Here is a 128,739-nt window from a genome sequence, read left to right on the forward strand (position 1 = left end):
GCCTGGCCCATTAATACATGGATTACAGAAGGTGTTTTATTTAACCCCACCCCTCCACTGCCTCCTTGGCACTTTCCTGATTAACCCGAAAGCTCCAGAATTGGGTACAACTGGGTCCCCTTTCATTCCCCCATATGGAGGTTGGGTCGGGTGGCCCGCAAAGCCCCAGCTGCCTTTATATATTTCGGTAGTGGTTCAATTGTCTTTCTGGAAAATAATCATTTCAGATCACTAATTTAACCCATCCACTTTCTCTTACAGATACAAAGAGAATGTGCAGGGAGAAAGCAGAGTTTTCTTTAATCCCGGAGCTGTGGATGATGGACAGAGAAGCTGACTGCTTTCTCTCTGCACACTCTCTGAAAAAGCCTTAGTTCCTCCTCCCTGCAGTCCCTGCAGCCCCTGCAGCCCCTCTCTTTACCCTCCCAAGACCTTTAGTGCTCGCACTTTATCCAGCTCATGTAGATACTATTCCCAGTAACCAAAATCTCCTGCCATTATTAACACAAGAGGAATAGAGGAGAAATCCATCCCCCATCCCTACTCCTGTCAGAGCAAGACAGCCACCCCAAACATCCGTTCATCTCCAGAATTTTCCCGCTAGTAATAAGGAACAGTTAAGATCAACCCTTTGGGTGCACATTCCTAACCTCCTTTCCCAAGTGTAGCTGACTTAATTGAAACATTTTCTAAAGCCAAAAACTCGCACTTGAATTTGCTGCTAATTTGCTGGAGACAGCTCGTGGTCTGCAGTACCATATCTGAGAGTAAATCACACAGTCACGTAATTAGCCATTGTGAAAGATGGGGGTGGTAGCTGCTTGTTATTAGGGATTCTATACATTTCAGATCTCTCTCTCATATATGCAATATATATATATACACATATGTAATGTATTATATATGATACTGGAAGTAAACTACATATTAAACAATATATAACACGTATATTCATGTATATGTATAATATACGTATATATTATATATAGCTAAAGACATAGATACATAGATATGTAGATAGATATGTACCTCTAGCTCTACCTATGGTATTTTTTTCTCACTCGTCATCACCATTGCTCAGGCTGGAGTGCAGTGCTGCTATCTCACTCACTTCAAATTTTGCCTCCCAGGTTCAATCTATTCGCATGCCTCAGCCCCCTAAGTAGCTGGGAGTACAGGCATGCATCACCACACTCTGCTAATCTTTGCATTTTTAGTAGCGAGGGGGTTTCACCTTGTTGGCTAGGCTGATCTCGAACTTCTTACCTCAAGTGATCTGTCTGCCTGGGGCACCCAAAGTGCTGGGATTACAGGTGTGAGCCACCACACCAGGCTTATAATACGTTCCTGGATGAGGTGCTACGGAGCAAGGACAGGCAAAAAGGCTTCTAGGTAGGGTCCTGGAGGGATACTGCAGGGACCAAGAGCGGTGCTTGGTGGAGGAGAGGATCAGGACATACTCTAGAAATTGACTTTCAGGAATAGCTAGAGGTAGCCAGGCACAGTGATAGAGCTGGATCCAGTGAGGTGGGGCTGAGATTCTGCTGGGCTGGAAACCAAGAGGACTGCCCAGAGACACTTCTGTCAAGGTTGCAGCCAAAGAGTATAAGCTCACCGTATCCCTGGCACTAAGGTTCTTTCAAGAACGCTAGTTGTTACTTCATGAAGAGTCATATCAAGGTATACTATTTTTGGAAAGGCATTTTCTTCCCTCTGCCCTCTTCTTAAATAAGAAACAAAGAACAATAACAATAAAAGCATTCCCTACTGATGCTATTTGTATGGAACAAAACTTGAACTTTTATAAGGTAAAGATCGGTCAAGATAGCTTTCCTAGCATCCCGACTCTAGAGCTCTCCTGTTGATTCCATAAGGTATGTATTCAATAATAAGAGCATTGACTTTTTGCTCTGTCCTGGTTCTGCTTCTGTCTCCACTTACTTTATTGGGGCCTTCGCTTTTTTTGATCCTATTGTGTCAGCCTTGTTTAATATGTAGTTTACTCCCATTATATTCTTCTCGGTATGGAATTTGATCCTGGAAGAGAATTTGGCCTGGTTATTTTAAGAGCTGTAGAAACCATATGGTTCCAGCCTCTTTTTATCTTATCCTGCACTCTTGCTTATTGATGTATGCAAACTCCCACCCTACTCAGTTTCAGCAGCTCTTTTTTAATTACCTTGCACACTTTCTAAAGAATCCTTGTTGCTGACTTGGGGAGTTCTCAAATCTACATATGTTCTGTTCACCCTCTCTGCTTCATCCTGAAAGGATTCTGATTCCTCATGGATATTGCTGTTGCACCTGATTTGTCTATGAGTATTCATATTTGGGATTTTTGTAGAGTACATTGTCACTCAGTGTTGTTGTAGATATTGTTCATGAATTTTGATTTTGTTAGTCTAGTTTTTCACTGTTTTTCTTTAGAGGTTTGGAAATGGTCTGAAAGTATACTGCACCTCTCTATCTTTTCAGAATTTTAAGGTACAAATTTTTAAAATGTGTAAACAAGGAATGCCTCTAAACTGGATCTCAGTGTGTTTAGCAGGTTCCATGAGCTGTGTGTAACAGAAGACCAGAACAAAAGAATTGTAGAAGTAGCTTCTCCACAGGCATCATGGCCTTCTTCTCTTTAAGTGTTTAGGTATGCTGTTTCCTCTGTCTGGACGTCACTTCCACTTCCAGTACTTCTTTTTTGAATTAATACTTGTTTTATCAAGGATAAATTTTGATTTAATTGCCTTTCAGAAACATTTTTACATTTAAAAAATTGTATTGTACTTTCTATCAATTGCATTGCATTCAAGGATCTCCCATTATTATGTACAAATATATATATAGTGTGTATACATATACATACACACATACATGTATATACACACACAAACATATACACACACCCATAGAATCAACAACACTATTTTTTAAAATTTCTGGTACTTAGGTCAAAGTTGGGATCAAATTCTAGCAAGGGTGCAGGTCTTTATGCATTGCAGACGAATATCATTCACTGAATTTTTATTTATTGAATGTAATATATCTTGTTATGTCATATGCATTACTTAAAGATTTTGTTGGAATTAAATAAAGGAGAAATATGGATGGTGAAAGGAATAAAGGAGAAAAAATGTGAAAATCAACCTAACATTTTCTGTAAATCTACTGTGAGATAGGTACTTTATAAGCATTAAGTGTAACCTTTACCTATATTTAATCTCACTGTAATTTTTTTGTTTCATTTTTGGTTTTGTTTTGAGATGGAGTCTCTCTCTGTCACCTAGAGTGGCCCGCAGTGGCATGATCTGGGCTCATTGCACCCTCCGACTCCAAGGTTCAAGCAATTCTCTTGCCTCAGCCTTGAGTAGCTGAGATTACAGGCAGTGTCACTGCACCCGGGTAATTTTTGTATTTTTAGTAGAGAGGAGGATTCACCATGTTGGCCAGGCTTGTCTCGAACTCCTGACCTCAAGTGATCTGCCAGAGTCAGCCTCCCAAAGTGCTAGGATTATAGGCATGAGCCACCATGCCTGGCCTAATCGCACTGTAATTTTATTCCCACTTCAAGAATGTATAGATGAGGTAACAGAAAAGCAAAGAGATCATTATTTTAACCAGTGATATTTTATTATAATAGCAAACTCAGAAGTTCAGTTTCTATTTGTCAGTACTTGCCCTTTTTAAACCAAATAATACCATCTTTAACTCTGAGTGTCATGAAGTCAAGAATTGTACCTTTCATCTGTGTGTCCCACACAAGGAGGGCAAGACTTAAAAAAGAGTAGGGGCTGAATAAATTTAAAAACACTGTATTTAAAATCACAAGCAAAGCCCCAACTGCATTTGTACATCTCACTATCTAGCCTGAGCTATAGGCCTTACTACCACTTAGTGGGAAATGTGACTTACAGCATCTTCTAAATTGGAAGTAAAAAGAATCAGATCTTTAAAGTTAATTTTGCAAACTTGAAGCGAAACAAGGGGCATAATATGCAAATACATTTTCTAAATAAATTCAACCCATCAGCCATCTAGAATTCATGAAAAAATGGTAAAAATGCCTAAATCCCCAGAATCTGTAAGAAAATGAAAGTGTGATGGTAAATTTTATGTGTCAGCTTGAATTGGTCTCTGTAAAGTAGATTTCCCTCCCCAGTGGCTCCTGAATAGAACAAAGGGCAGATGATAGAGGAGTTTGACCCTTTTGTTCCTGCCTCGCTTCTTAAGCTAGTACATCCCATCTTATCTTCTCCTACCCTTGAACTGGGGTTGACACCACTGGCTTCCCTGGTTCCCAGGCCTTCAGACTCAGATTGAATGACACCTCTGGCTTTCCTAAGTGACCAGCTTGCAGATTGCAGATCATGGTATTTTTTGCCTCCACAATTTTGTGAGCCAATTCTTCATAATAAAATTAGTCTTTCTGGGTGGGCGGATCACTTGAGGTCAGGAGTTCGAGACCAGGCTGGCCAACATGGCGAAGTCCCGTCTTTACTAAAAATACAAAAATTAGTCGGGTGTGGTGGCGGGTGTCTGTAATTCCTGCTGCTTAGGAGGCTGAGGCAGAAGAATCGCTTCAATCTAGGAGGCGGATGTTGCAGTGAGCCCAGATCACACCACTGCACTGCAGCCTGGGCGACAAGACACCGTATCTGTCTCTGTCTCCTCTCTGTATTATTCTATCTCTCTCTCTGTCACTCTGTTTCTCTCTCTATGTTGGTGCTACTTTTCTCTGAAGGATGATGACTAATACACTAAGGAAAAATTACATAAATATATGATAAATTTAACAAAATAAATTTGTTAAAAATCGATAAACATTATAAAGTCAACTTAATAATAATTACAGTAAATAGCAATTTTCTTTTTTATAAGTTATTTCAAATATACACATCAGCATAATATTCATGATTTTAAATTCTGTAAGCATTAGATTGAAAGTCAGAAGCAAGCCAAGAACATATTACTTTATTATTGCTTAACATTCTCCTGGATATTTTAATCTCATACATTTAGAAATTAGAGGTATAAAATGATAAATATTTTCATTATTCTCTGAAACTTATTTACCTAGAAAAAACTTATAAATAAAAATTTACTAAGATAACTAGGGACAAAATAAACACATGATAGTCAATGGTTTTCATATAAAAAGTATACAACTACTTCTGTAATGCTTATACTCATGAGAACAAAAAATGAAAATAGCCAGAAATGTTTAAGAGAATAAAGGTATACTGAGAAGGCACTAACCTTAGGTTGATTTTCAAACATATTAGTAAACCAAAAAAAAATTAAAACAATGTTATATTGGTGCATGAATTCATAGAGAAGACAGTGAAACAGAATAGTGTATTTATCTATATGTGTCTTTCTGTGCATCTTTCTATCAATCCTGAGTGCTTAAGGTGAGATTCACTTGCACCTGAATCAGGAGTAAATATTTGGAGCTTCAAGAATAAATGCAGATGGCACTTACAGATGCTGTACCCAATGTCATAAGGGATTCTGTGGGGGAGCTCATTCAGATGAAATAGGTAAGTTTTTATTTTGTATTTTCAATTTTTTTTTTTTTTGGAAATGACAAAGAAAAGTCTCAATGAAAGCTAAGAGTCAGACATATATATAGAAATATTGCTGCCTACTCCCAGGCATGCGAGTGACCAACTCCTTACTTCAGGGAGTGGAGGAGAGAGATACCAAGAGTACAACAATTTTCTTAAGACACCTACCCCACCTTTCATCAAATATCCTCAACCCTAGATTAAGTGCAGGAGTCCTGAAAAACATTTCCACAGGGAAGGTCAGGGTCCCAGGCTCATGGGTGTCTTCTTACTGCCTTTAGCAGAACAAAAATGAGTAAAGCAAAGCTTCTTGCTTCAGAAATATTCAGTCTAATACAGTGTGTACCCTACACCTAATCATCGCTTCATTCCAGAAGCTTTAATTGCAGAAAATTCACTGGGAAAGGGATGATATTTGCCTGTTTTTTAAGGATAAGGTTGGTATTGGCTAAAACTTATATTTATTCTCCCCAAAGAGTCCCTCCCAGGTTTGTAATCCTGATGTAAGAGGGTGCTGCACCAAGTTGCTTCTTTCCAACCTCTCCTACTTTGTGTAGAGGAGGATAGCGGGGAAGGCAGAAAAGAGAGAGAAAAAAAGCAAAGAAGTAAAAAGAGGCAGAAGGAGAGTCCCTTTTCCTTGACACGAATGGCATGAATGGGCTTTTGTGGAGAAACTCTGCCTGACCCTGGAGTCTGAGTCAGGCGGAGTCTGAGTCAGGTGGAGTCCCAGTTAGAAGTCCTCTGAGGAAGCTGCATTAGAGTCACTGCCCTCAGACATCAACTTCCATTTCTTCTCCACTACTGCAGTCTAAAGAGGTACTGCTTTCTTCCTCTTCGCCATCTTTCTTCCTGTTCCCTTCTGGTTCCATGGAGATGTGACAGTTTACCCAAATAGTCTGTGATGCATCTGCTCCTGCAGCCTGGAGCCCCTGCCCCTCCCCAAACCCTTCTTGCAGACCCTTTGCTGATGAGGACTGCGGATCTGTTTGTCTCAAGTTGGGGGCCGGACCTCCTGTCATTGCCATATTCTTACCCTTAGCATAGGTCGATTCTTTGTATGCAGCATAATCTTCAGGTGACAAAGTCTTGAGCCAGAGATCCAATTTCACTTTGTATTGCTTCTGCAGCTCCTCAGCCTGGCTCTTATAATGATCCTTCTGGCTCTGCGGGATGCGCAGCCAGCGTCTGCCAATCTCTACCATGCGCTCCCTCAGGGACAAATGTTGCAGCTCCTTACTTGACCAGGAATCTTGGTGAAACTTGTGGTATCCATTCATGGGGGGTTTCTGAGGCTCTCCATGAAATTTTACCTTCTTGAAAAATCAATCTGTTTTTGGAAGAGACCTCACTTCTTCAATATTTTTCTGAACCTTCTTTTGCACTTTGGTTTGAACCCTCTTGGAGATATCAGATTTCTTGCCCTTCTGGTCTAAGTCAGGGTGTTCTTCCCTGAATCGAGCAAGTTTTTCCTCACATTCTTGCTTTTCCTTCTGGAAATCCTGAATATATTTCTGTTTCATCTGCTCTGGGAGCGCCTTGTATTTCTTTGACAGGATTTTGGTCAGTTCCTGGCTTCTCATCCCAGGGTACATTTGGGAGTACTGGGGCCAATTCTCCTTGAAGAAGCGGATATAAGCAGTAAGGGGCCTCTTTGGAAAGTCTGGATGGTTCCTGCCTTTTTGGCTTTTGTTTGTATTTTTAACACATTTCTTAGCTTCCAGGACTAATTCTTTCAAAGTGCTGAATTTTCTCAAGCTGCAAGAAATCTCTAACCATTTGAGTCTGCACATTTCACCAGAAAAGTTTTTAAAAGCTACTTTTCCCCAGTCCATGTGTGACTGAGTTGAGCTGAACGTGCCGTTGTCATCAGATGGGAGATTATTCTCCATGCATTCCAGTAACCTCAAGATGTCTGCATTGGACCAATGGCTTTGGCTTCTAGGCAAAGCCATTTTGATGTCTTTGGCTTACTTATAAGATCCCGGTTATGTAGACATCAGAGTAAGAACACAGAGTTCCTTACTTTTAAGAGTCAGTGGATGATTTCTTTCTGGAAGTCCTGCAGTATGTGTGAGTCTGTATTTCTGAGGAGAAAGAAAGGAAAGTTTCTCTGCTTCATTGGAATTGATGAAAAAAATTACACCCTATTTGCCATACATCCCTTGTATAATTAATTTACTCTTAACGATATAAATAAAATATAGCCCATTTCTGAATTAAAATCCATATTTGCCTTTTATATGCTACATGTGCAATATTCAATATCTCCACACTCCACCCCAGTCTTCTTTCTGCCAGATCTCACATGAACCGATCTTAAATTGAGTTGCATAAGGCAAACACCAGACCACTCATCACTTAAGAAGCTTAATAGAACAGAAATGCCCTGAAGACAGAGTCAAAAGTTAAAGTGGAAGGAGAAATGCCTAAACGGGAAAGACTGTTCATTCTACAGTGCCCTGAGTATGGCTGTTTTCTAAGCACAGCCCAAATGGCCATAGCTAAAGTTGCAGATGAGAAGTTAAAGATACAATAGGACAAGCCCAAGAGCTCCTCCAGACATGCATCCAACTGTTACCTTTTTATGAGGGAATGTGAACCTGTGATAAAAGACTGAATTAAAGATTCTCCAGGACCCATGCATGGGAATGAATGCTTTCTAGTGAACCATACTGCTTCTCCTTTTAAATATTAAGGATTTAATGGCAATTATAAAACATTTCAATTTTATTTGGTTAACTGTTCATCATCTTTAAGCCTCAGTGAAAGTTTGGCTTCCTCCGGAAAGTGCCTCCAAAATACCTGGCATTTTCCACTATAGAACTTGAAAACATGGCAGATCCGATAACTACTGCTTTTTTTTTTTTTTTCCCCACCAATTTTGTTTTGCCTAAAGTAATTCCTCTGGGGCATGATTTCCCAACTAATTCTCCAAATTCTCGTAACTCTTTCACTAGTCTTTTTAGGATAATCTTCTATTCTAAGACAAAGCCTAACTTCAGTAAAATTGTGTACAAATACATACAACATTAAATTAAACCAGATCTTAAATAGAGGGTGCATAAGGAGTGTAACATGGGGCCTTCGGGGGAAAATATGCATTAGAAGGGAAAGAGAACAGAGTTAAGATGCCAGTGAGAATGATGATTTCCAATTTCATCCATGTCCCTACAAAGCACATGAAAAACTGAAAAACCAAACACCGCATGTTCTCACTCATAGATGGGAATTGAACAATGAGAACACATGGACACAGGAAGGGGAACATCACACTCTGGGGACAGTTGTGGCGTGGGGGGAGGGGGGAGGGATAGCATTAGGAGATATACCTAATGCTAAATGACGAGTTAATGGGTGCAGCACACCAGCATGGCACATGTATACATATGTAACTAACCTGCACATTGTGCACATGTACCCTAAAACTTAAAGTATAATAATAATAAAATAAAATAAAAAAGAATTTCGGAAAAAAGTCAACAAAGTGAAAGGACACCCCACAGAAGGGGAGAAATTATCTGCAAACTATCTATCTGACAAGGGATTAACAAGCAAAACATAGGGCAGGCGAAGTAGCTCATGCCCGTAATCCCAGCACTTTGGGAGGCTGAGGTGGGTGGATCATCTGAGGTCAGGAGTTTGAGACCAGCCTGGCCACCATGGTGAAACTCCGTCTGTACTAAAAATACAAAAATTAGCTGGGCATGGTGGTGCGTGCCTGCTGTCACCCAAGCTGCAGTGCAGTGGCGTGATCTAAGCTCACTGCAACCTCTGCCTCCCGGGTTCACGCGATTTTCCTGCCTCACCCTCCTGAGTAGCTGAGATTACAGGTGAACGCCACCATGCCCGACTAATTTTTGTATTTTCAGTAGAGACAGGGTTTCACCATGTTGGTCAGGCTGGTCTTGAACTCCTGACCTCAGGTGATCCGCCTGCCTCAGCCTCCCAAAGTGCTGGGATTACAGGCGTGAGCCACCACCCCCGGCCCTCATTTCTTTTAATAGATATGAATTTAAAAATGTATGCTTTAGTATTCACACATGTCCGATGCAACGTATTTAACCAGTCATCTCCAGAAACGTTGTTCCAATTTAGACGTTCACCAAATTGGCCTGACTGCTTTTTTCTTCCAATGCATTGTGCAGTTATAATTTAGAATAAGTGACCAAAACACTTAAGAGCCCATCACGCAAATTGTTATCTGCTGGAAATCTACCTTAGGCTGTGGACGCTGGCGGCCGAAATCTGATCCGGGGTTGCCAAGACAACCTCAGAGCCCAGGGCGCTGCCAAGAGCCCGGCCGAGTGCAGCTCGAGCGCCGACGCCGCCAATGTGACGCACAGTGATGACGCAGGACGCAACTTCGTCAGAATGGTCCTCCGCCGGCTACGCCGCTGCGTCACTGGCTTGCGGGCGCTTTCCTCTTGGAAGTGGTGACTGCTGCGGGGTTGAGCGCTGGTCTCACGCGGCTGGGCAGCCAGGTTGGTGGCGCGATGAGGCGCAGCAAGGCCGACGTGGAGCGGTACATCGCCTCGGTGCAGGGCTCCGCCCGGTCGCCTAGAGAGGTGAGTGGGTCTCCAAGAAACCGACGGTCTCGACCTGGCCGGGCGGCAGCCTGGCGCGGCTCAGGCGTCATGGCTCCCGACGGGCGCTGCTCCCTGGCGCGCTCTGTTGAGGCGCCGGCCGGCTAGCGCAGTCCTGTGGGCGGCGTGGCGCTTGCAAGCGCAGGGAGAGTCCTGGGGGGACCGCGGTGGACGGGAGACCGTTGGTGCCGGCGCTTCCTTTTTCTCCCGGCTTGTTCCCGACGGTGCTCGCTCGTGGGCCCGCCCTGGCCCAGGCTTTCTGGCCGATGGCGCGCCGCGTAGTACCGGCGCGGCTTAGTTCTCGGGGGCTTGGGCACCCGGGTGCTATATCGGCGGGTTTCTTCCCATCTCCTGGACATTTACATTATATGCTGCGGCGGAGGTCGTACCTCTTTGGCCTGGAGGAACCCAGTGGGGACTGACGCAGCTCCGGGGTGAGCTTTGGCGGCTGTGTCGAGTGACAACGTAGGCATCTCAGCGCGGACATTTGCAATGGTCCGACGGAGCAAATGACACGGGAAATCCCCTTGTTTTGAGTATGAGGTGTTTGTCGCTGTCCCTTTATAAGGGTCCACCTCCACTGCGCTCCTCATACTCACCTCCCTCGCCCCCCTCCGCCTCCACCCAGAACACTTTGGTAGCTGCCTTTGCTTAAAAAAAAAAAAATTCTAAAGTTCTTACAAATCGTTAGTATGGCTTACAATTTTTAACCTTTTCCACAAATGTTTTTAGGGTATTTTTCCTCTTTACAGGTAAATAATGTGATCTATTTTGGATTCAATAAGACTTTAGTAATTGGATCTAAAGAGTGACGGAAGAAGCTATTAAAGGTGGATGTGCACAGAATCTTGAGTCAGTTTGCTTTGGCTTGAATAATCACAGCACTGTCGTTTATAAGCTGGGTATTTGGGGCCAGTTACGCTTTTCATCCATAGATGGAGTTGTAACATTAATAGAATTTGATAGGATGATCCATTTTAAACATTTAGGGTTGTGCTTGACACATAGCACTAAATGTTAGCTACAAGTCACTTGTTTTTATTGTTGATGTTAAAAGGATATTGGTGGGGCGCAGTGGCTCACGCCTGTAATCCCACCACTTTGGGAGGCCGAGGAGGGCGGATTGCCTGAGGTCAGGAGTGCGAGACCAGCCTGGCTAACATGTTGAAACCTCGTCTCTACTAAAAATACAAAAAAAGTTAGCCGGGCGTGGTGGCGCACGCTTGTAGTCCCAGCTACCCGGGAGGCCTGAGGCGGGAGAGTCGCTTGAACCCGGGAGGCGGAGGTTCCAGTGAGCCGAGATCGCGCTACTGCACTCCAGCCTGGGCGACAGAGGGAGACTCCAAAAAAAAAAAAACCGGAAACTCACGGATGACCGTGATTATAATAGTAGCACAATTGTGTCTCTTATCATAACTAAGCATAGGTTATCTTATTTTGCGCTTCCAGCAACCCTGTGGATATTGAGACCTGTAGAGATTTAAGATACTTGTTCAGGGTCAAATAGGTAGTGCAGCAGAATTTTGGCAGTGGGTCTGATTTAGTTTCTCTTGGGAACAGTGGAGTAAGTTACAGTCTATTCTTCCAGAGGAGGAGGATAGATATCTACTTGTACATTGTAATTTCAAACTGCTAGCATAGTATAAATATGAATGTGATGATAGAGTCTAAAACAGACCTTAATTGAGGGTTCCTGTAACTTCTGAAATTAAAGACTTCAATTTTTGTGTTATTTTATTTTTTTTGAGTTGGGGTCTCATTCTGTCAGCCAGCTGGATGCAGTGGCGCTATCTCGACTCACTGCAACTTCCGCCTCCCCAGCTCAAGCGATCGTCCCACCTCAGTCTCCCGAGTAGTTGGGACCACAGGTGTACCCACCACACCCGCTGTTTTGTTTTGTTTTGTATTTTTGGTAGAGACTGGGTTTCACCGTGTTGCCCAGGCTGTTCTCGAACTCCTGGGCTCAAGTGATTTCCCCGCCTCCACTTCCCGAAGTGTTGGGATTACAGGCGTGAGCCACTGCACCGGCCATTATTTTATTTTTGAGACAAGGTCTCTTTCTATCTCCCAGGCTGGAGTGCTGTTGCGGGATCGTGGCTCACTGCAGCGTTGACATCCTGGGCTCAATCCATCCTCCCACCTTAGCCACCTGGGTAGCTGAGACTACAGGCATGCCAGCTACAGGCATGCGCCACCATGCCCGGCTTTTTTCTTTAATGTAGAGACGGGGTCTTACCATGTTACCCAGGCTGGTCTCCAACTCCTGGGCTCAAGTGATCCTCCCGCCTTGGCCCCAAGTGCTGAGATTACAGGTGTGAGCCACTCTGCTCAGCCTGATTTTTTTTTTTTTTTAAACAAGCTTAAAAAAAAAAAAAAAGCAAGCTTAGAGCCTTTCTGAGATTCTTAGTGGGGACCTTGGCTTCCAAAAGATTAAAAACCACTGGTCTAGACAGAAATTAGAATGTTCTTTCAACTACATAACTTTTCCATTAAATAAAGTGGAGTGCTGGCAAAATTTTGAGGATTGGTTATTATGACCACCTCTCTTACACTTACGGAGTCTTTTTTTTCCCCCAAATTGAAAGTCATTTACATTAGAACCTGGGGATTTCAGCGGAATATGGATTAACTAGTGAGTAACTTTGGAACATGTGAAGCTATTCTGTAAAGTTAGGTTTGAGTGAAATGACAAAACAGGGTGCTTTGGATAGAAGGTAAAGAATGGAGGGAGAAGAGGCAGTGGCTGTGAAGAATATAAAGAGGTTAATATTCTCCCCCAGTTTGGCAGAGGCTGGCCATCTGTGAACCGACCATGCTTTCTAGAATGTCTGAGTTTTGGAGTGTGATGATGCGTCTGTATATTATATCTTTCTAGTCTTCCACTGTGCTTTCATTTGTTAGTCTCCTCTTGTTTTGCCATTTTTTTCCTCCCTCACATGTGCTTTTGCCCTTCTTAAAAATATTCTTCGTCTGTAATCCGAGCACTTTGGGAGGCCGAGAGACCAGCCTGACCAATATGGTGAAAATCCGTCTCTATTAAAAATACAAAAATGAGCCGGGTGTGGTGGCAGGCGCCTGTAGTCCCACCTACTCGGTAGGCTGAGACAGGAGAATTGCTTGAACCCTGGAGGCAGAGGTTGTGGTGAGCAGAGATTGCGCCACTGCACTCCAGCCTGTGTGACAGAGCGAGACTCTGTCTCCAAAAAAAAAAAAAAAAAGAAAAAAAGGAAAAAAAATCATTCTTTCTCTAGTTTTTCTTTTTCCAGATGGCTTCTGTTTAGATTTTCTATGTTCTGTCAAGTTGCTTTCTTATTCTGCAGCTGATTCCTACTTCTCAAAGGCTACTTGACAGCACTTATTTTTATTTTTATTTTTTTAGAATAGGGTCTTGCTGTGTTGCCCAGGCTGGCATCAAATTTTTGGGCATAAATGATCCTCCTACCTCTGTTTCCTGAGTACTTAGGACTACAGGCAGGCACCTTTGACAGCTGTTAGTTATTTTTTCTGCCCTTTACATCTATACTTCATACTTCTGAGTAACACACATATATACTTTTGTTATTTTTAATTCCCTTTCTCCCATTTTAGACATTTTCTTTTCTTTTTTTTTTTTTTTTTTTGAGACGGAGTCTCGCTTTATCCCGCAGGCTGGAGTGCAGTGGCGCGATCTCGGCTCATTGCAAACTCTGTCTCCCGGGTTCACGCCATTCTCCTGCCCCAGCCTGTAGCTGGGACTACGGGCACCCGCCACAACACCCGGCTAATTTTTCAGTATTTTTAATAGAGACAGGGTTTCACCGTGTTAGCCAGGATAATCTCAATCTCCTGACCTCATGATCCGCCCGCCTCAGCCTCCCAAAGTGCCAGGATTACAGGCGTGAGCCACTGCGCCCGGCCCCATTTTAGACATTCTGTACTGGCTATTATGCTCCTCCCAAACTGTCCTCAGACACTTAGGTTTGCCCCTCATTCTTTCAGTATTGTTATTGCAGTTTTTGTTTAAATGAATATTTAACATTTATATAAATATAAGGTAAATATTTTTGCATTTGAATTGCCCTTGTTTTGCAGTTTTGTTTTTCCTGGACTGAATAATTGCTTTATTTTTTGGTTTGCTTGTATGTTGTGTTACTACTTGTTTACTTAAACTCAGCAATTTAAACCCTCAAATGTGGTCAAACTGGTCACATAATCCCATCAATTTCAGCTTAAAACATTGATTGATTGGTTGATTGATTGATTGATTGTCTGTCTACCTGGAATACCCTTACTAACTGACTTCTCCAACCCGGATTGGTTTTTCTTCCTCTTTGCTACACAGCTGTGCTCTTGGGACTTCCCTTTATCATCAGTTTGAGAATTCCCTTCATCTTTTTTCTGAGTTAGACCCTTTGTTTCTTGTATCTCATGTCCTCTTGATTTACTTTCTTTGTTTTGGTGTAGCATGGTCTCACTTGCTTTGAGGAAAAGTGGTTGAGAGGTGTTTTTGTTTGTTTTTGTTTTGGGACAGAGTCTTGCTTTGTTGCCCAGGCTGGAGTGCAGTGGCATGGTCTCAGCTCACTGCAACCTCCGCCTCCCGGGTTCAAGCGATTCTCCTGTCTCAGCCTCCCGAGTAGCGGGATAACAGGTGTGTGCCACCACGCCCGGCTAATTTTTTCTATTTTTAGTAGAGATGGGATTTCACCATGTTGGTCAGGCTGGTCTTGAAACTAATGGTATGTCTGTAAAACATCTTTACTTAATACAGTTGATCATTTGGTTATCGAATTCTGAGTTTGAAATAATTTTTTTCGCAATTTTGAAAGCATTGCTCCATTTTCTAGAACTTCTGTTGTTAGGAGTCCGATGAGATTCTTGTTCTTGGTAACTTAAAGGTTTTCTGGAAGTGTCCTTTCAATTGGGATACTCATTTCTTTCAGTTCTGTAACATTTCTTGTATTATTTCTTTGACCGTTTCTTACCCTTTTTTTAATGACGTTTACCTGAAAGCTGGAGTTTCTCTAATTTTTCTCTTATTCTCCTCTTTTGTTTGTTCTGCCTTTTGAGAGATTTCCTTACCCTTATGTTCCAGGGGAAGAAGATTGGGGAACTCATGGTTCAGTATCTAGACTTTTCTTCATTGTCCTGTATAATCACGGCCTTCACCCTTGTTGGGACTCCACAGATTTGGAGCTGATCAGATGGGTTTATTGAGAACAGCAGCTTTTTTGGAGGATTTTAGGGGGAGGGAGATTCATTTGACTGTGCAAGATGGGCGACAGAGCGAGACTCCGTCTGAATTAAAAAAAAAAAAAAAAGAGAGATTTAGAACTGCATAATGAAAAAGTAGGCCACAAATATTAAGTTTTGAACAATTACAATTACATCTCTATCTTATTGTGCAAGATAGAGATGATGTGGCATCTCTTAGGGTCTTACTGTTCCTGTTTTCAGCCCTACATCAGTTCTTGATATTTGGCAGCTTAAGTGAATTCAGGTATTTGTTTATAGTGACATCTGCCGTCATGTAAAGAAGTACTGCTTGAATCAGATATTGTCTTGTTTACATAACATGGGCTGTGCTCCTTCCTAGCTGTATATCTTTAAACAAGGCATTTACCTGCTTGAGCTTCAGTTCTCTTGTAAAGTGAGCAGGTTAGAGGCAAAAGATCATATAGAAGAATAATTTGTAAAGTTGTTTAATTATCTTAAGATTGTCTAATAATATAGTTGGAAGCAAAGAAGGTAATGGAATTATTTTTCTATTATGTTTTGGCGTTGTATCTTGAATCTATTTCTTCATTTTGAAAAGGGGGAGCTGGCGGGGCTCGGTGGCTGACGCCTGTAATCCCAGCACTTTGGGAGGCAGAGGAAGTCAGATCACAAGGTCGAGAGATTGAGACCATCCTGGCCAACATGGTGAAACCCCATCTCTAAAAATTAGCTGGGCATGGTGGCGTGCGCCTGTAGTCCCAGCTTGTACCCAGGAGGCAGAGGTTGCAGTGAGCAGAGATCGAGCCACTGCACTCCAGCCTGGCGACAGAGCAAGACTCCATCTCAAAAAAAAAAAAAGGAAGGGGGGAACAAGCCTTGTTCCTTTACGTGCTGTCCTGACTGTTGTGTATTATTTTTGTTAAGATTGCTATAGTTCTTTTTTTTTGAGACGGAGTCTTGCTCTGTCGCCAGTGCTGGGATTGCAGGTGTTAGCCTGGCATTGAGCAACGTTTTGTAATTTAAGCATACAAGTCTCTCACCTCCTTGTTTACATTTATTCCCAGGCATTTTTTTCTTTTAGATGCGATTGTAAATGGAATTGCTTTCTTAATTTCCTTTTCTGATTGTTCGTTGCTGGTGCAGTAGTCCCTTCTTATCCACAGTATTGCATTATGTGGTTTTACTTACCTGCGTCACCCGTGGTCCAAAAATATTGAATGGAAGATGATATAAATAAACATTTCATGAGTTTTAAATTGCAAACAGTTCTGAATAACATGATAAAAATCTCACAGCTTCCTGCTCCGTCCTACCCAGGACACGAATCATCCCTTTGTCCAACATATTCATGCTGTATGTGCTAGTTACATACTAGCCATCTCAGTTATCAGATCAACTGTTGGAGTATTGCAGTGCTTGTGTTCAAGTAACCCTTATTTTATTTAAAATGGCACCAAAGAGCAAGAGTAGCGATGCTGGCAATTCACATATGCCAGAGAGAAGCCATACAGTGCTTCCTTGAAGTGAAAAGGTGAGTTTTTGACTTAGGAAAGAAAAAAGATCATATACTGGGGTTGCTAAGATCTATGGGAAGAACAAATCTTTTTGTCCATGAAATTGTGAAGAAGGAAAAAGAAATTTGTGCTAGTTTTTGTTGTGACACCCCAAACTGTAAAAGTTACAGCCACAGTGTGTGATAAGTGCTTAGTTAAGATGGACAAGACATTAAATTTGTGGGTGGAGGACACAAACAGGAAACATGTTTCGATTGATGGCAACCTGGTTTGGTACTATTCATCGTTTTGGACATTCACTGGGGTCTTGGAATTTCAAAAATAAGATGTTTGAGTAGCTGTATACTCTTTATCACATGGATGGACTCTGGTTGTATCAGCACTTTTTTTTTTTTTGAGACGGAAATCATTCTGTTGCCCAGGCTGGAGTGCAGTGGTGCGATCTTGGCCCACTGCAGCCTCTGCCTCCCGGGTTCAAGCGATTCTTTGCCTCAGCCTCCCAAGCAGTGGGGATTACAGGCATGTGCCACCATGCCCAGCTAATTCTTGTATTTTTAGTAGAAAGGAGGTTTCTGCATGTTGGCCAGGCTGGTCTCGAACTCTTGGCTTCAAGTGATCCGCCCGCCTCAGTCTCCGAAAGTGCTGGGATTACAGGTGTGAGCCACCGCACCCAGCCTGGTGTGCATCAGCATTTTGGACTTTGGAGTTTATGAACCAAGGAGCCAGGCTGTGGACCTTGTTTATTACTTGAAGAATTCATTATTTATTTCTGCTTTTTTGACTCCTTGACTGTAAAATACTGATCTGATCTGTAGAGAGAACAGTACATGGACCAGGGAATCCTCAGTGCCTTAATAGATCCTAAGTACTTACTTATTCTTTCCCATAGAGGCTTACACATGGTAGGAGAAGAGATTTCTGGAATACCTTTCCTCCCCAAAGAAAGCTGGTTTCTTTTGTTTGTTAAGTGAGAGAGTGGTACCACAGGGTTTCCAGGATTTCCAAGGCTGATGAAAATTCTTAACTTCTGTTGTCTGCTAGTCTTGCTTTCTTGAATTTATTTTTTGTATGTATGTATTTATTATTTAGAGACAGGATCTCCCTGTGTCACCCAGGCTGAAGTGCAGTGTCACAGTCATAACTCACAGCAGTGTCAACCTCCTGGGCTCGTGATTCTCCTTCCTTGGCCTCCTGAGTAGCTAGGAACACAGGCATGCTCCACTGTGCCTGGCTATTTTTCCCCCCGGAGACAGGATCTTGTTGTGTTGCACAGGCTGGTTTCAAACTCTTGGCCTCAAAGCTAGCCTCCCACCTTGGTCTCTGAAAGTGCTAGAATTAAATAGAATTAAAGGTGTTACCAACTGCACCCAGCTTATTGATGATGATGATGATGATGATGATGATGATGATGTTTGGGAGATGGAGTCTCGCTCTGTCGCCCAGGCTGGAGTGCAATGGCACGATCTCAGCTCACTGCAACCTCTGGCTCACTGCAACCTCCACCTCCTGGGTTCAACTGATTCTCATGCCTTAGCCTCCCGAGTAGCTGGGATTACAGGCACCCGCCATTATGCCTGGCTAATTTTTGTATTTTTGTGGAGACGGGGTTTCACCATGTTAGCCAGGCTGGTCTCAAATTCCTGACCTCAGGTGATCCGCCCACTTCGGCCTCCCAAAGTGCTGGGATTACAGGCATGAGCCACTGCACCCAGCTCTATTTTTTGTTTTGTGATAGGAAATTATAAAACATGGAATTATGCATTTGTCAGGCTTTAAAAAAAACTTTTAAGTGAATGAAAATGGCGTATTTGAACATAAACTTAGGACAGGTTTTTACTGCTTTTGAAAAAATGTTGGAAAATATTTCTGTATGAAAAGTAAAACAACTTTTAATTTTTTTTTAAAAGTCAATGAAAGGATTCTATTTTGCAAAGCTGTATTATGAAGCTAAAGAATATGATCTTGCTAAAAAGTAAGTACAAACTGTAACATGTATTCGTTTTTTAAAAATCAATGCCTTTTCTCATTTTCTTCTTTGAAATAGGTAAAAATATGTTCTTAGTAGTTCTTCCTAAGTGTATTCTGGAATAAGGGATTTATCACTCAGACTGATGCTAAGGACCAGCCTAGATTCCATTGAGATTGAAACTGTAATTAGTGTTTTCTGCATGCTGCTGCTTGTTTATACCAAGGGCAAGAAATTGTTTGGCTTAAAACACTTTTTCTAAAAATTGTCTTCTGTTGGAGTAAAAGAGGACCATGCCTATATCTTAATTTGTTTTTGGTTAGATATCTGATACCTTAATCAGATGGAAAATAGCAATGAATAAAAAATTAAACTGTAAGTGTAAGGCAGGAGGATAGCTTGTATAAAAGGTCTTTAATTGACACAATATGTGATGCTCTAAGGCTCTATCCTAGGGATAAGAAGCTTGGTGATTCTGATTTCCTGGCTTGGAGTGGATTAAAGCAGGAAATTAAGAGGGAGGCAGGCTTTTTTTTTTTTTTTTTTAAGGCAGTATCTGTCTCTCTTGCTCAGGCTGGAGTGGAGCAGCTGACTCCATCTTTGCTCACTGTAACCTCTGCCTTCTGGGCTCAAGAGATCTTCCCACCTCAGCGCCCCAAGTAGCTGAGGATACAGATGCGCACCACCACACCTGGCTAAGGTTTGCATTTTTTGGTAGAGACAGGTGTCACTATGTTGCCCAGGCTAGTCTTGAACTTCTGAGCACAGCAGTCTGCCTGCCTCGGCCTCCCATAGTGTTGGGACTACAGGTGTGTGTTACTGCTTCCAGCTGGGAGGCAGGCTTTTAAAGGCATCCAAAGGAAGATGGAAATGCTGGTAAGAAAGGAAAATGGTGGTACATAAATTATGTAACTAGCAGCACTGTGACTGTTAACTCTTGTACCTTTTTACTGTAAGACTTTAATCCCTTAGTTTAGGTCTGGCCTAATTTCTCTGATCGTAATACTGTCAAGGAACCTAGAGGATATTTACTTATTTTAGTTGTTACTTGATTTGAGAAATGGAAATTTCCTGTATTTGGTACTGTAAGTAGTAATTTTTCTTTGTTCGATTTTAGCTGGATATAGTACTGTTAGAAATTACTTTCTTGCTTAAAGGGTAAATGTATTTCCCTTTGTTTGGGAAATTGTTGCTGTTTAGTATTTTGTGTTATGACAACTTTAAAAATGTTTACTATAATCACTTCTAATTTATTTGCAAAACTGTTAGTGCTTTATTAAAATGTGATCAGGAAGAAAAAGCAATTTATATGTTCATTTCTTATGTGTGGATAACACTGGAGAAAAATTTGGTAAATGTGACATTTAATGGTAAAATGAGTATGTGGTCAACTCTATGTACGTGTTTTTGAGTATTACCCATTTCTTTCTATGAATACTTTTGAGTTATCTGCATAAATAGTGGTAGTTTTGGGTAACAATATAAACGAGTTTAGTGGTTGCTTTGGTTTAAGATGTATTCTTCGGTTAGCATTTAAAAGTACAGTTCTAAGTTTAATTTACTTTTGTATTACTTTTAAAAAACAGATACATATGTACTTACATCAATGGGCAAGAGTGGGATCCCAAAGCTCATAGATTTCTGGGTCTTCTTTATGAATTGGAAGAAAACACAGACAAAGCCGTTGAATGTTACAGGGTAAGTTATAGGATTCAAATATAGCCTTTGCATAGCCAAACACATGATGCCCAAAGAAATTTATATAAGTAAGTCAAATATATTTTATGAATATCATAAAACAGGCATTGGTATCATAGTACAATTACGTGACACAGCTTGGAACAGCTGTAGAATTGTTTAACACCTATAAATTGTAAGTCTAACATGGTCAGAAATGGTGTTCTTTTGTGTTTTTTGCATTCAAATGACACAAATATAATTTTTATTTGATTCATTTCCAGAAAATTCCAAGACACTTTTATTTTAACACCTTTGAAGTAACATGTTTTCTCTAGAAGTAGAATTTTTTAAGGGTTGGAGTGATAATTTTTTAACCTTTATATATAAGTATATATACTCCTACATACATACATACTAATCTTTAATTTCTTTTCTGATATTAGCGTTCAGTGGAATTAAACCCAACACAAAAAGATCTTGTGTTGAAGATTGCAAAATTGCTTTGTAAAAATGATGTTACTGATGGAAGAGCAAAATACTGGGTTGAAAGAGCAGCTAAACTTTTCCCAGGAAGTCCTGCAGTTTATAAACTAAAGGTAAACAAACAAAACATAAAAGGAGAAAACTTAAGACATAACCATTTCTAATATTTGGAGTTTAAATTACTTTTCAATAGCAAACCTTAAGCCCAGGTGTTTGTGTTTCCTTTAAAATTTTTCTTTTAAAAAGTGTATTAAAACCTTTCTGAGCATCTACTGTCTTATTAGGCATAGTTATACTTTATAAGTGACATCTCATTTACCCTTCTGGAATAATTAATATTTTAGGGATTTTACAGTTTAGTAGCTGTAAACTAAGTAGAGCTAAGATTTACATTAAGTTCTGTCTGGTATCCAGTTTTTGCTTCTTTAAGTGAAAATTACCTACAGGATGACAATTTAGGGATATTTTAAAGAAGAGTTTTCTAATAACTATTGTCTGAAAGTAGAAGGGATTGTATTTTGAGATAGTAAGGTTTTCAGGCAAAAGATAAAAGGTGGTTTCTCTAGTATATAAGACGTAATTACTAAAAATGGTAGGAAGTTCTTGCTAGTGTGTTGACTGGTCCTGATATTCTTTATAGAGTAAAATATAGTTTACTAAGTAACTGTTCTGGAGAAAATCTACACAAATATGTTTGGCAAGCATTTAAAATGTATATTGTAATGTTTTATATATTAATGTATACTTTATTGTGTATGTACAATATTAAATTATAAATGTATATTTGCCTTTAGTCTCCTCCTACCCCCATTATATATGTTTCTGATAGAAATGTAAAAAATTTTGATTTTGAAATAATTATAGATTTTTTTGCACAGGAAGTTGCAAAGATTGTACAGAAAGATCCTATATGCTACTTCATTTTTTCCCAATGCTTATACAGGTTGAGCATTTAAAATCCGAAATCCTAAATGCTCCAAAATCTGAAATTTTTTGAGCACTGACATGGTGCTCAAAGAAAATGCTCATTGGAAAATTTTGGATTTCAGATTTTCAGATTTGAGATGCTCTACCTGCTAAGTATCCTGCAAATATTCTAAAGTCTGAAAAAATTCAAAATCTGAAATACTTCTGGTCTCAAGCATTTTGGATAAGGGATACTCAACCTGTTTAACCCGACCAAAGCACAATATCAAAATCAGGAATTTTGACATTGGTACAATGTGTATGTATAGTTTTCTTTCATTTTATCACGTGTAGATTCATACCACCACTGCCGTCAAGATACAGAACTACTCTATTACCACAGAGATCTTCCTCATGCTGCCCTTTTTGTAGTCATGCTACTTACTTCTCTTCACTATGCCTGACCTCTGGCAACCATTAATCTGTTCTCCATCTTTATACTTTGATGATTTCAGAATGTTATGTAAATGTCATCATGAAGTGTGTGACTTTTTTTTTTCTTTTTTCATTTTTTTTGAGACGGAGTCTTGCTCTGTTGCCTAGGTTGGGGTTCACTGGTGCAATCTCAGCTCACTGCCACCTCCGCCTCCCAGGTGCAAGTGATTCTCCTGCCTCAGCCTTCCGGGTAGCTGGGACTACAGGCACATGTTACCATGTCCCACTTATTTTTGTATTTTTAGTAGAAACAGGGTTTCACCATGTTGGCCTGGCTGGTCTTGAACTCCTGACCTCATGTGATCTGCCCACCCCAGCCTCCCAAAGTGCTAGGATTACAGGCGTGAGCCACCGCGCCCGGCCAAGCATGTGATCTTTTGAGGTTGGCTTGTTCAGTCAGCATAATACCATTTGTGATCCATATAAGTTTTGTATATCCATAGTTGGTTCCTTTACTTCTGAGTAGCATTTCATGGTCCACAATTTAACCATTCACTATTTTTTTTTTTTTTTTTGAGACAGTCTTGCTCTGTCGCCCATGCTGGAGTGCAGTGGTGCTATCTCGGCTCACTGCAACTTCTGCCTCCCGGGTTCTCAGGTGATCCACCCACTTCGGCCTCCCAAAGTGCTGGGATTACAGGTGTGAGCCACTGTGCCCAGCCTTAACCATTCACTTTTGAGGGGCATTTTGGTTATTTCTGGGTTTTGGCTATTGTTCAACTGCTATGAACAATCACGTACAGATTTTTGAAGCTGAAAAAGCATTGAAAATGCTTCCAAAGATAAATATTACTGATAAGTTTTTCTCCCCAGTAATAAGCAGCTGGATTTTAAATATTAGTCTAAAACGTGAGGTCTAGTTGTGCAGATTTCTTTACTCTCTTAGGAGTTATGCCTCAAACATAATTCCCATATTGGGCGTGGCAATCCAGTTAATCTGGTGTCAGTAGTGTTAAAGAACATATGTAATGATAGGGGATTCTTTTCTTGCAGTATAACAAGTTAGATACTTTGAAGCATTCTTTAAAGATTTTCTTTAATGACTTGAAGGCACTGTGACACCTTTCCTGTATCAGATTTTTTTTTTTTTTGGAATTGAAATCCATGAGATTTATAACTGTCATGCAAAGTAATTCCATTTCTCCTAAAATTTAAGGCTTGCTAAGGTAAACAGTTTCTGACGTTTGTTTAATAAATGAGAGTATCACTGTTGAGAAGGCTTTTTCTCTCAAGTATGAGATAGAACTTTTTAAAAGCACTCATAGTGGTTTTTAAAAAAATGTTTAACATAGAGTCAAAGACCAGGGCTTTTGCAATAGGGAGAGGCCAGGGTATCATCCATCTCATCCAGAAGAGGAGAAATTGATAAAGGAGAGAGGGGAATGAAATACAGAGTACTAATGGGCGGCTTGGTCTTGAGAGTTGGGGAAAGACGAATTTAAGTAGGTAAGGTAAAATGGAATTTATGTGTGATAGCATCAAGTTTCTCAGTGAAGGATGAATCTAGGTTATAGGTTGAAAGTGAGGGTCAAAGGAAGGTATGGGGAAGTTGAGGAAATAGGAGGAGGTGTGAAGTGTCAGGGAGTGGAGAAAGTGAGTCTGTTAGTACTAAAATGACATTTTGTTTTAGGCAGCACCAGTTTGATGGTTGAGATAATGAAAATGTAATCAGTTAGCTTGGGGTTATAAGCACACAGAAACCAGTTGGGAGGGTTCTTCTGAGGAAAAGAGGGAGTTAGTTGAAGGGATCTGTAAGCAAACAGTAATTATGGATATAAGGGATTATAGCATTTTTTGCCTGACAGAAGAAAGTGTGTGTATTTATATGTGTTTACAGGTGTTTAATACTTGATGATGTTATTGTCTTGAAGGGAACTTGTCATGTGGTGGAGAAGTATATTTCTGAAAGTAAGGGTATGTAGGCCCTCAGTGAGGTGGAAGAATAAGAAGGGTGGTACGGTGGTTTCGGTGGTATGACCAAAATACAGATTTTGAAGACCTGTGTCAGTGGCAAGTGGATGGTTGAGGTTGGAGTGGAGGATAACATCACTGGAGATGAGGTGATTAAGGAACTGAGTAGTCAGCCTGGGCCACATGGCAAGACCCCATCTCTACAGAACGTTAAAAAAAAATTAGCCGGGCATGGTGGTGCATGCCTGTGCTCCTAGCTTCTTGAGAGGCTGATGGAAGAGCACCGCAAATGAGAAGTGAGTGGCCACAAACCCTGCTTCCTCTCCTTGTATGTAAGTTCAGAGAGAAAAAGCCATCACGGTAGTGGGGGTTATCCTGAGATGATACTGTCTTCATTTAAGGTCAGGAGGTGATGACAGTGCTTTGAGATGATGATGAAGGTAACAGAACAGTGGGAGGAGAGGGGATGCAGGATTGAGTCAGATTTAAGGAGATACAGAGCAGTTTGAAGATAAAGACCTTGTTGCTGAGGATTGACTGGGGAGGTCTAGGCTTCTGGTGGTGACTCAGTTGGACAGGGATGTGTGGCAATAGTCGTGGTGGTCTCTGAAGAGAGTATGAGCTACTGCAGTAATCACAGATGCTTTTCTTCACATACAGTTCTTGAGGCTTAGTTTCTGGGTTGTAAGCAACTCTCAGAAGGGATGAATAAGGTATATAGGATGGTGTTTTTGGTGGCATCATCATAAAACTAGACATAGTGGAATGGTGCTCTTTGGGAGCATGACTTGTTTAAAATTGCACAAGTGTTACTCTAATAATTTTTCTTTTTCCCCTCTAAATAGGAACAGCTTCTAGATTGTGAAGGTGAAGATGGATGGAATAAACTTTTTGACTTGATTCAGTCAGAACTTTATGTAAGACCTGATGACGTCCATGTGAATATCCGGCTAGTGGAGTTGTATCGCTCAAATAAAAGATTGAAGGATGCTGTGGCCCACTGCCATGAGGCAGAGAGGAACACAGCTTTGCATTCAAGTTTAGAATGGAATTCGTGTGTTGTACAGACCCTTAAGGTAGATAAAAGCTATTGGGTCTTTACATTTCTGTGTAGGCAATTAGCATACATCTTTTTGTACTAAAGCAGCAGTGCCCTGCTGGACTTAAATTTCTTTTATTTATGTAGAACAGTTATAAAATGAAATTTTTACCAGGTTCAGTTAAATTTATAATGGGAAGATTGGGGAGGTAACTATGATAACTGTATATGTTTTTGGTGTTTTCATTTTAAGGTTGATGTAAAAATCAATATAGTTTTACAAATGTGGTTGGAGTGAGAAAAGGAATTTGTAGGCATAAAATGGTTAATTTCTTAACATTTGATTAAGTTTTGTAACTTACTGTTCATTCAACAAAATAGGAATATCTGGAGTCTTTACAGTGTTTGGAGTCTGATAAAAGTGACTGGCGAGCAACCAATACAGACTTACTGCTGGCCTATGCTAATCTTATGCTTCTTACGCTTTCCACTAGAAATGTGCAGGAAAGTAGAGAATTACTGGAAAGGTACGTTGACTTTGAGGAGAATGCTTTAGTATAAATTGCAGTTTTTCTTTTTGCAGTAAGTTCATTGCTCTAAACTTCTTTACTGAATCATTATTTCTATAATGTACCTAGGAGTTATAGTTAATACAGTGAACCACTAGGAGGCAATCTTATTTTTCTTCTTTTATGGGGAAGTTCTCATTGGTTTTATATGACTTTCCTTTTTAGAGAACTCTTATAGTTCAAGCTTGATTAAAATTAGCCTTATGGTTAAATACTCAGTTTTGTCATGGTCAAGCTTAAAATGAATGTTCTAACTGCTATTTCATATTTTATTTTTTATAATAGTATAATCTTGAGTGAAAATTAAAGTTCATCTGTCATCAGATGGCTAGGTTCACATGTACTAGTATAAGCACTTAGCATCACTAGTATTTCAGAGAATACTGTTTTAGCTAAGAAAGAAAAGAACTCAACTATGTGATTTACCTTTTTTCCTAAATTTTGATTTTGAAAACCAGTGTCTCCATTTTGAAAATAAATTCCATGGAACAAAAACATCACTTGGATTTGTATAAAGATGTTAGTTTAGAGCAGGGGTTGATTAGAGCTTGTGGGCCAAATATGGCCCCTGCCTAATTTTGTTAATATTTATTGGAATACAGCATGCCTCTGTTTATGTATTGTCTGTGACTGCTTACATACTACAAGGTTGGAGTTGAGTGGTTGCAGCAGAGATTGTATGCCTGTAAAGCCAGATTAGTATTCTCCTCCTCTTTGTAGAAAAAGTTTACTGATTGCTAGTTTAGGCTGTCCATTTGTTTGGAAGTTAATTTATTTCCCCATCTGGTATAAGGACAGAAGTTCATTTCACTGAGTGCAGGGAGTAGGTAATTTTCTTGAAAAAGTACATAGTGTCCTAAATTGGTAGGGTAAGAGCAGTATCTAAAAGAACTAACATAACTTTAAGATTATTTTAGAAAACATGTAGGATGTTTTATTTTGTATTCTTTGTATACTCAAATTTTTTGGTCCCAAGTTCTTTTTACATTTTTCTTAAGGACATCAAAGATCTTTGTATGTGGGTTCCTTTTTTTCTTTCTTTCTTTCTTTCTTTCTTTTTTTTTTTTGAGATGGGGTCTTGCTCTGTCACCAGGCTGGTGTGCAGTGGCACGACCTTGGCTCACTGTAACCTCCGCCTCCTGGGTTCAGGCAATTCTCCTGCCTCAGCCTCCCGAGTAGCTGGGACCACAGGTGCACACCACCACGCCCAGCTAATTTTTGTGTTTTTAGTAGAGACGGAGTTCAGGATGGTCTCAATCTCTTTTTTTTTTTTTTGAGACTGAGTCTTGCTCTCACCAGGCTGGCATGCAGTGGCGCAGTCTCGGCTCACTGCAACCTCTGCCTCCTGGGTTCAAGTGATTCTCTTGTCTCTGCCTCCTGAATAGGTGGGACTACAGGTGCCCGCCGCCATACCTGTCTAATTTTTTATTTTTATTTATTTTTTTTTTTCAGACAGAGTCTCGCTCTGTCACCCAGGCTGGAGTACAGTGGCGCAATCTCGGCTCACTGCAAGCTCCGCCTCCCAGGTTCACGCCATTCTTCTGCCTCAGCCTCCTGAGTAGCTGGGACTACAGGCGCTCACCACCACGATCGGCTAATTTTTTTGTATTTTTAGTAGAGACGGGGTTTCACTGTGTTAGCCAGGATGGTCTCGATCTCCTGACCTCATGATCTGCCCTCCTCGGCCTCCCAAAGTGTTGGGATTACAGGCGTGAGCCACCATGCCTAGCCCACACCTGGCTAATTTTTGTATTTTTAGTAGGAATAGGGTTTCATCATGTTGGCCAGGATGGTCTCGATCTTTGATCTTTTTTTTTTTTTGAGATGGAGTCTCGCTCTGTCGCCCAGGCTGGAGTGCAGTGGCGCCATCTTGGCTCACTGCAAGCTCTGTCTCCAGGGTTCATGCCATTCTCCTGCTTCAGCCTCTCGAGTAGCTGGGCCTACAGGTGCCCGCCACCACACCCAGCTAATTTTTTGTATTTTTAGTAGAGATGGGGTTTCACCGTGTTAGCCAGGATGGTCTTGATCTCCTGACCTTGTGATCCGCCCACCTTGGCCTCCCAAAGTGCTGGGATTACAGGCGTGAGCCACCGCACCCAGCTGGTCTCGATCTCTTGACCTCTTGATCCGCCTACCTTGGCCTCCCAAAGTACTGAGAGGTCTCAATCTCTTGACCTCGTGATCCTCCTGCCTTGGCCTTCCAAAGTGCTGGGATTGCAGGTCTGAGCCACTGCACCCGGCCGTATGTGGGTTATTTCTATCAGTGTTTATTACATTAGAAATTAAAAAGAAATAAAAAATATGTAATCCATTAAAAATGTAATAAGCCCTATTGTGTGTTAATAATAATAGCCTTATTTTATTTTATTTTTTGAGACAGAGTTTTGCTCTTGTTGCCCAGGCTAGAGTGCAACAGTGTGATCTCGGATCACTGCAACCTCTGCTTCGCAGGTTCAAGCGATTCTCCTGCCTCATCCTCCCAAGTAGCTGGAATTACAGGTGCCCACCACCACGCCTGGCTAATTTTTTATATTTTTAGTAGAGATGGGGTTTCACCATGTTGGCTAGGCTGGTCTTGAACTCCTGACCTCAGGTGATCCACCCGCCTCAGCCTCCCAAAGTGCTGGAATTACATGTGTGAGCCACCGCGCAGGGCCAATAATAGCATTTTTTTATGAAAAATAATTATTTTCCAACAGCAAAAAACTAGTCAGAAAAGTGTCATTGTTTTTGCATTTTTGTAAATCTTTTTAATGTCTCGCTTAATAGAACATAGCTAGATTCTCATTTACTTCCTCTTTCAGTCTGTAAAACTATTACATGTCATGAAGCTTCTAGAAAACTCAGCTCAGTGGGGTGCGGTGGCTCAGGCTTGTAATCCCAGCACTTTGGGAGGCCGAGGCAGATGGATCACGAAGTCAGGAGATCGAGACCATCCCAGCTAACAACGGTGAAACCTTGTCTCTACTAAAAATACAAAAAATTAGCCGGGCATGTTGGCACGTGCCTATAGTCCCAGCTACTCGGGAGGCTGAGGCAGAAGAATTGCTTGAACCTGGGAGTCAGAGGTTGCAGTAAGCCAGGATTGTGCCACTGCACTCCAACCTTGTGACAGAGCGAGATTCTGTTTCCAAGAACAAAAACAAAAAAACTCAGCTCTACATACATGAGAAAATGAGTATGTAAAATATAAATTTTTTTTTTGGTATTATTGTGAAAGTAATTTTAACTTCATGGATCCCCTGAAGGGGTTTTTGAGCACCCTCAGAGATCTTTAGACCTCACTTGCTCTGGTTGCTTTATTGTAAGCCACTTTAAAATCATGCTTCACGTTTAAGTGTTTGCTTTTTGCTTTTACTTTTCTTCCAAAGTGAGGATTTGGAGAAACATTAGGATTTAGAAGCACTAATTTAGAATATAGATTACAAATAATAGGCCAGGCGTAGTGGCTTATGCCTGTAATCCCAGCACATTGGTAAGCTGAGGCGAGCGGATCATGAGGTGAGGAGTTCGAGACCAGCCTGGCCAACATAGTGAAACCCTGTCTCTACTAAAAATATAAAAAAAGTTTAGTGGGGCATGGTGGCAGGCACCTGTAATCCCAGCTACTCAGGTGGCTGAGTCAGGAGAATCACTTGAACCTAGGAGGTGGAGGTTGCAGTGAGCTTAGATCGTGCCATTGCACTCCAGCCCAGGCGATAGTGAGAGACTCCGTCTCAAAAAAAAAAAAAAAAAAAAAAGGAAGACAATTTATTTAACGCTGTAATGATCTGTATAGTAAAGAGAGCAATTACTGTATTGATACTCAAATACCTGTCAGTTATTTACTTATAATTTGGAAATGGTATGTCTAATTTGAGAAATTACAACTGTTAATTAGATAATGAAATTATATGATCAGGAAGAAGCTACAAAATAGTCTCCCAATTTTATCCTGGTTTATTTTGAAATGTGCACCTATAATCACTAATCTTATATTTATCCTGTGATTGGAGGGCTGGAAATAACTGGGAATAAGACATCATTTGAGACGTTAAGCATGAAGTATAGGAAGCATGCAGGATACAAATAAGCATTAGATGATTCATAATTTATAACATGGGGAATAAGAATTATTAGAAGTTGAATGTGGAAGATGAAGCTTGAAATAAAATTTTTATTTTGTTTTGAATTAAATAAACCATGATTATTCATAGTGCAGTAAGTGTGTATTATCTGTTTGATATTTTCCTATTACAGTTTTGGTAGTGCTCTTCAGTCTGTGAAATCTTCTTTGGGTGGAAATGATGAACTGTCAGCTACTTTCTTAGAAATGAAAGGACATTTCTACATGCATGCTGGTTCTCTGCTTTTGAAGATGGGTCAGCATAGTAATGTTCAATGGCGAGCTCTTTCTGAGCTGGCTGCATTGTGCTATCTCATAGCATTTCAGGTAAGTCTTCCACTTGTAGGAGCAATTGACATTTCACTGAGTCTTGATGTGTTTTAAATGAAGGTGTGCTCTGGTATGTAATGACAGTATGTGAACAAACCTGTGGAATTAAAGTTAAAATGAAATAGTCAATTTGATACAGTGGAAAATAATTAAGCATACACAATACTGGTGAGGCTGGTGAAACAGGGATGTTGAATGCACTCTTGTTGAAAGCCTGCATTGCCATGATTTGTTTGTAGACAAATTTGAAGAGTTTAATCTTTTTACTCTGCCATTTTTGGGAACATGATAAAGATGTAATCTCGTATTATGGGTAAAGCTTGATTCAAAAAGATGTGTTACTTGGACAAAATCCTAATAAGTAGATGTAGGGCAGTGGCTTTATAACCTATGATAGAAGAATATGATTGCAATTTAACATGTTAATTGAAAAACATGTATATAACATTTATGACTGTATTGTGTATATGTAACAGTATATCTATTAATCTTGAAAACATAAAACCTTTTCTTATTTTTATTTATTTTTTTTTTTGAGACCAAGTCTCTCTCTGTCGCCAGGCTGGAGTGCAGTGGCGTGATCTCGGCTCACTGCAACCTCCACCTCCTGGGTTCAAGTGATTCTCCTGCCTCAGCCTCCTGAGTAGCTGGGACTACAGGCGCGTGCTACCACGCCCAGCTAATTGTTTGTATTTTTAATACAGACGGGGTTTCACCATGTTGGCCAGGATGGTCGCAATCTCTTGACCTCGTGACCTACCTGCCTTGGTCTCCCAAAGTGCTGGGATTACAGGCGTGAGCCACTGCGCCTGGCCTTTTTTGAGACGGAGTCTCGCTCTGTCACCCAGGCTGGAGTGCAGTGGCACGATCTCGGCTCACTGCAAGCTCCGCCTCCCGAGTTCATGCCGTTTTCCTGCCTCAGCCTCCTGAGTAGCTGGGACTACAGGCACCCGCCACCACGTCTGGCTAATTTTTTTTTTGTACTTTTAGTAGAGACGGAGTTTCACCGTGTTAGCCAGGATGGTCTCAATCTCCTGACCTAGTCATCCACCCGCCTCGGCCTCCCAAAGTGCTGGGATTACAGGCGTGAGCCACCACTCCCGGCCTTTTTTTTTTTTTAATGAGCTTGCATAACTTTTGAAAGGAAAAGAAGAAATAAGCAGTCTTCCAAAAAAGCATTAAACCAGGCTTGGAAAAATGATTTAATTTTAGAGAAGGATTTTTTGCTTGGGGAGAGAAAAAAAGGATTCATTACTTTTAGAGAAGGCCCCTCCTTCTAATATAAATCTTTTTTTCTTTTTGAGACGGAGTTTTGCTCTCGTTGCCCAGGCTGGAGTGCAATGGCGTGATCTGGCTCACTGCAACCTCCACCTCCCAGGTTCAAGTGATTGTCCTGCTTCAGCCTCCCAAGTAGCTGGGATTACAGGCACGCGCCACCACCCCCATCTAATTTTGTATTTTTAGTAGAGATGGGGTTTCTCCATGTTGGTCAGGCTGGTCTCGAACTCCTGACCTCAGGTGATCTGTGTGCCTCGGCCTCTCAAAGTGCTGGGATTACAGGCAGTGAGCCACCATGCCCTGCCTAATATAAATCTTTTTATTTTTATTTGAGACAGAGTCTCGCTCTGTCACCAGGCTGGAGTGCAGTGGCGCAATCTCAGCTCACGCAACCTGTGCCTCCTGGGTTCAAGTGATTCTCCTGCTTCAGCCTATCACGTATCTGGGATTACAGGCACACACCACCATGCCTGGCTAATTTTTTGTATTTTTTAATAGAGATGGGGTTTCACCATGTTAGCCAGGATGGTCTCGATCTTCTGACCTCGTGATCCACCAGACTCGGCCTCTCAAAAGTGCTGGGATTACAGGCATGAGCCACCGAGCCCGGCCTGTAAATCTTTGAAAAACACTGTTGATAGACAGTTCACATGTTAAGTACTAATATTTAAAATGCTCAGTAGAAACTTCTGTGTTCATAAGGAATGGATTAGTGAAAATTAATGGATTTAGTGAGGTTCACTAGGTAATACAAACATTAAAAGGTTCTTATAGAAATTCTCAAGTAACTGATAGTTCTTATTTTTATTTATTTTATTTTTTTTGAGACGGAGTCTCACTCTGTCGCCCAGGCTGGAGCACAGTGGCACCACCTCGGCTCACTGCAAGCTCTGCCTCCTGGGTTCACACCATTCTTCTGCCTCAGCCTCCCGAGTAGCTGGGACTACAGGCACCCACCACCACGCCCGGCTAATTTTTTTGTATTTTCAGTAGAGATGGGGTTTCACCGTGTTAGCCAGGATGGTCTCGATCTCCTGACCTCATGATCCGCCCACCTTGGCCTCCCAAAGTGCTGGCATTACAGGCATGAGCCACCGCGCCCTGCCAATAGTTCTTATTTTTAATGGAAACTTTAAAATTTATCTGTCTGTGTCTATTAGAGTCTTGCTGTGTCACCCAGGCTGGAGTGCAATTGCATAATCGTAGCTCACTGTAACGCTGAACTGGGCTCAAGCTTCCCAGAGTGCTGGGATTATAGGTGTGAGCTACTGTGCACAGCCTAAAATTTTTTGATATGTAGTTTTGGGAGGCAGAGTCTCACTCTTGTTGCTCTGGCTGGAGTGCAGTGGCACAATCATAGCTCATTGTATCCTGGAACTCCTGGGCTCAAGTGATCCTCTCCTGCTTCAGCCTCAGCTCAGTAGCTGGGACTACAGGTGCCTGCCACCATGCCTGGCTACATTGTTAAATTTTTTGTAAAGACAAGGTCTTGCTATGTTTCCCAGGCTGGTTGGTCTTGAACTCCTGGCTTCAAGTGATCCTTCTGCCTTGCCCTCCCAAAGTGCTGGGATTACAGGTATGAGCCACCACACCTGACTGTGAACTTTTAATAATAAAAAGTTAGTTTCCCTCTTAATCCATTCACTCAGGACTCCTTTCCTAGATGACAACTACTGTTAGGAGTTTCTTGGGTGTTCAGAAATATTTTTTGCATACGCAAATGGGTAATACATTCTTTCTCTGCTTTTAAAAAATATTGTGCCTCAATGTGGGTGTGCTTTACCTATTGCCAGATGCCTTGCTTTTCTAAATGTTTCCTCATTGTTCCACTTCAGCACAGAGATACCTACCTCAGTCTTTAACTACCACATATTTCTGTAGAATGCATATATAATAGAAACATCTTAGATGCTTGTATTTTATTTTATCAGTTTATTTTAAAGCTTAATGATCAAATGATTATAAGCATAAAATGTAGGTTATGTGCTAGCATTTGGGTATTTAAGAATTGGCTAACTTTTATGGCAAGATTTTCAGACTCTTAATCAGAGGAATACTGTGGTTCTAGTAAGTACATCTGCATTGCAGCTAGGTATTTAACAAAGTATCTTGAAACCTTTTAGTTAAGATTAAGATGAGGAAATAGCCAGGGGCGGTGGCTCACGCCTGTAATCCCAGCACTTTGGGAAGCTGAGGCGGGCGGATCACTTGAGGTCAGGAGTTCGAGACCATCCTGACCAACATGGTCAAACCTGATCTCTACTAAAAATACAAAAATTAGTCACACATGGTGGCGGGTGCCTGTAGTCCCAGCTACTTGAGAGGCCGAGACAGGAGAATTGCTTGAAACCAGGAGGCGGAGGTTGCAGTGAGCCAAGATCTTGCCGCTGCAGCACTCCAGCCTGGCGACAGAGCGAGACTCCATCTCAAAAAAAAAAAAAAAGGAAATAGTGAATTGAGATGATTTGATTGAGTGGATTCACAACTAATTAACTGGTCACAAATTCAACTGTTGAATAATTTTGTAAAAGAGGCCAGGTTTATGAATTGAGGTCAGTTTGAAAACAAAAAGAATGATGTCAACATTTTGTTTCTTATTTTGTGTGCTCTTTTCAACATATAGATGACAAACTTTGACATGATGTTTAGAAAACTTGTGAGTAAAAGGATAGTTGATACAAATATTTCTGAAATTCAAAATCAGAAGCTTTTAGGTTCATAAATCATATATTTTGAAAAATGAGCATGTTTGGAAAGAATTATATATACATGGTTTAAAATTCTGGCGGCTCTTAAGAATATGCTATGAAGACTCCTTTCTGTTCCCTAGTTATTTACTTTCTCCACTCCCAAAGAAACTAATGTTATTGCTTTCTTGTGTATTCTTCAGGAAATGTTGTATGCATCTCCAAGTAAACACACATACATCCCCTGTCTTTAAAAGAAGGAGGAAAACATTTGAACATTGCATTTACTTTATTTCCATTAACTGTATCTTGGAGATATTTCCATGTCAGTATATATAAAGGGCATTCTCATTAGTTTGGATGCTTGCATATTATTCCATTGTATGGATGTACTGTAGCTTTGGAGTTTTTAAAACCAGGGTCCTAAAACCAGGACATTAGCTTGCTTTTACTTTTTTTTTTTTTATGCTACTTCAAGTAATTTAGCAATGATTAACTTGTGCCATGAATTCCTGAAAGAATTGCAGTATCAAAGTATATCTGTGTATTTATAATTTTTAGAGGTGCTGCCAAATATCTAACTGTAAAGAGGTTGTATCAAATTACATTTCCACCACCAATTAAGAAAGTGGTGATAGAATTAAAAGCCGATGCTCTAGTCACCCATATAGTTACTTTTGGCATGTTTCTAGTAAGTGGGCATTGCCTATGACTGGACATTTTCAGTGATGGACATTCATTACTTTTCAAGATAGCCCAGTGCATCTTTAGGTGGTTTGGCTCTTGGTACTTCCTTATATAGAATAAAAATATTCTTCAAGCCTTCTACCTGTTGGTCTTGTTTCTTCTTTTGATGACTGCTTTTATAAAATAATTTTAATATTTGAAGGCAGCTGTCATGTCTTCCCTTCGCCATTCTATTCATCATGATTTTTTTGTTTTCACAGGTTATTACATTAGGATCTCTTTAATTTCCTGGTTGTCCCATTTATTCCAGTGCTATCCCATATTATCCATCCTCTGAAAATGTGTTATCTACAATGCGGCATTTCCAAGTGTCATTTCACCTGTACTTTTTAAAGTAGGGTGTCATATCTACTCAGATAGGACAACATCTGCTGTTGTCCTATTTATGCAGGGTAGAAAAGTAATGTAATTAAATTTTCCATTTCTCTGAATGTAACATGAATGTGCTTTTAGTAGAAACTAATTTCTCAGAACTGCTCTGTGTATGCTTTTTTTTTTTTTTTTCTTTTTTTGGAGATAGGGTCTCACTCTGTCTCCCAGGCTGGAGCACAGTGGCATGGTCATGGCTCACTGCAGCCTTGATCTCCTGGATTTAAGTGATCCTCCTGCCTCAGCCTCCTGAGTAGCTGGGACCACAGGTGTGTGCCACCACGCCTGGCTAATTAAAAACAACTTTTTTTAGAGATAGGGTCTCACCGTGTTGTTCAGGCTGGTCTTGAACTCTGGGCTCAAGTGATCCCCCCACCTTGGCCTCCCAAAGTGCTGGGATTACAGGTGTGGGCCACCATGTCTGGCCACTCTTTTTTTTTTTTTTTTGAGATGGAGTCTCACTCTTTCACCCAGGCTGAAGTGCAGTGGCACGGTCTTGGCTCACTACAACCTCTGCCTCCCAGGTTCAAGCTATCCTTGTGCCTCAGCCTCCCGTGTAGCTGGCTCTTTGTTTTTTTTTTTATTATTTTTAGTAGAGACTGGGTTTCACCATGTTGGCCAGGCTGGTGTCGAACTCCTGACCTCAAGTGATCAGCCCACCTTGGCCTCCCAGAGTGTTGGATTACAGGTGTGAGCCACCACGCCTGTACCTGGCCTGTCTTTCATAGGTTATATAAATTCCTTGGTTCCCAGTTTTTGCAGTCTTTTCCAATTCAGTTTAATTAATGGTTAACTGTTTATTCATTATTAAAAAAAGTACAGTGTAATAGATAAGACCATGTTACTATTAGAAGTATGGGTATCGTCAAATTAAGATTTTTGATTCTAAAATTATTAGGTTCCAAGACCAAAGATTAAATTAATAAAAGGGGAAGCTGGACAAAATCTGCTGGAAATGATGGCCTGTGACCGACTGAGCCAATCAGGTAATAGTAATATTAAACTAATTTGATTTAAAAAGAAAAAGGAATTTCTGTTAAGGCATATCTTATGATAAAATCTTCATCTGTCCAGGAGATAATTTGTCAAAATTATTTCTTTTTGCCGTATCAGTTAAGAGCAATAGGTATGGAAGAGATGCGAAGAAATAGCACATTCTTTAAAAAAAATGAATATTTGATATTGTTTGTTCCTAGGTGGAGAGGATTTCTTAACTCTTTCTTTATCTGGCTGCTAGAGCCTCTATCCTGAATATTTAGTCACTTCCTGAACTAAGTATAATTATTGATTTGCCAACCATTTAACACCAGCTGATTCTAAAAACACTGCTGTGCGGATATAAGGATGAAGAAGATATGGATCTGTCTTAAAGAGCTGAAAGCATAGTGAGGAAGATAGAAGATATATACTTACCTTATATTAGGCTCTTGGAATTTGTGGATTTTTTCCCCCATTTTTGGCTTGGGATGAATCCTAAAGGTCTGTTGCATATTACCTGTGATTTTGCTAAGATACAAACTTTAAGGTAGTTAGGTGGCCATTGAATCAAGCAGTGAACTGAAGAAACATAATGCTTTCTATAAGGAGCAGTTTTGATATAAAATTGGATGAATTTTGTAAAGAGCAAGATGTAATATTAAATCAAAGTTATTATAAGCTTTGGTATATAGTTAGGCTGTTGGCCAAAGCTCACATTGCTCTTTTATTCCATAGCCCACTTTTTTTGTGGGAGTTAGGCTTTCAATCGTTAAAGTGACTTTCTACTTTTCTCCTTCTACCCTTGCAGGGCTCTCATAAGTGCCTTTGCATGGTCACAGTTAGATAAAAATGGCCTATTTTTTTATGTCTTTGATCTGGGCATCCCGAGGGTGCCTCTGTAAGTGTGCTGAGACACAACTGTGTAGTGGTAACCAAACCTAATTGCCCAGCAGAATTAACTCGAAGGAGGGTTTTTAAAAAAAGTTCCATTGAAATAGAATTCGTATACCATACGCTTCACCCATTTAAAGTGTACAGTTCAGTGGCTTTTAGTATGTTCATAGAGTATTACCATTGTCACGACAATCAGTTTTAGAAGATTTTCATCACTCCATGAGGAATTCCTTACCTATTAGCAGTTACTCCCCATTTTACTCAAACCTCTCAGCCTTGGCAACCGCCAATCTGTCTCTGTAGGTTTGCCTATTCTGAACATTTCACATAAGTGGAATCATATAGTATGTGGTCTTTTGTGACTGGCTTCTTTCATTTAGCAAGGTTTTCAAGGGTCATCTGCGTTATAGCATGTATCAGTACTTTATCCGAGGACTATGATTTTTTGATTGCTTACTGTAAACCTGTGGAATAAAAATCTCTGGGAACAAGGCTTGGAAATAATTCTTTTTTTTTTTTTTTTTTTTTCCTGAGACAGAGTCTCACTCTGTCGCCCAGGCTGGAGTGCAGTGGTGTGATCTTGGCTCACTGCAAGCTCTGCCTCCGGGGTTCACGCCATTCTCCTCCCTCAGCCTCCCCAGTAGCTGGGACTACAGGCGCCCGCCACCATGGCCGGCTAATCTTTTTTTTTGTATTTTTAGTAGAGACGGAGTTTCACTGTGTTAGCCAGGATGGTCTCGATCTCCTGACCTCATTATCCGCCCAGCTTGGCCTCCCAAAGTGCTGGGATTACAGGCATGAGCCACCATGCCCAGCCGGAAATAATTCTTAAAAGCTGTTTAAAGGAGGATTCTGATCAGCCAGATTTAGAAATCAGTGTATCAGATCAGAGGATAAGAGCTTGCCCCTGTTCTCCTATGGCCGCTTAAATCCAGACCTTTTCATCTAAAATGCAAATATGTTTGGCATTTTTCATGCACATTCCTGTCTTTTTTCCCCCTTCTGCTGTCTTCTGTAGATACTGAGAATATGAAACCTGTACTCTTTTCATTTTCTACATAAGCACCCGTTTTGTTGTCCAGCTGTATTTTTTGGGTTGGAGGGTTAGGTCTGCAATAATCATGTTATTTCCCCTTTGGGTATACAAATGAGACAATGTGAGCAAATACAATCTGTATTTTTAAAGTGATGGAAATAAATTTTTTTTTCAGGGCACATGTTGCTAAGCTTAAGTCGTGGCAAGCAAGATTTTTTAAAAGAGGTTGTTGAATCTTTTGCCAACAAAAGCGGGCAGTCTGCATTATATGATGCTCTGTTTTCTAGTCAGTCACCTAAGGATACATCTTTTCTTGGTAGCGATGATATTGGAAACATTGATGTACAAGAACCAGAGCTTGAAGATTTGGCTAGATATGATGTTGGTAAGTTATATGTTTCAGAGGAAACGGTCTCTGTCTTAATTCTTATAAATTGCCCATAATCTTATTACCCAGAAATAATGACTTAATATTTTCCTGTATTCCTTTCGTGTGTGGGTTGGGCTGGGGGGAGTTTGAATGTGGTGCTGTGGGGGTGGCATGTAGTTTTTGTTGTTGTTGTTGTTTTTGAGACCAAGTTTTGCTCTTGTCCTCCATGCTGGAGTTCAGTGGTGCAATCTCGGCTCACTGTAACCTCTGCCTCCCGGGTTCAAGTGATTCTGCTGCCTCAGTCTCCCAAGTAGCAGGATTACAAGTGCCCGCCACCACGCCTGGCTAATTTTTTGTATTTGTAGTAGAGACAGGGTTTCATCATGTTGGTCAGGCTGGTCTCAAACTCCTGACCTCAGGTGATCCACCTGCCTTGGCCTCCCAAAGTGCTGGGATTACAGGTGTGAGCCACCGCGACCAGCCTTGTTGTATTTTGAGACAGGGTCTTGCTGTGTCACCTGGGCTGGAGTGTAGTGGCATGATCGTAGGTCACTGCTACCTTGAACTTCTGGACTCAAGGGATTCTCTTGCCTCAGCCTCCTGAGTAGCTGGTACCATAGGCACATGCCACTCTGCCCAAATAATTTTGTTTTTTAATTGGTAGAGACAGGGTCTCCCTTTGTTGCCCAGGCTAGTCTCGAACTCCTAGGCTCAAGTGATCCTCCCGCCTAAGCCCCCCAAAGTGTTGGGATTGGGCCCGGCACAGTGGCTCATATCTGTAATCCCAGCACTTTGGGAGGCCGAGGCGGGTGGATCACCTGAGATCAGGCGTTCGAGACCATCCTGGCCAACATGGTGAAACCCCGTCTCTACTAAAAATACAAAAATTATCCGGGCGTGGTGGCATGTGCCTGTAGTCCCAGCTACTCGGGAGGCTGAGGCAGGAGAATCGCTTCAACCCGGGAGGTGGAGGTTGCAGTGAGCCAAGATCACACCGCTGCACTACAGCCTGGGCGACAGAGCGAGACTTCATCTCAAAAACAAAAAGTGTTGGAATTATAGGCATGAGCCACTGCATCTGGCCATATTTTTCATCTAAATGGTTGTTTATGTATGATTTATCTTGCTTCCTTCATGAATTCTCTCCCATAGTCTCTGTATTAAACCTATAAATATCACTTTTATTGGCAATATCATCTTTTTTATAAAGTAGTCATAATTTGCTTGCTACTTTCTGTTATTGGGCATCCAAGTTGTTTTCAACTTTTCCACTGTTAATAATCATACTCTGATAAAAACTTCAACAAAAAGTGTCTTCATTGCAAGTTATTTCCATAGAGATACCTAAAAACAGAATTACTGAGACAAAGGACATGAACATCTTTAAGTCTTGCAAATTGCCAAAATGACAGAAAGATTATACTTCTTTATGCTTCCAGAGGCACATAACCTTTTCTTTTCTTTTCTTTTCTTTTGAGACAGAGTCTCACTCTGTCACCCAGGCTGGAGTGCAGTGGCGCAATCTCGGCTCACTGCAACTTCCGCCTGCCAGGTTCAAGCAATTGTCTTGCCTCAGCCTCCTAAGTAGCTGGGACTACAGGCACGTGACACCATGCTCGGCTAATTTTTTGTATTTTTAGTAGAGACGGAGTTTCACCATGCTAGCCAGGCTGGTCTCGAACTCCTGACTGTGCATAACCTTTTCAATATTGACTTTCTTATAGAAAAACAGATTTCTTTACTGTACTGATGGATTAATATAGTGATGTTCCATTGCTTTAATGACTTAAAGGAAAACCCATTGTTTTGGGGTTTCTTATTAGGTTAGGTGTTCTTTATTTGGCTTTTGTCAGTTGATTTTGGCTTATTGAGTTCTAGTCAGTGTCACTTTTTAAGATGGACTTAAACATTCTTCATCACTACTATTAAAATTTCTAGAAATAATCAAGTGAGAATGCATTTAATAAGAACATGAGATTTTGCCTAACATAGAATTCCCTCCGGCTTTGATATAGAAAAGCAGTTTATATAATTAAGATATATATAATGTGAATTGCTTATGTTGGCAAAACTAATGGCACAAAGAAAAATTTCAAACCCTTAAGCCAATTTTTAAATTTGATTTCAGGTGCTATTCGAGCACATAATGGTAGTCTTCAGCACCTTACTTGGCTTGGCTTACAGTGGAATTCATTGCCTGCTTTACCTGGAATCCGAAAATGGCTAAAACAGCTTTTCCATCATTTGCCCCAGGAAACCTCAAGGCTTGAAACAAATGCACCTGAATCAATATGTATTTTAGACCTTGAAGTAAGCAAAGATTTTAACAAATTAAATATTCTGAATTTTGTTTAATTTTTTTTTCTAACTTAACTTTTCCTTAAATAAAACAGGTATTTCTCCTTGGAGTAGTATATACCAGCCACTTACAATTAAAGGAGAAATGTAATTCTCACCACAGCTCCTATCAGCCGTTATGCCTACCCCTTCCTGTGTGTAAACAGCTTTGTACAGAAAGACAAAAATCTTGGTGGGATGCGGTTTGTACTCTGATTCACAGAAAAGCAGTGTAAGTAGTAAAACAAAAATAGTGCTTTCACTTAGTGCATAGGTTTTACCAGGGATTTAATCCTCATGTGAAGATTTAATTTGTCATGTGACCAATTAACATATATGTATGTAAGCACTGAACTGTGTATTTAGAAAGCAATTTTAGTAAATTGAACTATTTTTTAGACCTGGAAACTCAGCAAAATTGAGACTTCTAGTTCAGCATGAAATAAATGCTCTAAGAGCCCAGGAAAAACATGGCCTTCAACCTGCTCTGCTTGTACATTGGGCAAAATGCCTTCAGAAAATGGTGAGTTTTAAAGTATAAGCATTTTTAAGGAACATTACCTTAATTTTTTTAAATCATGAACTTTTCATTGAAAGTTTTTTTGTTCTGAAAACAGCAGCTTGGTCATATTATGACGGATGTGTTTTTTATTGCTGCAAAATAGTTAATATAGTTAAATATAAGCACTTAGAGGAGCAGTACCTGGCACACAGTGAATGTTACATATTAGCTGAGCTGTTACTGTTATTCCTTAATAATTAAGTTCTGATAATTATTCAGCCTGAAAAATTAAAAAAAAATTAGCACAAGGCTTTGTAGGTAAGACCATTGTAGATCTTTCTAAATATTTAAGGTGTGTTTTGTGTCACCATTAGGTGTAGATGGTCAGCCTTTTGAACAGACTGACACTACAGAAGAGGCAGGTTTCAGCTATCTAAAAATGGTAACTGTTAAAAAGTAGTTTGGATTGCTACGTTAGGGTGGTATCATTAGAAGCGTTTAAAAGTTGAGTGTAGAGGCCGGGTGCGGTGGCTCATGCCTGTAATCCCAGCACGTTAGGAGGCCGAGGTGGGCAGATCACAAGGTCAGGAGATCGAGATCATTCCTGGCTAACACGGTGAAACCCCGTCTCTACTAAAAATACAAAAAAAAAAAAAAAAAATCAGCCGGGCGTGGTGGCAGGCGCCTGTAGTCCCAGCTACTTGGGAGGCTGAGGCAAGAGAATGGCGTGAACCCAGGAGGCAGAGCTTGCAGTGAGCCGAGATCACGCCACTGCACTCCAGCCTGGGCTACAGAGCGAGACTCTGTCTCAAAAAGAAAAAAAAGTTCAGTGTAGAATGATCACTGGTATTAAGGTGGTTTCGTTATTACAGTATTTGGAAGCTGAACAAATGACTATTGAGGTACCATTTGGTTTTGACTTGAAATTTTAGCCAGTTCTTACAACTTGTAAATGAACTTTAGATCTAATCATGCGTGTTCCTTAAAGTTGTGTGCTTTTAACTTTCTTTTTTAGGGCAGCAATCTTAATTCTTTTTATGATCAACGAGAATACATAGGGAGAAGTGTTCATTATTGGAAGAAAGTTTTGCCATTGTTGAAGATGATAAAAAAGAAGAACAGTATTCCTGAACCTATTGATCCTCTGTTTAAACATTTTCATAGTGTAGACATTCAGGTAACAGAGTTCCTTTATGAATTTATTGGAGATGGGAATTTCCAGTTTATAAACAAAGACATGGAGCTATAAACTGCTTAAATTAATTGCCTTGTTATTTAATGGTAATCTTGTTTTCTAAATTCACTAGCTCTCACAAATAAGATATGACAGAGAAGAATAATGAGATGTTTGTCTCTTAAGATCACATAAAATCTTTGGAAAATCATTTGGGTTTTATATTCTGAGTATAAACAATTTGACTAAAAACTATTCTGTGTGTTTAGGCATCAGAAATTGTTGAATATGAAGAAGACGCACACATAACTTTTGCTATATTGGATGCAGTAAATGGAAATATAGAAGATGCTGTGACTGCTTTTGAATCTATAAAAAGCGTTGTTTCTTATTGGAATCTCGCACTGGTAAGTAGATGTGGTACTTGAGCTAAAAGTTTTATTTATTTGTTTATTTTTTTTTAAAAGATGGGGTTTCTCTGTTGGCCAGGCTAGAGTGCAGTGGCACAATGTTGGCTCACTGCAACCTCTGCTTCCCAGGCTCAAGCGATTCTTGTGCCTCAGTTCCCGAGTAGCTGGGATTACAGGCATGAGCCACCATGCCTGGCCAAGCTAAAAGTTTTTTGTTTTAAAAACCTAATGATTTCATAAAAGCACTATTTGTATAGATTTTTCACAGGAAGGCAGAAGACATTGAAAATGATGCCCTTTCTCCTGAAGAACAAGAAGAATGCAAAAATTATCTGAGAAAGACCAGGGACTACCTAATAAAGATTTTAGATGACAGTGATTCAAATCTTTCAGTGGTCAAGAAAGTAAGTAGCAGGTTGTCGTATGTACGTTCTTACTGATAACCCACTGGTCAATGTTTTTGCATTGGTCTTATATTTTGGTAATTTCAAAAATACTCAGTAATATGTTGTTACTAATGCACAGAAGGGATGTGTGTGTCTAAATGCTTATATTTGCTTGCTTTGTCTTAGGTTTGGTGTGTCTTTTTAAACTTGGGAATCTAGGTATATGCTCTTAAAAAGTACTTCTTGGGGAATTAGAAAAGATTGCTAAGATAAGACATTGATTTTGTTATCTTAGCAGTGTAATCAAAACAAATATAGCCTCAGGACTGATTCTTAATGAACTTTGCTGAAATTGAAAGTTGTTGCTGACAACTTAAGAGCATTTCTTCTCATCCTCATCAGCCATTGTGAACGCCCTTGTTTTCTTGCTGTCAGCTGTTTGAGATTGTCATGAGGATGTTAAATTATGTTCAGTCTTCTGAGTGTTTTGTTGATTAATTTGTGTTACCACTCTTTTATTAGGATTTATGTTGTCTGGTGTATTGTAGCATCTGTATTTCTGTCACCATTGAAAATCAGTTAGAAAACATCAGTAACTTATTTTGTTCACTTGGAAAAGCTTTCCAAGTTAACATTCCTCTACAATTGTCATGGTTAACAGAAGTAATAGAGAGAGCATGGACTTCAGAATCAGAAGATTTAGATTGTACAACACTTTTCTGTGTTCATGAAGAAAAAAATTACAGAATAAAGACAAAAAATAAAAATAATAATACCAAACAACAGAAAAACAAAGAAAAAAGATAATTAAAAAACACTTTCACGTGTATTATTATTTGAAGTGTAAAGTGCTTATTAAAGTGACAAAAATGTAAATAAGATAAAATATATCATTTTAGAGTTTTTACTTTTGGAATTTTTTGCAAATGAAAGCCCTTAATTAATGTCTTTTTAGTTGCCTGTGCCCCTGGAATCTGTAAAAGAGATGCTTAATTCAGTCATGCAGGAACTCGAAGACTATAGTGAAGGAGGTCCTCTTTATAAAAATGGTTCTTTGCGAAATGTAGATTCAGAAATAAAACATTCTACACCATCTCCTACCAAATATTCACTATCACCAAGTAAAAGTTACAAGGTAAACAGGAAAGAATGGAATCATTTCATTGTGAAATTGTTTCTGTTCTAAGTGTTTTAAATGCTGTTTTGTGATTTTTATTTTTTTTAGTATTCTCCCAAAACACCACCTCGATGGGCAGAAGATCAGAATTCTTTACTGAAAATGATTTGCCAACAACTAAAGGCCATTAAGGTAAGTCACTTAATTTCTCTAGCTGTACTTTTTATTCCAAGATTCCTTTCCTGGACACTCTCTCACTTTTTTTCTGAAGCTGGTGAAAATGTCCCCTGCTACCCAAATAGTATGGCAAGGGGACATTTTGGTCTTTTTTTTTTTTTAAAGACAGGGTCTTCTTCTGTTGTGCAGGCTGGAGTACAGTGGTATGATCACAGCTTACTGCGGCTTCGACCTCCTAGCTCAAGAGAGCCTCTTGGCTCAGCCTGCCACGAAGCCAGGACTACAGACAGTCACACGCCACCAGGCCCAGCTAATTGTTGTATTTTTTGTAGAGACGGGATTTTGCCATGTTGCCCAGAGTGGCCTTGAACTCCTGGCTCAAACAGTCCTCCTGCTTCAGCCTCCCAACGTGCTGGGATTGCAGGCGTGAGCCACTGTGCCCAGCCTACATACCTCGGTCTTGACCCTTTACCATATTTTGTTTTGTTTTGTTTTGAGATGGAGTCTCACTCTGTTGCCCAGTCTGGAGTGCAATGGTGCGATCTTGGCTCGCTGCAAGCTCCACCTCCCAGGTTCAAGCGACTCTCCTGCCTCAGCCTCCCGAGTAGCTGGGATTACAGGCACCCGCCACCATGCCCAGCTAATTTTTGTATTTTTAGTAGACACAGAGTTTCACCATGTTGGCCAGGCTGGTTTTGAACTTCTGACCTCAGGTGATCTGCCTGCTTTGGCCTTCCAAAGTGCTGGGATTACAGGTGTAAGCCACCACGCCCAACCCTTTACCATATTTTTGAAAGTACTTTATGTGTCTCTCTCCTCATCTTCCACAAAATTTGAGACCTTCAAAGGTAGAAACTGTTTTATTTAAAATATAAGAGTTCCTGGCACAGAGAAGTTTCCTGAGTGAACGAACTGCTACACTGTACTAATCATACTCTGGTCTATGAGTTCATTCCCAGATTAGCTGTGGATTACATGTGTTTCAAATGTATAGCTAGGAATTGAAAAGTGGTCTGAGCTTCAAAAAGTCCTACTATATTTTAATACTTCCATATGAATTTGACTTAATTATGTAAGGAAATAGTTATGTATATATATCTTATTTTAACAATAGGGTTCAAAGGAGCTTGACTTTTTTGGAATTGGAAATAAAAGTAGGTTCTTTCATGCTTATCAGGCAAGAACTAAATTACTCATACTGCTAAAGTTACATCAAAGATATGCTGATGTGTGGCGATTATTACAGTGTGATCAGCAGTATTTGCAACTTAAGAGAATACTATTTGGTGGGGAAGACATTTTTGAATTTGCACAAAAATTTTGAATGTTAATTCTGTGTAGTCGTGGCCTGTGACAATTACATACAATTTTGACTTAACATACAGGTTTCAGGCTCCCAGCATTGTATTCTGTGGAAGTATAGTGGAGCACTAGTCCATGAGCTTGAAAAGCTTGGTACTAGTACTGACTCTGCCATTAATTAATGATCTTGGGCCAGTCACTTTGTTTGTGACTGTTTGGCTTCTTATCTTTAAAAATGAGAGAATTATTGAAGCCAGTTCTCATCACATTGAATGTTTAAAATTACAGTTACAGCAGTGATTGCAAATTCAAAGCTCTGGTGCGGATACCAACAGTGACCATAAAGTTTTCTAGGTGATTCCACTAGTTTCTTATTTCTTGGATGTGTATGTGTAGCATCTGGACTAGGCACTGTAGATGGATGAGTGGGGGAAATTTTATTTAGCTTGAAAATTGAGATGGTTTTGGACCTCATGGTTAGGTCTTTCTGGGAAATTTTTATTTGAAACACTTGTGGAAAAAGAAAGCCGACATGCTAGATCTGTCCCTGACCTCACTTGTTACAAGTGGTCGGATTCCTGGGCTGATACAGAGAAGTTTGAAACTTTTCAAAATTTACCTGTTTTCTGATACCACTACAATTTCTTTGGAAAAACAATTTCCTGTTAAGTGTCTGTTTTGTAAGGGGACATTTTGTAGGTCCTAGGGTTGGGTATGGTGCTGTCATTTAGTTTTCTTCAGCAGAGATCAGGTAGCCACATAGCTACACTAGACGGCATTGTATCTATCTGCCGTCTTGTCAAGGCAGCAGAGTTGGGTTAAGAAACCATTTTTGGAGTCAGATCTGGTTCAAATTCCAGCTGTTATTCCCTGCATCCCTTTCTCTCATTTTAAGATAGGAGCTAATATTGTTTACCTAACAGTGTAGATAGTATAAAAATTAAGAGTTTAAGTGTGTTGGACATATTATTATATACATAATAAATTTCTCTGCAGCTACTACTTTTTTCCCTTTCCTGGTGGAGCATTTGAACATCACCTTGAGAATGAGTTGTATTTTGTTTCAGCACGGGGTTAAGTGAAAAGCTAATTTGGGGAGGTGATTTGGAATGTCAGGTAGTCCAGATTGCAGTGTAGAAAGAACACACTGAAAGGATGGTCAGTGTAATGTTAGAGGACTGTGAAAGTTGTGGAAAGAAATTTAGTTTCTAGGTACTTGTTTTTTTGAGCAGGGAATTGTCTTGGCTGGAGGTGAACATCAGAAAGGTTAATGTAGGCAAGTGTAGAATGGAAATGAAGGTGTGATCATTTAGGAGGTTATTTGTTTAGGTGAGAGAGTTAATGAATTAGGTTTTGTATTAACGAATGAAAATGGGAGCAGATAAATTTTTAACAAATTAAGAATCATATTTTAAAATCAGCACCAGGTACCTAGAACTCATTGGCAAATAGAAACTTTCAAAAGATATAATCAGGTCCGGGTGTGGTGGGTCACACCTATAATCCCAGCACTTTGGGAGGCTGAGGTTGTGGATCACTTGAGGTCAGGAGTTCAAGACTAGCCTGGCAAACATGGTGAAACCCCATCTCTACTATTATACAAAAAATTAGCCGGGCGTGCTGGCTGACGCCTGTAATCCCAGCTACTCGGGAGGCTGAGGTGGGAGAATTGCTTGAGCCCAGGAGGTGGAGGTTGCGGTGAGCCAAGATTGTGCCATTGCACTCCAGCCTGGACGACAGATCGAGACACCATCTCAAAAAAAAAAAAAAAAAATCAGTTATTTAAATTTAAAAGAGTAAGCTTTCCCAGCACTGTTTCTGGCATGATATAATTAAATGTTTAAAATTATTTGATTTTTTTTTTTCTCCCAATAGAAAGAAATGCAGGAGTTGAAACTAAATAGCAGTAACTCAGCATCCCTTCATCGTTGGCCCACAGAGAATTATGGACCAGACTCAGTGCCTGATGGATATCAGGGGTCACAGACATTTCATGGGGCTCCACTAACAGGTGAGCTGGCAAGTGGATAATTGCATATTTTAGTAAAACTAATTTACTTCCCTCTTTTAAGTAGATAACTTGTGAAATCACCTTGTTTATATATGTTTGTTAATATACATGTCAACGTCTGTTTATATGTCACTTCAAAAGCTGTATTTGGTGTTAACGGAGATTTTTATAACCCCAAGCAGAAAAAACGAGCTGTGTGTGATCACGTGTATATAAAGGCTTAAAGAACACTTAATCCACACCTCAGATGAGCTGAGATGAGATTATTCCTTAAATTGAAAAATGTTAATGAATAGAGTTATGCACTAAGAAATGCTTAATTAAGAACCTACACCTCTGGGGAATTATTTTGATGATAATGATGAGAGGCAGGACATTATATGGGAAATCTTACTTAATTTGAAATATTATGGTTATATAAAGAAAGAAAAGGAGTTTGGACCTGAATCATACTGGGTTTTTAAGTTCTGCTCTATCACTTACTATAATAGCTGTGTAAGTTAACCTGTCTGAAATGTGGAGATAATACTTGCCTTACATAATTACTATGAGCATTTGTGTATGTGCAGGTGGGCGTGGGTGTGTATCAGACATTTATTAGAGTATACAGTAAACAGTTAATGAACTAAGGTTACTAATAGTGTTTACTGTGGGTTGGCTATGTGCAAAAGTGCTTTGTGAATGTAATTTTATTTAATTACAGTAACTTAGAATGGCCGGTACCATTATTAATCCCTTTTTTATAAATAAAGAAATGGGATAAAGAAAGGTTAGGTAACTTACTCATTATTATACAGCTAGTTATTGATAGAGCCAAGATTCACACTCCAGTGGTGTAACTCCAAAGCACTTGCCAGTATAATACATTGCTCCCAGGCAGCCAGAAATAACAAAATTGTTCCTTTTACGTACGACAGACTTTGAAATGGTAGTAGTAGTGCCCTTTTTTTTTTTTCTCTTTTTAGCCCAGGAAAGATTTAGAATAAAATCTAGTTTAGATTAGCACATTTGTGTGATGGTTCATATAGTTAAGGCAACCCCACTAGCCTTTTGTGATAGTATCTTCTCAACACAAGCAAAATAACAGAAAATCTTTGTGAAGTCAAGCTTATTAAATGTCATAAGTCATAGATAAGTATATGAAATGTCTAACGTTCAAACCTTGTTACTTAAAACCTTATACATCATATAGGTCCTTGTAAGAGGATAAACGAACTGGCTAGCCTTTTCTGGGGCTTTTTTAGTGATGTGTGCAGTCAGTTATTTGGTGCCTTGTGGGTCATGTTTCCATTTCTTCTGTGTACAGGCATAAAAGGTCTTCTGTTCTTATACAAGCATGTAAATACAACATTCCCATTGTCTCATTTTATTCTTGCAATGACCCTATGAAATGTGTAGAAGCAGCACATCCTCATTTTACAATTGAGAAATATGGAGACTCCAAATGGATTATTTACAGGTTCACAAAACAGCTTTGTGGCACTGAAAGGGCGAGAGCCAAGATCTCCTGATTTCTGTTCCTGTGTTCATAGATTCTTTTTCCTTAATAAAAGTAAACATATATCAAGATGGTCCTTGTTTTTTTTAAAGTAAGATGATTAAAATTAAAGATTAATGAGCTCATAGGAGATACTCAGAAGTACTGAACAGGGTGAAGAAAACTAAAAACTAACCACCTTATTAACATTTCTTATATTTGAGAGCATTTCCTTCTGGTTCTTTCTCTATACATATAGTATTTTTTATGAGATTGTTACCATGTTATTACGTTGTGTGTAGATGAGCTAGCCAGTTTTTTAAATGTTACTTTAGTTCTGAGCATTTTTAAACTTAAATGTTTTTTGAATATTAATGAGTTCATGGTATCCCATCACATGGAAGTACTGTAAATTCTGTTCCTTTATTTATGTTGTTTCTGGTTTATGCCATTACAAATTCTAGGACACCGTCCTAGTTTTGTAGGGTATTCAAAATATTCAGTTTATGCTCTTACCACTAGTATCTGATAGTGCCATCTTCGCACTTTTGCTAATGCTGACTTACTAGTTTATAAAATCCTTTGCCAATTTGTAGGAACAAAAGTGATATCAATTTTTAAGGTTTTTTAATACTAGTCATGCTCAACAATTCATGCAAATGGCTGTTGGTAGTTTTGCCATCTTCAACGTGGGTACCTTCCAGTTGTTTGGTTTCTTGGTAAAACTCACACAAAACAGTTGGAGAAGAATTTGTATATCAACATGAATGTTAATGTGATTTTTTAAAAGCCAGCGAACACATTTGTGTTCCTTGTGAGATCCTTTGCATGAATTTGTCAGGTAATTTTTTTGACCTGAACATTCTCATAATAGCTTCAGTTTGCACAATGCAACCTCGTCATTTTGCGGATTTTCAAGGCTCACTTCAAAAACATGTTCCTTGAGGCCTATTATATTTCTTTCCTAAATTGTCTATTCATATGGTGCTTTTAAAAATTAGATTACTTTTAGTAGATTTATTAGAGCTCTTTAGTTTTTTTCCGCAGTTTAGAGTCAGTAGTCAATTAAAGTCCCTACTTAAACTTCAGACTAAGATTTTTTTTTTAATTTAAAATTATATTTTTTCTTTTTGCTTTCATGTAGACAGACATCTTGCAAGACTTTAAGATTCTTGGGCCATTTCTGTCAGGTTGTTCTGTGTTCTGTGCCTGCTTCCTCCCCATAGTAATTTCAAAATAGCTATCCTCACCTCTGTTAGGTTTCCAAAATCAAACTTGGGCTTCTGGCTAGCCTTTTCTCGGTCTTGATTTTTCAGTGCTTTGCAGAGGCAATTGTTTGGAACCTCTTGGCACAGTTTCTGTTTCTTCTTCCATGTACAGGCATAAAAGGTCTTTTGGTTGTTTTCTGGTAAAACTATCATAAAACAGTTCAAGCAAATGACTATTGGTAGTTTTGCCGTTAACATGGGTGCCTTCTAGTCGTTTTGTTTCCGGGTAAAACACACAAAACAGAGGGAGCAGATAGTTTGTACATCAGCATGAGTGTTGATGTGCTTTTTATTTTAAGCCAGGGAACACATTTTATGTTGTTTATGACATCCTTTCCATGAATTTGTCAGGTGATTTTTGAGCTGAACATTCTCAGTAATAGCTTTAGTTTACAAAATACAACCTAGTCTTTCTGCAGATTTTCTAGGCCCACTTCAAATGCATTGACCATCAGATGGCATCTTGGTTCCTTACGTCCTTTCTGTGACTGAATGTCCATAATTCCACATCATACTGATCTTTCTTAGAAAAGGCAACAGTTACTTTCTTCTTTATTCCTTTTTTAATGCTTGTGAGGTAGTTGTTCTTGTTGATCACAGTGATGCTATTCTCTTATTCTTCATGTCATATTTAGCAATTTTTTTCTAGTTTGTCATTTGATAATCTTGATTGGTGTATTTTGATGTACAGAAATTTAAAATTTATGTAGTTAAATCTTTCTTTAATTTCTATTGCTTTTGTATTTATAGCTCTTGCCTAGATAGTCTTAACTGTAGTATAGACTTTAACAGTGTTTTCTTTATTTTCTTTTTTTTTTTTTTAGTTGCAACTACTGGCCCTTCAGTATGTTATCGTCAGTCACCGGCATATAATTCCCGGTATCTTCTCAGACCAGCAGCTAATGTTACTCCCACAAAGGTAACAAAGGAATAATTTATACATTTATAATTATTTCCTTTTTAAATTGTTTAGGGTTCCTTCAAATAAATTCAAGAGAGCAGTAGTTCAGTATTAAAACTTTTATGTCCCTTAAAATGTAGATATTTTAAATTTATCTCCAAATACAGAAATTATACTTCTTAGTCACCTTATTTTTGTGTTACAATAAGTGTGAATATTTAGAATATTTTAAAAATGGGAGTGGTGGTGGTGGATCCTTCATCATTCTGTTTTAACAGAAATAGAACTGTAATGCCCTTGCTGACCCACTATGTGGTAAGTACTTTCAGGCCTGATACAGCTATATGTATAACAATTGAAGACTCAATATTACAGTGGTAGTTGAATGTGACAGCTTTGAGGACAGAGTGTTGGGGTGCATTTAGACCCTTGCTCTTCTGCTTATTTTGACCACAGGCAAGTTTCTTAACCTCTCAATGCATCAGTTGCCTCATATGTAAAATGAGGATAATAATAATACCTGAATTCATAGGGTTTTTGGGGATATTAAAATGAGATAATAATGTAAAGTGCTTAGGACAGTGCCCAGCTGGCACATTAATAAATGCTCAATGAATGTTATCATCATCATCATCATCATTATTGTTAACATCATTTGATAAATTGTTTAGGAATGAAGAAGGTATTTATTTTATGACTTTAGCTGTAGATTTTAAGATGCTATAATTAATTTTCATTATATGCCAAGTATATATGCAAGTATCTTTGTAGTAATGTGGTTTTCTCTTAACCTACTTATGCCTAGTGCTCCATTATTGGAACACTAAGCTTATGGGAGTTATTTATATCCTACTGCTCAAGGTCATTGCCAAGGTCTGATTTTTCACACAGAAAATTTGCAGCCTCTGGCATAAACGGGTTAATGATGTGTACTACATCCCCTAATGAGATCTTCTTCACTTCATATTCATGTTTGAAGTTTGTGAGAATTGGTTTGCATTTAGTTATCTGTAGTTTTGTAGACAATCTACAAAATGTTTTAACTTTCTGTCTTTTAGGGCCCAGTCTATGGCATGAATAGGCTTCCACCCCAACAGCATATTTATGCCTATCCGCAACAGATGCACACACCGCCAGTGCAAAGCTCATCTGCTTGTATGTTCTCTCAGGAGATGTATGGTCCTCCTGCATTGCGTTTTGAGTCTCCTGCAACAGGAATTCTATCGCCCAGGGGTGATGATTCCTTTAATTACAATGTTCAACAGACAAGCACAAATCCACCTTTGCCAGAACCAAGATATTTCACAAAACCTCCAATTGCAGCTCATGCTTCAAGATCTGCAGCATCTAAGGCTATAGAATTTGGGAAAACTAATTTTGTTCAGCCCATGCCGGGTGAAGGAATAAGGCCATCTTTGCCAACACCAGCACACGCAACACAGCCAGCTCCTTTTAAATTTAACTCAAATTTCAAATCAAATGATGATGACTTCACGTTTTCCTCACCACAGGTTGTGACACAGCCGCCTCCTGCAGCTTACAGTAACAGTGAAAGCCTTTTAGGTCTCCTGACTTCAGATAAACCCTTGCAAGGAGATGGCTATAGTGGACCCAAACCAATTCCTAGTGGTCAAACCATTGGGCCTCGAAATACATTCAATTTTGGAAGCAAAAATGTGTCTGGAATTTCATTTACAGAAAACATGGGGTCGAGTCAGCAAAAGAATTCTGGTTTTCGGCGAAGTGATGATATGTTTACTTTCCATGGTCCAGGGAAATCAGTATTTGGAACACCCACTTCAGAGACAGCAAACAAGAATCAGGAGACAGATGGAGGAAGTGCCCATGGGGATGATGATGATGACGGTCCTCACTTTGAGCCTGTAGTACCTCTTCTGGATAAGATTGAAGTAAAAACTGGTGAGGAAGATGAAGAAGAATTCTTTTGCAACCGCGCGAAATTGTTTCGTTTTGATGTAGAATCCAAAGAATGGAAAGAACGTGGGATTGGCAATGTAAAAATACTGAGGCATAAAACATCTGGTAAAATTCGCCTTCTAATGAGACGAGAGCAAGTATTGAAAATCTGTGCAAATCATTACATCAGTCCAGATATGAAATTGACACCAAATGCTGGATCAGACAGATCTTTTGTATGGCATGCCCTTGATTATGCAGATGAGTTGCCAAAACCAGAACAACTTGCTATTAGGTTCAAAACTCCTGAGGAAGCAGCACTTTTTAAGTGCAAGTTTGAGGAAGCCCAGAGCATTTTAAAATCCCCAGGAACAAATGTAGCCACAGCATCAAATCTGGCTGTCAGAATTGTAAAAGAACCCACAAGTCATGATAACAAGATAAGCAGGGCTCCAAAGAGTGGATTTGAAGGAATGTTCATCAGGAAACGACAGTGGAACTGTAGTGTTTGCTGTGTACAAAATGAGAGTTCTTTCTTAAAATATGTGGCTTGTGATGCCTCTAAACCAACTTATAAACCTATTGCAGAAGCTCCTTCAGCTTTCACATTGGGCTCAGAAATGAAGTTGCATGACTCTTCTGGAAGTCAGGTGGGAACAGGATTTAAAAGTAATTTCTCAGAAAAAGCTTTTAAGTTTGGCAATACAGAGCAAGGATTCAAATTTGGGCATGTGGATCAAGAAAATTCACCTTCATGTATGTTTCAGGGTTCTTCTAATACAGAATTTAAGTCAACCAAAGAAGGATTTTCCATCCCTGTGTCTGCTGATGGATTTAAATTTGGCATTTCGGAACCAGGAAATGAAGAAAAGAAAAGTGAAAAGCCTCTTGAAAATGATACTGGCTTCCAGGCTCAGGATATTAGTAGCCAGAAGAATGGTCGTGTTGTGATTGTTGGCCAAACAAGTAGCACGTTTACATTTGCAGATCTTGCAAAATCAACTTCAGGAGAAGGATTTCAGTTTGGCAAAAAAGAGCCCAATTTCAAGGGATTTTCAGGTGCTGGAGAAAAATTATTCTCATCACAATGCGGTAAAATGGCCAATAAAGCAAACACTTCTGGTGATTTTGAGAAAGATGATGATGCCTATAAGACTGAGGACAGCGATGACATCCATTTTGAACCAGTAGTTCAAATGCCTGAAAAAGTAGAACTTGTAACAGGAGAAGAAGATGAAAAAGTTCTGTATTCACAGCGGGTAAAACTATTTAGATTTGATGCTGAGATAAGTCAGTGGAAAGAAAGGGGCTTGGGGAACTTAAAAATTCTCAAAAATGAGGTCAATGGCAAACTAAGAATGCTGATGCGAAGAGAACAAGTACTAAAAGTGTGTGCTAATCATTGGATAACGACTACAATGAACCTGAAGCCTCTCTCTGGATCAGATAGAGCATGGATATGGTTAGCCATTGATTTCTCTGGTGGTGATGCCAAATTAGAGCAGTTGGCAGCAAAATTTAAAACACCAGAGCTGGCTGAAGAATTCAAGCAGAGATTTGAGGAATGCCAGCGGCTTCTGTTAGACATACCACTTCAAACTCCCCATAAACTTGTAGATACTGGCAGAGCTGCCAAGTTAATACAGAGAGCTGAAGAAATGAAGAGTGGACTGAAAGATATCAAAACATTTTTGACAAATGATCAAACAAAAGTCACTGAGGAAGAGCATAAGAGTTCAGATACAGATGCAGCCAGTGCCTCAGACACAACAATAAAACCCAATCCTGAAAACACTGGGCCCACATTAGAATGGGATAACTATGATTTAAGGGAAGATGCTTTGGATGATAGTGTTAGTAGTAGCTCAGTACATGCTTCTGTATTGGCAAGTAGCCCTGTGAGAAAAAATCTTTTCCGCTCTGGTGAGTCAACAACAGGATTTAACTTGAGTTTGAAATCTGCTTTGAGTCCATCTAAGTCTCCTGCCAAGTTGAATCAGAGTGGGACTTCAGTTGGCACTGATGAAGAATCTGATGTTACTCAAGAAGAAGAGAGAGATGGACAGTACTTTGAACCTGTTGTTCCTTTACCTGATCTAGTTGAAGTATCCAGTGGTGAGGAAAATGAACAAGTTGTTTTTAGTCACAGGGCAAAACTCTACAGATATGATAAAGATGTTGGTCAATGGAAAGAAAGGGGCATTGGTGATATAAAGATTTTACAGAATTATGATAATAAGCAAGCTCGTATAGTGATGAGAAGGGACCAAGTATTAAAACTTTGTGCCAATCACAGAATAACTCCAGACATGACTTTGCAAAACATGAAAGGAACAGAAAGAGTATGGGTGTGGACTGCATGTGATTTTGCAGATGGAGAAAGAAAAGTCGAGCATTTAGCTGTTTGTTTTAAACTACAGGATGTTGCAGACTCGTTTAAGAAAATTTTTGAGGGGGGAGGGGGGAGGGATAGCATTGGGAGATATACCTAATGCTAGATGATGAGCTGGTGGGTGCAGTGCACCAGCATGGCACATGTATACATACGTAACTTACCTGCACATTGCACACATATACTATAAAACCAAACGTATAATAATAATTTTTAAAAAAGGGTAATTAAATTAGAATAAATAAAATAAGAATATGTTCTTTTTGGAAAGCTTAAAAAAAATTTTTTTTTTGATGAAACAAAAACAGCCTAGGAAAAAGATTCTTTGATAACACCTCATGTTTCTCGGTCAAGCACTCCCAGAGAGTCACCATGTGGCAAAATTGCTGTAGCTGTATTAGAAGAAACCACAAGAGAGAGGACAGATGTTATTCAGAGTGATGATGTAGCAGATGCAGCTTCAGAAGTTGAAGTGTCTAGCACATCTGAAACAACAACAAAAGGAGTGGTTTCTCCTCCAAAGTTTATATTTGGTTCAGAGTCTGTTAAAAGCATTTTTAGTAGTGAAAAATCAAAACCATTTGCATTTGGCAACAGTTCAGCCACTGGGTCTTTGTTTGGATTTAGTTTTAATGCACCTTTGAAAAGTAACAATAGTGAAACTAGTTCAGTAGCCCAGAGTGGATCTGAAAGCAAAGTGGAACCTAACAAATGTGAACTGTCAAAGAACTCTGATATGGAACAGTCTTCAGATAGCAAAGTCAAAAATCTCTTTGCTTCCTTTCCAACGGAAGAATCTTCAATCAACTACACATTTAAAACACCAGAAAAGGGTAAGTACTTTGTTGTTAAGTTAAGCAAAGTTTTTCTTTCTTTTAATGTTTAGCTTGATGCAGACTGTTTGTAGGATACTAATGTTGGGATATAAATGATGCTTTGTGAACACCCCCAAAATATTTGAGCAATTTTTTTTTCTCCCTTAATAAGTTCACGGTGAGGTTTCAAAGAGCAAGAGAACTTAGTTTAAGACATTTCAGTAACTGGAAGATACTTCTATCATGCTAGGGCAGAGCAAAAGAACTCAGTACAGTATACGGACTCATGCTTGAATCATGCGCATTAACGTGAGTCTTTTTTTAAAGTGTTCATTTTCATTTGTTCAGTTTCTTTTGTCACTCAGAAAACATGATATTGAGGCTGGGCACGGTGGCTCACTCCTAGAATGCCAGCACTTTGGGAGGTTGGGGTGGGCAGATCACTTGAGCTCAGGAGTTCGAGACCAGCCTGGCCAACATGGTGAAACCCTGTTTCTACTGAAAATACAAAAATGAGCTGGGCATGGTGGTGCGTGCCTATAATTAGCAGCTACTCAGGAGGCTGAAGCAGGAGGATCGCTTGAGCATAGGAGATGGAGGTAGCAGTGAGCTGAAATCATGCCACTGCACTCCAGCCTGACTGAGTGACTGAGGGAGACTTTGTCTCCAAAAAAAAAAAAAAGAACATGATATTGAGATGTTCTCATTTTATATGTTGTATGTCAGTCTTGCTCATTTATTAAATGAGCAAAGAATGAAACTACAGGGATAAATGAATATGTAAGACAATCAGATTGGTGGTATAAATTGAGGGATTCTGGCTTTTTATGTTTTAAAAGCATATTCATTTTGTTTCCCAAAATGTTAAAAAATATTCTTTATTTTCTAGGATTTAATTTTAGCCTTTTTAAATCTAATCCCATGGCCTTTTGGACTAGCACCCCTTCCTCACAGCCTGAGAACAAAGGTATAGAACTAGCATTCTCAGTGTGACATAACAGCAGTTTTTAGCAGCTGGTAGCTCTTAGCAAAGTATTAATAACTGTGGCTGTATGAAATTAAGTACTTAACCACTACAACATGCATGTTAAAGAATGCCAGTTTAAGCAAAGTACCTTTTGACTGGTGGCATGACACCCTTGTTGGTTTGTTTTTTTAAAATGTACTGGGATGCTGATTTGTAATGTACTTCATTGCTCTGTTATTTCAGGTCTGCTCAGTGAAGACCTATGTTTTATCTAATGTTTATCTTTAGCCACTAACGTCTGCCAGTATTCAAATGTAGTGGCAACGGCATGTATACAATATGGAAGAGTGTCCCTGTAGAGCTGTTCTTTTGTGCATGGTTTAGAAAAATGTTGTATTTGAAAATGGACCCCATTTTTAACAGCCAGCATTCTACAGCTTGCGTATTATATATGTTTCACAGATCATTTTTAGAAGTGTGGCTACTAGAGTGGAAGAAGAAGTGGGATCTGTTGAAGGCCTTCAAGAACAGGTTAGGGAAGTGAAATCTCACCATTAGTGACCAGTAACACATCTTAGCCATGCCAAACAAGTACAATGATAAAGTAACAATCTCTGAATTTTTTTTTTTAAGTATACCGGTTTTATTACTAGCTAAGGTAGCTCTTAATCTTTTATTTTTAAAGATACGGTCTTTGAGAAATGTGAAAAGTGTTAACTTAAAAGTGGATGTATACTTGCGTATAGTTTCTGTGAGCTCTAGGTTAGGAATCCCTGACCTAAGAATGAATGTGCCTATACACTACTGTAGAACATAGAGCCTTATTCTGTTTTGAATCTGATAATGTCATTGTCCCAAGGGACCTTAGAAATGAAGACTTTAGACATGAGTAAACTGAGGCCAAGAGAGGCTATCTGATTTACCCAAGGTGTCTTTACTGAGTAATAGCAGAAGTGGAACAAGAATCTGTATCTTACGGTGTACTGTTATTTCTCCTAGCTAGGAAATGATACTAATTTTTTGTTTATAATGAAGGAGAGGGGCCCTCTCCCTCCCCCTCCCCCCTCCCCTCCCCCTCCCTCTCCCTCTCCCTTCTTCGGTCTCCCTCTCCTTCTTTTTTCGGTCTCCCTCTGTTGCCGAAGCTGGACTGTACTGCCGTGATCTTGGCTCGCTGCAACCTCCCTGCCTCAGGCTCCTGTGACTCTCCTGCCTCGGCCTGCCGGGTGCCTGGGATTGCAGGCGCGCGCCGCCACGCCTGAATGGTTTTTGTATTTTTGGTGGAGACGGGGTTTCGCCGTGTTGACCAGGCTGGTCTCCAGCTCCTGGCCTCGAGTGATCTGCCTGCCTCGGCCTCCCGAGGTGCTGGGATTGCAGACGGAGTCTCGCTCACTCAGTGCTCAATGGTGCTCAGGCTAGAGTGCAGTGGCGTGATCTCGGCTCGCTACAACCTCCACCTACCAGCCTCCTGCCTTGGGCTCTTAAAGTGCTAAGATTACAGCCTCTGCCCCGCCGCCACCCCGTCTAGGAAGTGAGGAGCGTCTCTGCCTGGCCGCCCATCGTCTGGGATGTGAGGAGCGCCTCTGCCCGGCCGCCCCATCTGGGAAGTGAGGAGCGCCTCTGCCCAGCTGCCATCCCGTATAGGAAGTGAGGAACGTCTCTACCCGGCCGCCCATCGTCTGGGATGTGAGGAGCGCCTCTGCCCAGTCGCCCAACGTCTGGGAAGTGAGGAGTGCCTCTGCCCGGCCGCCCTGTCTGGGAGGTGAGGAGCACCTCTGCCCGGCCGCCCTGTCTGGGAGGAAGTGAGGAGCGCCTCTGCCCAGCCGCCACCCCGTCTGGGAGGAAGTGAGGAGCGCCTCTGCCGGGCCACCCCGTCTGGGAGGTGTACCCAACAGCTCCGAAGAGACAGCGACCATCAGGAGCAGGCCATGAGGACGATGGTGGTTTTGTTGAAAAGAAGGGTGGAAGTGTGGGGAAAGGAAGGAGAGATCAGATTGTTGCTGTGTCTGTGTAGAAAGAGGTGGGCATAGGAGACTCCATTTTGTTCTGACTAGGAGAAATTCTTCTGCCTCGGGATGCTGTTGATCTATGGCCTTTCCCCCAGCCCCGTGCTCTCTGAAACATGTGCTGTGTCAACTCAGAGTTAAATGGATTAAGGGCGGTGCAAGATGTGCTTTGTTAAACAGATACTTGAAGGCAGCATGCTCTTTAAGAGTCATCACCACTCTCTAATCTCAAGTACCCAGGGACACAAACACTGCAGAAGGCCGCAGGGACCTCTGCCTAGGAAAACCAGAGACCTTTGTTCATGTGTTTGTCTCCTGACCTTCTCTCCACTATTATCCTATGATCCTGCCACATCCCCCTCTCCGAGAAACACCCAAGAATGATCAATAAATACTTCATTAAAAAAAAAAAAAAAAAAGTAAGGTGGGAAGGGAGAAGAGAGTGAGTGGTAATCAGGCAGGATTTGATGAAAAAAAAAAAAAAACCCACAGCAGCCATAAAATCCAATCTTAGGAAGCACTTAAATGAGAAGTTTTGGCACTTAATGAAGAAAACTGCAAAACTTATATAGGACGACTATTATTTGAACTATCAGTTCTCAGATTGGTTTATAAATTCTAAGACAAATTCGTTAAAAATTGTAGATTTTTTTTGGCTGGATCTTGAGAGGATTCTAAGTTTTAAGTAAAAAACTAGCAAGAGTAGCTAAATTTTTTGTAAATGAAGAGAAAAAAGTGACATCCTACTGAAAGAGACACTAAAACTTATCACAGTTACAGTAATGTGGTAGAACTCTGATGCAAGAATGGTACAGATTAATGTAGCAGAAGAGATGGATACTTCCGCATAACAACAAACAGGTGCCAGGCTCTCTTCTAAGCACTTTACATATCTCAATACACTGAATTCTCAAAACAACCCCCAAGTATATTAGCATCAACACTTTACAAGTGAGGACTCTGAGGCATAAATAGATGAAGGAACTCAAAGTCACAGACTCAGATTTCTTAAGACACCTCGGGGTCACAGAACAAGTAACAGAGCAGAGCTGAAATTTTAATTCAGGGAGTCTCGTTCCAGATCTATTGTTTCATCAACTAAACTATACCATCTCAGTAAAGTTTGAAACAGAAACCAATGAAGAAAGAAATTCCTTCTAAGGAATTAGGTTTTTATTTCACTCCACATACCAAAATGTATTCTGGATGGGTTAAAAAATTTTGTGAAAAATATTTTTTAAAAACCTGGAATGAAGTACTTGATCTTTTTTTTAACTGACTTCTGGATACAAAAGACTTTTTCAAACTTTAGATACTAAATTTAGGCCAGGTGCAGTTGCTCACGCCTGTAATTCTAGCACGTTGGGAGGCCAAGGTGGGTGAGCCACTTGAGGCCAGGAGTTTGAGATCAGCCTGGCCAACACAGCGAAACCCTGTCTCTACAAAATATACAAAATTTAGCTGGGCATGGTGGCACACACATTCATGGTGACTGTAGTCCTAGCTACTCGGATGGCTGAGGCACGAGAATCACTTGAACCTGGAAGGTGGCAGTTGCAGTGAGCGGAGATTGTACCACTGCACCCCTACCTAAAGTATTTTAACAAATTACAAAGGAAAAGATTGATTTAACTACTTGAAATTGATATGTCTGGTCTACCTCTGGAAGAAATTAATAGATTATAGGGTCTCTTAAAATGTAAAGAAGCAAGTTCCTCATGTAACTTGCTCTTACGAAGAAGCCCATATATAAATTTTAAATGGGTTTTTTAATGGATTTATAAGATCTTTATATATAAGCATACTAATTCTTTGTCATGTATAAATTTAAATTTTCAAATTTCATTACCATATTTTCATATGTAATATAAACTTATGTATAAAAATGTGACAGGATTTAAGGTAGAACCAGAGGTGCTGAAATGTTTAAGAATGTTGATCACTTTTAAAAACACATATACCTATGCTCTATTAGGTTCTTCAGGATGCATCATTATAAAGATACTGAGTAATTTTTGGAGTTTGTTAATTTGGCTAGTTTTTTCAGTGTTCATATCACTTGTAATAACTTGTATCAGTTTATTAAAAGATCTGAACACACAGGAGTCCTAGAGGGACAATAATTTGTAATTATTCAGATGTTTAGAAGTGTCTACCGTGCATAAGGAAAGTAGACTCTGGTATGCATGGCATTCGTTTTTGTTCCAAGACTCCCCTTAGGAATAATACTTGATTAAAATCAGAATTTCCCAAAGGGAGCCATTATTTATTATGCCTTGGCATAGCAATTCAGTTTTTACAGCTATTGACAGCAATTGGAACCAGAATGAGTAAAAATGAAGAAGGCCAGATAGAGACTAAGAGGATAAATATCTCTGATTTCTAGAGGAGCCTACCCAAATACTAAACAAGCACAGAATCTTCTTTCTATGGAAAAGAAAAGACCCTAGTGATACCTCAACCCTGTATGCATGTGTGCCAAGAAGTAGCAAACTCAGATAAATAAACATAGAAAAACATACTTTGGGAGGCCATAGCTTGAGGATTGCCTGAGGTCAGGAGTTTGAGACCAGTCTGGCCACATGGGGAAACCCCATCTCTCCTAAAAAATACAAAAAATTAGCTGGATGTGGTGGTTGAGGCAGGAGAATTGCTTGAACCAGGGAGGTGGAGGTTGCAGTGAGCTGAGATCGCGCCACTGCACTCCAGCCTAGAGACAGAGCGAGACAACGTCTCAAAAAAAATAAAACATAAGCCAGATTCTAGATTCCCAAGTCTTGTCTTCTGCCACTGAAATCACTAAATGGACAGACTATAAAATCAAAATTCAGATTGTAACAGTCAGCCACCAGTTGAGTCAAATAATTGACCATATGTAAATGAGAATTAGAAACAAAAGTGCGTTAGTCAAGGATCTGATCTGGGAAGCAAGAGCCGGGCATGGTGGCCCACACCTGTTATCCTAGCACTTTGGGAGACCTAGGCAGGCAGATTGCCTGAGCTCAGGAGTTTGAGACCAGCCCGGGCAACATGGCGAAACCCTGTCATCTACTAAAACTGCAAATATTAGTTGGCTGTAGTGGCACACACCTGTAGTCCCAGCTACTTGGGAGGCGGAGGGAGGAGAATCGCTTGAACCCAGGAGACAGAGGTTACAGTGAGCTGAGGTTGCACCACTGCACTCCAGCCTGGGCGACAGAGCAAGACCCCATCTCAAAAAAAAGATTTCGCAAGCACGATCCAAAAGAGCATAAATGCCACACAAGACCTAGCAGAGGCCAGGCTCAGTGGCTCATGCCTGTAATTCCAACACTTTGGGAGGCTTGAGGCATGCGGATCACATGAGGTCAATTCAAGACCAGCTTGGCCAACACGGTGAAACCCTGTCTCCACTAAAAATACAAAAATTAGCCGGTTGTGGTGACACATGCCTGTAATCCCAACTACCCCGGAGGCTGAGGCAGGAGAATCATTGGAACCCAGGAGGCGAAGGCTGCAGTGAGCCAAGATCGCGCCACTGCACTCCAGCCTGGTGACAGAGCGAGACTCCATCTTAAAAAAAAAAAAACCACCAGAGAAGCCTGTGGAGGTGAGCCAAGGACACAAGAGGTCCAGGTCCTCAGGAAAGCCACTGCCAGGCTTCACAGTCCTCTTGGTTAATGTCGTTTCTCTTTTACGCATAATATCTCAGTGGAACTTCCAAATATAAACTTTGCAAGAAAACATAAACAGTGTGCTAGCAATAAAACCACAATTAGATACCACCTCACATCAATCAGGATGGCTACTATTAAAATGTCAAAAAAATAACAGGTGCTGGTAAGGTTGCAGAGAAAAAGGAACACTTACACTTTTGGTGGGAGTGTAAATTAGTTCAGCCATTGTGGAAAACAGATTCCTCAAAGACCTAAAAACAGAAATACCATTTGACCCAGCAATCCCGTTACTGGGTATATACCCAAAGGAATGTAAGTCATTGTGTCATAAAGCCACATGTACGTGTATGTTCTCTGCAGCACTATTCATGATAGCAAAGACGTGGAATCAACCGAAGGGCCTGTCAGTGGTAGACTGGATAAAGAAAATTGGTATATATACACCATGGAATACTACACAGCCATAAAAAATATGAGATTATGTCCTTTGCAGGGACATGTATGAAGCTGGAAGCCACTATCCTTAGCAAACTAATGCAGGAACGGAAAGTAAATACCACATGTTCTCATTTATAAGTGGGAGCTAAATGATGAGAACACATGGACACATACAGACGAGCAACAGACACTGGGGCCTAACAGAAGGTGGAGGGGTAGGGGGAGGGAGAGGATCAGAAAAATAAGTAATGGGTACCAGGCTTAGTACTTGGATGGGGAAATAATCTGTTCAACAAACCCCTGTGACACAAGTTGGCCTACATAACAAACCTGCACATGTACCCCTGAACTTAAAAGTTAAAAAATTTTTTTAAAACACCATTTTGCTAGTAATTTTGCAGGCACATTTATGGGAAGAAAATAGAAGTTTTCCAGAAACGAAGGCAAAAACAGGATTTATAAGGAAGGAGAGAGAGAGAAAAACATAAAGAACTACATGCAATCTCGAAACTGAATCTCATTTACATATTTTGGTGGATAACCTAATTAGCTTGTGTGTGGCAAAAAAGTCTGATCATTCTGTCCTTCAGTAGGCCAACTAGGAATATCAAAGAAAATTCAGTTGGCTTTGGATTCTTAAGGAAATACTGAAAGTGTCACTGCAGAGTGTGAGAGACTAAATCTATGAATGTCTTCCAGTGTTCTTTCATTAGCACCTTTACCTTATTAGGTCAGGCCTGGAATATTTCTCTCATCAGAATTCTTCAGGTGGAGTTAGGTATCCAGGTTAAACTTTTTATCCTCTGTCCTTAAATTGTGTTTATTAAACGTTTTATCTATCCTTAAATTGTGGTTACATTTCAGAAGTTCATTTTTGTTAATGAGTAGAATATTTAACCTTGGAGCTATTATATTGTTTATATTTAAAATTTTCTTCTGCTTTCATATGTTTCCCCCACCCTTCAATACTAAAAGTTACCCAAAATATGCTAATTTTATTACCTAATGCCAGTTAGGTATTCTCTTCAACTTGGGTAAATATTTTAAGCATCCAGAATGGACTCATGAATCTTAAGGTGGCTTGATGATGAAGTCTGACCTGTTGAATGCATAATAATATGCCAAAGTTAAATCCTTCTTTTATTGAAGAATCTTTTATTAGAATATGAAAAGCAGTCAGAGCAACTGGATGTGGAAAAAGAACGTGCTGATAATTTTGAGCGTCATATTGAAGACCTTACAAGACAATTAAGAAATTCGACTTTGCAGGTAATTTTTTAATAAATCCAAAAATGAAAACTATAACAGGTATATTTTAATCTCAATACTTTTTGCATAAAAAATTAAATATAGTCAGAAACAGAATTTATTCCCCCCCACTTCACCCTCCTTCCCACTTAGGAGAGAAGAATAAGACGAAACAGCTAGCAACTATCTTGCTTATTATTCTAATCTCAGTTCCCCTAGAGAATTGTTTGTTTGTTTGGGGGTTTGTTTGTTTTTCATTTCTGCTCTTTGCTCTGCCAGTGCAACCTGATCTCTTGTAAGGTTTACCATATTAGTATTTCAATGACAGATTTTAAAACTGATTCTTAATATTATTCTGTAGCATGGACTTGGAAATCTTCATTTGTCACACTATGCCAATATTCTCATTAATGTACCTGTTCATTCTTCCTCTGCTGTATATGTTTTCTGCATGTTTATAGTAATGAATCATTTGTCATTTCAGTGTGAAAAAATAAATTCTAATACTGAAGATCTCCTGGCTCGTATTGAGACACTACAGTCTAATGCCAAATTATTAGAAGTACAGATTTTAGAAGTCCAGAGAGCCAAAGCAATGATAGACAAAGAATTAGAAGCTGAAAAACTTCAGAAAGAACAGAAGATAAAGGTAAAAACAATCCTGTGAGATTGATTCACATATATATGATGCATTTACCAAAATATTATTTAAATGAAGGGAAGACTTACTAAAGAGTAGCATTTATGAATACAGCAGAGTTCATTAATTCCTTAATACCAACCATAAATTTGAGAATCCATGCTGTGATTTGGGGGTGTATACATTTTAAACATTGAAGTATTCCCAAACTTTCTGTATTTTAGCATGTCAGATTTATTTTATTTATTTATTTATTTTTATTTTTTATTTTTTATTTATTTATTTTTTTTTTTTTTTGAGACAGAGTCTCGCTCTGTCGCCCAGGCTGGAGTGCAGTGGCGCAATCTCAGCTCACTGCAAGCTCCACCTCCCGGGTTCACACCATTCTCCTGCCTCAGCCTCCCGAGTAGCTGGGATTACAGGCAGTCACCACCATGCCCAGCTAATTTTTCGTGTATGTTTTTAGTGGAGACGGGGTTTCACTGTGTTAGCCAGGATGGTCTCAATCTCCTGACCTTGTGATCCACCCGCCTCAGCCTCCCAAAGTGCTGGGATTACAGGTGTGAGACACCACGCCAGGCTGTCAGATTTATTTTAAAGCCCCTTAAAAATACCTTTTTAATGTTGGTTGGGTTGTGTGGGTTGTTTTTATTTTTAATTTCAGGAACATGCCACTACTGTAAATGAACTTGAAGAACTTCAGGTACAACTTCAAAAGGAAAAGAAACAGCTTCAGAAAACCATGCAAGAATTAGAGCTGGTTAAAAAGGTAAAATAAAACACCAGGATGAAAATTGATGTAATGTTCACATTGTTCTGTTTTGTTGTTCTATTTGTTCTGTTCTCTCTGCGATCTCATGCTGTGGCCCAGGCTGGAGTGCAGTGGCATGATCTCGGCTCACTGCAACCTCCGCCTCCCGAGTTCAAGCAATTCTTGTGCCTCAGCCTCCCAGGTAGCCGAGATTCCACGCATGCGTCAGCACACCCGACTAATTTTTTGTATTTTTGGTAGAGATGGAGTTTCACCAATTTGGTTAGGCTCATCTGGAACTCCTGACCTCAAATGATCCACCCATCTCAGCCTCTCAGAGTGCTGGGATTACAGGTGTGAGCCACCGCACTCAGCCTGCATTGTTAAACTGTTCTATACATGTTGAAAAGAAGTATTTTAGAATGTTACTTGTGGTACTAAAATAATGCTTTATAAATTATCTGCTCAAAAAATTGAAAATTTAACTTAATTCTCTAAGTACCAGTCCTTTCAGAAGCATCTAGGCTCCTGATTTACAAGATTTTGGTTTGACATTTCATTTTGTATACATGATTGTTGTATGACACATTAAGATTTAATTAATGTCAAAGCTTGAAATTTGTATTATACTTAAAACTTTGGCTGACTTTACTCCTTCAAAGATGAGGCTAAAAAGAAATGTACTATAAGAGCCACTTGACATATTAGTATTTTATAAATAAGAGCTCCGCAAGCTACAACTGTCAGTTGTAGTTAGTTATAATGAAATAAAATGAAACTAAGAAAGTTGGGTTAAACTACTAGAAAATATTTTGTGAAATTAAAAACTAGAAAATATCCAACTCCTCATTTCTTTGTTACAGTGTAAACGATTTCAGTATTACAGAAAAGCACCCATTTATTGCTGTGGCATCATTTTAGCAATTTTACAAATGACAAAAAAAATTTACAAATGAACTGATCTACTATTGTGTAAATCTTCTACTTATAAAATGTGCAGGATGCCCAACAGACCACATTGATGAATATGGAAATAGCTGATTATGAACGTTTGATGAAAGAACTAAATCAAAAGTTAACTAATAAAAACAACAAGATAGAAGATTTGGAGCAAGAAATAAAAATTCAAAAACAGAAACAAGAAACCCTACAAGAAGAAATAAGTGAGTTAAAGAAAATTCACTTTACCTTTTAATTATTTCATCATAACAACTTGATTTGGTGGGGGGCATTACTTGTTTATTTCACCAGTCTTTCACTGTCAGTCGGGTGTTTAACACAGTGATAAATGTTACTGGGGACCCAGAATGGGTGTAAAACTATTTGCCATGAAGATGTTTATAGTCCACATTTATTCACTTTAACATTTCTTAAGTACCTTGCTGTTTCCTGGTCTGGGTTCACTACGATTGTCTATGGGTTGTAATTGTTACAGCCAGGAGATGGGTACAGTAGAGTTTATGGCACTGTTGTTACTACTGTCACATATGTCTGAAGTATTCCGTAATAAAAAGCTAAAACAGGCTTAAAGATAAGCCAATACAAAGAAGACATATTTGTGTATTCAAATTCACTGATAAAAATTGTTACATCTTTTTCTGCTGAAATTATTTCTTGTGCTAGCTTCATTACAGTCTTCAGTACAACAATATGAAGAAAAAAACACCAAAATCAAGCAATTGCTTGTGAAAACCAAAAAGGAACTGGCAGATTCAAAGCAAGCAGTACGTTAATTTTTCAGTTTCGTATTTTAGTACTTGTTCATAATTTATTTATGAGTAACATTAAAAAAAATTTAACCAAGATTCTCATTCTGTAGGAAACTGATCACTTAATACTTCAAGCATCTTTAAAAGGTGAGCTGGAGGCAAGCCAGCAGCAAGTAGAAGTCTATAAAGTAAGGGTTTTACTTTTTAAGATTAAAAAAAGTTTTTTCATGTAGAAGTGAAGTACCATTTAGAGATTTTATTAATTATCCTATAAGGATATCTAGAAAGATTCCTCAACATTTTGAGGAAATTACAACAATAAATCAAGTCTGGCATATAACTGGAGTATATTGGTTAGCTCAAGCTAGATTATGTTCACGTATTTGGAAATTCATAATATACTATAGAATAGTGCAAAATAAAATAAGCCTGCATCTGAACTTAATGATATTGCAGTCACAAGAACAGTTTATAAAATGATTTTATACGTTTGCTATGTTTGTGTATAGTTTTATATATATATAATGTCTTGAAGTATTTAAACATTGTATGTTAAATATGTAGTCTGGGATGTTCATTTTTTTGAATTGATGTTGGTTTAAGAAAAGATAGCTTAGTGAGAAAATGTTCTACTTGTCTCTACTTTTTCAATAATAATACATAAAAATATTTCACTACTTAATTATGCCTTATATGTACTTATGTCTCAAACCTAAAGTTTGTATTTTAAGGAAAACCTCTTTAACTAGTGAAAATAGGATTTGCTAAAGCTAAATTTAAAGATTTACCCCCAGATACAGCTGGCTGAAATAACATCAGAGAAGCACAAAATCCACGAGCACCTGAAAACCTCTGCGGAACAGCACCAGCGTACGCTAAGTGCGTACCAGCAGAGAGTGACAGCACTACAGGAAGAGAGCCGTGCTGCCAAGGTGCGTTCTTCAGCCACAGCAAGCCACTGGGATTTTATTATCAGCTAGTCATTGGTTTACTCCAGGGCTGTGCTCTCCCTTTTTAGTATTTTGCTGTTAAGAGCACTTATTAGATTAAGACCTGTTCAGTTAATCTGGGTCTAACCCCAATCCCATGCCAACCCTAATCGTAACTTGGATCACTTTTTTTGCCAAAAGGAAAAACATGATGTTTTTTCCATTTCAACCTTGTTTTGCAATTTATGTGTCACTTATTTATAAAGCTTTTTTTATGAGAAAAGTGTTACAGTTCTTAGGGCTAAGTGATTATAAATAACATTTTAATAGCATGGCTGTGGGGGGCCTGCTTTCTTGTCATCATCCGAAACAGACACAGTGCCGTGGTTGTGTTAGATGCAGCTCTTATTTAAGCAATCATGCCAACACTGTTGTGGGAGTTTACAGATCACTTCAAGAAAGTGGAACACCTAGAACTTAACACTTATCCACCCTGTTTTGAAAACTGAAGTTCAAATAACTTAATTTCTTTGAGTTAATTTGCATGTTAATCATGTAAACCAAAGTTTCAGGGAAGATGTACCAGTTTTCTAACTGCCTATCACCAGGGTTTACCACGAGATCATCTTATATATAGTGATGTTTGCTTGATATTCTCCAACACTTATTCTTTAGGAAAGTTACTGCAAATTACATTGCTAACACAAATAAAGTACTGTTGATTCCTCTAAAGTAATTCAGTCTTTCAGTAAGTGTTTTTTGAGCACCTACTATGTGCCAGTCAGTTTTCATAGCATTTTGAGATATCTTTAGGAGTCTTTCCTCTTCTTCAGAAATATTAAAAACTAATGGTATTGTTACTGTCTGTGCCCAAGTATGAAGAAATAGCCTTCTCTTTATATAGTCTCCACTTTTAAAAAATGTTTTAATATTCATACTTTCTCTATAGCAGATTGTGAAAATGGTTCCAGAGGAATGTGATAATTAGGCTAACTAATTAATATCTGTATTACCCAGAGACTACAGTTAATATAAACACCTCTGTAACAACTGAGACAGAACAGTGAACTTTTGTCAGCACAATCATTCTGATTCCAGATGGGGGGTTTAAGCATTTAGCTTTCAAATTGGTAAATTCATAAATGTCAGTGATACTGCCTGAGAATAGACACTTTACCCTACCTCTAATTTTTATCCTGCTTAGACTATTTTTGTAACCTCCGATGGTTCTTCCTTCGCTTTCTTGGTAGATATTGTTTGAACAAAATGCTTGCAGAGAAATGTGTATACACTAGTATTTTCTAGATTCATTAATCAATATGAACTTAGTAATGAAGATTTCTTTTCTGAAACATGGTATTTTATTGCATTTCTCCTTTCAGCCACTAAACCCTGTTTTAAACCTTGTATGGTGCCCATATGTGTAGCAGGTAGAAAAAATATCTTGGAAAAGTACAGACTAAACTGTTAACAACGTTTATCTACCTGTGGAATTGGGATTTTATCCTGCCAGGCATGAGAGTAATAATAAGGGGCTTTTACTTTTTTCTCTGGCAGCTTTTGTATTTTTTTAATTTTTATGAGAGAATTCTGTGGATCCCCTGTATAAAAGGAAATTTATTTATTTATTTATTTATTTACTTTTTACCAAAGCCAAACATATAAAACATGAAAACTACAGGTAAACCATTAAAAGTGATGGTTCCCAAATTGTAGGCCCACTGGTTAGTTTCAGGCTGAGTACATAAAAATCACATTGAAAACTACTAAAAGTAGGGAATTCCTAGAACCACTACTGAGATCCTGATTCAGTGGGTGTAACATGAAAACTAGACGTCTCTATTTTCAACAAGGTACTCCAGTGATTCTCATGTGCAGTGAGATTTGAAACAGCGATAGTAAACCAAGTCTGTGTTTGTTGTGGTTCATGTTAATCGACTCAAAAATGGATACTGTCCGCTAAAGTTTTCTGAGTAAATCAAAAGAGTGTGGGTTTTGTTTTTTTTTTAATGTTTTCAGGGTAGTAGATAAAAGGGAGATTAATCTTACATTTATGTGAGCTACCACATACGATGATGTGAAGAAGTGAACTAATTAAAAGTATAATTATTTTATGCTTTAAATATAGTCCTATTTTCTGATGAACCATGAAAGAAGTTCCTAATCTGGACAACACAACACAGTTTCTTAACTGGAGTTCTTCATCTGAAATGTGTGACAGATTATTTGAACTAGATGACAGCCAGTGTCAGTTCTCATCAAGTTATTTCACAATGAGTACAGTGTAGGTATGTAGGAGAGAAGTTGATTCATACATTCAGTAGAGGTCTTAGAGCTAATTCTCTTGCAGAACCCAGTTGAGAAAGGCTGTCAGCATATAAAGTTGAAAGATCTTCTGTAACTAAGTTTCTCATCTTTCAGATTGTGTTCAATACATCAGAGAACATGATGATGAAATCTGAACATACACAGACTGTGAGTCAGCTCACATCCCAGAACGAGGTCCTTCGAAATAGCTTCCGAGATCAAGTGCGACATTTGCTGGAAGAGCACAGAAAGACAGTGGAGACATTACAGCAGCGGCTCTCCAAGATGGAAGCACAGCTCTTCCAGCTTAAGAATGAACCGACCACAAGAAGCATGTATGTACACATGGAAATATTAGTTGTTCATGTTTTCAGGTATTTATGTCTCTTAAATACATTCTTCACAAATTCATAAGAAAGAAAATTTACTAGGTGTCACCAGTGTCAAATCTGATTAATGAATTTTGGATTTGCTTACTAGAAAGATATTTGAATCATCTGAATCCTTCCCTCTTGATTATACTTACAGAAGCCTGTATCACCTCTTAGAATGCTGACTTTGACGTATTCCTTACCCTCAGTGGAAAGGAGTATTTCTTTTTCTCTGACTTAAACATGCTTTGTCAGTCTCATGACACGTCTTTTTTTTTTTTGAGACGGAGTCTTGCTCTGTCGCCCAGGCTGGAGTGCAGTGGCGTGATCTCGGCTCACTGCATGCTCCACCTCCTGAGTTCACGCCATTTTCCCACCTCAGCCTTCCGAGCAGCTGGGACTACAGGTGCCTGCCACCAGGCCAGCTAATTTTTTGTATTTTTAGTAGAGACACAGTTTCACCGTGTTAGCCAGGATAGTCTCGATCTCCTGACCTCGTGATCCGCCCGCCTCGGCCTCCCAAAGTGCTGGGATTACAGGCATGAGCCACTGTGCCTGGCTGACACGTCTTAATTCTAGTATTCACCAGATTTGTTTCGTGTTCTCCGTTGTTAGTCATCAAATTTGTCTACTTTTTAAATAGAAATGTTAGATAGAGCAAGGAACTTAGAAACACTCAAGCGGCACTGAATGTATAGAATTGCATAACCAATATAGCTTCTTTGCTTTCACATTTACAGCTATTGGAGTTTTAGTTCAGCCGCACCCAGTGTCTTCCATTCTGCTTCCAGGAAGAAATGGAAAAATGTTAGCCATGATGATGCAGTATTTTAGTAGCAAGTTGATGGTGTTTTGGTTTCCCATGGGAAATATTGTCACTGGAGCATTAGCAGCTATCAGTCACTTATTAGGGTAAAAAAGCAACTTCAGAAGAATTTAACATATGCCAAAGAATCAACAAAGGAAGTAATCAGCCAGGGCAAAGGTCGCACAAGAGATTGTAATCTAGCAATCAGCAGTGGAATAAGCAGTCAGCTTACCAGAAACCCAGGAAAATGCTTCAGAAAGGGCAGTCAGGACTAAGGCAACTTAATGAAATGCAAAATAAATGAAATCTGAAGTTTAAAAATCTAGATTACAATTCTGGTTTCTAACTCAGTTATGAGACCTTGGGCAAAGTCATTAAATTTCTCTGAACTTCAGATTTTGGGGAGTCAATAAACCAATACATGTCAAAGGGCCTGATAAACTTTACAGTTTAGACCGGGCGTGGTGTCTCACCCCTGCAATCTCAGCACTTTGGGAGGCCAAGGCAGTTGGATCCCATGAGGCCAGGAGTTTGAGACCAGTCTGAACAACATGGTGAAATCCCATCTCTATTAAAAATACAAAAATTATCTGGGCGATGGCATGCACCTGTAAGTTCCAGCTACTTGTGGGGCTGAGGTGGGAGGATGGCTTGAGCCTGGGAGGCAGAGGTTGCTGTGAGCCAAGATCGTGCCACTGCACTCCAACCTGTGTGACAGAGTGAGACCCTGTCTCAGAAAAAAAAACACTTTACAGTTTATCAGCAAACAGGAAAGTCTTGCTAGACAATGTAATTGATTATTTCCATGCCCTGGATTCTGGGCTCTTACTGTATGAGCACTGTAGGTATGAGCAGCAACAATTAAGAAGCTGCAGAGGTAAAGGTATAAGGGCAGTGATTGAGGAGTCTGCCAAGCAGATTTCAGCAAGTATGTTTCAAGAAGTATGCAGCAATCTGAAATACCTAATCCTGAAAAATTGCTACAATCTAGTTTTTTAATTTTGGCCAGTATTTAGCAGTAGTTTGGCCCTCTACTCTAAATTAATAAAAAATAAGTAGTACTATATTATGAGCTGTGTTATCTAACAGTTTATCTTAGCTAGTAGCAATTAATTTATAGCTTCTATTAAAATGACTATCGTAGTTAAAAGTTTGATGACTAAGTTTTGTTTTTTTGTTTTTTTGTTTTTTTTGAGCTGGAGTCTCGCTCTGTTGCCAGGCTGGAGTGCAATGGCGTGATCTTGGCTCACTGCAACCTCCACCTCCTGGTTTCCAGCAATTCTCTGCCTCAACCTCCCCAGCAGCTGGGATTACAGGCACCTGCCACCGTGCCTGGCTAATTTTTTGTATTTTTAGTAGAGATAGGGTTTCACCATCTTGGCCAGGCTGGTCTTGAACTTCCCGACCTCGTGATCCACCCACCTTAGCCTCCCAAATTGCTAGGATTACAGATTTCAGCCACGCCCGGCCTTGATGACTAAATTTTAAGAAATGTTTTAGCAATTCTTCATACACCTTTCACTTATCTTATAGTTACTTAATTCCTCTACTCTTATCATTTGATATTTTCATTTTATTGTGTATCTCTGTAAGGCCGAATCAATAGATTTTGAACAATCTCACACTTAACCTTTAAAAAAAATCTAATAGGCCCAGTTTCCTCTCAACAATCTTTGAAGAACCTTCGAGAAAGGAGAAACACAGACCTCCCACTTCTAGACATGCACACTGTAACCCGGGAAGAGGGAGAAGGCATGGAAACAACTGATACTGAGTCTGTGTCTTCCACCAGCACATACACACAGTCTTTAGAGCAGCTGCTTAATTCTCCCGAAACTAAACTTGGTATGTTACTCTGTCTAAATATGTTTTTCTTATTTAATTTCACTGTCTTATTTAATTACTATTACTCTAAGTTACATACGCTTTTTTGGGCTGCTCCAATAAAATTTCTTTCAGTATTCCACTACCTGTTTGTATTAGGGTTCTCTAGAGGGACAGAACTGATTGGATGGATGGATGGATGGGATGGATGGGATGGATGGATGGATGCTTATTAAGTATTACCTTACATGATCACTAGGCCATCTGCAGGCTGAGGAGCAACGAGAGCCAGTCTTAAGTTCCAAAACTGAAGAACTAGGAGTCTGATATACAAGGGCAGGAAGCATCCAGCACAGGAGAAAGATGTAGGTTGGGAGGCTAGGCCAGTCTCGCCTTTTCAGGTTTTTCTGCCTGCTTTATATTCACTGGCAGCTGATTAGATGGTACCTACCAGATTAAGGGTGGGTCTGCCTTCCCCAGCCCACTGACTCAAGTGTTAATCTCCTTTGGCAACACCCTCACAGACAACACTCAGGATTAATACTTTGCATCCTTTAATCCAATCAAGTTGACACCCAGTATTAACCATCACACTGTCCAAATGGAAAATTATTAAACAAATCTTTTTTAAAATAAAATGCTAGGTCTTGCCCTAGGCTTGAACCATAAATAAGTGGTGGGAAGTTTATAGTCACAAATAGGTGGTGGATATTAGAAAGCAGGATAAACTATCCTCTCACCCTTCCAAGAAACTGACAGTTTCAGTTTATTCCTCTTGATGAAGTAATGCTAAATTTTTGTAGTGATGTTTTGGTATATTTTATTACCTGTAATTAATGTTACTGTTCAAAATTTAGGGGGAATCTGTTTGTCATCTTCCTGAAACTTCAGGATCACCTGGAGTAAGGGTCATTTGTATTCATGGTCACTGACCACGTGGGGTAGAAACTGCAAGTCATGGTTCCTTCAGGCAAAGTTAATAGTGGTGACATGGAGGCATCATGATAGAGCAGCAGCAGGCTCCAGAAGCCAATTTGACTTTGTGATTTCTGCAAAAATTACCTGTCAACTGTGAGCCTGTTTCATCGTCTGTAAAGTTTGAATAATGATATCTACCCCACCTGATAGAAGATTCTTAGGAGGGAACATGATACGTGACCAGTAAATGTTAATGCTTTCCTTATACGTGAAATGACATAAAATCTTGGTATATTAATAGATGGGAAGAAGATGTGTAATAAAACTGTCTATAAACACAATTCTGACAAATTTCAGAACTGGGACTCATAGGGCTTGTATTCAGTTAGATTACATGCTTTACAACAGAGATACTGTTTTATTTGTGTCACCTACAACATATAATCTGTTGATTGAGGTATGCTGAATAGATGAATGGCAAAGAAAGCAGACCTATAAAATATCACATAGTAAGATATTTATATTTAGATTTTTCTTACTTAGAATCTTCATCTGTAATCTATGATTTTGAAAATTAATTCTTGGAACAACATCTTGCAGAGCCTCCATTATGGCATGCTGAATTTACCAAAGAAGAGTTGGTTCAGAAGCTCAGTTCCACCACAAAAAGTGCAGATCACTTAAACGGCCTGCTTCAGGAAACAGAAGCAACCAATGCAATCCTTATGGAGCAAATTAAGGTGAGATCAGAAAACCTGGCCACCGTGAAAACTGCCAGTTTGGTTTTCTTGACCCTCCGTACACATGCACCCAAATTTAAAAATTCACATTGCAGATGTATCTATAATGTCTTGATCTTTATATTAGATTCCTGATGGTGAGAAATATTGCCTTTTTTTTTTTTTTTTTTTTGAGACAGAGTCTTGCTCTGTCACCCAGGCTGGAGTGCAATGGCACGATCTCGGCTCACTGCAAGCTCCACCTCCCGGGTTCACGCCATTCTCCTGCCTCAGCCTCCCGAGCAGCTGGGACTACAGGTGCCCGCCAACATGCCTGGCTAATTTCTTTGTATTTTTAGTAGAGACAGGGTTTACCCTGTTAGCCAGGATGGTCTCAATCTCCTGACCTCGTGATCCACCTGCCTTGGCCTCCCAAAGTGCTGGTATTACAGGCGTGAGCCACTGCATCCAGCCAAAATACTTCTTTTACACCTATTACATAAAGATTATTTCTTATTCCTACTTTTTCTAAGAAACCGTAATAGATTTAGAAACTAGAGAGATGTTCACAAATCATTGTTCACATATGCTTAAATAAAACTTAAATGGATGTGAGTCTTTGAATTCTAAAGATAAACAGTAAATTTAAATTATTCAGCTGATATTTATAGTACTGAACTACTAAACAGTTTTCAGGTGGAGATGGCAAAGTGGCATGGGAAGTTTTTCCTGTTTAAAGTAGACACCAGAAACATCTAGGAATGTTGCAGAGCAGTTGAGGATTACTCAAATGAGGTATTTCCACCCTGGCTCACTGATAAATCACCCCTCAGAATAGAGTCATACTGCTTATTGAGGAGTTCTTATGACCCAGGCCCTGGGCTTTACATATATTATTTAATCTCATCACTGGTTGAGAGAAAAATTGAAGCTGGTAAATGGTGGAACAAAATTCAAACTCATAGCTGTCTGAAAAGTACATGCTTTTCCCCTGTACTTTGCTGCTCCTAATAGATCTGTCCTGCCACTGTGCAAGGCCACTAGCTATCCTTGTCAGATTATTTTAAAGCTGAATTCAGTTATTTTCAGTAACTTGTATATATCATGACATTCCACCATTAAAAATCATCTCTATAAAATAACATTTTCCCACTAATAAAAACATTATCATAGCTAACAAATCACTAACTAGCCCAGTAAACCTAAATGACTTATTTAAATGTTATATTTTCTTTTTTTTTTTTTTTGAGATAGAGTCTCGCTCTGTCACCAGGTTTGGAGTGCAGTGGTGCAATCTCAGCTCACTGCAATCTCCGCCTCCCAGGTTCAAGCGATTCCCCTGCCTCAGCCTCCCAAGTAGCTGGGACTACAGGCACGCACCACTATGCCTGGCTAATTTTTTTTATTTTACTAGAGACACGGTTTCACCATGTTGGCCAGGATGGTCTCAATCTCCTGACCTCGTGATCTGCCCGCCTCAGCCTCCCAAAGTGTTGGGATTACAGGCGTGAGCCACCATGCCTGGCCAAATGTTATATTTTCATAAATTTATACTCTCTTCATGATTTCTTAGTCTTCTTTATTGTCACTTTTTTAAATGGTCTTAGGTTTGAGGACAAAGTTCGCTAACTTTCTTGTCTAACCTAAAATGAAAATATACTAAAAGCTATGGCTTGGTTTCAACCTGGAAATCTTCCTCAAAGACTTGAACATGCTATTACCTTTTCTGTATCATTCTTTGCCTCATTTCTCTGATAGTGTTTCACATTGTCTTATATTCCTGAATTTTCACTGTGTCTGAACTTTTGATTAAGTGCCGTTCACTGTAGACGTCTTAACTGCCTGGGACTTTAGGAACAGGGTAGGGGCAGGGGGTTAGTGGAGGCTACAGATGTTCCCGTCAGCCCATTTTCAGAGCCCCATGCCATACTGGCTTAGTTTCTATAGAAAGTAGAAGGCAGAGGGAACATCTTGGTACCAACCCATGGCTCCAGTTAGCTGCTCCTCATGGAGATGTTCCATCAGTTCCCCAGCTTTCAACTCCAATTTCCATGATACCCTGTGCTTCTGAGACAAGAACCCCAGTATTTACACAGGATGCATCCTCTCCTCTTGTCAGTGATACTTGGTAAGCTGCTGGACTGACTCATTTCCACCTCTTCATCTGTTTATCATGAGAATTTCTTGATGTGTCTCATCTACTTTTTCTCCTCTTGTATTAGCTTGTTGCTTTTCTACTTCACCCCTCTTCCCTCCAACCCCAAACAGCTTAGGACAATGGAGTCATATAGCCCAACACTTGGTTCATATACAGCAATCCACTTTCTAGGCAGATGCAGCTTTGAAACTATCTCATAGTTGGAGTTCCGGTTTTCATGTCAAATGGATTTTATACTGTGATGTCATAAACTCCTTTGAAATGCTTGACATACAGCTGCTGTAGTTAACTGAATTCCTTCCTTTATTGCCATATGGAGGGAAGGGAGAAATTTGCGGGGAAGAGAAGAAAAATACATGAGTTCAGTCTGCCATATTTAATCAGAAGCTCCTAAAGCCCATTTTTAACTCATTTCTCTAACACCAGCTTCTCAAAAGTGAAATAAGAAGATTGGAAAGGAATCAAGAGCGAGAGAAAGTCTGCAGCTAACCTGGAATACTTGAAGAACGTCTTGCTGCACTTCATTTTCTTGAAACCAGGTAGTGAAAGAGAGAGACTTCTTCCTGTTATAAATACAATGTTGCAGCTCAGCCCTGAAGAAAAGGGAAAACTTGCTGCGATTGCTCAAGGTGGGTAAAAGGAGAGTCTTAGAACTTCTGACTTATAACAAACTAAACAGCCTGGTGGTTGAGAATTTGTCTGTATGTGTAACTTTTAAATTTTGCTCATTTGAATTGGGTCTATCATATGAGTAGGCCGTGACTAGATTTGAAAAGCTGACTTTTTAACATCTTGAGGCAACTGTAGTACATTTATATAATTTTAACATTCAGCAAAATACAGTAAGTGCTTAGCTTGATCTTCTAGCTCTTTGAAAATTGGATTTTTATCCTGGTGTTGAGTTCTGGTGTTCAGCTGAATGTGGTTTTGTTTTAAATTCTACTTTTTAAAAAACATTTATTAGCTTGTTCCTTTTCTACTTCACCTCTCTTCCTTCCTCCAACCCCAAATAGCCTAAGACAATGGAGTCATATAGCCCAACACTTGGCCTATATACAGCAATCCACTTTCTAGGCAAGTGCAGTTTTAAAACTGTGCCATAGGCCAGGCACCAGTGGTTCACTCCTATAACCCCACCGCTTTGGGAGGCCGAGGCAGGCGGATCACAAGGTCAAGATACTGAGACCATCCTGGCCAACATGGTGAAATCTTGTCTCTACTAAAAATACAAAAATTAGCTGGGCGTGGTGGCATGCGCCTGTAGTCCCAGCTACTCAGGAGGCTGAGACAGGAGAATCGCTTGAATCCAGGAGGCGGAGGTTGCAGTGATCTGTCACGCCACTGTACTCCAGCCTGACGGCAGAGTGAGACTCCATCTCAAAAAAAAAAAACAAAAAAAAACCTATGTTGTAGTTAGAGTTGGTTTCCATGTCAGATGGATTTAATACTGTGATGTCATTAACTTCTTTGAAATGCTTCACATACAACTGCTGTAGTTAACTGAATTCAAGCTGCATCTTAAGAATTATGGTTTTGTTTTTGTTTTAGTTTTAAATTACTTTTATTTTTGACATTTTCAAGCATACAAGGAGGACACTATAATCTCTCTTGAGTTGTCACGCATCTCTAATAGTTTTCAACTCATGGATAGTCTTTTGGCGTAAATAGGGGAGAGTTACAGACTTAAATCCCACACATCATTTCTTTCCCCAGTGAATAATTCAATGTTTATTGGATTTCTCTGTCACCTATACCTAGTTTATGTTCATTTTGCCTGTGTTATTGTGAATGTCTTTTTATAGTATCCTAAATAGGGCTCATATATTGGATTTGGTTGATGTTCCTTAAGCTTTACTTTGTTGTTGTGTTTTTGTTTGTTTGAGATGTAGTGTTGCTCTGTCACCCTGGCTGGAGTGCAGTGGTCCGATCATGGCTCACTGCAATCTCCACCTCCCGGATTCAAGCGATTCTCCTGCCTCAGCCTCCCGAGTAGCTGGGACTACAGATGCATGCCACCATACCCAGCTAATTTTTCTATTTTTAGTAGAGACGAGGTTTCACCATGTTGGCCAGGATGGTCTCAATCTCTTAACCTTGTGATCTGCCCGCCTTGGCCTCCCAAAGTGCTGGGATTACAGATGTGAGCCACCACGCCCCGCCATTTTGTTATTTTTGTATCTATAACAATTATATATATAAATGTATTTTTTAATGTGCCACTTATTAATTGAAGAAAGTGGTCATTTATGCTATAGCAGTCCTATATTTGGGTTTTAATCATTACAGGGTAACACTGAACTTGTTCCAGTTGCCTATAAATAGGAAGATCCAGGTGCAATTGGGTGGGATGGTGGACAAAAATATATCATAGATGGTATTGTGTGCTTTCTAAGACATCAGGAGGCCCAGAATGTCCAGACATCTTGCTTTTGACTGACTGACCTTATCTAGTTGGTGCTCTTTAACATGTTCCCCTATCCCCTGTAAATCCTAATAACTAAACTGATGAGTCATCCTCAAAATTGAGCAGGCATCTGAATCATCTGGTATACTTACTAAAATTCCAATTGCTGGTCCCCAATTTCTGACCCAAGAGTCTGCATTTTTAACAATTTGTTGCTGATGCTTCTGGTCTGGGGCCCATACCTTGAGAAACCCTGGTCTAGAGTCCTGATAAGATTCAGGCTTAATTTTTTTTACAGACATACTTCATAAGTAGTATTGATAGTTTCTTTGAATCTGGTTTTTCATAATCTTTCTAATGATGAAGGTAGAATGTTCTCAATACTGACAGTAATCTCAGTTCTTCAAACTATAGGATAGATTTCTATGGCCACAATAGTATTTTTGTCACAAGGGCCCAAATAAGAATACATCTTGTATATTTTTAGTAAGTAGTTATTCAAATTACAAATTCACTGTCTTTAATTTATTCTAACAAAAGTAAACCTAATTTTATAGTTATAAAAAAGAAGAAATCTACTTCTAGTCATCTAAGAGTAAAACTGCCCCTATAAAAAAAAGACAGAAATCTCAAAATTATAACTAATTTTATAGTTATAAAATTAACCAGGACTTTAAAACGTTTGCATTTTAAAATTAAAGTTTTCAATAGTTTTCAATACAACAATGATATTATCTCAAAATACTTAGCATGTCTAACAGCCCTCTTTTAAAACCTCAGTATGTTTAATGTAGATGTTGCTAACATCCAGGTGGCTCCTATAAGTTAAGGGTCCATTGATTTAGAAGTTCTAAAAGAGACTAACCTAAGGGATACCAATAACAGATATTTTTAAAGGATTTCATAGAGGAGATACACATTAGAAACCCAGAACTCTAAGATGTGCATTTGCTAAGTCCTGTAAACAGACAGGAAAACACTTACATTTAAATTAGTTTGCGCTTTAAAGATTATTTACTACTTGTCTCTTATCAATGTGAGTACATAAAAGATACCTTATTACAATTAAAAACGATGGTTTAGCAGCAGATTTAGATACTTACATTCTCTCTTTAAGAAAGAGAATGTAAGGCCTGGCACGGTGGCTCACACCTGTAATCCCAGCACTTTGGGAGGCCGAGGAGGGTAGATCACCTGAGGTCAGGAGTTCGAGACCAGCCTGGCCAACATGGTGAAACCCCTTTCTACTCAGAATACAAAAATTAGCCGGGCACGGTGGCACATGCTGTAATCCCAGCTACTTGGGAGGCTGAGGTAGGAGAATCGCTTGAACCCAGGAGGCAGACGTTGCAGTGAGCCGAGATGGTGCCATTGCACTCCAGCCCGAGCAACAAGAGTAAAACTCTGTCTCAAAAAGAAAAAAAAAAGAATGTAAACTAGAAGATAGTTCAAAAGAAATTACACAGAATTCAGCATGGGAGAAACAAAAAACGAGTGGGAAAAGACATCAAACATGTTTTTACTAATCGAAGTTCTAAAAGGAGAGAAAAGAATACAGCACAGATAATATATGAAGAGAATGGCTGGAAATCTTTCAGAACTGTTGAAGGATATCTATCCACAGATCAAAAACCCAATAAAATCTCAAGCAGTATTAAAAAAAAAAGAAGAAATTTTTTTTTTCTAGTCACATAAGAGTAAAACTGCCCCTAAAAAAGACAGAGAGAAATCTCAAAAGCAGCCGGAGAAAGAAGACACATTGCCTCACAATAGACTTCTCAACAGCATTGGTGTAGTACTATCTCATGTACTAAAATAACTGCCAACCTTTTATATTTTCCAAGATCTCTTCTGGAAAACAAAAACTTTAAGAATCCGCCTTCATTGAAAATTCTTAATGATGTACTTCAAGCAAAAAGAAAATGTCCTAAGTAAAAGATCTAAGACGCAAGAAAGAAAGACATGCAAAGGAAACTTACCACCATATTACAGATATGGACTGTCAGTCTGACTGGTCACACTAGGGGCATTTTGTTACCAAGGCCTTGAAAATAATAACCAACACTGCATACATGAGGGATGCCAGAAGAAAGGTCTGAGAGCCACTCTTCCTGGCACTGAAGGAAACAGGGCCCATCAGAGCAAACAAGTACCTTTTGCCTCTTTCATCTCCTTGGAAGCAAATGTTTATAATCTCTGGTTTTGTGTAAAGTTTATAACAGTATTTTTCATTCAGGTTGCTACCTATTAGTGGATGGTGAAATTAATTTGGTGGATCACATTCAGAATTTTTTTTTAAATCAAAAGAATACAAGCTGGGCTCAGTGACTCACACCTGTAAGCCCAACAGTTTGGGAAGACCAGGCAGGAGGATTGCTTGAGAACAGGAGTTCAGAATCAGCCTGGGCAACATGGCGAGACCGTATGTCTACAAAAATTTTAAAATATGCCAGATCTGGTGGCATGTGCCCATAGTCCTAGCTACTCGGGAGGCTAAGGCAGCAGGATTGTTTGTTATAAGGAGTTCAAGGCTGCAGTCAAACTTCTGGTCAAAATCCTGGTCACGCCACTGCATTTCAGCCTGGGCAACAGAGTAAAACCCCATCTTTAAAAAAAAAATTAAGAAATAAAAATAATATGTCAAACATTAGAATATGTTGAATCTAGTAAGGGTAAGCAATTATTTCTTGAAACTCTACATATATACATGAGTGTTGGTAAATACCTGACTGTATCATCAGCTCTAGATATAAAATGTTTATGATGTTGGCTGTAAGTTTATGAGGAAGGAATAGTTTTCCTTTCTGTGGGTTTGGGTGTATTTGGGAAACATTAGCTTAGGGGGTAAAGTAGGTTACCCAACTCTGAAAAGCAGCATCAAAGTCCTTATAATAAACACATATTAGAGGCCCAACTTAAATTTCAAGCAGATGTCATGAGCTGCTCAGAGTAGCGTGTTACAACTCTGCGTTATAAGGTAAAATGACTTAGAGTGTAGCAGTAGTCCCCAAACAATGTCAAATAGACACTGGTAAGTATAGATTGCTCCTCTCCTTGCATCGCAAATATTAATTCACCCTGCCCCCACACGCATTAAAACTCAGCGTATTTCACAAATTGAGTGTTTCATTTCTATTTGAGATAGACTTATGGTAAGTCAGCTTTGCTCCCCAAATAAGTTAGCCATATAGTACTTCTATATGCAAAATTTGAATCTCAATTTTACTACTCAAGCGGGAAGTAAAAGTCATTTTTCTGTATCCTCTTTGCTCCCAGACTGGGTTACAGTTTACAGATCTGAATACTGTCACTTGTACACCATACATACACAGAGGTCTAAAACTCTCTACAAGTAAATAAAGAGGAAAAAAAGCCCAGCAACCCAATAGGAAAATAGGCCAAGCTGTTACAGGCTTTTTGATCATCTCCAGACTGGCAGGAAGAGAATGCATACTCACACTGTAAGTGCCTGATTTGATTTGCAGAGGATATAGAACCTTATCAGAAAACAACCTTCCAAAGCAAGAGCAAATGCACCCTATCTCAGCACAGCTTTTCTTCAATTCTTATTTACCTAAGGAGATGAATAGCTGCCAGGAACATTGTTTGCACAAGGGCAGGAGCCTGCCAGATCTGAGAACACAGCAAAATTTTTATTTTGTCAAAAATCTTATATTCAGCTTACACCATTCATTTCAGGTGAACATACAACAATCTGCATTTCAGTTCAGGGAAACGTTTACAGACATCTGGTTCTCTTTATTCTTGGGAACAAGGTTACCTCACTTGGAACACAACCAGTGCCAAGTTGTCCATCCCTAAGCAATATCGCTTCCTCCTACTTTCTAGAAGTCCTTCAGATTGTGGAAGACAGACTTCTCAGAATTCTTTGCCCTCATTTCCTCCTCCAGAAATTCATGCCTTTGTATAATCTCTTCCCCTTGAGAGCCAGTAGGCTTAACCTAATGAGTTATTTTTAACCAGTAGAATACAGCAAAAATGATAGATTACAAGAGATTGTGGCTTCTGTCTTGCTAGTGGACTCTCTCTGTCTTCTCTGCTTGCACACTTGGTTGAAGCAAGCTACCATCCCAGAGGCAAGGAACACAGGCCATCAGTTTAGCAGCCTTGAGGAACTAAATTCTTCCAACTACCACATAAGTTTGGAAGTAGATTCTTCTGCAGTCCAGCCTTCAGATGAGACCCCAGCCATGCCAACATCTTGATTGCAGCCCTGTGAGAGACCTTGAAATAGAACCATTTCTGATCTCCTGACCCACAAAAACTGTGAAATAAATATGTGTTAAGGAACTAAGGTTGTAGTAATTTGTTATGCAGCAGATTGTAAATAACACGCAGATAAAACCAGACAGAACAGAAAAATAAAATGGCTTTAACTCTAGAAAGTTTCCCCATGTAAAATTTTGAAAATGCTACTCTGCCTAAGGTCAAACTGTCATACATAGATACATATGAAAACACAGAAAGGTGTCTGGAAGGGTAATACCAAATTAAATCTTTATCCAAGAGGAATGAAAACCAGTATTCACACAAAAACCTATGTACAAACCTTGTGAATATATTAAAAACCAGTGAATTATGCACTTTAAAAAGGTGAATTATGTGGTATATGAGTTATATCTCCAAAACATTTAATTAAAAACCTGTATACAATTATTCATAGAAACTTTCTTTAAAATTGCTAAAAACGAGGAAGATCTCAGTTATCCTTCAGTTGGCAAATGAATAAACAAACTGGTACAGCCATGCAATTGAATACTGCTCAGCAATAAAAAAGAATGCACTGCCAGTACAGCAACATGGATAATTCTCAAATGCATTATGCCAGTTGACAGAGGTCAGACTCAAAATACTGTGTACAGTGTGATTCTACTTACATGCCACTCTGAGAAAAGTAGAACTATAAGGACAGAAAACAGGTTAGTGGTTGCCAAGGAGTGGGAGAAGCAGCCGGGGAGAACTTTGAGGAGGGAAAAATGTGCCAGGCCTTGGTCGGTGGTGGTACATAACTCTGCATTTGTCAAGACTCAGTGCTATATGCTGAAAATGGCAGGTTTTACTATAAGTAGGTTGTACCTCAATAAACATGATTTTTAAATGATTAAAACTTTGGTTTTTGTTTGTTTTGGTTCACTTTTAAGGTTTACCATAAATCTATTGGTTTTAGATTCTAAGTTGTATATAAGCTTCTATTTTAAAAGAATTTTTTTTTAAATCCTCTTATTGTCAACAATATTTAGTTGTGCTGGAAATTTTATTTTGGAATTGTTAAATAGAGAAAGACAATAAATAATGTTCAAGAACAGACATTGATTCATCAAAGTATGTTCTGAGAAGACGGTATTTCAGAATAGAGGAAGAATTTCTTACGTGCTGGTAGGATTGTTTGTAGATAATCATTTCTGCATAATTTTCATAGCTGGATTTCTTTAATAAAGCCATTTAAAAGTTAAGTTCTAGATTGCTTCATGTTGCTTATCAATGTTTTAAAGCTAAAATATAAAATTAGCTGTTAAGTTGGCTCAACCGGAAATTCAGTATATCCTTTAAAAAGAGAAATTTAGTAAGTAATGTGTCTAAAGAATGACATATGGATGGGTACAGTGGCTCGTGACTGTAATCCCAACACTGTGAGGCCGAAGTGGGAGGATCACTTGAGCCCAGGAGTTTGAGACTAGCCTGGAAAACAGTGAGACCCGCATCTCTACAAAAAAACAGAAAATTACCCAGGCATGGTGGCACACACCTTGTGGTCCCAGTTACTTGGGAGGCTGAGGTGGGAGAACCACTTGAGCCTGGGAGATAAGGCTGCATTGAAGTCTTATCACGCCACTGCACTCCAGCCTGGGTGACAGAGCAAGACCCTGTCTCAAAAAAAAAGAACCCCCCCCAAAAAAGACATGTAATCAGTAAAAGAGACATTATTTGCTTGTATTGTAAGAGTGGTTCTAAAATATAGATTTGACACTGAGAAATTTTAATACTCTCTTTTTTCTTTTTTTTTTCTTTTTTTTTGTTTTACTTTCCAAAGGTGAGGAAGAAAATGCTTCCCGTTCTTCTGGATGGGCATCCTATCTTCATAGTTGGTCTGGACTTCGATAGGTTGATGGAAGGAATATTTTTATTAACCAAATAGAATCTATTTACAAAAATGGTTCATGTATATTACCATCATTCTTTTGTCAAAAAGTGTGTATATATGTTTGCATCTACATATATTTGTACATCTATATGACAGATGTATTTTAAAAGTTTCAACTTGAAGTAAAAGTACAACAGCTTGAAGTGTTGATACCAGGCCACAGCCCTCTGACTCGTGATCTCCCGTGCATGCTGCCAGAATAAAACCACCAGGAATGAATTCACTCCCCACTTCTCTGAAACCTCAGGACCCGCCCATTTCTCGGCAGTACTGTGAATTTTGAAGTTAAACTAAATTTTGGTACCATACCAACTGGAATTTAGGCTTTAAAAATAATGTTTCAAGGCCAGGTGTGGTGATTCATGCCTGAAATCCCACTACTTTGGGAGGCTGAGGCTGGAGAATCACTTGAGGCTAGTGAGCTGTGATTGTACCGCTGCACTTCAGCTCAGGGAACAGAGCGAGACCTTGTCTCTAAAAATAATAATAGTAATAAAATAAAAATAACGTTTTATGACTATTTATTGCAAGGTCAGATTTACAGATTGTTATAAATTGTTGAGAAATTTTTGTGATTAGAATATGAATGAAAAAGCTTTATTGGTAAAAGTGACATGTTAAGGGGCTATGAAGTAAATATGCTGCAGTTAATTATGCTAAGTTAAACTACAATTTAGTTATTTGCTTTAAAATAAACTGTTCTTTTTTTTATACTATCTTAAAACTCATTATGTTGTCAGAGCCCTAGAGCTGGCTAGTATAACACTGACTGAATAGGTGGGCCCACCACCTGAGTCGAGGTGATTTCGTGGTGCCTCTCCAGGCTCTTGGCATGGTGTCACTGCATGCAAGCCATGAATCTGTTTCCAGAATCCTCTCCATTTTCCCAAATAAAAACCTATCACAACAGTGACTATATCACTCAGCATTGTATCTAAATATAAAACTGGTGCTTTCAGTGTTTTTGGCAGATAGTGTTCCATAAGCTTTCCATCAGAAGGGATTTTAGAAAGACATCTTAGAGGTCCGTGCTACATCTTCACAGTTCCTCTGAATAACCTTAGGGTGGTAGTCTTACTTGCCTTTGACACCTCTGCATATGTTTTAATGACTAGATCAAAACTAAATCAAAAATTGGATAATTTTTAATATTTATGTGTTAATCACACAGTATGCTCTCTGAAGTTCTCTTAAGCCTTCAGTTTGTACTCTTAATTTTCTTTCTGAGCTGGAGAACTGACTTTGCACTTTGGTTACACAGAACATTGGTTTCCAATTTAGTTTAACTGAAATTTGCTGCTGGATATGTTGAGTTTGTTCTTTAAAAAATATCTCATATATCTTGTCTTTCCTCCTGTCTTAGAAGAACAGACCTAACTAGTGAATGTATTAATGAAAATGCATCTATTTCAGAGCTGACATGAAGAGTTTAGTTTTTTTACTTTATAAACTGTGAATATGAGTATGCCAGCTGCATACAATGTAACTAATCATATTTAAATATATTTCACTTTCTCTTTGACTTTAGACCTTTTGAAGTCTGTATAAACTTGTTTTGAAATATAGTCTCTACTTAACGAATGTCATAACAATACTTCTTTGCATGATAAAAAATTATTACTTTGATTACAAAAGGCATATTTTTTCATGGTTTCCGCAATGAGAGGAAGTGTAATGATTATTTTAATATTTCTATTAAATATGTTTAACTGTATACTTTTATGGCTGCTCTTTTATGTTAGACACTGTCTCTTTGGGGTTGTTAATTGGTTTCTGAAAGGGAACTTCAAACTCCTTTACTAGTGGCCTTACATGATTGGTCCCTATTAGGTTGTTGAGAGAACGTCGACCAATTCTTTGATACCCACCAGGTAGACCGTAGTACCTGCCATGTCTGACACCCTGCATCCAGCTAAAACTAGAAACAGCACTGGGCCTCCCTGTGGACAAGACATTGATTTGACCAGAAGCAGATGTCTGGCTAAGGCTGACAACCAAAGTTGGCCTTAGATGAAGGGCTTTGTTCAGTTAGGGGCAGAGGTCATTAATTTTTTTTTTTTTTTTTTTTTTTTTTTGAGACAGAGTCTTGCTCTGTCGCCCAGGCTGGAGTGCAGTGGCGCGATCTCGGCTCACTGCAAGCTCTGCCTCCCAGGTTCACGCTATCCTCCTGCCTCAGCCTCTTAAGTAGCTGGGACTACAGGCGCCTGCCACCATGCCCGGCTAATTTTTTGTATTTTTAGTAGAGACAAGGTTTCACCGTGTTAGCCAGGATGGTGTCGATCTCCTGGAGGTAATTAATTTCTTTGGATGTTTGGACTAGGAGATAGGGAGAGACAGAGCAGAAAGAGAAACACAGATGCCACAAGAAGGAGGAACAGAGCTAACCCTGGATAGGACTGGATACAGCAGCCAGACCAAGAGAGGCATCTAGTGAGAAGCAGCTCTTCAGCCCTGGGCCTGGTGCACACATCAACTCCTTGGTTTCTAAGAACCAAATTTGGCCCAGCACAGTGGCTCACGCCTGTAATCCCAGCACCTTGGGAGGCCAAAGCAGGTAGATCATGAGGTCAAGAGATCAAGACCATCCTGGCCAACATGGTGAAACCCCATCTCTACTAAAAATACAAAAAAAAATCAGCTGGGCATGGCGGTGTGCGCCTGTAGTCCTAGCTACTTGGGAGGCTGAGGCAAGAGAATCACTTGAACCTGGGAGGCAGAGTCCAGTGAGCCGAAATCACACTACTGCACTCCAGCCTGGCGACAGAGTGAGACTCCGTCAAAAAAATAAAATAAAAATAAAGCCAAATTCATACAGTCCCTGAGGAGTGGGAACTGATGCACATCTCTTGTATACAATAAGCTATGCTTGTGCTCTGAACAGTGTAAGATTGAGAATTGTATTCCTTTAAAGAAAGTTTGGCAGAACTGTAACTGAATTACTAACAAGGCACTGAGAAGGCATACCGTACTTTGTATTCTTTTTAAAGTCCATGTTAGGTGGTGGTGTAGCTGGAAGTGTATAGTTGAGGATGTAAAGTTTCCCCTAAAAAATTTTTGGTATTTGGCGAATGGCATAACACATCAAAAAATTGGTTGTATCATATGATTAAATTGCAATGTGATGATTTCAACTTGGTGGAAGACTTCTACTTTGTCTTGGTATCTGAAAATCCCCTTTGCTTCAAACTTAATACACACCAAGGAAAACAACCTGATACAATTTTGCAAGTGTCTTTGAGCTAATGGTTTTTCATGGGTATTAAAAAGCATTGGGTTATTTATGTATAATTTCTATGTAGAAAGAAAATGTGTGTTCCATTCAAGATACGGTTACACGAAAAGGCATCTAGTTGTGACCTTCAAATTATTACTTATATACCTATAGAAAATTTCTATAAATAGGCTGGGCGCGATAGCTCACACCTGTAATCCCAGCACTTAGGGAGGCCAGGGTGGGCAGATCACCTGAGGTCAGGAGTCCAAGACCAGCCTGGCCAACATGGTGAAAACTTGTCTCTACTAAAAATACAAAAATTAGCCAGGCATGTTGGCCCATGCCTGTAGTCCCAGCTACTCAGCAGGCTGAGGTAGGGGAATCACTTGAACTCGGGAGGGGAAGCTGCAGTGAGCCAAGATCACACACCACTGCACTCCAGCCTGGGCAACAAAGTGAGACCCCCATCTCAAATAAGGAAAGAAAATTCCTATGAAGAAACACTATACCACTGAGTTTCAATAATAGAGATGATTAACCCAGTTTCCCTGCAAGGATGTGCTCACTGTGAACAGATGTAGTGGTTACCACTCCAGATGTCTGCCTAGCATTTGAGACAACAGTCCCTGTCACCCCTGCCTCTCTCGGGGAACTTTTGCCCCACCACCACACAGAGGGGCAGTAGGCCCAGCCATAATCAACTGAAACAGATACAGAGTTATGACCTGAGCCTAGGCAATTAGGTTTTCTCAGGAATATGGATCTGAGACTAAAGAACTCAGCATCTTCCTATGACTGGAATTGTAGCATGTAAGTACAGAAGCTTTGGAGTGCCCACGAAGAGCAGAGAAAGCCAGCCAAGAGAGTGCTAGGTTTAAGTTGACATAAGAGGTCAACAAAATCGTGAAGTGAGTGTTCTGGGGACCTGAGAGTCAAGGGACTGGATTCTGTACAATGTCTCTGCATCGTCATAGTAAACTTCCTACACGTGCTTTGAAAGTAAATATCAGATATTTTGGAGCACAGTATAATGGTAAAGTATAAACTGTGAACTTACACAAGAACACCACAATTTCCGCTTCACTGACGAATAACTTGGGGCATGTTCTTCTTGACTGCTCTGAGCCCCCTCTTCTTTATCTGTAAAAAGGAAATAAATTACATAGTTGTGAGCCCCCACTTCTTTATCTGTAAAAAGGAAATAAATTACATAGTTGTGAGCCCCCACTTCTTTATCTGTAAAAAGGAAATAAATTACATAGTTGTGAGCCCCCACTTCTTTATCTGTAAAAAGGAAATAAATTACATAGTTGTGAGCCCCCACTTCTTTATCTGTAAAAAGGAAATAAATTACATAGTTGTGAGCCCCCACTTCTTTATCTGTAAAAAGGAAATAAATTACATAGTTGTGAGTTATTGGATGACATCATAAAACCCAGCACAGAGGGCTGGACGCGGTGGCTCACTCCTGTAATCCCAGCACTTTGGGAGGCCGAGGTGGGCGTATCACGAGGTAAGGAGATCGGGACCATCCTGGCTAACACGGTGAAACCCTGTCTCTACTAAAAATACAAAAAATCAGCCAGGCGTGGTGGCGGGTGCCTGTAGTCCCAGCTACTTGGGAGGCTGAGGCAGGAGAATGGCGTGAACCCAGGAGGCAGAGCTTGCAGTGAGCCAAGATTGCGCCACTGCACTCCAGCCTGGGCGACAGAGAAAGACCCCATCTCAAAAAAAAAAAAAAAAAAAAAAAAAAAAAACCAGCACAGAGCAGGCATGCCAGCATTCTCTGTCTTCTCAGCCTGCAAAAAGATTTATCAATTTACCTCATATTCTTCTGTTCCTTGTTCTGACCTCAGTGCATGACCCATAGCACCAAGTGTTACTGTCGTTTATGAGTAAACAATTGAGTTAATAAGGAAATAAATTGAATGTTTTCCAGCATTTTGACCTTAACTTATTTTTTAAAACTTTGTACCTCCCAGAGCTGGGAAGAGATTCCAGATTTCCAGACTTAGTCCAGAGTCATGACTAATGCTGGACTTTGTCTATAGCTCTTATTGAAATGTCAGAAAACATTTTTTGCCCCCAAAACTATTAACTGATAAATTTATAGCATCAAAATGCATTTTTTAAAGGAGGCTTTTTGTTTTTTCTTTTTTGAGAGAGAATCTTGCTCTGTCGCCCAGGCTGGAGTGCCTTGGCATAGTCTCAGCTCTCTGCAATCTCTGCCTCCCGGTCTCAGGTGATTCTCCTGCCTCAGCCTCCCAAGTAGCTGGGACTACAGGTGTGCACCACCACATCCGGCTAATTTTTGTTTGTTTGTTTTTGGTAGAGATGAGGTTTTGCCATGTTACCTAGGCTGATCTTGAAGTCCTGGACTCAAGTGATCCGCCCACCTCGGCCTCCCAAAGTGCTGAGATTTCAGGTGTGAGCCACCACACCTGGCCAAAAGAGACTTTTTTTTTTTTTTTTGAGACGAGTGTCACTCTGTCGCCAGGCTGGAGTACAGTGACATGATCTCAGCTCACTGCAACCTCCACCTCCTGGGCTCAAGCAATTCTCCTGCCTCAGCCTCCCAAGTAGCTGGGACTACAGGCACGCACCACCACGCCCGGCTAATTTTTTGTATTTTTAGTAGAGATGGAGTTTCACTGTGTTAGCCAGGATGGTCTCGATCTCCTGACCTCACGATCTGCCTGCCTCGGCCTCCCAAAGTGCTGGGATAACAGGCGTGAGCCACCGTGCCCAGCCCACCCATGGCTAATTTTTTTTTTTTTTTTTTTTTTTTTTTAGTAGAGACAAGGTTTCACCATGTTGCCCAGGCTGGTCTTGAACTCCTGAGTGCAGGCAATCCGCCCACCTCGCCTTCCCAAAGTGCTAGGATTACAGGTGTTTGGTTTTTTGTTTGATTTTCAAGCAACCTTTCTAAGTTTTGCTGTTCTCACTCTTTCTTCACATGTTGGTACTGGCTAGATACAGATTTTGCTTTCCTATTGGAGACTCTTTTGAGAGCTGGCTATCCCCTCTTGCTCCTTTTCTTTTTTCTCTTCCCTACTTCCAAGTTTCTTGCTCTTTTTCTTACCCCATAAGTTACCAGAAATTCATACCCTCTTGAGAGGGCTTTTTGTTTGAACTTCAGTCTTTAGTTTCATCAACTTTTCTAAGGAAATTGATCTGTTAATGAAAGTTGGCTTGCTTGACTTCAGAATATCTGTATTATTCAGTGACGGGTTTTTCTGGTTGCTTTGTTTGAGCATAGTGTAAATATCACCCATTGCATAGCTATGGCAGTGACATAAATCTAGCAGTGTAAGATCGAGAAAAGCTAGAAGTCCCACCACAGATTCTATTTCAGTGAAAGGGATTCTTTTTAACTGCTTATAAAACTAAAGAAAACTTATAAACATGGAAAACAATTATTAAACCCACCATATGCTCATACTGATATTAAATGGTGTGCCAGATTCTGGAAAGAGTTACCTTTTGGTAAGAGCACTGCTTGTTAACTATAGTTGATTGCTTTAGATGTCTAGTGTGTACACAAAAGCATGAATTTTATTCCTTATAACCAAAGTAGAAACCTACTCTGAGCAATTTGACAAAAGTTGACATTATTTATTTTAGTGTAGTTTAAGATTACAGTAAGATACAATTCCTAAAGAGTGAAATATAAGGCTGGATGCGGTGGATCACGCCTGTAATCCTAACACTTTGGGAGGCTGAGGCGGGTGGATCACCTGAGGTCAGGAGTTCGAGACCAGCCTGGCCAACATGATGAAACCCCTTCTCTACTAAAAATATAACAATTAGCCAGACGTGGTGGCACACACTTGTAATCCCAGCTACTAGGGAGGCTGAGGCAGGAGAATCACTTGAACCCAGGGGGGCAGAGGCTGGAGTGAGCTGAGATCACACCATTGCACTCCAGCCTGGGCGCACTCTCAAAAAAAAAAACAGTGCAATATAATTTTTCACAAAATATGGAACTGTGGTAGTCTGGAACAATGTCTCAATATACCTCCTACGCTAAGTATAATAGTAAATATCTGTATTTGGTGGCATAATATGCTCTTAGTATAAACCAAAAACACATGCTGAGCACTGGACATTGTCCAATGTTTAATTCATATGATTCATTCTGAGTTTCTGACTGAGATCATTCTTTCAGACTATGTGTGTTTCTCCTGGGACCCATAAAATATGCAGCCCTAACATGATTTCATTTTTGTTTCCTTTCCTGGAAAAGGAGAAATCATTCAGATCAGCTTTCATATTGCCTTATAGACTATGACTTCAAAATATTTTTAAAGGGACTCCTTTGTTCTAGAACTGCTCTAACACAGTAACCACTAGCCACATGTGGCTATTGAAAGATTGAAATGTGGTTATTCAAAATCAGGATGTACAGTAAATATAAAATACACACCAGATTTCAAAGGCTTACATGAAAAAAGTAATGTGAAATATCTCACTAGTAGTTTTTATAGTGATTACATGTTTAAATTTTAACATTGTGAACATATTAGTTTAAATAAAATATATTGTGAAAATTAATTTCATGTTTCTATTTACTTTTGATGAAAGTACTACTAGAGGCTGGGTGCAGTGGCTCACGCCTGTAATCCCAGCACTTTGGGAGGCCGAGGTGGGAGGATCACGAGGTCAGAAGACCGAGACCATCCTGGCTAACAGGGTGAAACCCCATCTCTACTAAAAACTAAAAAATTGGCCAGGCGTTGTGGCAGGCACCTGTAGTCCCAGCTACTAGGGAGGCTGAGGCAGGAGAATGGTGCGAACCCGGGAGGCAGAGCTTGGCAGTGAGCTGAGATCGTGCCACTGCACTCCAGCCTGGGCTTCAGAGTGAGACTCCATCTCAGAAAAAAAAGCACTACTAGCACATTTTTAAATTACTTGTAGTGATCTCATTTGTAACACATTACATTTCAATCATATACTGCTTTTCTAAAGAGTCACTGCTAAGCCCTGAAATTAACTCCAAATACCTCCCTGGAATACAGTGCCAAGGCAGGGGCTTCCTTGAACTTCAACCTCTAAAAGTAAGCAAGAATTGAGAAATATCTTCTGCTTTGAAAAATATTCACTCCCCAACCCTAATACATCAATTACATATTATCTGGGGGCTAAGCTCCTATTTTAAAATGTAAATTGAAGAAATTAGGCCAGAGTCATTCCCATCTTAGTGCCAATCATATAATCAGATAATTAGATTGCTCTTTCCCTAAAGCCTGTTTAGTTTTTTTGTTTGCTGGTTTTGTTGTTGTTGGGTTTTTTAATTTGTTGTTGTTGTTGTTGTTGAGATGGATACTCACTGTGTCACCTAGGCTAGAGTGCAGCGGCATGATCTCTGCTCATTGCAACCTCCAACTCCTGGGTTCAAGCGATTCTCCTGCCTCAGCCTCCTGAGTAGCTGGGACTATAGGTGCATGCCACCACGCCCGTCTAATTTTTTTGTTTTTTTTTGTTTGTTTTTTTTTTGTTTGTTTGTTTTGAGACAGAGTCTCGCTGTTTCCCAGGCTGGAGTGCAGTGGCACAATCTCGGCTCACTGCAACCTCCACTTCCAAGGTTCAAGCGATTCTTCTGCCTCAGCCTCCCAAGTAGCTGGGACTACAGGTGCATGCCATTATGCCTGGCTAATTTTTTGTATTTTTAGCAGAGATGGGGTTTTGCCATGTTGGCCAAACTGGTCTCAAACTTCTGGCCTCAGGTGATCCACCCGTCTCAGATCAAAGTGCTGGGATTACTGGCATGAGCCACCACTCACAGCTCTCTAAAGCCTTTTGCCAAGACAAATTAGCTCTCAGAGAACCTCAGGATTCCTTTTGTAATGTATTACAAACTAAAGTCTTAACTACTCTTGAAGAGTAGAAAACATGAAAAAGTTCTATGTTAGCCCTTAGAATAATTAAAAATTCATAAGCTCTGAAATACAGGTAATAAAATCATTGCATATGACAAAACAAAAGTTTAAATTGGCGTTTGTAAACTCTGCATGAAAGCCAGGTTTCTCACTACTAGAAAAAGAAAAAATGTTATAAATAAGCCAAGGAGAATTCCAGAATGAATCCTGTGGTGCCAGATATATGTTAACTACAAGGAATAACAGTGACCTTACACTGGAAACACCTTAACCATGGGCCAAGGTTAGAGATATAACAGCATTCTCACACCCCCTTGCACAGCTACCCCCAATGTTAACATAACTGTTAACAAATTATCAAAACTAAGAAATTAGTCTTGGTATGTATCACTAATTAAACTCCAGACCTCAGTCAGGTTTTCCCAGTCTTTCCTTCAGTGTCCTTCCTCTGTTTCAGGATTCAATCCATGATCCTTGACACTTGGTACTTTGTCAGATGTCCCGCTGTATGGGTTTGTTTGATGTTTTCCCATGATTAGGGATAGACACTGCAAGACTCACAGCTACTTTACAAAGAAGCCTCTAGGGAGCTCCCCAGAGAAGACAGGGGAGACAACACAAGGACACTAGAGGAAATTTTAGCCTCTGACATCCATGACTATATAGCAAATAGTAAACAAAGCCTAACTCCTAGCCAGAGAAACACAAAATCCCATACTAAAGCCTTATTTAACTCAGTTCCTTTCACCCAGTACATCATATACAGCCTCAAACAAAAAATTACAAAGCATACTAAAAGAAAAGAAACCCCACAGTTTGAGGAGACAGAGCAAGCATCAGAACCAGACTCAGATGTGAAAGAAATATTGGAAGTATCCAACCAGGAATTTAAAATAACTAAGATTAACATGCTAGGGGCTCTAATGTAAAAACAGCATAACATGCAAGAACAGATGGGTAATGTAAGCAAAGAGATAAAAAACACTAAGAAGAAATAAAAATGAAATACTAGAAATAAAAAACACCATAACAGAAATGAAGAATGCCTTTGATGGGTTCATCAAAAGAATGGATATGGCCAATGAAAGAATCAGTGAGCTCGAAGAGATGTCAATAGATACTTCAAAAGCTGACATACAATGAGAAAAAAGAATGAAAAAGAAAAAACAGAACAAGAGTCAAGAACTGTGAGACAATTACAAAAGGTGGAACATGGAGACTTTTTGGAAATACCAGAAAGAGAAGAAAAAGAGAAAGAAAGCCGGGCGTGGTGGCTCACGCCTGTAATCCCAGCACTTTGGGAGGCCGAGGCAGGCAGATCACAAGGTCAGGAGATCGAGACCTCCTGGCTAACACGGTGAAACCCCATCTCTACTAAAAATATAAAAAATTAGCCAGGCGTGGTGGCAGGCGCCTGTAGTCCCAGCTACTCGGAAGACTGAGGCGGAGCTTGCAGTGAGCTGAGATCGTGCCACTGCACTCCAGCCTGGGCAACAGAGCAAGACTCCGTCTCAAAAAAAAAAAAAAAAAAGCGAAAGAGAAAGAAACAGAAGAAACATTTGAAGCAACAGTGACTGAAAATTTCCCCAAATTAATGATAGATACAGCTATGGTCTGAATGTTTGTGTCTCCTCGAAAGTTATATTGAAACTTAATCCTCAATATGATAGTACTGAGGTGGGGCTTTTGGGAGTCAATCAGGTTATGAGGTTATAATTAATATAAGTCAGGTGGATGCTTATCTTGCTGGATTCCTCAGTAATAGTTGATATGGTTGATCCCTTCCTCATTTCTTGAACAGCCCTCTGGTGCGGTCATTCTTTAACATAAACTTTTTATTTTAAAATAACTTTAGATGTATTAAAAACTGCAAAGATAGTACAGAGAGTGTATCCCTCACCTCATCCTCTTTGCTAACATCTTACATCACTGTGATGCATTTGTCAAAATGAACCAACGTTGACTTTAACAAAACTTCAGACTTTATTTGCTGTTCACCAGTTTTTCAATTAGCATCCTCTTTCTATTCCAGGATCCAGTCCAGAGGGCTACATTGCATTTAGTTGTCAACTTCATTTTATGTAATAAAAACTTTACCTACATTTCAGTAGTTGGTAATTTTGTTTAAGGAGGTGATCCCTTAAACAAAAGGGAGAAAGTGAGTTACTTTCCGCTAGCTGAAGTGTTACTTTACATCCATTTGTAAACTTTTGTTCAGATATATCAATCATTACCATTTACTGAACACCCCCATTTGTGCTTTTTCTGGTTTTATGTTTTATGCTACAATGTGCTCTAAACATTTTACAAATAAAATTAGCAGTACTTTGTGTGAAGTGGCAATAGGCTTCCTCCCCTTGACCCCTTCTGTCCCCTTATTTTGAGACAGGGTCTCACTCTGTCACCCAGGCTGGAGTGCGGTGCGGTGGCGTGAACACAGCTCACTCACTGCAGCCTGGACCTCCTGGGCTTAGGTGATCCTCTCAGTTCAGCCTCTGGTAGCTGGAACCACAGATGAGTGCCACCATGCCTGGTTAATTTTTAAATTATGTGTAGAGATGGGGTCTCCCTGTGTTGGCTTTTCTTCCATTTTAATGAGGTATTTTAACGAGGTAAAGTGATGTGCTGTGGAGCTTATTAAAAATGGGATTCTGAGGCCATGTGAGGTGGCTCATACCTATAATCCTAGCACTTTGGGGAGACCCCAAGACGGGAGGATCCCTTGAGGCCAGGAGTTCCAGACCAGCCTGGGCAATATAGTGAGACCCCATCTCTGAAATAAAATACAAACAAAAATGGGATTCTTCCTGTCTTGAGTAGACGGATCTAGTACCAGCTTTCCCAGGACTAGTGGTGCTTATAAAATCCTGATCATTCCCTCCAGCTATCTTATTAGAAGTGTTTTCCTTAAAATCATACATGCATGTATCATGTCGGATGGTTAGTCTAGCATATGTGTGTTTGTGTTTGGTGGTGGGGCAAGAGTGGGGGAAGAGGAGGTTGTATTTCTTCGTAGGTTAAAATTGGCTTTAAAGACAGAGAAAGAATAGAGTAGAAAATATTCGAGGGTATTGCCTGTAGTAAGACCCATATCCTGCATGAGGCAGTCCAGAGTCTCAGCTTTTTCAGCAAGACGCCCCCATCTGCTGTTGCCTTCTTCCTCCTGGGCCTTTGCCCAATATTGGGCCCTTTGCTGTGGGTATTCTCAATGGCAGTTCTGAGAACCATCTGCGGGCCCAGGCATCCCTAGCGTGGTGTGCTGTGTTCTTGTGTTCCTACCTTCCTAGATGTTTCATGCTGGTTTGCTGTGTGTCTTAGTTCATTCGTGTTGCTATAAGAAAATACCTGAAGTTGGGTGATTTATAAAACAACGGATTTATTTCTCACGACTCTGAAGGCTGGGAAGTCCAAACTAGGTGCCAGTGTCTGGTGTGGGCCTGGATTCTGCTGCTAGGTTGGTGCCTTGCAGCTGAGCTCTCACGTGGTGGGGGGGCCGAGGGCCCTTTTCTAAGGCTAATCTTCTTCTAAAGGCACCTCCTCTCTCTACTCTTGCATTGGGGATTAAGTTTCGGCATGAATTGTGGAGGGGACACAAATGTTCAAACCAGAGCACTGTGGTTTTGCCTCCCCCAAACAGAATGCTCGTTGTGGGAGGGGATAGGATTTTCACCTCTGTGGTGAAATCGGCTCCATAATGTGGGGCAGACGTCTTTCTCAGTCCTTGTTGGGGCTGAGGTAGGGGCTCGGCAGGGGCGGGGCCGAGACAAGTATCCAGTCAGTGACGCCCAATCGGAATCCGGGGAACTGCCCCATTTACAGCGCCAGGGGACGGACCGGGGAATTCTCCAGTCAGAGTCGCCGGCGTTGGCAGCACTGTCCAATCAGAAGCGCGGCTTCCCGAGCTGTGTCCAATCAGGCCCCTGGGACGGGACATCTCTGTCCTAGTCGTGAGTGCCCCGCCTACCCCTAGCGGTCCCCGGCGTCTCGATTCCTGTCGCGCTCACCTGCGCCGGTAGCGGAGAAATCGCCCCGGGACATGGTGAGTGTGGCGCAGGAGACGATCCCGGTGCAGGGCGGCAGGAACCGGCGACCGCCCGAGACCGCGGCTGGGGGGAGCTGAGGGACGCGGGGGGCGGCCCCGGCGAGGGCGGCGCAGGACTGGAGCCTGGGCCCCCGGGGTCCCACCCGGCCCCGCCTCCCGCGCTGAGGTCGCGGCTAGGGCGCTCCGAGCTCTGGGTCCCCGCCCGCCTCTGGCCCCAAGGCTGCAGAGCGGGGAGCGGCGCCCGGAGCCCGACTCCGTCCCCGTCGTCCCGGGGCCCCAGCGTCCCTGCGCTCCCGACCCCCCACGCCCCGCCCGGGGCCGCGACGCCTCTGAGCGTTTGGCTGCGGCTTCGGGACCCCCGGGCCGCGGGAGGCAGAGTCGCCCGAGATCTCGCGGTGCGGTCCATGCTCCCCCGGGACCCGCCCTGGGGCAGACGCCGCGGGGCCTCCTGGGGTGCGGGTCCCTGGTCGGTGCCGCCTCCGCCCGTGCTCCTGCGGCTCAGCTCCTTGGTGGCCCCGCGCCCCCGGCCGCGGTCTCTGGGGGACCGCGGGCTCCTCCCGGGACAGCCCGGGAGCGGTGGGGCTTTGGCGGGGGCGGATGGGGGGCGTCTCTGACGCCCCCATCTGCAAAGGCAGCCCCTGGGGCGTGCGAGGTTTCCTCCCCTGAGTCCCGGTTTTCTTTCTTGAGGACTTCTTGTCCCCTCTGACCCCAAGATGCCTGGGGTAGGTAAGGGGAAAAAAAACAAGGGTTCCTGGTCCCTGGGTTCTCGCACACAAGGAAGAAAAGTAACTGAAAAGACTAGAGAAACAAGGGAGAGCGAGGACCCCAAAAGCAAACGCTCGCAGACCCACATCGGGGACGCCCGGGAGGCTGGTGTATTAATGTCCTCGGACTGCTGTAGCAACTGACTGCAAACGAGCGGGCGAAAACCACGGAAATACATTCTTTCACGGTTCCCTAGAAAGTGTGGATTTCAGGAAGTTTCTCAGATCTGTTTTGAGTACTAGCAATGGGATTCCTTGCTGAGGGAACACTTGAGTTGGGGGTGGGAGGGCGTCCCTCGTGGTAGCCTGGCCAGACTTGACCCCTCCCTGGGTTTGTCACTGTGAAAAGATTTTCACTTTTTCGAGTCAGCAGTTTTTAGTAAGTGAAACGTACATTTAATTAGTAGAAGTTGGAAGGTAAAATATTTCCAGGCCGGGCGCAGTGGCTCAAGCCTGTAATCCCAGCACTTTGGGAGGCCGAGGTGAGCAGGTTACTTGAGGTCAGAAGTTGGGGACCAGCCTGGCCAACATGGAGAAACCCCGTCTCTACTAGAAATACAAAAATTAGCTGGGCGTGGTGGCGGGTGCCTGTAGTCCCAGCTACTCGGGAGACTGAGGCGGGAAAATCACTTGAACGCGGAAGGCGGAGGTTGCGGTGAGCTGAGAACGCGCCATTGCACTCCAGCCTGGGTGACAGAGCAAGACTCCGTCTCAAAAACAACAACAACAAAAAACTTCCAACGGGGTGAATTTCAGGAAAAAAATTAAAATCTTTGTCTTACGTTCCATTTGTTAAACATTCCCTGGAGTGTGTGTAGTTTCTCAGATCTGTTATTTTCTGTTTTCTTTTATTACTATAATTTTTTTGAGAGCTCTGTTGCCCATGTTGGAGTGCAGTGGTGCGATCACAGCTCACTGCAGCCTCCACCTCCTGGGCTCAAGCAATCTTCCTGCCTCAGCCTTCTGAACACAGGGACTCCAGGTGTGTGCCACCATGCCTAAGTTTTTGTATTTTTTTTGTTTTTAGGGATGGGGGGGGTCTCACTTTGTTACCCAGGCTGGTCTCGAACTCCTGAGCTCAGGTGATTCTCCCTCCTCGACCAGACTTGTTCTTTTCTTTTGAATGACAACAAATAGGATTCCAGGGCCTAGACTTCAAAATGTTACTGGGGAGAAGAGTCTCAGAGAAATAGAGAAAAATCTCCTTTCCACCATAGGTGCAGAAAAATGAATACATTGCCACGAAACATGTTGCAGATAAATTATAAAAATTTACCAAAATCTGTTATTCTCCTTGATATGGCAGAGAATTTTTGACGGTAGATGATTCTGTTCTGCTTGCAATACTGCAGCACCCTTTCCTTAATTCTCGAATACATTTTTTGTTGTTCCTGAAATAGGTAGAACACAAGATATTTTTCTTGTTTAGATGACAATTTGTCCCAGCTCCATATATTAAAGTGTTTATCCTCTGCAATGCCGGCCCTGGCACTGATCAGATTTCCCCAAACACAGGGGCTGCCTCAGGGCTGTGTTCCTTTACTTTGTTTTTGTTTTGTTTTGTTTTGTTTTGTTTTGTTTTGAGACAGGGTCTCGCTCTATCGCCCAGGCTGGAATGCAGTGGTGCTGTCTCGGCTCACTGCAATCTTTGCCTACTGGGTTCAAGTGATTCTTCTGCCTCAGCCTCTAAAGTAGCTGGGACTGTAGGCACCTGCCACCATGCCTGCCTAATCTATCTTTTCTTTTCTTTTTTTCCTTTCTCTCTCTTTCCTTTCTCTCTCTTTTTTTTTAAGAGGGAGTTTCGCCCTTTTCACCCAGGCTGGGGTGCAGTGGCAGGAACTTGGCTCACTGCAACCTCTGCCTCCCGTGTTCAAGCAATTCTCCTGCCTCAGCCTCCTGAGTAGCTGGGATTACAGGCATCCACCACCACGCCCAGCTAATTTTTGTATTTTTAGTAGAAATGGGGTTTCACCATGTTGGCCAGGCTGGTCTCAAACTCCTGACCTCAGTTGATCTGCCCGCCTCAGCCTCCCAAAGTGCTGGGATTACAGGCGGGAGCCACTGCACCCGGCCATTTTTATGTATTTCTAGCAGATACAGGGTTTCGCCATGTTGGCCAGGCTTTTCTCGAACTCCTGACCTCAGGTGGCCCGCCCGCCTCAGCCTCCCAGAGTGCTGGGATTATAGGTGTGAACCACCATGCCCCCAACCAGGGTGTTTTAAAATTGGCGTATGGTCACAGAGGTACCCTGTGCCTGGCTGTGCCAAGATTTCAGACACCCAGGAGGAAAGCAGATCTTTAGGGTAAACACATTGTTGCATAAACAGTTTCAGCACGGTAAGCAACTCCTCTATTGGGATGAGAACCCTCCCCAAATCCAGGCTCAGTTATGCCAGCCAAGGGCCAACTTTGCAGGCAGGACTTTCTAAGGTTAGGGGCCCTCAGGCGTTTGGGTTGGCTCTTCCTGCAGTCTGCGCCTAGGCCACTGCACAGGTGTCTTTACCACGGGATTATTATGGGAGGCCCCTGTGAAGTAGGATGAGACCACACTGCAGTAGTGATTTCACTTGTCCTGTTTAGGGCTCCTGGACTTGGCCAGTTAAGGTAAATTCCATTGGCTGCAATGGAATTATTATTTTTTCAATTTCCATTTTTATTTCAGATTCATAGGGCACATGTGCAGGTTACCAGGGAATATTGCATGATGCTGAGATTTGGGCTTCCATTGAGCTTGTCACCCAGATAGTGGACATCGTAGCCATGAGGAAGGTTGTCAGCCCTTTCCCCCTCTGTCCCTCCATTTGGAATCCCCAGCGTCTATTGTTTCCAGTTTTATGTCCATGTCTACCCAAGATTTACTTCCCACTTATAAGTAAGAACATGCCATATTTGGTTTTCTGTTTCTGCATTAGTTTGCTGAGGATAATGGCCTCCAGCTGCATCCATGTTGCTGCCAAGGACATGATTTAGTTCTTTTTTATGGCTGTGTAGTATTCCACGGTGTAGACGGACCACATTTTCTTTAGCCCACTGTCCGTGGTCACCTAGGTTGATTCCATGTTTTTGCTATTGTGAATACTGCTGCAGTGAACACACAAGTGATGTGTTTTTTGGTAGAATGATTTCTTTTCTTTTGGGTAGATGCCCAGTGGTGGGATTGCTGGATTGAACGGTGGTTCTGTTTTTAGTTCTTTGAGAAATCTCCATACTGCTTTTCATAGAGGTTGTACTAATTTACATTCCCTCCAACCATGTATAAGCATTCCCTTTCACAGCCCTGCCAACATCTGTTATTTTTTATTTTTTATTTTTTTTGAGACAGAGTCTCGCTCTGTCGCCCAGGCTGGAGTGCAGTGGCGCGATCTCGGCTCACTGCAAGCTCTACCTCCCGGGTTCACGCCATTCTCCTGCCTCAGCCTCCTGAGTAGCTGGGACTACAGGCGCCCGCCACCACCCCCGGCTAATTTTTTGTATTTTTAGTAGAGACGGGGTTTCACCGTTTTAGCCAGGATGGTCTCGATCTCCTGACCTCGTGATCTGCCCGCCTCGGCCTCCCAAAGTGCTGGGATTACAGGCGTGAGCCCCCGCGCCTGGCCAACATCTGTTATTTTTTAACTTTTTAATAACAGCCATTCTGACTGGTGTGAGATGGTATTTCATTGTGCTTTTTATTTGCATTTCTCCGATGATTAGTGGTGTTGAGCATTTTTTCATATGCTTGGACCACAAAGGTCTTAGAAAGCCAGGTGGCTTATTAAGTTTCTGTATTATTCTCTTCCTGCCCCCGTTAACTATTTTTTTACTGGAGAGAGGCACCAATTCCTGCACAGCGTAACTCTGGCCAGTAAGTCAAACTTAGACCTGTGTGTCTTCCAGGGACAAGGCAGTGTCCTGAGTGCCAGGGTAAGTACAAAACAAGTCCAATCCCCGAGGGGACAGCTAGTCAGACCCCTTGGAAACACACTGTTTGCAATGGTTGGGACACCCCAAGCAGGACTTAACATTGGTCAGGCAGTCGGGTTAGCAGAGCCCCCAGTGTGACCTCCCACTGTGGGCCTCCTGTCCTAGGGTTCTCAATGTAGACCAAATAAATCAGTTTAGTCCTCAGTTTCAGAGGCTCTGCCCGAGGCATCATTTTCAAGCAGTTTTGCATGTCTGTGATACCAGTTCATTGACCTCTCCAGTGTGGACGACACCTGGAGGTGTCCTTTATGGAAAGTTCAGGAAGTGGGGCCACTTGCTGCTGTCTCAGCATTGTCGGGTGTGATCGGAGGCTTAGCAGCCAGCCTGAATTCAGAGCACTCACAGCTGCATGCGACATTTCCTTCAGGAAGAGGGGAGCGTTTCGGTCACAGCTCTGAAAAGAGCAGCTCGATTTCAGACAGTTCCATCCAAGGTCAAGCCAGTCCTTCACTGTGGGCAACTGTGAGTGAGCCACACGGACCAGCCACCACCCCTGATGTTTTTCATAGTTCAGGGCCTTACCCGGGAGCGTCTAACTCTGCAGTGTTTCCTGAATTAGAGTCCTGTTCATTGAGCCTAGCCCTGCTGTCAGGTCAGCATAGTGAAGGCTAAGTTAGCAGTGGACATAGTGAGGATGAATTAGCAGTGGGCAGTGTCAGGTTTCAGCTTACAGTCAAGTCCACGCAGTTGGGATCTGAGTTCAGAATTCTATAAAACACTGAAGGCTTTTCTTCTGCAGCAGTAAAGCTAGGTATTGCCGGGTTGGACAGCTGTGTTCCAAGATCAAGTTGCAAGCGAGAGTTTCCTAAGCCCTTTTGGTCTCATGAATCTAGAGTTCAAATTGACCCAGTTAAAAATATGCACATCTGGTTTGAAAACCGTCAACTCTTGAGGTTGTCGAAATAGGTTTTCATAAGAGCGCATTAACAAACTAGAAACTACTATTTCAAATTCCAAAAGTGTATCTCCACTTAGAGATTGCCTCTCTTTTCATTTGTTTCCGTTTTCCCTGAACCTCCAATAGGAAAAATGATAGTAAAAATCAGTTGTGGAGACCTAATCTTATTTCTAATACTTACAGTTTAAATTCCAATCCATGCACCAGGGGCAAAGAGCAAGGAAGTTGTGTCTGTCACTTAAAAAAACAAAACAAAAAACTGACTGAGATGATCCCTGTAGTGTTTTTAAAATGACAAAGATTTTTCTACCATTTTCTCTCATTTTTATGACACATGCCGATGCAGTAGTAGTCCTCGTCTCTTAGAGCTTCTGGTAGCCCCAGGTGTTCCTTTGCTTGTGGCACCAGAATTCAGTCTCTCCCTCCACCTTCCATGTGTGTTTCTGTCTTCATGTGACATTTTCCTCTTATAAAGACACCAGTCGGGGGAGGGGGAAGGGATAGCATTTGGAGATAAACCTAATGTTAAATAACGAGTTTCTGGGTGCGGCACACCAACATGGCACGTGTATACATATGTAACTAACCTGCACGTTGTGCACATGTACCCTAAAACTTATAATAAAAAAAATGGTTAAGATGGTAAATTGTATGTTATATGTATTTACCACAGTTAAAAAATTGGAGAAAAAATCCTTGGAATATAGTAGATGCAGGTTCAAATCCTGCCTTCAGCATTTATTAGCTGAACTGATGCTAATAAAGTTACTTAATCTGAAAAAAATAAAAAATAAAGACACCAGTCATATTGGAGTAGGGCCCATTGGATTAGATGATGTCATTTTACTTGATTACATCTGCAAGGACCCTATTTACAAATAAGGTTATAGTCACAGCCACCAGGAATTAAGACACGGACATATCTTTCTGGGGGACCACGTCACAACAAACCACTGCCAGTTCAGCATTTACAGAGATAGCATTATGCTAGCAGGGAAGACCATGGCTGGTCAGGAGGTAAACCAGGGGGAAGCAGGGAACACTCCAGCCTTTTTTTAACCAGCAGCAGGTTTTAAAAAAGCGTGGAGTGTCCCCTGCTTCCCCAGCGTTTACCTAAAATTGTGCTCCAGCCTTGGGAATTAACTTTCTTTTCCCTCCCAATGCAACACAAACTTTTACCATTTTCCTCACCCAAAGCTCACCTTTCAGAACATGGGGCCCTTTCTCCTACCTGGAGGAGAGAACAAAAACCAAACACTGCTCTTTGTTTTTTTCCTTTTTCTTTTTTTTTTTTTTTGAGCTGGAGTCTCGCTCTGTCCCCCAGGCTGGAGTGCAGTGGCGTGATCTCGGCTCACTGCAAGCTCCGCCTCCCGGGTTCACGCCGTTCTCCTGCCTCAGCCTCCCGATTAGCTGGGACTACAGGCGCCCGCCACCGCACCCGGCTGATTTTTTGTATTTTTAGTAGAGACGGGGTTTCGCCGTGTTAGCCAGGATGGCCTCAAGCTCCTGACCTCATGATCCGCCCATCTCGGCCTCCCAAAGTGCTGGGATTACAGGCGTGAGCCACCGCGCCCTGCCACCCAGGATTTTTTTTAGATGAAGTCTTACTCTGTTGCCCAGGCTGTAGTGCAGTGGCGCGATCTTGGCTCACTGCAACCTCCACCTCCCGGGTTCAAGCTATTCTCGTGCCTCAGCCTCCCAAATAGCTGGGATTACAGGCACGTGCCACCACGCCCGGCTAATTTTGTATTTTTAGTAGAGACGGGGTTTCCCCATGTTGGCCAGGCTGGTCTCAAACTCCTGACCTCAAGTGATCCGCCTGCCTCAGCCTCCCAAAGTGCTGGGGTGACAGGTGGGAGCCACTGCGTCTGGCCAGTGCCCAGGATTTTTATTGCTGGCTGATCACATAAGCATCCCCTGCCTGGTATGTACACAGATTCCATTTCCAGAAGGAAAGCAGCTGTTCAGCATTAACAGTAGTGTTTGCGCCATGAGTAATCTGAATTAGGGTGGAGTGAACCTTCCCAAAACCCAAGTTCCCAGACACCAGCTAAGGGCAACATTGCCAGAAAGCCTTTCTAAGGATAAAATCTAAGGCCTGCAATGTTAACTTCTTTCTGCATATGGGAACTTTATTATTAAAAAAACACTGCAAATACACTGTACTGTGAGCAATTAAGGCTGACCCAGGGAGCTCATATTGTCCCCTGTGCCAGTAGGAGGGTCCTGTAGATACTCTGCTGGTCTGTGAATAGGGGTGTTCTAGCATCAGAATTGCTGCGTGACAGTATTTTGTCTGTCTCCTGCTCATGGATGGTGAGTTGATTTTTCTCAGAAAGCAGGTTTGAAGGAACCGTGCATCTCAGGGGTTCCATGCACCTGTGCCCAATATGCAATATGGAAATAATGAGAAATCGAGAGTACAGCCTCTAGAGTGGTATGTGGGGAATCACTTCCTCCTGGAATTTGAGACACAGAATTTTCTAGGAAGGCACTATTGAGTCCTTTATGTCTTTTATAACCATGGCAAATTCACCGGGCGCAGTGGCTCACACCTGTAATCCTAGCACTCTGGGAGGCCGAGGCAGGTGGATCACGAGGTCAGGAGATCGAGACCATCCTAGCTAACATGGTGAAACCCCGTCTCTACTAAAAATACAAAAAATTAGCTGGGCGTGGTGGCGGGCGCCTGTAGTCCCAGCTACTCGGGAGGCTGAGGCAGGAGAATGGAGTGAAGCCAGGAGGCGGAGCTTGCAGTGAACCGAGATTGCGCCACTGCACTCCAGCCTGGGTGACAGAGCGAGACTCCATCTCAAAATAAATAAATAAATAAATAATAAAAATAAAATAAACATAAAATAAATAACCATGGCAAATTGGCAAATTCGTAGTCAAATGGTTTGGACTTCAGTTAACTCCTTTGCAAAGTGGGACTCCTAACCTTATCCTTAAGGTTAACAAGAATACTTTTTTTTTTTTTTTTTTTTTTGAGACTGAGTCCTGCTCTATCACCCAGGCTGGAGTGCAGTGGCATGACCTTGGCGCACTGCAACCTCTGCCTCCCAGGTTCAAGCAATTCTCGTGCCTCAGCCTCCCAAGTAGCTGGGACTACAGGTGTGCACTACCATGCCTGGCTAATTTTTTTTTTTTTTAATTTTTAATAGAGATGGGGTTTCACTATGTTGGCCAGGCTGGTTTTGAACTCCTGACCTCAAATGATCTGCCTGCCACAGCCTCCCGAAATGCTGGGGTTACAGGCATGAGCCACCATACTTGGCCCAAGAATACTTTCTTTTGACTCTGGTGAAAAGAGCTGTTTTGGCATAGTGTGCACCCCACTCGGTGTATACCTAGTGAGTGAGTGAGCCTGTGTGTATAAGAGAGAGCCCAGAATTAATTGTTGGGCTTCCGTCACTGAGGCTCGAAGTATAGGGAATGTGTGGAGGTCTATGTTCTCATGTCTTTTTCCTCTTTCCTAAGGTCTAATTTCTCAGTAACTTCTAGTTTCCAAGTTAAAATCAATACTTCTCAAAAGAATGTTTTCATTCAGCCATTTGGACCTGGAGTTCTTTAAGATGCTGTGGCTACCTGGCCCTTGTTGCAACTTGGGTCCTCTCAGGCGCCTTGGCCTGATGTTTGGTGAAGGAAACAGAAGGGAATGTTCCCAGTCCTTCAGTGTTTTTATCCCGTAAAACTTCATTCAGTTTTGACCCTGTGCTTTGTGTAGTGCCGAAGGATGGTGTGTGCAGCAGGCGAGGAGATGAAACGGTTTGTGTGACAAGGGACTGGTGGTCTTAAAATACAAGTATTTGTTTCACTTATATAGCATTTGTTTGATATCTCCAATGTGGTCTGAATCCTTTTGATAGAGTATAATGTCTTCAGTTGGTCCCAGTAAAAGTATAGAGATAAATTCAGTGTGTTAATGGTCCTGTGAAATCTATGAGGAAGTGAGTGTAGAGTAGACAGGAAGGAAGAGGTGTGACAACTGAGTCACAGGGTAGATGTCAGGGGACCACAGAGTCTTGTTTGAACTACATACAGATTGAGTACAATGCTCCTGGGCTGTCAGTCTCAACCATCCTCCCATAAATATGTTGAATGTTTTAGGACTCAGTGGTCTTTGAGGATGTGGCTGTGGACTTCACCATGGAGGAGTGGGCTTTGCTGGATTCTGCTCAGAGGGACCTCTACAGAGATGTGATGCTGGAGACCTTTGAGAACCTGGCCTCAGTAGGTAAGGATGACATCATTCCTTCCTTCACATAGTTATTTAGAGAAGAAGTATTTCTTACACATCAGACCTGTTCCAAGGCTTGGAATGTGGAAAGGGAATAAATTGGTAAATAAGACAGACATAGTCACGGGTGTCATCGAGCTAGAATGTAATGTTTTTCCATGAGGATGAGAATCTGTATTTCAGCTTTTTCTTTTTGTAGAGAAAGCTCCCTTCGTGTCATCATTGTGGATAGAGCTTTGATAGGCCTAGTGAAATTTGTTTGTGTAAGCCAGTGAAAATTTGATTTTTTTTTTTTTTTTTTTTGAGATGGAGTCTCGCTCTATCGCCCAGGCTGGAGTGCAGTGGTGTGATCTCGACTCACTGCAACCTCTGCCTCCCGGGTTCAAGCAATTATCTGCCTCAGGCGCCCAAGTAGCTGGGATTACAGGCGAGCGCCATCATGCACGGCCGATTTTTGTATTTTTAGTAGAGACGGGGTTTCACCATGTCAGTCAGGCTGCTCTTGAACTCCTGACCTCGTGATCCACCCCGCTCAGCTTCCCAAAGTGCTGGGATTACAGGCGTGAGCCACTGCGCCTGGCCGTGATTTTTTTTTAAATAATTTTTCTATGCTTACTAATACTGTGTTTATTGAGTTGCTTACCTTTTTGACCATTTTGTGTTTGATGAAGTCCTGAGATCGCTAAACTCCTCAGTGTCGTTTTCCGCTAACAAGTGCTTTCTTATATGATTTGTTTACTTTTTGGTTTCAGATGATGAAACTCAATTTAAGGCCAGTGGGTCAGTTTCTCAGCAGGATATTTATGGAGAAAAAATACCCAAAAAATCTAAAATAGCTGCGTTCACCAGAAATGTTTCCTTGGCCTCTGTTTTAGGAAAAATTTGGGACAGTCTTAGCATTGAAGATCATCCCACAAACCAGGGGCAAAATCTCAGGTGAGTTGCACTCGCAAGAGAACACAGTATTTCAGGAGAGAATCTTAGTCTGTCATTAAATTTTAAAAAAGCAAGCAAACAGAAAACTCATCCAAGCCTAGCTCCAATTTGTTTAATCCACAGAATTTTTACAAAAAATATTTCTTTAAATGTGACATAGACAGTGAGTGATATTAGAAACATAATTCATATGGAAACCATTATCAAGAAACCCTAGGCCGGGTACGGTGGCTCACACCTGTAATCCTAGCACTTTGGAAGGCTGAGGTGGGCAGATCACTTGAGGCCAGGAGTTCGAGACCAGCCTGGCCAACATGGTGAAACCCTGTCTCTACTAAAAATACAAAAATTAGCAGGGCATGGTGCCACAGGCCTGTAATCCCAGCTACTCGGGAGGCTGAGGCAGAATTGCATGAACCCAGGAGGCAGAGGTTGCAGTGAGCTAAGACTGCACCACTGCACTCCAGCCTGGGTAACAGAGTAAGACTCTGTCTCAAAAAAAAAAAGAAAAAGAAAAAGAAACCCTATACATTAAGAAACACTGTTTTAATAATGGCAGTGGTCAAACCGTCTTCCAGGGCATTCAGTTTATTTCATTTTCAGATAGTTTACATGGGGTGAAAAACCTATGCTTTCACTGAAAATGGTTAAGATGTAGTCCTAATCCTAATAAATACTAACAAGTCATTATTAATCAAACCAATAACATGCTTCTCATTTTTAGTAGAAATCATGTGTTGGAGAGACTCTGTGAAAGTAATGATCAATGTGGAGAAGCCGTCAGCCAGGTTCCACATCTTAATCTGTACAAGAAAATTCTGCCTGGAGTAAAACAGTATGAATACAACACGTACAGAAAAGTCTTCATGCATCACCGCGCATCCCTCAAGAGTCCCATCACAGTTCACACTGGACGCAAACCCTATCAGTGCCAGGAATGTGGGCAGGCCTACAGTTGTCGTTCACACCTAAGAATGCATGTGAGAACCCACAATGGAGAGAGACCCTATGTGTGTAAATTATGTGGGAAAACCTTTCCTCGTACTTCCTCCCTCAATCGGCATGTAAGGATTCACACTGCTGAGAAAACCTACGAATGTAAGCAATGTGGGAAAGCCTTTATTGACTTTTCAAGTCTTACTAGTCATCTCAGAAGTCACACCGGAGAGAAGCCATATAAGTGTAAGGAATGTGGGAAAGCTTTCAGTTATTCCTCAACGTTTCGAAGACACACAATAACACACACTGGCGAGAAGCCATATAAATGTAAGGACTGTGGGGAAGCCTTTAGTTATTCCTCAACTTTTCGAAGACATATGATTTCACACACTGGAGAGAAGCCACATAAATGTAAAGAATGTGGGGAGGCCTTCAGTTATTCTTCAGCTTTTCGAAGACACATGATAACACACACTGGAGAGAAACCATACGAATGCAAACAATGTGGGAAAACCTTCATTTATCTCCAGTCCTTTCGAAGACATGAAAGGATTCACACTGGAGAGAAACCCTACGAATGCAAACAGTGTGGGAAAACCTTCATTTATCCCCAGTCCTTTCGAAGACATGAAAGGACTCATGGTGGAGAGAAACCCTATGAATGCAACCAGTGCGGGAAAGCATTCAGTCACCCCTCCTCCTTTCGAGGACACATGAGGGTGCACACTGGAGAGAAACCCTATGAGTGCAAGCAATGTGGGAAAACTTTCAATTGGCCCATATCTTTACGAAAACATATGAGAACACACACTAGAGAGAAACCCTATGAATGTAAGCAGTGTGGGAAAGCCTTCAGCTTGTCTGCTTGCTTTCGAGAACATGTGAGAATGCACCCTGAAGACAAATCCTATGAATGCAAGCTATGTGGGAAAGCTTTCTATTGCCACATATCCTTACAAAAACATATGAGAAGGCATACGGCAGAGAAACTCTATGAATGCAAGCAGTGTGGGAAAGCTTTCAGTTGGCCTGAACTTTTGCAACAACATGTGAGAACGCACACTGTAGAGAAGCCCTATGAATGTAAGGAATGTGGGAAGGTCTTCAAATGGCCATCATCTTTACCAATACATATGAGACTGCACACTGGAGAGAAACCTTATCAATGTAAGCATTGTGGGAAAGCATTCAATTGTTCCTCATCCTTAAGACGACATGTGAGAATACACACTACAGAAAAACAGTATAAGTGTAATGTAGGACATCCTCCTGCAAATGAATTCATGTGCAGTGCTTCAGAAAAGTCACACCAGGAGAGAGATCTGATCAAAGTTGTAAATATGGTGTTGCCTTTATGAGTTCCTTATCCTGAAAGTGGACACTCAAGGAGTGTGTCTGTAGTTCATTTGCAAATAAACATTTAGTTGAAAAATAATTCTCCAAATACTCTCAGCTGTCCTACATGAACTTTAACAGGTAGTTTCTTACAATTCAGTAAATAAAACTTTCATCTTAGAGTGTTTTGGACTCATGGATGATTTGAAGTGTATTTTTAATATGCAAGTAGGTTCAAGTTTTATTTAATTTCTTAAATTGTAACTGACTTAGTATGGCAGGTATTGGATATCATGTATCTATTATATTTTCTACCTTTCTTACTGGGAGTATTTTTATTGTTTGGCCAGAGGAGTCTTATTCCATTTTTTAAGAAGTAGTTGGCAGAATTTTGTAATTATGCAAAGTTGTTTAAGGAGTATAGCCTTAAATGAATTGTAATTTTTAATGTTTGCCCACTGCTGTTTGTCTTTGCTTGTGATTGTGAATTGGACAGTAGGCTTTGACTTGTGATATGACAGAGAAATCCAGAGTTGCAGATAGTTCTTCTGCATTGTTGTCAGTGTGGGTAATGTTAGGAACTTCATTTGCTGGAATGCATTTCCTTTATGGTTCCATGTCCAAATTTACCAATAGCAATAACTTGAATGAAATTTAGAATGAAGAAGTGAAGAAGTAAGTCATTGCTGAGCTTTTGGGGTCACATTAAATGGAGATGGACAGATGCATAGGGGCTTCATGAACATCAACCTTCAGCTTATTTTCTAGATTCTTATTCCTGCCAGTCAAGAGTACCATCAAAAGAAACACTTAAGTGCTTGACTTCCACTGTGTCAGAGGTGTAGTCTTCCTCAGACATCTCCATTAACTTGGTATCAGGGATATGCCTGTGTGGTCAGTCACCTACAGTCTGGATTTTTCTCAAAACCCTGCATGACCTCTTGACCACTGATTCAGACTGTCTTGTTTGGCAGTCTCTGAGCTTCTGATTCTCCCATTCTGTAGATCTTAACATATTTGCATGGGGTCTAATTTATATAGTGAACACCTTGTTATCTTAATACTTGCAGTGGCTCTGTGATCCTGATTCCACCACAAAAGCCACAGTATTGCAGTCAAAGAAGAAAAACAACACATGGGACTTTGTACCCTATTGCATTTTTAAGTGTGCCCACCCAGTCCTATGTGAGAACAAATACCTTCCTCATATATTAGATTTAGGGAGATTTCTGTTACTCACAACTGAATGCAGTTTCTTGATATAGGTTAAATTATTAGGTTTGATTATGTATCATTAAAAATATTGTGGATTTTGTTTCAAGGAAAACCTTCTGTAGATATTTCTTAGAAATATCCTATTTAGCTGGGCACAGTAGCTCATGCCTGTAATCCCTGCACTTTGGGAGGCTGAGGTGGGCAGATCACTTGAGGTCAGGAGTTTGAGACCAGCCTGGTTAACATGGTGAAACCCTGTCTCTACTAAAAACACAAAAATTAGCCAGGCATGGTGGTGAGTACCTGTAACCCCAGCTACTTGGGAGGCTGAGACAGGAGAATCACTTGAACCCAGGAGGTGGAGGTTGCAGTGAGCCAAGATCACTGCACTCCAGCCTGGGAGACAAGGAAAGACTCCATCTCACAAGCAAAAAAAGAAAAAAAATCCTATTTAGTGTGCTTTCAAATTAGTTGTTTAGAGACTATATTAATTTCCCAGGGCTGCCATAACAAAGTACAAAAACTGGGTGACATAGGAAAACAAACTTTTTGTTTCTCAGTTCTGGACCCAGAAATCCAGAAACAAGGCATTGGCAGGACCATGCTTTTTCTGAAGATGCTAGGGAAGGATCTGTTTCAGAACTCACCTAGTTTCTGGTAGTTCCTTAGCTTGTGGCAGCATAACTCTAATTTTCACATGGCATTCCCCCTGTGTGTGTGTCTCTCCATGTGACAATATTTTTATACATACACATCACTCATTGGGTTAGGCCCCACTCTACTTCAGTACGATTTTACCTTAACTAATTACGTTGGCAACAACTCTCCGCATACTGAAGTACCATGAATTAAGATTTCAACGTAAAAATTTTAGGAGACCCAGTTCAACCCATAACACTAAGATGTTATTTTTTGTTTACCGAGAGAATTATGGATTTCAAATCAACTTTGTAATTTTGATAATTTAAGCATGTTACATTTTGAATCAGTATTACCAGGTATATACAAATACAGGTATTTTTTGTCATATAAATGTTATTTTTAATTGCTGTATACTTAACATTTGCCATTAAAATGATTTTCTTTTTTTTTTTTTTTTTTTTTTGAGACAGAGTCTCGCTCTGTCACCCAGGCTGGAGTGCAGTGGCACGACCTTAGCTCACTGCAACCCTCATCTCCCAGATTCAAGTGATTCTCCTGCCTCAGCCTCCCGAGTAGTTGGGATTACAGGCATGCACCATCACACCCAGCTAATTTTTGTATTTTTAGTAGAGATGGGGTTTCACCATGTTGGCCAGGCTGGTCTTGAACTCCTGACCTCAGGTGATCTGCCCACCTCGGCCTCCCAAAGTGCTGGGATTACAGGCGTGAGCCACCATGCCTGGCCTAAAATGATTTCTTATTTTTGGTTAATAACAATTAAAAAGTGGAAATAATGGTTTTGTCAATGCCCCCTACCCAGAAACCACCAGGATCACACTGGTAGTCAAAGAAAATTCGCTGTGTTGAGTTGAAGTTTGAATACATGATCAAGAAAGGGGGCTGTGGCTTGTATCAGTCAGAGGGTGTTTAAAAGGATTTACTATCAGATTTGGCCTTGTGTTCTGTGATTTTGGTGAGTGTTCAAGGAAGCCGGGCTTTGGTTTGGATTGGATGTTCTCAGGTCACGAATATAATTCTCCGGGAACTCCCAAAGTTCTCATCTACAAAGCAGAAGTTAATTGGAGCTGAAAACTGATCAGTAAAGCAGCAGCAGCCAGTCATATTGGGGAGAAGAGGGGGATGTTTGATCATTTTTGTGGTTTAGAGGTGAGTTCTGGAACAAAAGAAGACATGTTTGACATCCTGAAATGAGAAAATTTTTCATGTGTTTTATAGGCCAAGGAGGCAGAAGCTTTTGTTTTAATGAGCCAGAAAGCCCCAAAAGCCTATTTAAGTTTTCTCAGGTATCATTTCAATCTCTGAACTTCCAGAATTAACTAGGGAAGAGGAAAAACATGTAACACCTTAGAGTTTTATTAAAGAGCAAACAATATCCAATAATCTCCATTACTTTCCATGTTAACATAAATTTTCATAATGCTCTATAGATGCATGTGATTTCTTAACACCCACTTACCCATCATTCCCTCTTAGATGAAGAAAGTTAAGCCCAGGGACCACAGTCTTGTATATTCATGTATATTCATGTAGCTCATGATGATGGAATCAAGTTTGAAGGCTTAACCTGTGCTTAACCTATATTGGGCATTGTCAAAACTTAAATTTAGAACACTGGAAAGCAAGTATAATTAATTTTACAAATAGGGCATCAAATTTTACAAAAAGACTCCTAAGGCTATATGGTATTCCTTTTATAAGACATGGAAAAGGCAAAGATAAAGGAAACGAACAAATCGCTGGTTAGAAGTAGGACATTTGAGTACAAATGGGCGTAAGAGTGTTCTATCATGATTGTAGTGGTGAAAACAAGCATTTATGAAAACTCATAAGGCTACTCTTAAAATAGCAAATTTTGTTGTATGTATATTTTAAAGTTAAACAATAAAAATGCTTTCAGTATGTTAAAGAACTCAAGACCAGGTGCAGTGGCTCATGCCTATAATCCCAGCACTTTGGGAAGCTGAGGCGGGAGGGTTGCTTGTGCCCAGGAGGTTGAGGCTGCAGTGAACTATGATCACGCAGTGCACTCTACACTGGGTGACACAGCAAGAACCTGTCTCAAAAAAAAAAAGGAATTCAAAACTTTCCTGAAACTTGATATGTAAGTTCGCAGTAAGACTTTTCCCTAGCTGGGCACGGTGACTCATGCCTGTAATCTCAACATTTTGGGAGACTGAGGCAAGAGGATCACTTGAGGTCAGGAGCTAGACACCAGTCTGGGCAATATAGAGAGACCTCAACTCTACAAAAAAAAAGTGACCCAGGTGGGGTGGGGCATGTCGGTGGTCCCAGCTACTTGGCAGGCTGAAGCAGGAGGATCACTTGAGGCCTTGAGGAGCCATGATCGTGCCACTGCATTCCAGCTTGGGTGACAGAGTAAGACTGTCTCAAAAAAAATAAAAATAAAAAAATAAGACTTCCCCTACCATCTTGGAATTCTCTGGAGGAAATGTAGGGCTGGGTGACAAGGATTGTCATCAGACCCTGTTTGAAACCCAGTCTGAAGTTTTGCAACACCCACAAGGGCCATACCTGACTTCATCTCATGCACATAACAGGAGAGAAGAGGGAGGTCTTCCAGAACCTGTCTTTGAGTTTACACCAGGTTCTTCCCATCTGATCTTTGGGAATGCTGTGGTTCTGAAACATAAAACGGGGACCCTACACTTCTTCCCAGGAATACCCTGCCTGGGAGCATCCTGATCCTGTCTTCAGACAAGGGGCATCCGCATCTTGTTTTCTAGGGCCTTTCCTGAGGCCACTTCCAGCTCCAAAGTTCTCATCTCGAGTTCAGCTCTGTGTCTTCATGCTGGGAAACGTCTTTATGGATCCCCAAACTCCTCTTGCTGTTGGGAACATGTGGCAGCCCTGCGTTGTGAGGCGAGATAGAAGAGGCAGTGGCAGAACCCATGCCATGGAGACACGCCCATCAGCCACAGCAGCTCCTGCTACTGCATAAATCCATAGGCACAATCACACGCCTCACAGTGTCAACATCTCCCATGACATCACAAAGATGCCCAGCTGGGGACCCACCTACAGTGATGGGGTGATGGGGTTTCACCTATAAGCGGGCAAAGAGGTACTCCTCCTCACTGTCCAGTCACCTGACGTGCTTTTTCTGCACACTCAGGTCGTGACACCCCAGGAGGTGCCCATCGCGCCCCAAGCTCCTTACGTGCCTCCTCCCCACACTCCAGGACGCGCCTTACTAACGCCTCACCAGAGCGCATGCGCCCTCCTCAGGAGCAGCCTCAACGCGCGCAGCCTCAGCCCATTGGCCTGCGGGAAGTGGAGTTCCCGAAAAGAAGCCCCTCGGTCTCCGGAAGCCCCGCCCTGCAGACTGTTCCCAGGATGCAACACGGGCCCGCGTCTAAAAGAGCTGTGCTTTGTTGGGGCTATCTGGGAGTTTCCGCCTTCAATGAATGAAGTGCGCAGGCGCACTTAGGCGAGGCGGGGTGACTCTAAGTGGAGACATCAAGAGTGGTACTGAAAGTGGCGGAAGCTCTCCTCTTGCCCTCTTTAGCTTCCGGTGTGGTGGGTCCCGGATATCGCGTGGCTGTGGCAGGTAGACAGCCCGCGCTCCGGAGGCCGTCATCTTGTAATGGCAGATGTACTTGAGTAGACACGACAGACGGGGAAGGACCCTGATGGTCTCGAGGGACCTTCCACAGCAAGTAGAAGGCACTGCTGTGAATATGGTGGCGTCAGAGGTGACTGCAAAAAAGGACAGGGTAGCTGAGCGAGGAAGAGATACCAGTGGTGTCTTAACTGAGCTCCCTGGGTCTGGTAGTGAGGCGCTCTTTCTTAGAATTTGAGCCGCGTCAGGGGCTACAGCATCATGACTCTTGTCTTGTCGCGGACTCAGGCTCCCTGTTCTCAGGTTCTTATGTGGACAGTGAGGGCTCAGGGAGGCTCCCACCACCACCACTCCACCAAAACGGCTGAAGGACCTTCCTTTAGGGTTCGAGGGATCTCCTCCTTCTACAAGGGATGGATGTGAAGACAACTCATTCTTTGATGTTCAGATGGATGTGGCCCTCTGATGAGATGTGTGCACACCTCACCGAATGCATATGTCTGCTGAGCCTGGACATTAAGTATTTCTTGATGTTCTTCTGTGTAACAGGTGATGTCCTAGGTGCTGCAGTGAACAGAAGAGACAAAATATCCCTGTTCCCTTGAAGCTAATGTCGTAGGGACCAAAAACAAAACAAAACAAAACAAAACAAAACAAGGGATGCAAGTCAAGTACACTTTGTATGGACAGAGGTAATTCCTAAGAAGAAAAACAAAGATGGGCTTAAGAGGTGCAGAGGGCCCGGACTATGTGTGTCTGCGGGATAGTCTGTTACTACCTCTGGGACTCTCATCTCTTGAGTGTGCGTGGGTGTGTGTCCAACTGTCCAACTGTTTTTCCTAGTGACAAAGTCTGGGTGATTCTGTGGGGACATATATTGGTGTATCTGGGAGGTCCCATGTGTCTCAGTGGTGGTCCCTGTTTTCAGGAAAGAGTGTCTGTGAATGTCCATGTGTCTCACTGCACAGTTGTGATTTTTCTGTGTCTCTGTGTTTTCCAGTCTTTGTGTGATGAAATATAAAGGCCTAGCAGGCTGAGAGTTGTTAATGAATTGTATTTAAGCATTGAGAGCCATATATTTATTGCACTATTAAATTCTTCCAAAATATAGTTTAAAAAAAAAAAGCTTCACAGTTTTTTTAGTAAGTTTGAGTGAATTTTTTTTTCAGGGAGTAGGGGACAGAGTCTCTATCCGTTGCCCAGGCTAGAGTGCAGTGGTGCAGTCTCGGCTCACTGCAACCTCTGCCTCCCGGGTTCAAGCGATTCTCGTGTCTCACCCTCCCAAGTAGCTGGGATTACAGGTGTGTGGCACCATGCCCAGCTAATTTTTTGTATTTTAGTAGAGATGGGGTTTCACTATGTTGGCCAGGCGGGTCTCAAACTCCTGATCTCAAGTGATCTTCCACCCACCTCAGCCTCCCAAAGTGCTGAGATTACAGGCGTGAGCCACTGCACCCAGCCTCAAGTTGATTTTTTAAAGTTTGGCATTCATTGTTTATTAAAAAACAACAATTGGGCAGGGATCAGAGGCTCACACCTGTAATTCCAGCACTTTGAAATGAGGGAGGTGGATTCCTTGAGCTCAGGAGCTCAAGACCAGGCTGGGCAACTTGGAGATACCCCATCTCTGCAAAACATGAAAATTAGCCAGGTGTGGTGAGGCTTGCCTGTAGTCCCAGCTAATCAGGAGGCTGAAGCTGGAGGATAGCTTGGACCCAGGATGTCGAGGCTGCAACAAGCCATGATCGTGCCACTGCACTCCAGCCTGGAAATAAGAGCAAGACCCTATCTCAAACAAACCCTTTCTCAAACAAACAAATAAAAACAGCCATATTTTATTTTAAAATATATATCAAATGAGTAGAATTATTAACAGGAAGCCTGTTTTCTAAATGGTAATCTTTTAAACACTGATTTTTATGAAAGTGGCCAGTACTTTTTGTAAATCATAAAACATGAGTGTTTTCTTCAATTTGGTTTGTAAATAAATAATATCAGACTTTGCACTTCCATTGGTTCTTAAATAGAATATTTTCAGAAATGGAAGCATATAAAATGCATCAGGAGTTTTGACTGAATTTCCTAGTGATTGATGGAGGCCAGCCAATCCTCAGTTGCACCTCAGAACCTGCCATTAAATTTAAAATAGAAGATCAGAAACTAAACTTCTAAATTGACAGTGGTCCGACTTTCTCTACCAGCTTCTCAGAGGACTCATCTCCACTGTCATTTTTCATTCTATTCAAGCTGTCAGAGTCTTTAGGCAACCTGTTTCATCACCCATGTCTCAGGCCACACCAATATCCTCAGTTTTGATGAACACTCATTATAGCTTTCTAGTTTCTGAAGCCTCACTGGTAAACTTTCTAGGTAGTGATTTGTTACATAAATTTAATGCCATCATACAATGTAATGGGAAAGGTGTTTTTATTCCCCTGAAATCAAACCAAACCTCAAACTTTCTATTTTCTCTAATTGAGACTCATCCTCTGAAGAGGATGCAACCTCAAGTGATGTTCCAATTACTTCCAATTACTGATGTTCCAGTTAGTCTCTGGGCCTCATATGCAAACGAAGTTGCATTGCTAGAGAGCGCAGAGACTGTGCACGTTGCCCGGAAAAGGAATAAGCCTTTTCAATCAATGCCCTCTTGTGTCAATATGCAGAACAAGGAACTGAATCTATACTAGACTCTATTACAGCACAGTGTCCATTATCTTTACTTTCTCCCACTATAATACCCCAGTCTTGCCAGTAAAAATGAGAAGGGAAGTTTGACTTTGATGAGCACCAAATTTACCAATTTTACAAAATCTAATAGCCATAATTCTTGTAGCTCCTCACCACCCTACAGTTCCCAAAACAACCACTATTTTTACTCCAGTTCCTGCTTATGCAGCCTGGTTTGCATGAATGGACCTCTGCTTAGCTGTCTTTACCATTCCTTTGCACCCTGATTCCCGGTTCCTCTTTGCAGTTCTGTTTAGAGGAGGACAGTGGGTATGGCCTGCACACCTCAGGAATATTGTTGGTACCCCATCAATATTTTCCCAAGTCCTTAAGGCCTACTCAGACTTTGTAACATTTATCCAAGGCTCTACTCTTGTTCAGTATACTGATGATCTCTTTGTAGCCAAACTAAGCAAGCTGGTCTTATGGATTTCCTCATTCTCCTAGAGACACTAGCTGAATTAGGCCATAAAGTCTCCCAATCTAAATTTCAGTGGGTGTAGATAGCTATTACTTAAGATGCGAGATATCTCAGGGCACCCAAAGCTCACTCAGAACGCCTTGAATCAATTTTATCCATTGCTTTCCGCAAAATAAAAGCAGGTATGGGCCGGGTGCAGTGGGCTCATGCCTGTAACCTCAGCACTTTGGGAGGCTAATGTGGGCGGATCATGAGGTCAAGAGATCGAGACCATCCTGGCTAACACAGTGAGACCCTGTCTCTACTAAAAATGCAAAAAATTAGCCGGGCGTGGTAGCTCACGCCCGTAGTCCCAGCTACTTGGGAGGCTGAGGCAGGAGAATTGCTTAAGCCCAGGAGGCAGAGGTTGCAATGAGCCGAGATCGTGCCATTGCACTCCAGCCTGGGCAACAGAGTGAGACTCTGTCTAAAAAAAAAAAAAAAGCAAAAAAAACGGATATGTATAATTCTAGGAGCAGCTGGCTCTCTTCACTGAGAATTCCTACTTATGCTCCTTTGCTAAACCTCTGTATGCCGTCCTTTCACATGCTGCCTCAGAGCCTATTATCTGTTCCTCAGAGATATTGACCTTCTTTGTTTTTGTTTTGTTTTGTTATGTTTTTTTAGACAGAGTCTCGCTCTGTCGCCCAGGCTGGAGTGCAGTGGCGCCATCTCGGCTCACTGCAAGCTCCGCCTCCTGGGTTCACGCCATTCTCCTGCCTCAGCCTCCTGAGTAGCTGAGACTACAGGCACCCACCACCACGCCCAGCTAATTTTTTTTTTTTTGGTATTTTGAGTAGAGACGGGGTTTCACCGTGCTCGCCAGGATGGTCTCGATCTCCTGACCTTGTGATCCACCCGCCTTGGCCTCCCAAAGTGCTGGGATTACAGACGTGAGCCACCACGCCCGGCCCAGACCTTCTTTGAATTATTACAATTAGCATTGTCCACACGTCTGCTCTTGGCTTAGCAAAATTGCCAATTTTAACGAACTTTTCATCCATATTGCCATGAAAATGATGGGATTGCTGCAGGTATCCCAACAATTGCTGCAGGTATCTGAGAGGCAAAGGACAGCCCTCTCGGATACATTCTATTGCATATTTCTCTTGTTAACTAGATACCAGGCACGCCCCCATGCCCGCCTCCTTGTCCACATCTCGTAGCTGTAGCTGTGATGCAGGATGTTCTGGTGCTGCTTCACCAGCCAGAGGCCTCTGTGGCCAGTGATGTCCTTGCCCGGGCCTTGCTTGGCTCCGGGATCGCAGCTGGAGGTACCCCACCCCCCAGCCCAGCGGGCTGCACTTAGCTTGCATTCGCCACAGGGTCTGCACTCAGCCCATAGCTGGGTCATGTATGCAGCGACCTGCTTCTGCCTTAGGCACCAGTGTCTGGATGACGGGAACGTGATGGCATCCAAAAAATTCAGAGGTGCCATGACCCCAAAGCCCTAGAGGGGGCGTTGCAGCATGCAACAGCTCTCTTCCCTTCCGCCACTTGTAGCATGGTGAATGGTTGGGTGTGTTTCCGCCCGTTTGTGTTACAGCTCATTCAGTCCCGCTGCTCCACTCTGGCCTGCAGCTCTGGGGCTGGGCTGGCTCCACTGCTGCTTCCTGTTGCATGAGGCAGCTGCCTGGTGCCAGCAGAGGGCAGAGGTCCACAACGTTACAGCCTTTTTTGTACCTGTGTTCAGTGGGTCCAAAGTTCTTGTCCTGTGTCCAAGAAGAATGAAGTTATACTGACAGCTGAAGGGTGAACAGGGCAGAGAGTTTTATTGAGCAACAGCTCTCAGCAGAGAGGGGAACCTGAGTTGGGCAGCCCTCTACCTGAAGTCGGGTAGTCTCCCCCACCGGAAGGTGGGTAGTCCCAAAGTCTATCTGAGCCCGGGGCTTTTCTGGGCTCAGAATGGCAGAGCACATGCTGATTGGTTTGTGAGTATGCAAAAAAGCCTAAAAAAAAGGCACCACTCAAAGATGGGCACAACGGTGCCAAAAAACCAATTAGGGAAGGGTAGGTATATGTAATAGGTGAAAGGTGGCATCAATCAGAGGAAAGCTCACAAATGGGAAGAGAGGTTCTCCATCTGGTCCATGGATTTATCCAAGACTTGTAGCTTGGGCCTCAGGCTTTAAACTGTCTTCGGCTTGAAGGTTGGGTTTCACTGGGGACCCACCCCTGTCTGCCTATGAGTTGCCTGCCTCCTGCCTCTATCAGCTGCCCTGACAATTGACAAAGCCACACTCTTACACTGGGCTGTCCCATTCATCTCTCCGTTCCCCATGTCATGTCTGCTCTCTTACAAGCTCACAAAACACAACACCTCTGTACACTGTGAGAGCCTATGAAGAAGCCCTATTAACAAATCTCTCCATCATCTCACATCTTTCTAACACTTTAAATCCATCTACGACCCCCACCCCTGATGGTGGAGCGCCCTACTCTATTCCACATGGTTACCCTGCAGAAATAGAAATTATTTCAAAGCCAGGAGATCTCTTAGACATCCCCTTAGACAACCCAGACTTACTTCTGTTTTTTGTTTTTTTTTTTTTTTTTTTTTTGAGACATAGTCTTGCTCTGTCACCAGGCTGGAGTACAGTGGCCTGATTTTGGCTCACTGCAACCTGCACCTTCTGGGTTCAAGCAGTTCTCCTGCCTCAGCCTCCCGAGTAGCTGGGATTACAGGCACACACAACCATGCCCAGCTAATTTTTGTATTTTTAGTAGAGACGGGGTTTCACCATGTTGGTCAGACTGGTCTTGAGCTCCTAACCTCCGGTGATCCGCCCACGTTGGCCTCCCAAAGTGCTGGGATTACAGGTGTGATCCACTGTGCCCAGCCTCTCAGGTTAAATTTTAAGAGCACCCTGGCCACAGAGAACGTCCATTCAGATGGTTGGGGAAGTGGGGGGGCTTAGAATTTTATTTTTGGTTTATAGGCTCTTGCAAATGAAATTCCTGGAGAAACATAATAACTGGTTATTGCCATAGGTTCCCCATGAGAAACACTTGAGGCATACTCTTTATTCACCATAAAATCAGCCCAACCTGCTGAACCCATAGCTCTTACTAGAGTTTGCATATGGGCAAAGGGAAACTGCACAATTCACACTGACTCCCATGGTTTTGGAGTCTGCCATGATGTTGGCACAATTTCGAAATGCCATGGATTCTTCACCTCTACCAGTACTGCATGCTTTATACGTTCTGTGATGATCATTGCTTTCAACGATGCCTTCCGTCAGGCTGTGTAACTTCCCACCCATTTCTCAACTGCAAAGGGTTTTCATGTGGGTGTCCATGCTCAGTATTATCAACAGCTTTTACTCTATATTTGTTCAGATGATTTGACATATTTTCCCCTTAATGTGGTATTGTGATATATTAATTGATTGCATAATATTTTATTGTAAAATATAACGTATGCAGAAAATGCACCAAACAACTGTACTGAAATATTCTAAAGCGGACGCTGTGTAATGACAACTAGGCCAAGTCTTGGAAGAAGCCTTCACACCAGATATCGCACCTAAAACGATGCCCCGTGGCAAGCCCCTCTCTCCAGAAGAGGCCAATGTCCTGAATTATAAGGAGAGAATTTCCTTATTTCCTTGCTCTTCTTCATAGTTTTTTTGTTTGTTTGTTTTGTTTTGTTTTGTTTTTGAGACAAGGTCTCAATCTGTTGCCCAGGCTGGAGTGCAGTGGCATGATCTCAACTCACTGCAACCTCCGCTCCCAGAGTTCTATCAATTCTCCTCCCTCAGCCTCCTGAGTAGCTGGGATGACAGGTGCCCACCACCATGCCTGGCTAGTTTTTTTTCTATTTTTAGTAGAGACAGGGTTTCGCCATGTTGGCCAGGCTCATCTTGAACTCTTGACCTCAGGTGATCCACCCCCCTTCAGCATCCCAAAGTGCTGGGATTACAGGTGTGAGCCACCATGCCTGGCCACTTCTTCATAGTTTTATTACTCATGTACGTGTCCTTAAGTTAATATATATTTTGTTCGCTTATTTTTTTATGCAGATGGTATCATATTGCGAGTACTGCTGTTTATCATGAACTACCATTCCAGTTATAAAGATTAGCATAACGGTGGAATGGTAGTTCATTCACTTTTGTTGCTAACATAGAAAGTGCTCCCTTGTGAGAATATGCCATTTTCATGTTTTTTGTTTTTTGTTTTTTGTTTTTTTGAGACGGAGTCTCGCTCTGTCGCCCAGGCTGGAGTGCAGTGGCGCGATCTCGGCTCACTGCAAGCTCCGCCTTCCAGGTTCACGCCATTCTCCTGCCTCAGCCTCCTGAGTAGCTGGGACTACAGGCGCCTGCCACCACGCCTGGCTAATTTTTTGTATTTTTAGTAGAGACGGGGTTTCACCGTGTTAGCCAGGATGGTCTCGATCTCCTGACCTCGTGATCCGCCCACCTCGGCCTCCCAAAGTGCTGGGATTACAGGCGTAAGCCACCACGCTCGGTCATGTTTTTTGTTTTTGTTTTTGTTTTTTGAGACAAGAGTCTCGCTCTGTCGCCCAGGCTGGAGTGCAGTGACACAACCTCGGCTCACCACAACCTCCGCCTTCCAGGTTCCAGCGATTCTCCTGCCTCAGCCTCCTGAGTAGCTGGGATGACAGGCATGTGCCACCACACTCGGCTAATTTTTGTATTTTTAGTAGAGACGGGGTTTCACCATGCTGCCTAGGCTGGTCTTGAACTCCTGACCTCAGGTGATCCACCTGCCTCAGCCTCCCAAAGTGCTGGGATTACAGGCGTGAGCCACCGCGCCCAGTCCCCATAGCATTTTCTGTGTGTGCCCTTCTGTCTTGTGGTTGGCCTTTGAATGGCAGTACCAGCCCCCACCTACCAAAATGGGTCTGGATTTCACGCCACACCCACCAAAAGGACAAAAAACATCCCTAGGCAAGGGTATTCTGCAGACATCTCAGGAGGTGGGAGCTGGTCCAGGTGGCTTGAAGGAAGCAGAAACCGTGCATTAGTGAGCTTGGCCTCTATAGTGGCTCAAGGCTGGGGTGGGGGTTTTGTGAGTCTTGACCTTCCCACCTACTGGAACCAGAGTGAGTGGTACCCGTGGACCTTCTTATCCAGTTACATGATGGGTGGGAGGCCAAGGAGGGCGGATCACTAGATCAGGAGATTGAGACCATCCTGGCTAACATGATAAAACCCCATCTCTACTAAAAATACAAAAAATTAGCCGGGCGTGGTGGCGGGCGCCTGTAGTCCCAGCTACTCGGGAGGCTGAGGCAGGAGAATGGCGTGAACCTGGGAGGTGGAGCTTGCAGTGAGCCAAGATCACGCCACTGCACTCCAGCCTGGGCGACAGAGCGAGACTCCGTCTCAAAAAAAAAAAAATCAAATTAACCTCTTTACTACATTTTACCACCCCCATCCCCCGCCCCGCCCCCGTATTTGATCAGTGGCTGAAATTCACCATGTGTCATGTACTTGAATTTTAATTTGGCTGAGAACAAATTTTAAAAGCCATTTGCCCAAGCAACGTAGTATAATTGAAAAAGCAGGTCTTGGCCAGGCACAGTGGCTCACACCTGTAATCCAAGCACTTTGGGAGGCTGAGGCAGGCGGATCTCCTGAGGTCAGGAGTTCAAGGCTAGCCTGGACAACATGGTGAAACACCGCCTCTACTAAAAATACAAAAATTACCTGGGCATGGTGGCGGGTGCCTGTAGTCCCAGCTACTCAGGAGGCTGAGACATGAGAATCACTTGAACCCCGGAGGTAGGGGTTGCAGTGAGCCAAGATCGCACCACTGCACTCCAGCCTGGGCGACAGAGTGAGACTCTGTTTCAAAAAAGTAAAATAGGCTGGGCATGGTGGTTCACGCCTGTAATCCCAGCACTTTGGGAGGCCAAGGCAGGCGGATTATGAGGTCAGGAGATTGAGACCATCCTTGCTAACATGGAGAAACCCCTTCTCCACTAAAAATATAAAAAATTACCTGGGCATGGTGGCAGGTGCCTGTAAGCCCAGCTACTTGGGAGGCTGAGGCAGGAGAATCGCTTCAACCCAGGAGGCGGATGTTGCAGTGAGCTGAGACTGCGCCACTGCACTCTAGCCTGGGTGACAGAGCAAGACTCCATGTCAAAAAATAATAATAATAAAATAGTAATAAAATAAAAAATTAAAAGCAGGACTTGAAAGAGCGTTCAGATGCAGTCGTTTCGGGACATTGGAGAGAGCCAGGAAAATATGTCATTGGAGTTCCATGGCATCTTTTCAAATATTTCAGGAAAGTTTTAGACCACTGTAGTCCATTGTCTTATTTATTGTTGTTGGGGGAAAGGCTTGTGGGGAGCCTATATAAACTGGCCATAAAAATATGGGACAATAAGTTGTGGAAAGCCACAAGAGGCCTCTGAGGAGGAAAGCCTCCTAATTGCCATCATGTTCCCATGCTCAGAGCAAGACCCGCTATAAACACTGTGTTCAAGGAGAAACACAATCCTTTGAAGTATTGGAATGTGGCCAGACATGCAGGCTTCCAGTTAAACCTGCTCCCACTAGCTACTCTCCAATAAGTTAAAGATATGCTGTTTGAGCACAAAGGAGATTCATTTAAACTGCCACTGCTATAGATTACAAGTATAACGCACTGCCTGCCTTTCACCGTTTTGCCCTGAACATCTGCTTTTATCTTTTCTTTTCTTTTCTTTTTTTTTTTTTTTTGAGACAGAGTCTTGCTCTGTTGCCCAGGCTGGAGTGCAGTGGTGCGATCTCAGCTCACTGCAAGTTCCGCCTCCCGGGTTTACGCCATTCTCCTGCCTCAGGCTCCCGAATAGCTGGGACTACAGGCGCCCACCACCACACTCGGCTAATTTTTTTTTTTTTTTTTTGTATTTTTAGTAGAGATGGGGTTTCACCATGTTAGCCAGGATGGTCTCAATCTCCTGACCTTGTGATCCACCTGCCTCAGCCTCCCAAAGTGCTGGGATTACAGGCGTGAGCCACCACG

The 128,739-nt window shown here is 41.2% G+C and overlaps 4 protein-coding genes across 12 annotated transcripts; 3 read left to right on the top strand and 1 right to left on the bottom strand.

Annotated features, from left to right (window-relative positions):
• Positions 1–6,197: 6,197 nt before the first annotated feature.
• Positions 6,198–9,979, bottom strand: LOC129051841 (putative upstream-binding factor 1-like protein 6). The gene is given in 2 exon segments (XM_054539302.2): positions 6,198–7,645; positions 9,778–9,979. A coding segment is annotated over 1 exon segment (1,182 nt). The 5' UTR covers positions 7,514–7,645; positions 9,778–9,979; the 3' UTR covers positions 6,198–6,331.
• A 35-nt stretch (positions 9,980–10,014) lies between these two features.
• On the top strand, positions 10,015–65,213 carry LOC129051840 (ranBP2-like and GRIP domain-containing protein 3). 6 transcript variants are annotated; one of them, XR_010138404.1, is made up of 23 exons: positions 10,015–10,126; positions 18,759–18,823; positions 20,404–20,515; positions 20,941–21,093; positions 25,138–25,368; positions 25,713–25,858; positions 30,140–30,332; positions 36,315–36,402; positions 38,500–38,709; positions 40,823–41,004; positions 41,088–41,263; positions 41,431–41,554; positions 42,549–42,710; positions 42,977–43,114; positions 43,375–43,521; positions 44,459–44,638; positions 44,729–44,812; positions 47,975–48,110; positions 51,680–51,774; positions 52,815–56,898; positions 57,770–57,847; positions 58,310–58,378; positions 65,094–65,213. XR_010138404.1 is itself a non-coding variant. In XM_063719265.1 (19 exons), exons 1-19 carry the CDS (start codon positions 10,055–10,057, stop codon positions 52,835–52,837), a joined length of 2,622 nt encoding a protein of 873 aa, XP_063575335.1. In that variant the 5' UTR covers positions 10,015–10,054; the 3' UTR covers positions 52,838–52,972. The 6 variants fall into 6 exon arrangements, 1 of the variants encoding a protein (XP_063575335.1); XR_010138403.1 differs by lacking the exon at positions 57,770–57,847; XR_010138402.1 differs by lacking the exons at positions 57,770–57,847; positions 58,310–58,378.
• Positions 65,214–71,652: 6,439 nt separating this feature from the next.
• LOC100434897 (GRIP and coiled-coil domain-containing protein 2) lies at positions 71,653–88,607 on the top strand. Its single transcript, XM_063719267.1, is given in 6 exon segments — positions 71,653–71,863; positions 74,358–74,552; positions 76,050–76,189; positions 78,753–78,800; positions 78,802–78,955; positions 86,783–88,607. Coding segments are annotated over 6 exon segments (630 nt in total). The 5' UTR covers positions 71,653–71,841; the 3' UTR covers positions 86,854–88,607.
• Positions 88,608–99,917: 11,310 nt separating this feature from the next.
• Positions 99,918–113,300, top strand: ZNF555 (zinc finger protein 555). 4 transcript variants are annotated; one of them, XM_024238339.3, is made up of 4 exons: positions 99,918–100,025; positions 109,765–109,891; positions 110,647–110,830; positions 111,555–113,300. In XM_024238339.3, exons 1-4 carry the CDS (start codon positions 100,023–100,025, stop codon positions 113,125–113,127), a joined length of 1,887 nt encoding a protein of 628 aa, XP_024094107.2. In that variant the 5' UTR covers positions 99,918–100,022; the 3' UTR covers positions 113,128–113,300. The 4 variants fall into 4 exon arrangements, with proteins under 4 accessions (XP_024094107.2, XP_002828471.3, XP_024094108.2 ...); XM_002828425.6 differs by having other exon boundaries at positions 111,558–113,300; XM_024238340.3 differs by having other exon boundaries at positions 110,770–110,830.
• Positions 113,301–128,739: the final 15,439 nt, after the last annotated feature.

Source organism: Pongo abelii, chromosome 20 (assembly GCF_028885655.2).
Source record: "Pongo abelii isolate AG06213 chromosome 20, NHGRI_mPonAbe1-v2.0_pri, whole genome shotgun sequence".
In the NCBI taxonomy this organism is placed as follows: domain Eukaryota; kingdom Metazoa; phylum Chordata; class Mammalia; order Primates; family Hominidae; genus Pongo; species Pongo abelii.

Coding starts and splice junctions, on each gene's coding strand:
- LOC129051840 (XM_063719265.1), top strand. CDS start 10,055: ATGAGGCGCAGCAAGGCCGACGTGGAGCGGTACATCGCCTCGGTGCAG. Junction 43,115..43,374: donor CTTATTGGAATCTCGCACTG/GTAAGTAGATGT, acceptor CTATTTGTATAG/ATTTTTCACAGGAAGGCAGA. Junction 48,111..52,814: donor TCATGGGGCTCCACTAACAG/GTGAGCTGGCAA, acceptor TCTGTCTTTTAG/GGCCCAGTCTATGGCATGAA.
- ZNF555 (XM_024238339.3), top strand. Junction 109,892..110,646: donor TGAGAACCTGGCCTCAGTAG/GTAAGGATGACA, acceptor TTTTGGTTTCAG/ATGATGAAACTCAATTTAAG. Junction 110,831..111,554: donor AACCAGGGGCAAAATCTCAG/GTGAGTTGCACT, acceptor TCTCATTTTTAG/TAGAAATCATGTGTTGGAGA.